The sequence below is a fragment of the Oncorhynchus masou genome, chromosome 5 (genome assembly GCF_036934945.1).
Source record: "Oncorhynchus masou masou isolate Uvic2021 chromosome 5, UVic_Omas_1.1, whole genome shotgun sequence".
NCBI lineage: Eukaryota > Metazoa > Chordata > Actinopteri > Salmoniformes > Salmonidae > Oncorhynchus > Oncorhynchus masou.
In genome coordinates this window covers 16,555,124-16,699,302 of record NC_088216.1, presented here as the reverse complement: position 1 = coordinate 16,699,302, position 144,179 = coordinate 16,555,124, and the positions used below count along the sequence as shown (strand labels likewise).

General features: G+C 42.1%; 5 protein-coding genes, 1 long non-coding RNA gene and 2 pseudogenes across 9 annotated transcripts in view; 6 read left to right on the top strand and 2 right to left on the bottom strand.

Annotated features, from left to right (window-relative positions):
- The window catches only part of LOC135534599 (zinc finger protein 239-like), a 4,142-nt gene extending 2,342 nt beyond the window's left edge, over nucleotides 1–1,800 (top strand). The window contains exon 3 of the mRNA XM_064961541.1: nucleotides 708–1,800. Coding sequence (XP_064817613.1) covers nucleotides 708–1,645 — 938 coding nt within the window. The 3' untranslated portion in view covers nucleotides 1,646–1,800. The remainder of the gene's footprint in view (nucleotides 1–707) is intronic.
- Nucleotides 1,801–36,397: 34,597 nt separating this feature from the next.
- On the top strand, nucleotides 36,398–50,485 carry LOC135534542 (zinc finger protein 501-like). Of its 2 annotated transcripts, none has more exons than XM_064961505.1 (3): nucleotides 36,398–36,502; nucleotides 47,144–47,297; nucleotides 48,605–50,485. In XM_064961505.1, exons 1-3 carry the CDS (start codon nucleotides 36,494–36,496, stop codon nucleotides 49,912–49,914), a joined length of 1,473 nt encoding a protein of 490 aa, XP_064817577.1. In that variant the 5' UTR covers nucleotides 36,398–36,493; the 3' UTR covers nucleotides 49,915–50,485. The 2 variants fall into 2 exon arrangements, with proteins under 2 accessions (XP_064817577.1, XP_064817581.1); XM_064961509.1 differs by lacking the exon at nucleotides 36,398–36,502 and adding an exon at nucleotides 41,214–41,271.
- An 852-nt stretch (nucleotides 50,486–51,337) lies between these two features.
- LOC135528414 (uncharacterized) lies at nucleotides 51,338–60,374 on the top strand (annotated as a pseudogene).
- A 59-nt stretch (nucleotides 60,375–60,433) lies between these two features.
- On the top strand, nucleotides 60,434–72,487 carry LOC135528404 (B-cell receptor CD22-like). Its single transcript, XM_064957468.1, has 11 exons — nucleotides 60,434–60,482; nucleotides 61,362–61,392; nucleotides 66,246–66,316; nucleotides 66,503–66,754; nucleotides 66,896–67,246; nucleotides 67,826–68,104; nucleotides 68,810–69,070; nucleotides 70,478–70,568; nucleotides 70,654–70,708; nucleotides 70,840–71,075; nucleotides 71,879–72,487. Coding segments are annotated over exons 2-11 (1,608 nt in total). The 5' UTR covers nucleotides 60,434–60,482; nucleotides 61,362–61,381; the 3' UTR covers nucleotides 71,880–72,487.
- A 13,364-nt stretch (nucleotides 72,488–85,851) lies between these two features.
- On the bottom strand, nucleotides 85,852–86,880 carry LOC135534943 (uncharacterized). 2 transcript variants are annotated; one of them, XR_010454775.1, is made up of 3 exons: nucleotides 86,796–86,880; nucleotides 86,412–86,442; nucleotides 85,852–86,053 (listed from the first exon to the last, which is right to left on the bottom strand). It is a non-coding gene; the product is annotated as an uncharacterized LOC135534943 (long non-coding RNA). The 2 variants fall into 2 exon arrangements; XR_010454771.1 differs by having other exon boundaries at nucleotides 86,412–86,865.
- A 344-nt stretch (nucleotides 86,881–87,224) lies between these two features.
- Nucleotides 87,225–95,142, top strand: LOC135534500 (sialoadhesin-like). Of its 2 annotated transcripts, none has more exons than XM_064961473.1 (8): nucleotides 87,225–87,330; nucleotides 87,611–87,681; nucleotides 91,688–92,032; nucleotides 92,742–92,945; nucleotides 93,312–93,653; nucleotides 93,757–94,087; nucleotides 94,185–94,248; nucleotides 94,363–95,142. In XM_064961473.1, exons 2-8 carry the CDS (start codon nucleotides 87,627–87,629, stop codon nucleotides 94,588–94,590), a joined length of 1,569 nt encoding a protein of 522 aa, XP_064817545.1. In that variant the 5' UTR covers nucleotides 87,225–87,330; nucleotides 87,611–87,626; the 3' UTR covers nucleotides 94,591–95,142. The 2 variants fall into 2 exon arrangements, with proteins under 2 accessions (XP_064817545.1, XP_064817538.1); XM_064961466.1 differs by having other exon boundaries at nucleotides 87,227–87,330; nucleotides 92,712–92,945.
- A 10,494-nt stretch (nucleotides 95,143–105,636) lies between these two features.
- LOC135534343 (zinc finger protein 883-like) lies at nucleotides 105,637–119,692 on the top strand (annotated as a pseudogene).
- Nucleotides 119,693–142,312: 22,620 nt separating this feature from the next.
- LOC135534400 (extracellular serine/threonine protein kinase FAM20C-like) overlaps nucleotides 142,313–144,179 on the bottom strand; it is a 20,339-nt gene continuing 18,472 nt past the window's right edge. The window contains exon 10 of the mRNA XM_064961412.1: nucleotides 142,313–143,474. Within this exon, the coding sequence (XP_064817484.1) occupies nucleotides 143,186–143,474 (289 nt within the window). The 3' untranslated portion in view covers nucleotides 142,313–143,185. The remainder of the gene's footprint in view (nucleotides 143,475–144,179) is intronic.

The following is a 144,179-nucleotide window of genomic DNA, read 5'->3' as shown; positions in this document are numbered from 1 at the left end:
ATCAGAGTTATAGAGGTGTATTTAATCTGTGTATGTGCTACCACAAGCAGCGCCAGCTAACTTCTTTTGACCGAGTGCAGTGAGTTCAGGAAAAACAAAGTATGCATCTTAGACATAGTTTTCACATACAAACTGAATTTGTCATAACTCAGAATTAAATATGCTTCAAAAAAAGAACATGCTGTGGTAGAATGTTTATTTTGATTGGCCATTTTCAGCAAAGTCCCATCAGAGCAGCCTGATTTCAGATGTGTCCATGTAAACAGCTTTATTAGGGAAATTGTTCTTTCAAAGCATGTCAACATTTAAATCAAACTCTTATACTAATAATCATATTATTCTGCACTTGTAACTTTACTCAATGATAGTAAAACTTGGAGAAATGATTGTATTAGTTGGGTTAAAATATTAATAGAAGTTAAATAGGGTTGAGGTGACACAGGGTTGAAGGAGGAACTTGTCAAAAAGCAGAAACTTGTCACTTTAGAAAGTCTTTATTCATAATAAGAATCTGATTAGTCGAATTCTCCATGTGTTCAGTATTAAAGGGCTCTATTTAATATAACAGATTTAAAAATCAATATTGGTGCAAAGTTTCTACTGAAGAAAATCAAAGAGATGCAAAGGGCATTCATTTCATGGAACGACTCATCTGTTAATGGACCCATATTTACAAAACCTAACTATTCAATGTCTTTGTTTCACAGGTGACATCTCTTATCGTTGCTCTCTCAGTGAGAGGGGCTTATCATCTGGGGAGCCTCAACATCATGATGCTGACAAGAAAGAGAAGAGTCTCTCCAGACCAGAACACCTCAAGAAGCACCAGCATAGAGGTATAGGGAAGAAACCTCACCACTGCTGCTCTGACTGTGGGAAGAGTTTTGCTAAACAGAAGGATTTGATAATTCACAAACGGAGTCACACCGGAGAGAAACCGTACCACTGCTCTCAGTTTGGGAAGAGTTTCGCTGCATCTAAAACCTTAAAATCTCATCAGATAATTCATACAGGGGAGAGCCCTTATCCCTGCTTTGATTGTGGGAAATACTTCAATGAATTAGGAGCCCAGACTACACACCAATGCATACACAATCGAGAGAAGTCTTATAGCTGTGATCAATGTGGGATGCGCTTCAGGAAATCAGACCACCTGACTACACACCAACGCATACACACGGGAGAGAAACCTTATAGCTGTGATCAGTGTGGGAAGCGCTTCAGTCATTCAGGAGGCCTGACTAAACACCAACGCATACACACAGGAGAGAAACCTTATAGCTGTGATCAGTGTGGGAAGAGCTTCAATCAGTCAGGAGACATGACTACACACCAACGCATACACACAGGAGAGAAACCTTATAGCTGTGATCAGTGTGGGAAGAGCTTCAATCAATCAGTACACCTGACTAGACACCAACGAATACACACAGGAGAGAAGCCTTATAGCTGTGATCAGTGTGGAAAGAGTTTTGCTCTAGATTTCAATCTGACAACACACCAGCGAATACACACTGGAGAGAAACCTTACTCCTGTCTATGTGGAAAGAGCTTTGCTCATTCAGCATCACTGAAAAACCACCAGAAAGCACAAACATGTCATCTTTCATCTCCCTCCTCTCCGGCACCGGTTCTAGATCCCTAAATAAAGTTTACATAGAAAACATCTTGTAAACAGTCATCCATCTCCCATTCTCTAACAGTTTACTAAGTCTGATTACCATGGTAACATGTATAGTATAATATGCAGCTCTGGATCCATATGTATCAAGTGTGTTGGAGTAGGAGTGCTGATCTAGGATCAGGTCCCCTGTCCATGTATTCTCATTTTGATCTAAATGGCTTAATGTCATCATGGACAATGAACCGTTTGTGTGTAGAGGGGGATGTTGAGGTGGGTTGGGATGTTCAGAGGTGTATCTTATTTAAATAACTCATATTATCCATTAAATAATTGTTTAATATATAATAATGTTTCAACAATACTAGGTGTGTATTCAGTAGATCAATATATTAAATCCATTATCTGCTCAACAACATCTGCTTTTCACTTCATTTTTTGTGTGTTTTTTATATGGACCAGAGATCTCTTCTGGAATAAGTTTGCTCCAAAAAGATCTAGACATTTATTGTCAAACCATTTACCAGGTTTTAGTGCAGCTGATGGGCCATACCGAAGAATGCAGCTCTAGGAAATGTTGTTCTCATCCTCTGTCTCTCTGGCTTCATGCGGTCCAGGTGACCATTTTTCTAAAGACTTATCTTTCACTTTATCATCTTGATTGTTATTCAATGACTGATTCATTAATTTGTGTAAAAAACATGAAGAAAGCCTCCAAATCTGACAAGGGTCACAGCAGGGAATGGAGAGGGGAGTTGAAGTCCAAATGTATTTATTTTCTTTCAGATTTTTTTTGTTGATCAGTGCTTGATTAATCTTGCCTGGCACAGTGGAACCAATGGAATAGTCCCAAGGTATGTTGATCTGTCTTTTCTCCTCCAGGGAGACTCAGTCCAGTTTATGACAACGTCCCAGGCATGGCCATGGCCCCTACTGCAGCACAGATGAGCAGGATGACGTTCACTACACCAATGTCCACCTCTCTTAATAACCAGGAAGTGCCTCTACTCCCCTGTCCAACTGCACCAACCCAAGAAAGAGGATGACAATGTCCAGTATGATGTGAAATCAACCGCCCCAGTGCTGCCACCTGGTGAACAAGTCAATCCATTACATCTCAGATAATCTTTTAATTAGATGGTACTTTTGCTTGACAGGTAGGAATGCATACAACACTTCTATGTTATGCAGACAAGCAGTTGTTTGTTTAAATGTATTAACATCTACATGATTACTTAAAATGAGACCCCAGAAGTGAAGATTGATGTGACATGTTGCATCTCCTTTCTTCCAGGCTATCACATCCGGCCGTCATTGGGAGTCCCATAGAGCGGCGCACAATTGCCCAGTGTCGTCCGGAGTAGGCCGTCATTGTAAATAAGAATTTGTTCTTAACTGACTTGCCTAGTTAAATAAAGGTTCAATAAAAATAAATAACAGACCTCCGGCACAAGAAGCTTGGGAGGACCCCTCTGTACTATATACCACAGTCAACAAACCCAGAACCAAAAAGACCACAATCAACAGACCTGAACACAACAAGACCTAAATTCAGGATGGGCTTCCTCTCACTACCATATTTGGAAACGCCAAGCGGATGCTTCACATATCTACATCCGGTGAAATATCTGTCTGTGATACTACAACAGAACAATTAGACATTTCACCAGATGTAGAAATGTTCCAAATGGTACCTTGTTCCCTCTAGTGCACGATGTGGGGAATAAGAGCCATTTTGGATGCACTCTGAACACAAAAAGATTCAGTCAAAGTTGCATTATAGACAGGCATACTGCACTTACATTTTAATGTTAATAACACTTAAGCCAACCTCCATAGCATTTACTATAGGGTCTACTGTAGGGTTTAATATAGTATACTATAGGGTTTAATATACTATAGAGGCGACTATAGGGTTTGATATAATATATATAGTATATATAATAAAGGTCTTGGACAATTTCTACATGGGTCGCAGGCTCATGGCTTGAGACTGAGCTGTAGCTGAAAGCTTTGCTTGGTATATCTGAAAGGGAACAAGATAAAATACCAAACTTGTCATTACACAGGTTTTATTTTAGCTCTTTGTGTGTGTTTTAGCGAGAGGAAACTTCTCCCCATAATGTTGTAAAGTGTCATGGGTCATGGCACAACCGTTTCCGTTTTAAACGGGATATTTTGTCAGGACAAGATGCTAGAATATGCATATAATTGAGCGATTTGGATAGAAAACAATCTAACCTTTCCAAAACTGTAAAGATATTGTCTGTGAGTATGACAGAACTGATGTTGCAGGCGAAAGCCTGAGAAAAATCAATCCGGAAGTGCCCCATATTTTGAAAGCGCTGCGTTCCAATGAGTCCCTATTGAGCTGTGAATGTGCTGTGAGCCGGCTTACGCTTTCTACATATTCCCCAAGGTGTCTACAGTATTGTGACCTAGTTTTTATGCATTTATGTTGACGAATACCCGTAGGGGCTACATTGCGCAAGTGGTCACATGATGCTCCCGCAGAAAATCTTGGGTAAAGTACAAGAGGTAGCCAGTATTCCAATCGCTTCTACTGAGAAACCAATTGTCCCGGTGGATATATTATCTATATTATCAAATAGATTTTTGAAAAACACCTTGAGGATTGATTCTAAACAATGTTTGCCATGTTTCTGTCGATATAATGGAGCTAATTTGGAATATTTTTTGGAGTTGTCATGACCACAATTTCCGGTCGATTTCTCAGCCAAACGTGAAGAACAAATGGAGCTATTTCGCCTACAAAAAAAAAACTTTGGCTATCTACCTGGGAGTCTCGTGAGTGAAAACATCCGAAGTTCATCAAAGGTAAATGATTTAATTTGATTGCTTTTCTGATTTTCGTGACAAGGTTGCCTGCTGCTAGCAAGGCATAATGCTATGATAGGCTATCGATAAACTTACACAAATGCTTGTCTAGCTTTGGCTGTAAAGCATTGAAAATCTGAGATGACAGGGTGATTAACAAAAGGCTAAGCTGTGTTCCAATATATTTCACTTGTGATTTTTATGAATAGGAAGATTTTCTAGGAAGATTTATGTCCGTTGCGTTATGCTAATTAGTGTCAGATGATGACAACGGTCCCGTTCACAGGATGGGGTGTCATTAGAGGTTAAGTCCCAAAATATTGCCAAATGTCCATGTTTTATTGACTTAACTCCATGTTACGTCAACATATCTCAAGTCTGAATCGGGCCCATCATACACATCATGCAATTAACATTGTAATTGTTTAGATTTTTAGTAAAATCAATATCATTTATTTTGAGTTAAATCATCCCTTTTTAAACAAAAGTATATGCTGGGTTTGATTTCACTTTGTACGCTCCATGTATTAAATAACACAATATCATCAGCTATTTAATGAGGCCTAACAATAAATCTACACAGTGATTTAAATGTTTTCTCTTTCCGTCCTGAATGAGGTAAGTCACAGGTCCCAGTCTCCAGATTACTGTCGCCTGAATCCATTTCTCTTTCCCTGTCGCACTTGTTCTTCCTCCTGGAAAACTCGAAGGTGTAGTCTACCATGGTCATGGTGTTTCTTTTGTTTGGCATGTTTTTCTTCCACTGTTTTAGCTAAGTCAGGTCGGAGTAGGTTGAGGCGTGTTCGGATCTGGCGCTTCAGGAAGAGCTCAGCAGGGGTCTGACATGTGACTCTGTGGGGGGTCCTGCGGAACATTGGCTCAGCGATGCTTGAGAAAGACAGTATATTGTCTGCTGTCCTCCAATACGTTTTTTTTTCAGAGCTCCCTCGAGGATCTAGACTGACCTTTCTGCTGCGCCATTCGAGTCAGGATGGTAAGCAGGAACAAGGGTCTGTTTGATTCTGTTGTTTTGTAGGAATTGTTTGAAATCAGAAGAGACCAACTGGAGTCCATTATCAGAGACAATTTATTTGCACAATCCATAGACTGCAAACAGCCTTCGAAGGTTTTTGATGAAGTTTGTTGATGTCATTGAAGTTATGTGAAAAACTTCCAACAACTTTGAATGGCTGTCGATTATCACCTCGTAAAGGAATGTTCTCACCTCGTAAAGGAATGTTCTCACCTCGTAAAGGAATGTTCTCACCTCGTAAAGGAATGTTCTCACCTCGTAAAGGAATGTTCTCACCTCACAAAGGAATGTTCTCACCTCTCAAAGGAATGTTCTCACCTCACAAAGGAATGTTCTCACCTCACAACGGAATGTTCTCACCTCACAACGGAATGTTCTTACTTACCTCGCAAAGGAATTGTCTCACCTCGCAAAGGAATTGTCTCACCTAGCAAAGGAATTGTCTCACTGCGTTGTCCTTAATGGCAGGTGACTCAGAGCATCACGGTAACACATTTCCAAGACCAGAGAGACAGCGGGCTCCGTGTCTAACTGCATGTCCAAATCCTTTCCATCCAATGTCACATTCATTGTAGCGCCCTTTTTCCCATTGGAAGTTGTGTAAACTGTATACACTTCAAACATCTTTAAATCTTATTCCCCCTCAGCAGACTGAAAAGATTCGGCATGGGTCCTCTGAACCTCAAAATGTTCTATAGCTGCACCATCGGCCTCCGACCTCAAGGCCCTACAGAGGGTAGTGCGTACAGTCCAGTCACTGGGTCCAAGCTTCCTGCCATCCAGGACCTCTATACCAGGCGGTGTCAGAGGAAGGCCCTAAAAATGGTCAAAGACTCCAGCTACCCTAGTCTTCGACTGTTTTCTCTGCTACCGCACGGCAAGCCAACTTGGCCGGATGTGATGCAGCCTGGATTCAAACCAGGGACTACAGTGATGACTCTGGCACCGACCTTCTAGCCATCGCCGATCCATTTTTCATTTAGTCTGGTCTTCCATCAGTGATGACTCTGGCACTGAGATGCTGTACCTTAGAACGCTACGCCACTCAGGACCAATCTATTACACCATCCATCCACCAGACTAGAACAGACCTACACAGAGTCTGTCTGAAATGGCATCCTATTACCTATATACTGTCAGGTAACATTCCAGATGTAGCCATCCTCTCCAATAGTTAGAAGCCAAACAAATGATGTCAGGGACTCCAAATGTCATTAAGTCACTATTGTGGATTGTCGACGCAATGACGTCTCACAAATCATCATCGCCATGGTGATGCTCCATGACATTTATTTGGACGGTTGAAGTGTTGTAGAGGAGTGGGCATAACAAAACTACACCCTTTGGAAAAAATTTGCTATTTAGAACCTTAAAGGTTTCTTCAGCTGTCCCCATAGGAGAACCCTTTTGAGTTTCAGGTAGAACCTCTTTGCTTCCAACTAGAACTCTTTAGGGTTCCATGTAGAACTCTTTCTACAGACCAGATGGTACCCTTCACATTAGGAAACTGTTGCATTGACACTTATGAGTATGGTGGGCTGAATTTTCTGGACATTCCTACCTTAAACAATACTTTTAAGATCAGTTTGATAAAACACTGACTAAGAAGACCCACTTCTATGTGGAACTGCATTCCTCATCATGCCTCTTCTACTTTTGGTGGCCTTAACTTCATGTTGGTTTGCTATTGACAAAGTTCCAGTGAAACTCTGCTTTTCATCAGCAGGTTTTCTAGTCATGAACCTTCATTTAGAAGAATCATTTCTCCCCACAGTATATTATATCTGGAATAATCAGCACATATTGTATAACAATAAATCTTTGTTTTTAGAATATTGGTTCAGAAATGATATCCTATTGGCGAGACAACTTGTAAATGTAGAGAGTCGTTTACTTCATTATGACTCATTCTTATCACTTTACAAGATTCCTTTAATGCCTAAAGAGTTTACAATTGTTTTAGTCTCCATTCCCTCAGGTGTTGCTTTATTATTCAGGAGCATGTTAAGACCCTCAAAACCTTCCTTCGATTACAGCTGTTGACTCAATAGTAGTAAAGATTTGTTTTTGTTTTGGTCCATTCAACAACAGAGCGATACTTTCCTTGTATTTACATTTACATTACATTTAAGTCATTTAGCAGACGCTCTTATCCAGAGCGACTTACAAATTGGTGAATTCACCTTCTGACATCCAGTGGAACAGCCACTTTACAATAGTGCATCTAAATCATTAAGGGGGGGGGTGGTGAGAAGGATTACTTATCTTATCCTAGGTATTCCTTGAAGAGGTGGGGTTTCAGGTGTCTCCGGAAGGTGGTGATTGACTCCGCTGTCCTGGCGTCGTGAGGGAGTTTGTTCCACCATTGGGGGGCCAGAGCAGCGAACAGTTTTGACTGGGCTGAGCGGGAACTGTACTTCCTCAATGGTAGGGAGGCGAGCAGGCCAGAGGTGGATGAACGCAGTGCCCTTGCTTGGGTGTAGGGCCTGATCAGAGCCTGGAGGTACTGCGGTGCCGTTCCCCTCACAGCTCCGTAGGCAAGCACCATGGTCTTGTAGCGGATGCGAGCTTCAACTGGAAGCCAGTGGAGAGAGCGGAGGAGCGGGGTGACGTGAGAGAACTTGGGAAGGTTGAACACCAGACGGGCTGCGGCGTTCTGGATGAGTTGTAGGGGTTTAATGGCACAGGCAGGGAGCCCAGCCAACAGCGAGTTGCAGTAATCCAGACGGGAGATGACAAGTGCCTGGATTAGGACCTGCGCCGCTTCCTGTGTGAGGCAGGGTCGTACTCTGCGGATGTTGTAGAGCATGAACCTACAGGAACGGGCCACCGCCATGATGTTGGTTGAGAACGACAGGGTGTTGTCCAGGATCACGCCAAGGTTCTTAGCGCTCTGGGAGGAGGACACAATGGAGTTGTCAACCGTGATGGCGAGATCATGGAACGGGCAGTCCTTCCCCGGGAGGAAGAGCAGCTCCGTCTTGCCGAGGTTCAGCTTGAGGTGGTGATCCGTCATCCACACTGATATGTCTGCCAGACATGCAGAGATGCGATTCGCCACCTGGTCATCAGAAGGGGGAAAGGAGAAGATTAATTGTGTGTCGTCTGCATAGCAATGATAGGAGAGACCATGTGAGGTTATGACAGAGCCAAGTGACTTGGTGTATAGCGAGAATAGGAGAGGGCCTAGAACAGAGCCCTGGGGGACACCAGTGGTGAGAGCGCGTGGCGAGGAGACAGATTCTCGCCACGCCACCTGGTAGGAGCGACCTGTCAGGTAGGACGCAATCCAAGCGTGGGCCGCGCCGGAGATGCCCAACTCGGAGAGGGTGGAGAGGAGGATCTGATGGTTCACAGTATCGAAGGCAGCCGATAGGTCTAGAAGGATGAGAGCAGAGGAGAGAGAGTTAGCTTTAGCAGTGCGGAGCGCCTCCGTGATACAGAGAAGAGCAGTCTCAGTTGAATGACTAGTCTTGAAACCTGACTGATTTGGATCAAGAAGGTCATTCTGAGAGAGATAGTGGGAGATCTGGCCAAGGACGGCACGTTCAAGAGTTTTGGAGAGAAAAGAAAGAAGGGATACTGGTCTGTAGTTGTTGACATCGGAGGGATCGAGTGTAGGTTTTTTCAGAAGGGGTGCAACTCTCGCTCTCTTGAAGACGGAAGGGACGTAGCCAGCGGTCAGGGATGAGTTGATGAGCGAGGTGAGGTAAGGGAGAAGGTCCCCGGAAATGGTCTGGAGAAGAGAGGAGGGGATAGGGTCAAGCGGGCAGGTTGTTGGGCGGCCGGCCGTCACAAGAAGCGAGATTTCATCTGGAGAGAGAGGGGAGAAAGAGGTCAGAGCACAGGGTAGGGCAGTGTGAGCAGAACCAGCGGTGTCGTTTGACTTAGCAAACGAGGATCGGATGTCGTCGACCTTCTTTTCAAAATGGTTGACGAAGTCATCTGCAGAGAGGGAGGAGGGGGAGGGGGAGGAGGATTCAGGAGGGAGGAGAAGGTGGCAAAGAGCTTCCTAGGGTTAGAGGCAGATGCTTGGAATTTAGAGTGGTAGAAAGTGGCTTTAGCAGCAGAGACAGAGGAGGAAAATGTAGAGAGGAGGGAGTGAAAGGATGCCAGGTCCGCAGGGAGGCGAGTTTTCCTCCATTTCCGCTCGGCTGCCCGGAGCTCTGTTCTGTGAGCTCGCAATGAGTCATCGAGCCACGGAGCGGGAGGGGAGGACCGAGCCGGCCTGGAGGATAGGGGACATAGAGAGTCAAAGGATGCAGAAAGGGAAGAGAGGAGGGTTGAGGAGGCAGACTCAGGAGAAAGGTTGGAGAAGGTATGAGCAGAGGGAAGAGATGATAGGATGGAAGAGGAGAGAGTAGCGGGGGAGAGAGAGCGAAGGTTGGGACGGCGCGATACCATCCGAGTAGGGGCAGTGTGGGAAGTGTTGGATGAGAGCGAGAGGGAAAAGGATACAAGGTAGTGGTCGGAGACTTGGAGGGGAGTTGCAATGAGGTTAGTGGAAGAACAGCATCTAGTAAAGATGAGGTCGAGCGTATTGCCTGCCTTGTGAGTAGGGGGGAAGGTGAGAGGGTGAGGTCAAAAGAGGAGAGGAGTGGAAAGAAGGAGGCAGAGAGGAATGAGTCAAAGGTAGACGTGGGGAGGTTAAAGTCGCCCAGGACTGTGAGAGGTGAGCCGTCCTCAGGAAAGGAGCTTATCAAGGCATCAAGCTCATTGATGAACTCTCCGAGGGAACCTGGAGGGCGATAAATGATAAGGATGTTAAGCTTGAAAGGGCTGGTAACTGTGACAGCATGGAATTCAAAGGAGGCGATAGATAGATGGGTAAGGGGAGAGAGAGAATGACCACTTGGGAGAGATGAGGATCCCGGTGCCACCACCCCGCTGACCAGAAGCTCTCGGGGTGTGCGAGAACACGTGGGCGGACGAAGAGAGAGCAGTAGGAGTAGCAGTGTTATCTGTGGTGATCCATGTTTCCGTCAGTGCCAGGAAGTCGAGGGACTGGAGGGAGGCATAGGCTGAGATGAACTCTGCCTTGTTGGCCGCAGATCGGCAGTTCCAGAGGCTACCGGAGACCAGGAACTCCACGTGGGTCGTGCGCGCTGGGACCACCAGATTAGGGTGGCCGCGGCCACGCGGTGTGGAGCGTTTGTATGGTCTGTGCAGAGAGGAGAGAACAGGGATAGATAGACACATAGTTGACAGGGTACAGAAGAGGCTACGCTAATGCAAAGGAGATTGGAATGACAAGTGGACTACACGTCTCGAATGTTCAGAAAGTTAAGCTTACGTAGCAAGAATCTTATAGACTAAAATGATTGAAATGATACAGTACTGCTGGAGTAGGCTAGCTGGTAGTGGCTGCGATGTAGCTAACCTAGAAAATCGCTCTAGGCTAAACAATTGACTTAGATACAAAGACGGCTGTGTAGCTAGCTAGCTACGATCAAACAAAACAAACCGTTGTACTGTAATAGTTACTACAGTGCTGCTATTCGGGGGCTAGCTGGCTAGCTACGTTAAGAGAACGACAATAGCTGGCCAGCTAACCTAGAAAATCGCTCTAGGCTACACAATTGTCTTAGATACAAAGACGGCTATGTAGCTACGATCAAACAAAACAAACCGTTGTACTGTAATAGTTACTACAGTGCTGCTATTCGGGGCTAGCTGGCTAGCTGCGTTGAAAGACCGACAATAGCTGGCCAGCTAACCTAGAAAATCGCTCTAGACTACACAATTGTCTTAGATACAAAGACGGCTATGTAGCTGGCTAGCTACGATCAAACAAATCAAATCGTTGTACTGTAATGAAGTGAAATGAAAAATGTGATACTACCTGTGGAGCGACGCGGAATGTTGACCGGGTAGTTGGAGTTCAATTCGGTAGAGGTTGGCTAGCTGTTGGCTAGCTAGCGAGCAGCATTTCCTACGTTAAGGACGACAAATAGCTGGCTAGCTAACCTCGGTAAATTAAGATAATCACTCTAAGTCTACACACTCTAAACTGCACAATTATCTTGGATACGAAGACAGCGAAGACAACTATGTAGCTAGCTGACACTACGCTAATCGAGTCGTTCAGTTGAGTGTAATAGTTTCTACAGTGCTAGTGGACAGTGGATGTTAGCTAGCTGCTTAGCTAGCTGCTGGGCAGATACGTTAGGACGACGAAATACGATAATATGCAATTGTCGTTGATACAAAGACGGCTATGTAGCTAGCTAAGAAGAAATTGCTAAGATAAGACAAATCAAACCGTTGTACTATAACGAAATGTAATGAAATGTAATGAAAAGTTATACTACCTGCGGACCGAAGTGTAGATGCGACCGCTCGCTCCAACCGGAACCGGAACTTACTATGTATCAACAGCATTTTGTATCTCTCTATAAACCTTATGTCATGCCTTATTAGAATTGTTTTATTCATAATATATGTTGTCTCACACATACGTACTTACTAACACAATTAATAAGGAAGTTTATTATAAAATTATTCATTCATATTACCCTGCCAACCACTATATGAAGAAGTACAAAAAATAGATACATTTAAATTGTACCTTTTGTAATGACCACCCAGAAACAGTGTTGCATCTTTTTTTACTGGTATTTATGTAAATAATCTGTGGCAAGACATCAGTAGATATATAATGGAACAAATTCATGAAGATTTTACACAATTATGGAGAGATGTACTGCATGAATTCTTTGCCTACGATGGCAATCATTTGGATGGATTTTTTTCTTCTTCGTCCACACGACCGTACAGTAGGTGGCAGCAATACGGCAACAGGTCTCGTCTGCCATAAAACACTAAAGAGGAACAAGACAACAGCAAATTGTTGACGCGGACAGCAGTTCATATCCTACAGAGACACAGTAGCTTCCACAATGGATCGGGTAAATCTGGTTTTAACATTATATGCCCGCTGTGTTGTACAAAATGTCTAGGCCTAGTTTTCATCATATTTGAACCTTCACATTGCTGTGTTTTGTTTGGAGCGGCAGGTAGCCTAGTGGTTAGAACGTTGGGTCAGTAACCGAATCCCCGAGCTGACAAGGTAAACATATGTTGTTCTGTTCCTGAACAAGGCAGTTAGGCCGTTATTCTAAATAAGTTTTTATATTGGACTTGCCTAGTTAAATAAAGGTTACATTTAAAAAAAAAACTACCCTACAACTATAATTTGTATTGTAACGACCCTGGGTTTATTAGGGCGGATATTGCTTTTGCGGCATACGATAGCGTGCTGGACTTCGGGCTAGAAGGTCGAGGGTTCGAGACATGCTCCCTCAATACAGTATTTATTATGGATAGCCATTAGCTGCCGACACAGCAGATACTCTTCCTGGGGTCCAGCAAAATTAAGGCAGTTCATACAATCATGTTTAGGAATCTGTGACTATGACCTAATTCTCTCCTTCCTCCCGAAGTGTGCACATATTCCCATTCCTTCACTGATTTCTTACACCATGAGCCATTATTTGACCAGATATTCAAGTGGCCGTTCTAACAAAGAAAATAAATGGCTGCAGTTCCAAACACGTTGTTTTTCCCTCTGTTGTATCCCCGTCGAAACCGGATGCAGTTTGATTGACATTTTAAGGGAGGTCCAAATCCCAACGTTGGCCCTCGATTTAGCGTGAACAACTTTGGTCACTTGCGGAGTTGATATGACCCACAATTCAATACAAACTGTAGTCACATTGTCAAACTCAGGTGGCCGCTAAGTGTCAAATTTAATCAACAACGAGCATTTCGGTATCTCAGTAAAAAAACATATGATGCTAGCTTGCAATTATAAAAATATTTCTTAGTGTTGGCAAATTGCCTTAGTTTTGTAGTGAGGGGTGCAATTCTGAAATGTTTAGGAATAAATTATAAAACTAGCTAGCCAGCTATGGGTAACTGTAGCTAGCTATGGGTAACTGTAGCTAGCTAGCTGACAGGAGTGCTCGTGTTGGGGATTTTCCAGTACCTATACTGTTTTCTTAGAAGTAGTAAGCAGAATCGATATAGGGTTAACCATTAGTATATGTGTAAGCAGAACCAATGTTTATGTTCAAGCTGAGTCAATACAGGCTTAACCATTCTGGGTCATGCCTGGTCTTGTGAAGGCTATTGGACATGCACATTAGTTAATCATTTATAGGAACCACTAGACATGTACCTGTATTAGGAAGGTACAGTTGAAGTTGGAAGTTTACATACACCGTAGCCAAATACATTTAAACTCAGTTTTTCACAATTCCTGACATTTAATCCTAGTAAAAATTCTGTTTAACAAGAAATTTGTGGAGTGGTTGAAAAACGAGTTTTAATGACTCTTACCTAAGTGTATATAAACTTCCGACTTCAACTGTATGTTTGTATTAATTAAGTACTATTGTCTGTCTGTCTGGTCTGGTCTGGTTTGGTCTGGTCTGTATGTATGTATGTATGTGGGCGCCAGGTAGCCTAGTGGTTAGAGCATTGGGCCAGTAACCGAAACCCCGAGCTGACAAGGTGCAAATCTGTTGTCCTGAACATGACCATTCATTCACTGCTCCTAGGCTGTCATTTTAAATAAGAATTTGTTCTTAAATGACCTGCCTAGTTAAGAAATACATATATTTTTGTATTAGTAATATGGTGACGCCACCAGTATAATCTAAGATGGGTGTAAATAAGTCAGAAGTGAGACAAAACGATAATGGTGGCGAAATGTCAAAGGGTATTTTGCATAAAGAGGAGTGACTGTATGTTATGGAAGGATGAAACTGTATAAAAGGAGTGTGCTGAGACTGGCGAAGTCAGATGATCCTTGGACCAGCTTGGCTTTGTAATAGTCTTTATGTTCCGGTATCTGAGAAATATTATTGGACCAATATTTCCACGACACTAGCTTTATACATTAGCTTACTAGGTACATTGATAGCTTTCGGTTGGTTGTTTTTAAGTTATACTTTAAGATTTCCAACAAGGACGTTGCCTCTGATCATCACTCTCCCTCGCTTGGGCAAGGAACATTTAAGGTACACTTGGATGTAAAACGCAATTCAAGGGCTGAGGGGTGTTGAGTTTGAAACGAAGGCAATCGGGAAGAGGCAAGATCAGGTCTGACCATTATAGCCAATGAGAGGGCAGATATGCGTGTTTTCACTAGTTGCCACAATGTCAAACATCTATATCGTAATTTTATTTATTTAGGGTTAGGCATAAAGTTAGTGTTTTCAAGGTTAGGGTTAAAATCACATTTAAAAAGATCCGTTGTAGAAATGGGTGTGGTTTATGGCTTTGTTTGTGGTAACTCGTGACGACCAGGCACTACTGCTAAACAAAGTGTTTTTTTTTCTCAAAGTTGCCAGGATGTCACACGTCCTACGTTTACCAATACACTCCTAACAACCAACTCGTTACCAATACACTCCTAACAACCAACTCGTTACGAAAATGTTTATATGATCAAATAAGCCAGAAGCCAGATTTTGGGCCCAGTTTTCCCTCTTGCTTCTCCTCTTCCGTGTTGTTTGATAGGAAATGACTAGTATAAGAAATATGGTGGAAACTAGCCCATACCCACCAATCCAACGCTCTTAGATTTGTGGCTTTTAGTGAACGGTTGAACATTTCCGGTTAACTTCTTGAAACTCCCCATCCCGGATCCGGGTTTGTGACTAAAGCCTCAGGCTCATTAGCATAACGCAACGTTAACGATTTCTGAAAATCGCAAATAAAATGAAAATAATGCGTCTGCTCTCAAGCTTAGCCTTTTCTTAACAACACTGTCATCTCAGATTTTCAAAATATGCTTTTGAACCATAGAAATTGACTAATTTGTGTAAGAGTATGCAAAGCTAGCATAGCATTTTGAGTAGCATTTAGCACGCAACATTTTCACAAAAACCAGATAACCAAATAAATAAAATCATTTACCTTTGAAGAGCTTCTGATGTTTTCAATGAGGAGACTCTCAGTTACATACCAAATGCGCAGTTTTTCCTGAAAGCGTCTGTGTGTAGGAGAAATCGTTCCGTTTTCTACATTGCGTCTGGCTACCGAAACGAACCGAAAATTCAGTCACCTACAACGTAAAACTTTTTCCGGATTAACTACATAATATCGACCGAAACATGGCAAACGTTGTTTGGAATCAATCCTCAAGGTGTTTTTTCACATATCTCTTCATTGATATGCAGTTCGTGGAAGCTTGCTTTCCTCTCTGTATCGCATGGAAAAATACTGGCAGGTGACTTTGCGCACCAATTTCGGCGCAGGACACCGGGCGGACACCTGGTAAATGTGGTCTCTTATGGTCAATCTTCCAATGATCTGCCCACAAATACGTCACAATGCTGCAGACACCTTGGGGAAACGACAGAAAGGGTTGACTCACTCCTCTCGCATTCACAGCCATATAAGGAGACAATGGAAAACAGAGCCTCAAAAATCCTTGTCATTTCCTGGATGCCATCTCATCTTGGTTTTGCCTGAAGCTCACGTTCTAGGGCACGCACAGAGAATATCTTGGTATTTCTGGACACGTCAGAGTGTTTTCTTTCGAATGGTATCAATTATATGCATAGTCGAGCATCTTTTTGTGACAAAATATCTTGTTTAAAACGGGAACGTTTTTCATCCAAAAATGAAATAGCGCCCCCATAGATGTAAGAGGTTAAAGGAGATATTCCAGGGATGCACCCAAATCAGAGGTTTAGACTGAATTAATACAATATTTGGTTTAATGATCAACTGTAATACTTCTTGCGGCCAACAGGACAAAGCTAGCCTGTCCCCCTCCACCCTCCAGGAGTCCCCAGGTCGTCTGCCTCTCCGTACTTTACTGCTGGTTCTGGTCGACTGCAGGAAAACACCGGGGCAGAGTGGAACTGAGAGACGAGAAGGAGAAGAGGAAAATGGAGATTTGATTTCATTAAGTAATAACCATGTGGATTAGATTACAGTCTGCTTCTGTAACAATGAATTGGTTAATTATATATTGATGAAAATATTTGGTCGTTCCACCCAATTCTGAGAAGTGTAACTTGGTCCCCCCCAAAACACTTTTGATTTCACCTAATTTTAACATTCTTTCATGAAGAGCACATGTTCAATTTCATAAAAACATGTTTTCCCAAGAGGTTATATGACAACACATACTGTAGTAAGTGCCAATGTGCTAAATAAAGTAACAGGGGACAACTGAAATCAACAACCACTAGTTTACAATGGTAAAGTAGTAAAATCAGCCACAAATGTGCTTATGACAGGGCTAATGGAAGCTAGTTTTGTTCCACGGGGAGTGAAAATTGAATGCTTCACAAAAAAATATATTCTACCATTTTACTTTATGGGTAAAATGTTTCACTTGCTCAGTTTTCTACAAAAAACACCAGAGAATCGATAAAAAGACTAGAACCAGCAAACCTGTTTTTACTCTATGATTTGACATTCAATGTTTCTTTTCCCCAAAAAATGTAAGGAACAGTTTCACCATATTAAAACAAGAGTTCAGTTCATGTAACAGACCTTAACAGTTCATGTAAGTTGACCTTAAAATGAGGGACGGATGCAAATGAATCACTAATCGCATGAAATAAATAATGTTCAGAAATGACTGTTAAATAACCAAATAACTAGGGCTTTACATGCACACTAATCATTTCCTATTAAACTGATTATGGCAGTAGACTGAGTGTCATTAGTCATGTAAACACCTTACTCTGCTTATCTTAATTGGTGTAAGGTCATAACAGAAGTAAGCGTACACCTTTAAAAACACCTGGTTTTCAATCTTTAGGCATATTAGGACATGTAAACACTTTAATCAGAGTTATAGAGGTGTATTTAATCTGTGCATGTGCTAACACAAGCAGCGCCAGCTAACTTCTTTTGACTGAGTTCAGGAAAAACAAAGTATACAGTTTAGAAATAGCTTTCACATGCAAACTTTATACTGCTTAAAAAACATAACATAGTCGCTGTGGAAGAACGTTTATTTTGATTGATAATCGCTGTAAAAGTCCCATCAGAGCAGCCTGATTTCAGATGTGTCCATGTAAACAGGTTTATTAGGGAAATTGTCCATTCAAAGCATGTCAACGTTTAAATCAAACTCGTATACTAATTGACTTCACAATTAACCTATTATTCTGCACTTGTAACTTTACTCAACGATGGTAAAACTTGGAGAAATTATTGTATTAGTTGGGTTAAAATCTTTCTAGAAGTTACACAGGGTTGATGTGACACAGGGTTGATGGAGGAACTTTTCAAATAAGTCTTTATTCATATTATTTAATAACAGATTCAAAATGTAATACTGATGTACAATGAGTCAGGACACCTGACTAAACACCAACTCATACACACAGGAGAGAAGCCTTATAGCTGTGATCAGTGTGGGAAAAACTTCAATCACTTCAATTGGAGTGTGACTTACACCCCTCAGATTATTTGTGCCTTAAAAGAGGTCAACAGTGGATCTGTCCTGCTCTTACACATATCCCAGAGGTCATACAGTCACAGAGACATCGTTTGATTACAATGGTTGTCGTTTGTTATTTGTTTTTAATCACAGGCCCGAAGGCAAAAGTTCAAACTATAGTGACAGATTGACACTGACCTGTAGCACCACCTGTACTCTGACTGACAACCCCACCTACATCTGGTACAAGAACGGACGTCTCACCAACCCAAATACCAAAATAACTACCTAGACCCAGTCAGCAGTGAGGATACAGACAGATACTCCTGTGCCGTAAACGGCCATGAGGATCTCCTCTCTGCTGAAGAGACTCACTGTCACATGTAAGTACTATACATATATATAATCTCACTGTAATTTAATTCTAGTATTATACTTTGGTTACACTGTATGTTCATGTGTATGTCATTCCCAACACTAGATGGCCCAAGGAGAGTGTGTGGGAGATAATTAGATGCCACTAATTACATTTGCCATTTCTGAGAAGAGATCAGGCCAATAATTACATTTTGCTAATGCAGAAATGATGTCACCTAATGCATTTGCTGTTTCTGAGCAAAACTCTTGCCAATTAATTACATTAGCTAATGTACAGGACTACATTAGCTAAGACCCATAACTACATTTGTTACATCTGGACATACTAATGTTTGGTGAACATGGAGAGACCAATATTCATATATTTTCATGCTGATTCCACATAAATGTTTTAATAAAGACTGTTTAAAAGAGAGAGTATTTGAGTATGTAGAGGAGACCAGGATATGTTGTTGGCCTGGGTCCCACTACTCAGTGTTATAGTGATGGTCCTGAGAATAGAGACCAGGATATGTTGTTGGCCTGGGTCCCAATACTCAGTGTTATAGTGATGGTCCTGAGAATAGAGACCAGGATATGTTGTTGTCCTGGGTCCCAATACTCAGTGTTATAGTGATGGTCCTGAGAATAGAGACCAGGATATGTTGTTAGCCTGGGTCCCAATACTCAGTGTTATAGTGATGGTCCTGAGAATAGAGACCAGGATATGTTGTTGTCCTGGGTCCCAATACTCAGTGTTATAGTGATGGTCCTGAGAATAAAACAGGTTTAAAACAAATCAACAGAGAAACACGTGTCGTACAGTGCTGCACATCTGTTATAATAACTGATTTTTCAATTGAAGTATCAGGATTAGTTATTTACCAGTTATAAAGTATGTTTTAGTTGTTTATCTTCATGTTTCTAAGACTGCAGGGAGGGAGATGCAACAACGGCCTCGAGAACAGCAGGAAGTGTGTTGGTCTTTCTCTGTTCTGTGGCAGGTTTGGCCCCATTCATAATATTTCAGTAACCATTTTTCTCCTATGCTTTGCAATTCAATCTATAGACTTTTTAATAAAGGAAAGTTGTTTCTCAATGTTTTTCTGGCATGCATTGTTCATATGTAGGAGCTGTTCTTCACAGATGCACTAGTGGTTTCCATAACTCTCTCAGCAACTGTGAAACTAACTGAGTCAAGAGGGATCAGAGGGAAGCTTGTCTGAGGTTGCTATTCACACTCAACTCTGCAACTATGGTAAACAAGTGTGGACAAACTCTACTGTCGGTATGAGCCAACAGGTTTGTGCTTAATTTAATGTCCTTATTTTGAGCGATTGTGTTTCGGTGGTACTGGGTCAGGAATCTGTAGGAATCACAGATTCTCATTCTCCATCTCTCTGGAATCATGTGGTTCAGGTGAGAATCTAAGACTTTCACTTCATGTTATCATTTTGATTTAATAACTTGATTCTTTATTCATTCACGTATAAAACAGAAAGAAGGCCTCCAAATCCAACTCTGACATAAAGGGACACAGCAGATGACGGACAGGTGAGTTAAGATCACAAAGTATTCTATTAATTAAAGATCCAGCAGCACTACACCCTGGTTACACCTCCACACCTGGTGACATTAATTTACTACATCACTACACCCTGGTTACACCTCCACACCTGGTGATATTAATTTACTACATGACTACACCCTGGTGACATGACACACCTAATTTATCACTACACCCTGGTTACACCACCTCATTAATTTACTACATCACTGGTTACACCTCCACACCTATGACTACACCCTGGTACATTTAATTTACTACATCACTACACCCTGGTTACACCTCCACACCTGGTGATATTAATTTACTACATTACTACACCCTGGTTACACCTCCACACCTGGTGACATTAATTTACTACATCACTACACCCTGGTTACACCTCCACACCTGGTGACATTAATTTACTACATCACTACACCCTGGTTACACCTCCACACCTGGTTACATTAATTTACTACATCACTACATCCTGGTTACACCTCCACACCTGGTTACATTAATTTACTACATCACTACACCCTGGTTACACCTCCACACCTGGTGACATTAACTTACTACATCACTACACCCTGGTTACACCTCCACACCTGGTGACATTAACTTACTACATCACTACACCCTGGTTACACCTCCACACCTGATGACGTTGTGAAATGATGGAAAGGATGATCAGGGAGAGACAATTCGCCATCAGAGTAGGAGTGCTGATCTGGGATCAGATCGACTCTGTCCATTTAAACACCTGTATTCATTAGTATCTGACCTTTGGTAAATTATTAGTCTGGATTGTTGTCTTGTGTCAAAATGGACCGTGTACATTCATGAAATATGATTATTAAAGGAGGGCTCACCTGCTACCACTGTAGTAGTACCTAATAGATATAGAATACTTGTATCAGATGTTATAGATACATTTTATGATGATGAGCTCTTACATTTTCTCCAGTATTAAAGTTGCCTTCCAGTGGCCACCACTCCTCCAGCCACATCTGGAAGTCCAAGACAGACAGACAGAGAAACACACACACAGAGTCTGAGAGCTGAGGAAATAGACAAATGTAAAACAAATGTTGCTTATTCATAGGTTGCACATCAACCAGTGGGTCGCGTCATGTCATTGTTATGAATGTTCTCCAAGCCTCCCCCTGCTGTCGGTGCCATAGATGTGCACAAAAGTTGAAATGGATCGAGGCTCAAGACAATATAATAACAAAGGTTTTTCTGTTTTTTTATTTTTGTATCCAACCACAGGAGCTCACTCTCAATTTTCAAAATACACCAGAGAGCATCATTTAGCCACAGAGGATCAATAGTTTCAAAAAATAACTGTGGATTAAGTTTACATTTTATCACAAGCAAATACAGGTAACTGCCGAGCCCTTTCTCAACAATGCAGAGTTAAAACGTTTTTTTTTTTAATGCTTTGGAAAATAGTAACACTAAATAATAATAACAAAGCTATATACAAGGAGTACCGGTACCAAGTCAATGTGAAGGAGTAGTAGGTAGTTTAGGTAATTGTGGTAGTATGTACATGTAGGTAGGGATAAAAGTGACTAGGCAATCAGCATGTGTGTAATGTTGAGATGGAACTGTCAATCCTTAAAGCAGAAGCCAAAGGGTTAATAAGAACAGTGGTTAAAAACAAATGGCAACAGTTGTGGAACAAGGAGAGAAAGGGAAGACACCTGTATGAGATCCAGGAAAAGGTGGGGGCAGGGAGGTCCTCAGGCCGAGAGAGAAGGGAGGAAAGTGTTGTTACAAGGCTGAGAAACACAAGGCTCAATAGTACATTGAAATTGGTTGTGAGACATCTGACTGGGAGGTGTGATCATTGCCAGAAATATGTGAGGGAAAGGGAGTGATTGTTATTAGTTTTGAGGAGTAATGGGGTTGATGAACCAGGATTAAGTGAACTGCTGGAGAAATCTTCAGGGAATGAAGAAGAAAGAAGAGAGCAAACTGGAAGCTATTAGGCCCTAAACAGAGAGGACACAGTGGCAGAATACCTGACCTCTGAGACTGACCCAGAATTAAGGAAATCTTTGACTATGTACAGACTCAGTGAGCATAGAGAAGAGAAGACAGGCCAAGTGCACACTGCCCACAAAATGAGGTGGAAACTGAGCTGCACTTCCTAACTTCTTAATTAACATCCTGCCAAATGTATGACCATATTAGAGACACATATTTCCCTCAGATTAAACAGACCCACAAAGAATTTGAAAGCAAATACAATTTTGATAAACTCACATATCTATTAGGTGAAATACCACAGTGTGCAATCCCAGCAGCAAGATTTGTGACCTGTTGCCACAAGAAAAGGCCAACCAGTGAAGAACAAACACCATTGTAAATACAACCTATATTAATGTTTATTTATTTTCCCTTTTGTGCTTTAACTATTTTCACATCATTACAACACTGTATATAGACATAATATGACATTTGAATTGTCTTCATTCATTTTGAACTTTTTTGAGTGTAAAATTGACTGTTCATTTATTGTTTATTGTTATTGTATTGTTTATTTCACTTTGTTTATTAACCATTTCACTTGTAAACATGTGTTTCCCATGTCAATAAAGCACCTTAAATTGAAATTGAGAGAGAAAGAGAAAGGGAAAGAAAAGAGAGAGCAGGATTGTACACTGAGGTTAGATGGGAATTCAATACGTAAATTCCAAAATGGTGACAAATACTGACATTTAATCAATTACAAATTAAATGACCCTCCCCTGGACTAAACTTTAAAAAACACAAAATCCTCCCCCTGACTGAAATATTATGACACTCCCCCGTTTTCCTCCGTGAAATGCAGTAATTGCATACATTTCTGCCTGTCTCTAAAACATAAATGGATTTATACTATAGTATTGGTGCAGTAATGCAAGATATTGGATTACATATGTCAGAAAACGAACTAGTAGCCAGTCGTTGTTGTCCATGGTGGAATAATATCAAACCCACAGGCTCCTGAAGCACATATGTCCCACACGAACTCCCGAGTCTAGTTAGCATTTCGCTACCGAGCTAGGCTGTTTTATGACAAAACGGATGATCTGAATCAAACACTAACGTTAGTTAGCCATCCTCGGCGACAATGTTATTGTTGCGCAGGAATGTCATATTTGTGTTTTAACTTTATGTTAACTGTCATTGAAGTTGATGCTTACTATTAGGTTTCAGATTCGAAGTAGGATCAATTGTCCGTTATGTTTTGTGTTTCGTTAAGGACTCAGAGTGCCTTTCTTACGGAAGGAAATGTAAGTCTGGTTCTTTTAACAGTATAGGCCTGCTGTTGCAATATAAAATGTATAGGCCTATATGTAACAGGTGTAAAATATACGTTATGTATTTCCCCGAAAATCCCTCATATTTATTTTAAGGTTATTTTGGGATATATTACATTACTTTCATGAGTGAACTATTTTATTGTAATTATTTTCTAAATTGTGTTAATGCTGTGATGTCATCAACGGGAGCCATTATTTTACTCCTCAGTTTTCTCAGAGCCTGATGAGGAGAGGTATGCATGTATATATGTATGTGTTATGTATGCTCCGGTCTTTTGAATGCACATGTTCACAAATGCACAAGAAGAGACAAGCGAAAGTGATATCGTCACTGATTTACTGTTGCATTGCTGTTTATTTGAATATATATTAATGTGAATGGGGATCATGTTCCGAGTGCAACTTTGCAAGGCTAGCCCAGCTACCGTTAGCTTTGTTGCGGGAGAGGGTCTCTTTCAGGTGCAGACATCTTGAGTTTTCTGATCATTTTCTCACGGGCATTCTGCACTGTCTTTTGTCTTTTATCAGGCAAATATACTTGTATGGGAGTCCAGACGGCAGCATTAACATTGGCCTTGTATTTGTATCCATTCCTTGCAGGTATGTTGTGAAACGTGATGATTTTGTATTTCATGTTTAATGTGCCTAGTCAGCTGTCGTTTTCTTTCTTTTTTTTAGCTGTCCGGTTATGTAAAACTGGCTTTGTTGCTTCATTAGTATGCCTCAGGTATAATGGTAGAATAGTACTCTCTCTAAGAAACATTTAGCACTTATTAGCAAATTATTATTGTATTGGTGTACAACATTTTTAAAACAAAATATTTTTCTGTTGATGCTTTTACTAATGAGTTTGCTCAGAGCGTGATGAGGAGAGGCAAATATACTTGTATGGGAGTCCAGACGGCAGCATTAACTTTTGCCTTGTATTTGTATCCATTCAATGCAGTCATTACTAGAGAGACAACCGGCAGAATTGTGTCCAGAGCCTTGTCTTCCACCTACACCTCACCAGAACCCAACGCAGAAAGGTACCGGTGCAGAACCGGTTACATTGGTGCCGTGACCCAGATCAACGTGGATCATTATGAATCGCCGTTGATCAACACCAGCTTGGTCACCGGGAGTTGCTATGCTATAAATAGGTTGGAAGTCAAATCTCTTAAACACACCAAAAAATAGCTAATGTTTTTTTTGGTATATCTCTTAGATTAACTGATACATTTGAAATTGTTGTTATATATATTCCATTTTATTTGTGTATTTTGATAGTGAATATGACTTCAAGTTGAAGTTGGAAGTTTACATACACTTAGGTTGAAGTCATTAAAAGTCGTCTTTCAACCACTCCACAAATTTCTTGTTAACAAACTATAGTTTTGGCAAGTCTGTTAGGGCATCTACTTTGTGCTTGACAAGTCATTTTTCCAACAATTGTATAGACATATTATTTCAATGTGTCACAATTCCAGTGGGTCAGAAGTTTATGTACACTAAGTTTACTGCCTTCAAACAGTTTGGAAAGTTCCAGAAAATGATGTCATGGCTTTAGAAGCTTCTGTTAGGCTAGTTGACATCATTTGAGTCAATTGGAGGTGTACATGAGGATGTATTTCAATACCTACCATCAAACTCAGTGTCTCTTTCCTTGACATTATGGGAAAATCAAAAGAAATCAGCCAAGACCTCAGAAAAAAAATTGTAGACCTCCACGAGTCTGGTTCATCCTTGGGAGCAATTTCCGAATGCCTTAAGGTACCACGTTCATCTGTACAAACAATAGTATTCAAGTATAAACACCATGGGACTACACAGCCGTCATACCGCTCAGGAAGGAGACTCGTTCTGTCTCCTAGAGATGAACGTACTTTGGTGCGAAAAGTGCAAATCAATCCCAGAACAACAGCAAAGGACCTTGTGAAGATGCTGGAGGAAACAGGTACAAAAGTATCTATATCCACAGTAAAACGAGTCCTATATCGACATAACCTGAAAGGCCGCTCAGCAAAGAAGAAGCCACTGCTCCAAAACCGCCATTAAAAAAGCCAGACTACGGTTTGCAACTGCACATGGGGACAAAGATCGTACTTTTTGGAGAAATGTCCTCTGGTCTAATGAAACAAAAACAAAACTGTTAGGCCATAATGACCATCATTATGTTTGTGGGAAAAGGGGGAGGCTTGCAAGCCGAAGAACACCATTCCAACCGTGAAGCACAAGGGTGGCAGCATCATGTTGTGGGGGTGCTTTGCTGCAAGAGGGACTGGTGCACTTCTCAAAATAGATGGCATCATGATGAGGAAAATTATGTGGATATGTCGAAGCAACATCAGTCAGGATGTTAAAGCTTGGTTTTCAAATGGGTCTTCCAAATGGACAATGACCCCAAGTATACTTCCAAAGTTGAGGCAAAATGGCTTAAGGACAACAAAGTCAAGGGAGTGGCCATCACAAAGCCTTGACCTCAATCCTGTAGAAAATTTGTGGGCAGAACTGAAAAAGCATGTGTGAGCAATGAGGCCTACAAACCTGACTCAGTTACACCAGCTCTGTCAGGAGGAATGGGCCAAAATTCATCCAACTTATTGTGGGAAGCTTGTGGAAGGCTACCCAAAATGTTTGGCCCAAGTTAAACAATTTAAAGGCAATTCTACCAAATACTAATTGAGTGTACGTGAACTTCTGACCCACTGGAAATGTGATGAAAGACAAAAGCTGAAATAAATCATTCTCTACCATTATTCTGACATTTCACATTCTTAAAATAAAGTGGTGATCGTAACTGACCTAAGACAGGGATTTTTTTACTAGGATTAAATGTCAGGAAATGTGAAACTTGAGTTTAAATGTATTTTGCTAAGGTGTGTGTAAACTTCCGACTTCAACTGTATATTGTTGAAAAAGGAGACCGTGTTTTCAGTGATGAGCTTCAACTGGGTCTTGGGAGAGGGAGGTTTTTCAGGGAGTTGCCTTAGACCCCAGCTAGAACCATAGATGTTGTCGATTCACCACATTGTTGCTCTACTCGGGTGCCGAACGACACACCCTCAGCTCCTTTCATTATGCTTAGTGACACTCAGATAGTTCAGAGGTGGCCAGTCCTGACTTGGGAAATCTTACCACACAACTCGCCCATCAGATAGGACAGTCTATATCAGCTCAAATTAGGAAGGAAGGTGAGAGGAAGGAGGATAGAGGCGCACATTCTCAGAGCTCCAGTGCAGGACAGACATTCACTGACACACCCTCCCTTCATTTATCTGGTATGAAGTTGGTCGTGCAGTCTGACGTGAGAGAGACTCCATGTTTCAGAGGGAAGGGGTCTGACGAGTACTCAGTACATGAATGGGAGGAGCTCATGGACGCTTACCTGAGAAAGAGGAGAGTGCCGGTCATAGAACAGTCACAGGAGATCATGTCCAAGCTTCTGGGGAGAGGGAGAGGTAGAGGTAGAGACATCGTAAAGCTAAAACTCCGCAGCAATACATCTCTGAAACCTCACGAGAACCCCAAAGTGATAGATATACTGAAATAACTTTTCTTTTATTTAGCACTTATTAGCAAATTATTATTGTATTGGTGTACAACATTTATCAAATGAAATGTGAGTCTTTTGTACATGTTCATATTTTCAATGTATTGTTTTGTTGATGCTTTTACTAATGAGTTTGCTCAGAGCGTGATGAGGAGAGGCAAATATACTTGTTTGGGAGTCCAGACGGCAGCATTAACATTCGTCTTGTATTTGTATCCATTCAATGCAGTCATTAAAAGGCAGAATTGTGTCCAGAGCCTTGTCTTCCACCTACACCTCACCAGAACCCAATGCAGAACGGTACCGATACAGAACCAGTTACAACTAGTTTTCAGAGTCTTTGATCCACCACATTCCTGTGGACTGGTAATGGCTGGACAAAGAAAACATGACCGTAAAACTGGTTGGGATTTTTCTTCCGACCGCAAAGTAACTTACTACTTTATTAAGTGTAGGAATCTGTGTCTCTTACTTAATTATCTCTCATTCCTCGTAAAGTGTGTACTTATTCACCTCCACTGATTCGAAAGTCAGATTATCCATTACATGACCAGACAATAACGATGAAAATACGTCTTCTGTGGGGTTTATCAGCGGTAGGCAACGAGTGTGGGCCAGCAACAGGGATCGAGGAACTAAATCCTATCTGCCTGCCCTGTTTCTCTTACAGTCACAAATATTTGTATTTTTTATCTAACAATGTTCTACTCAGTACACGTATCAAACTACATTCCTGCACCCCTTTCTCCCTCATACTGGATCAGTCTCTGTTTCTCTATCATACTGTCCACACTGTATCAGTACATTCTCCACTCCAATGTACCTTAGAGCAACTTCATCCTGATTGCTCTTGTAAGTCGCTCTAGATCAGTGTCTGCTAAATGACTAAAATATAAACAGTGAATAGAGGCCTGCCCTTATTGTCACTGTTCCACTGTTCCTGCCATCTCTGCACCACCACTGCCCATATCATTCCCTTAGCCTCTGACTTGCTCATTGGCACCTCCACTTCCTGTCTCCTAAGGGTGTGTTTAGCTAGCACATCTACTTCCTCATTCCCTTCCACCCCCACATGGGCCGGGACCCAAGCAAAGCTTATATGGACACCCATCTGTCTCACCTGGGCATGAATTTGAATTACTTCATATAGCAGGCCTTGTCTGCTATGTGAGCTAAATGATTGCAGACTCATCAACACAGGCCTTGTCTGCTATGTGAGCTAAATGATTGCAGACTCATCAACACAGGCCTTGTCTGCTATGTGAGCTAAATGATTGCAGACTCATCAACACAGGCCTTGTCTGCTATGTGAGCTAAATGATTGCAGACTCATCAACACAGGCCTTGTCTGCTATGTGAGCTAAATGATTGCAGACTCATCAACACAGGCCTTGTCTGCTATGTGAGCTAAATGATTGCAGACTCATCAACACAGGCCTTGTCTGCTATGTGAGCTAAATGATTGCAGACTCATCAACACAGGCCTTGTCTGCTATGTGAGCTAAATGATTGCAGACTCATCAACACAGGCCTTGTCTGCTATGTGAGCTAAATGATTGCAGACTCATCAACACAGGCCTTGTCTGCTATGTGAGCTAAATGATTGCAGACTCATCAACACAGGCCTTGTCTGCTATGTGAGCTAAATGATTGCAGACTCATCAACACAGGCCTTGTCTGCTATGTGAGCTAAATGATTGCAGACTCATCAACACAGGCCTTGTCTGCTATGTGAGCTAAATGATTGCAGACTCATCAACACAGGCCTTGTCTGCTATGTGAGCTAAATGATTGCAGACTCATCAACACAGCACATGAGTCAGAACATATAACCACTCTGCTTGACTTCCTCCAACCACTGCAAGGTCAACAGTACGACCATCAGCACAGCCAGGTGGTCTGTTATACGTCTCCTCACAGCCACTTTCCTGTTCAACAAAGGCTGGTCCAGTCTGACCTGTCCTTGGGTCTTTTGATCCATCTGTATATATGGGCAAAAAATACTGATTTATAGTTTCCAGTTGCCTTTTAAAGAACTGTCATGGATCAACCCCCCTCCCTGTCTTTCTGTACTCTCTCCAACACGTGTAAATCAACTACTGGAGGTGGGAGGAGCCATGGTGGACTCACAGTGATAGGTACTGTGGGGCTTAAGTCCCTGACATACAATCCCATCTGCCTCTTCTGGTTCTCACCCACCCATCCAAAGCTATTATTCTGTCCACATTCATTCTCCTAACTTTTCTGTAGCATCTCTTGTGGGGTGAGATATATCATGTTCCTATAAATTAGTCCAATAATTAATTCCCAGCGATTGCCTTCTAATATGTAATGGCAATGAAAATGCATTTCTTAAATGTAAGGCAGTCGTTACCACAGCCACAAAGTCAAAAATGTATGTCGTGGAAGTTCATGGAAACAAACATTCGCTTTTTTATTTTAAGGTTAGGGTGAGTCATAAGGTTAACAGTGTGGTTAGGTTTAAGATGACATTTTAAGTAGATACATTTTTGAAATAGTCGTGATCCTTGACTTTGGCTGTGGTAGCTAATGTCAACCTGGCACTACTGTTCTTTTCTCAAAGTTGCTGGCATGTCACATCCTACTTTTATCAGTACACTCGTAACAACCTAATAATTACGAAACGTATATTCAATCATTTACGTCACAAGTCACCTCTTCCTCTGTTTTGAAAGGAAATGACTGGTATAATAAATATGGTGGAAACTCTTGACTAGCCCATGCCGCCGCCAACCCAATACTATTAGATTAGTGGGAGGTAGTGAACAAATGAACATTTGAGGAAAAAAAGATTCTAGGGATTCCCAAATAGACTAAATTAATACAATATTTGGTTTAATGATAAACTATGTTTAATATTTCTTGCCGCCTACAGGACAAATCTAGCCCGTTCCCCTCGAACCTCCCGGAGTCCCCAGGTCAAACATCTCCTGGTACCGCTTACTGCTGGTTCTGGTCGACTGCAGGAAAACACTGGGGCAGAGTGGAACTGAGAGGAGAAGAAGAAGATAAGGAAGATGGAGAATTGATTTCATTTAGAACCATGGTGTGTAGATTAGACTACAGTCTGCTTCTGAAACGATAGTGGATGTGCATAAAGATGGCGGCCTGCATTACTTACCACAAATTACTCCTTTTGCTGAGTTCACTGTATTCTACTTTGCTGTCCTTTTACTATTGGTATGGTCATTAGTACAGTAAACAATTTTAGCTTCAAGACGCTGGCAATTTAAAAAAACTCGAAAAAGGTAAAGTAACGGTGCATAGCTGTGACAAGGAATACATCGTGGCTGCTATGAAAGTGAATTGTGTCTACGCGTCATCAGGGATGTGTCCGTTCCGCCAATTCTGTTAAAATATTTCTTGAACAGAAGCAAACGTAAAGAAATTGGGATGAACATACCTGAAGTTGTTTGCAAATGTTGGACTAAGTATTACACCCTATAGATAATTAGCAGACAGAGTGTGTTGACTGTCCTGTTGCATAGTAATCACATTTTGGAACAGTGAGTGCAGTCTGACATCATGTGCATAAAACTCACGCTGGTGGCGACCGTTAGATATATTTTAAATGTTTCATTTCACCCATTTTTAAAGGTGTAACTTGGTCTAAAAATATTTTCACCTAATTTTAACATTCTGTCAACTTAAGAAAACATGTTTTTTATTAAGACATTGAATTAAAATATTCCTATACTATGTGCCAAATAAAGTAACAGGGTTGACAGTAACAGGGGATGACTAAAAACAACAAAACAAAGGTTACGTGTGTTACCATGGTTATGTGAGCTATATGGATATGTCCAATATATTGGTATCACTTCGCGGCGGAGGGATATATCAAAGGTGAGGACTTACAGATTCACTCCCGTGTACACCTGTGTCATCGCTGGGATCCGCCCCAATATATAGGACCCATGACCGCGACACACGTTCTCTACATCATTTTTGAGGAGCCTCTAGCACCGTAGAGGATTGGCGTGATCCATATAGCTCCCATAACTGTGGTTACATACGTAACCTTCGTTATATTTCACTATATTGGATCACTCCAATATACTGGTATACCCGTACCAGATTTAGTCGGTGCTAGAGGGACCCTGCCAGCCAGCGGCGAAGTCCAAGCGCAGGAACGAGACGCAGGGGCCGTCAATGTGGAAGGTGGGTTCCGGCACAGTCTCCGGAAGGGGAGGCGATGCCCAGGACCACTGAACCAACTGCAGAGAGAGGTGCCACATTCACCCGGTAGTACCTAGCAAAGGTGCAAGAGGAAGCCCAGCTGGCTGCAGCAACGATATCAGCGAGCGGTCCTCCTCTCAGTAGAGCCCAGGATGCAGCCACACCTCTTATTGAATGTGCCACCACAGTTCCCAGCACTGGCCTGCCAGCCAGGCGGCATGCTGTCGTCATCATGTAACGATCCAGTGAGAGAGCCTCTGCTTTGATACCCCAGTCCCCAGGACTCTCACCATAGCAGACAAAGAGCTGGTCTGTTGTTCTCGCTGCCCGTGTCCGCTCCACATAGGCAGCCAGTGCCCACGCAGGGCGCAGCATGCCGGAGGGAGGGCCAGGCTCTTCCGCCACTCCCGGGGGGTCGTAAGCAGACAGGATAAAAGTGATGCTCACATGCCGGTCTGACAGAACATTCAGGAGGAATGAAGAGTTGGGGCGAAGAGATATACTCCTCCCACCGGGGTCCATCCGGTAGCACTCAGAACATACTGAAAGAGCATGGAGCTCACCCACCCTCTGCATGGAGCTCACCCACCCTCTTCATGGAGCTCACCCACCCTCTTCATGGAGCTCACCCACCCTCTTCATGGAAGTTATTGCTACCACGAAAGCCACCTTCGTAGAGATGTGTTTCAGGGAGGCAGACTCCAACGGTTTGAAAGGCAGCTTTGCCAAAGCTGCCAAGACCACATCCAGATCCCAGCTCACCATTGAGTGCGTCCTAGCTGGACGCAGGCGACGAACCCCCTTCATAAACCTGGAGACCAAGGGATGGCGCCCACTGGCCTGTCTATCCACCCCACATGGCAGGCAGATATAGAGACCAAATACCCTCTCAGTGTAGAGGCTGCTAAGCCCTCATCCAAGCGAGGCTGCAGGTATTGGAGGACATATTGCACCCCGCGTGATCTCAGTAGCATAGTCACGTTGGTAAGGCGGTCAAGAGAGCAGAGGTACCCATATGTGGCTTTCAAGACCCTGGGGGGTCCCGGCTTCAGTCGCGGGTTCCGCTCTATAATCTCCTGGTCCGGGAGGACCATGGCAGCTATCATGGTGTGGTACTCCCCGAGGCCGAGGGACACTACGCCCGCAACAACTCCATGGTCCAGTCTCTGCTGTGAGTCAGAGAGACCCAGTAGAGGGACTAACAGCTCGCTGGCACACCACTCCTGAGGGAGCTCGTCCCCAGCCTGAGCCTGAGCCTGGCGACACACTTGTGCATGGCCTCCAATAGCGCTAGGCGTAGGCGTTCTGAGAACACACAAAACAGGCACCCAGTAGGGTGCTCCACCGCCCTCTCCTTGTGGCTCAAACCCAGGTAGTGCATACACTAGTGCTCCTACAATGAGTGTATTAACATGCACACACATCATTTCCTATTAAACTAGTTATGGCAGTAGGCCGAGTATGGCATTAGTCATGTAAACACCTTACTCTGCTTATCTTAATTGGCTTAAGTTGACAATCGAAGTGACGCTGTTAAAAACACCTGGTGTTCTGAGCAATTTTTCAATATATTAGGCCACGTAAAGGTCTTCAGATCCATAGAGGCGTATTTAGTCTGCATATGTTCTAGCACAAGCAGCGCAAGCTTCCTCCTTTTGCTCGAGTGCAGTGAGTTCAGGGAAACTGAAAGTATGCATCTTAGAAATAGTTTTCACTTACAAACTTAATATGTCCTTAATCAAATATGTTAATCAACAATAACATGGACGCTGTGGTAGTATGTTTATTTTGATGGGACATTGATGAATGAATAAATTTGCCTATCGGTTAAACTGCTATTGATTATCTTTGTTTCACAGCGGTCAGCCCTACCCGTTGCGAGGTGAGTAAAACATTTAAACGTGTTAACCCTCGCAAGGCTGCAGGCCCAGACGGCATCCCCAGCCGCGCCCTCAGAGCATGCGCAGACCAGCTGGCTGGTGTGTTTACGGACATATTCAATCAATCCCTATACCAGTCTGCTGTTCCCACATGCTTCAAGAGGGCCACCATTGTTCCTGTTCCCAAGAAAGCTAAGGTAACTGAGCTAAACGACTACCGCCCCGTAGCACTCACTTCCGTCATCATGAAGTGCTTTGAGAAACTAGTCAAGGACCATATCACCTCCACCCTACCTGACAACCTAGACCCACTCCAATTTGCTTACCGCCCAAATAGGTCCACAGACGATGCAATCTCAACCACAATGCACACTGCCCTAACCCATCTGGACAAGAGGAATACCTATGTGAGAATGCTGTTCATCGACTACAGCTCGGCATTCAACACCATAGTACGCTCCAAGCTCGTCATCAAGCTCGAGACCCTGGGTCTCGACCCCGCCCTGTGCAACTGGGTACTGGACTTCCTGACGGGCCGCTCCCAGGTGGTGAGGGTAGGTAACAACATCTCCTCCCCGCTGATCCTCAACACTGGGGCCCCACAAGGGTGCGTTCTGAGCCCTCTCCTGTACTCCCTGTTCACCCACAACTGCGTGGCCACGCACGCCTCCAACTCAATCATCAAGTTTGCGGACGACACAACAGTGGTAGGCTTGATTACCAACAACGACGAGACGGCCTACAGGGAGGAGGTGAGGGCCCTCGGAGTGTGGTGTCAGGAAAATAACCTCACACTCAACGTCAACAAAACTAAGGAGATGATTGTGGACTTCAGGAAACAGCAGAGGGAACACCCCCCTATCCACATCGATGGAACAGTAGTGGAGAGAGTAGCAAGTTTTAAGTTCCTCGGCATACACATCACAGACAAACTGAATTGGTCCACTCACACAGACAGCATCGTGAAGAAGGCGCAGCAGCGTCTCTTCAACCTCAGGAGGCTGTAGAAATTCGGCTTGTCACCAAAAGCACTCACAAACTTCTACAGATGCACAATCGAGAGCATCCTGGCGGGCTGTATCACCGCCTGGTATGGCAACTGCTCCGCCCTCAACCGTAAGGCTCTCCAGAGGGCAGTGAGGTCTGCACAACGCATCCCCGGGGGCAAACTACCTGCCCTCCAGGACACCTACACCACCCGATGTTACAGGAAGGCCATAAAGATCATCAAGGACATCAACCACCCGAGCCACTGCCTGTTCACCCCGCTATCATCCAGAAGGCGAGGTCAGTACAGGTGCATCAAAGCTGGGACCGAGAGACTGAAAAACAGCTTCTATCTCAAGGCCATCAGACTGTTAAACAGCCACCACTAACATTGAGTGGCTGCTGCCAACACACTGACACTGACTCAACTCCAGCCACTTTAATAATGGGAATTGATGGGAAATGATGTAAATATATCACTAGCCACTTTAAACAATGCTACCTTATATAATGTTACTTACCCTACATTATTCTTCTCATATACATACTTATATACTGTACTCTATATCATCGACTGCATCCTTATGTAATACATGTATCACTAGCCACTTTCTGATCTCTCCAGATCAGAACGTCTCAATGAACACCAGCAAAGGCTTATAGGAAGAAACCTCACCACCGCTGCTCTGACTGTGGGAAAAGTTTTGCTAAACAGAGAAAATTGGTCATTCACCAGCGGATTCATGCTAGAGGGAAGCCTTATAGTTGTGATAAGTGTGGGAAGAGTTTTGCTTGAGATTTCACCGTGACCAAACACTGACTTATACACACAGGAGAGAAGCCTTATAGCTGTGATCAGTGTGGGAAGAGCTTTAATCAATCAGCAGCCCTGAGCACACACCAACGCATACACACTGGAGAGAGACAGGAGTAAGGTGTATGTGGGAAGAGCTTTGCTCAATCGGGGTCACTGAAAAAACACCAGAGAGCACCAACATGTTTTCTTTCATCCCTCCTCTCAGGCACCTGTTCAAGATATCTAAATACATTTTGAACAGAAAACATATTGTAAAGAGTCAGCTCTGGATCCATATGTATCAAGCGTCTTGGAGTAGTAGTGGTGTGTGTGTGGTGGGGGTGTTCAGAGCTGTATCTTACTTCAATATCTCCTATTATCTATTAATGAATTGTATAATGTTTCAACAATACAAGGTGTGTATTCATGTATTCAATAGATCAATAAATATATTCCATTATCTGCTCAACAACATCTGCTTATGACATTAATTATATGTTTTTAAAAAATCTAATAATCCATTTTTAAAAAGACCATAGTCCTCTTGTATAATTAGTTTGCTCCTAAAAGATGTTCACATATTTATTTTAAAACCTTTCACCAGGTTTTAGTGTAGCTGATGGGACACATAGAAGTACAGAAGACATAGGACTATCAGTGTCGTCAAATTAAGTTGTTGAATTTATTTTAAAGGATTTAATTTGTGATATCTTTGAACTTATTGTGTAGTAAGTGTGTTCCAGAAAGATGTTCACACATTTTATTGTGAATCGAATGATGTGTTGGTTGTTAGGATGAGGCGTCATGGGGGCAGGAAGTCAGCTCTGCCCATCAGTACCTGTAGGTCATGTCAACCACAGACCTCACACTCTTCTGTTTTCTCACAGCCAGTAAGTTCTCCTACCAAACCTCTCTCTCTTCACTCTGGAAATACACTTGATAATATCTTATACCTCACCATTCAATTTTTTGCTATGTGGAACGAATGCTTGCATGTAAATGTCATTGTAAAACATACATACGAATGTGGTTTTATGTTTTCTTGTTTTGTTTTACATTGCTGATTGCATATTCATTTTTTTTAAATATGTATTTTTTAAATGTTTAGTTGAATTCTGTAGAAGAGACCAGGATATGTTGTTACCCTGTGTCCCAATACTCAATGTTGTAGTCATGGTCCTGAGAATAAAACATGTTTTAAACAATCAACAGAGATTCACGTCTTACAGTGCTACACATCTGTTATAATATAAGTTTTTTATAAGTGTTTTTTCCTGCTTAATTGAAGTATCAGGTGTAGTTTTTCACCAGTTATAAAGTGTGTTTGTTGTCTCTCTTTATGTTTCTATGGCTGCAGGGAGGGAGATGCAACAACAGCCTTGAGAACATCTGGACTCAAATAGAACTATGTTCCAAGTTGCTGTCAGGTAAAAGTAGACGATAGCAGACAACAGGATACTTTTGGAAAGGGGTGTTGTTGAACGTTTTCTTGACTTTACTCAATCTGTATAGTTTTGGTAAAATCTTATTGAGAAACTTTCTGAAGTAAGATTAGCCTGGGGCAGCAGGTAGCCTAGTGGTTAGACCGTTGGGCCAGTAACCGAAAGGTTGCTAAATCGAATCCCAGAGCCGACAAAGTAAACAACTTTAGTTCTGCCCTTGAACAAGGCAGTTATCCCACTGTTCCTCTGCCGTCATTGTAAATAAAACTGTTCTTATCTGACTTGCCTAGTTAAATAAAGATGTGAGACGTTATGCTGTAATAACGTAATCAAGCTTGGATATTTCAATAGATGTTTGATTACTCTGGTCTAGGGGTGCATCAGTTGCAGGCTTGAGACAGGAATTCTCCCCCTGCAACCCCCTAATCCTTATCTGAACTCTGTGGGAACATAGTAACTGTACTGCATGTAGCCTACCCATTTCTTGTCTTAGTAAGAAACACTGAAGAAAACAATAGCATCCACGATGGATCCGGTAAGTCTGGTTTACTTTTAACAGTACAGGCCTGCTGTGCTTTGCTTTGCTTTTGTTTATTTATTGTATTCAAGTTATATACATGGTGTTAGTTATAAATACAGTATATGTGACTGTAGTTTAGTTAAGAAGAAAGACTTACACAGACTTACACAGTGGTGTGAAGTACTTAAATAAACAATATTTTAAAGTACTACATAATTTGTTTTTTTGGGGTATCTGTACTTTACTATTTATATATTTGAAAACTTTTACTTTATTACATTCCTGTAGAAAATTATGTACTTTTTACTCCTTAAATGTACTCGTTACATTTTGAATGCTTAGCAGGACCGGAAAATGGTGCAATTCACACACTTATCAAGATAACATTCCTGGTCCTCACTACTGCCTCTGATCTAGCGGACTCACTAAATACAAATACTTTTTTGTAAATTATTGTTGAGTGTTGGAGTGTGCCCCTGCCTATCCATAAATAATTAAAAAAACAATACATTTGTGCCTTCCAGTTTGCTTTGTATAAAGACATTTGAATTATTCATACTTATACTTGAACAATTACATTTACCTTTGATACTTAAGTATATTTAAAACCAAATACTTTTACTCAAGTAGATTTAACTGTGTGACTTTTACTTGAGTCATTTTCTATTATGGTATCTTTACTTTAGTCAAGTATGACACTTGGGTACTTTTTCCACCACTGGACTTAAGTTTATTTTTGACCGGAGAATTACTTGTGAATTAGGTTTGATGCACCCATTGCAAAGACTTGCATAAATAGCCATTTTTTCCTATCTGTGCTGGTAGTGAACAGCAGCTGCCATTGTATCAGCAGCGAAAGACCGGAACATTTAATTCCCAGACACTCCCTCACGAGAGAGGCCTGTTGAGATTCTCCCTCTTTGTGCATCTGTTCCAAGTGGCTGCCAGGTAAAAGTAGATGATAGCAGACAACAGGATTCTTAGTGAAAGGGGTGTTGTTGAACATTTTCTTGACTTTACTCGACTTTTATTGATCACGTAAAATGTTATCCAGGAACTTTCTGAAGTAATACTAGGCTACATGATACGTTTATTTGTTCTAACTTACGTTTGGATATTTAAATAGATGTTTGATTGCTCTGGTCTAGGGGCGCATCAGTTGCAGTCTTGAGAATCGAATTTTCTCTCGGCAACTCATTACTAGCTGTCATTATCCGAACACGACAACAAAGTTGTCAAACTGTACCCTACAACATTTCATGCCATACAAAGAAACAATGGCTTCCGCAATGGATCCGGTAAATCTGGTTTTAACATATGCCCGCTGTGTTGTTTAAAATGTCTAGGACGAGTTTTCATCACCTTTTATCCTCCACATTCCTGTGTTCGGTTTAAACTGCTGGACAAAAATAAATATGTTTGTAAAACTTGTTAGGATATTTTTTCCCTCAGCAAAGTAACGTTAATCTACAGCTATATCATGTTTGGAAATCTGTCATATTACCTAATATATCTCTACTTCCTCCCAAAATGTGCACTTGTTCACCTCCACTGATTTGAAAGTCAGATTATCCATTATATGACCAGATACTCACTCTGATAATGAAAATACATATTCTTCTTTGGGGTTTATCGGTGGTTGGCATCCAACTTTATGGTACATTACACCACCTACTGTACTGGAGTGTGGGCCAGCAACTAAATCCTATCAACGTTATGGTACATTACACCACCTACTGTACTGGAGTGTGGGCTAGCAACTAAATCCTATCAACTTTATGGTACATTACACCACCTACTGTACTGGAGTGTGGGCCAGCAACTAAATCCTATCAACTTTATGGTACATTACACCACCTACTGTACTGGAGTGTGGGCCAGCAACTAAATCCTATCAACTTTATGGTACATTACACCACCTACTGTACTGGAGTGTGGGCTAGCAACTAAATCCTATCAACTTTATGGTATATTACACCACCTACTGTACTGGAGTGTGGGCCAGCAACTAAATCCTATCAACTTTATGGTATATTACACCACCTACTGTACTGGAGTGTGGGCTAGCAACTAAATCCTATCAACTTTATGGTATATTACACCACCTACTGTACTGGAGTGTGGGCCAGCAACTAAATCCTATCAACTTTATGGTATATTACACCACCTACTGTACTGGAGTGTGGGCTAGCAACTAAATCCTATCAACTTTATGGTATATTACACCACCTACTGTACTGGAGTGTGGGCTAGCAACTAAATCCTATCAACTTTATGGTATATTACACCACCTACTGTACTGGAGTGTGGGCCAGCAACTAAATCCTATCTCCCAGCCCCGTTCTCTTAAAAGTATCAATATTTATGACTGTATCTAACCATTTTCTTCTTATTAAACTCAATTCCTGCTTGCACACGCTGGAGAGAATCCTTACTCCTGTCTTTGTGGTGTCAGAGAAATGCTATAGGAAGAGAGACGTTTCAAACAATATATTTATTGTAAGATATGCAAAAATGAAGCAATCAACCATCACTAAGAATAGTCGGTGTTGAAAGCTCAATGAGCAGAGCTGTCTTTTGCCTTTTATTGAAAGTACATCCTTTTTTATCTTTGACAGTTAGCAGATGTTCAGAAACAGGCACTGGAAACAGATTTGTATGAAGTAATTTAGCTCGTCTGTGTAGATCATGATGGCTGATATCGCCACCACTCACTGTTCCTCCCTGCACTTCCCACATAGCTACATTCCTGCTGATTGTAAACAGTGGAGGTCACATACTGTGGTAGCACCCAAACAGCTCATACATCTGTACGCTCAGAGTTACGACTAAGTCACACAAGACAAGCCTGTATCAGCAAAGAATATTAGCATATAACAATAGACAATTCCCTCAGTAATATAGTAACATATAACAATAGACAATTCTCTAAGTAAAAACAGTATAGTATGTCTAATTTAACAGTATAGTAGAATAATATAAAAGTATAATATTAAAATGACCACCACAGTGGAAAGAGTCAATGATAAAACACCAGAAAGCACATGTGTGTCACAACTTCCGCCGACGTTGGTCCCCTCTTGTTCGGGCGGCGTTTGGCGTTCCACGTCACCGACCTTCTAGCCATTGCCGATCCACTTTTCATTTAGTCTGGTCTTCCATCAGTGATGACTCTGGCACTGAGATGCTGTACCTTAGAACGCTACGCCACTCAGGACCAATCTATTACACCATCCATCCACCAGACTAGAACAGACCTACACAGAGTCTGTCTGAAATGGCATCCTATTACCTATATACTGTCAGGTGACATTCCAGATGCAGCCATCCTCTCCAATAGTTAGAAGCCAAACAAATGATGTCAGGAACTCCAAATGTCATTAAGTCACTATTGTGGATTGTCGACCCAATGACGTCTCACAAATCATCATCGCCATGGTGATGCTCCATGACATCATTTATTTGGTCGGTTGAAGTGTTGTAGAGGAGTGGGTGTAGCAGTACTACACTCTAAGAAAAAAAGGTGCTATCTAGAACCTTAAAGGGTTCTTCGGCTGTCCCCATAGGAGAACCCATAGAAGAAGCATTTTGTGTTTCAGTTAGAACCTCTTTGGTTCCAGGTAGAACCATTTCAACAGACCAGATGCTTTTTAACTTTCTGTGGAGAAACCGTACCCATCACATTAGGAAACTGTTGCATTGAACACATGAGTGTGGTGGGCTGAATTTTCTGGACATTCCTACCTTAAATAATACTTTTAAGATCAATTTGATAAAACACTACATAATAAGACCTAGTTCTATGTGAAACTTTATTCCTCATCATGCCTCTTCTACTTTTGGTGGCCTTAACTTCATGTTGGTTTGCTATTGACAAAGTTCCAGTGAAGCTCTGCTTTTCATCAGCAGGTTTTCTAGTCATGAACCTTCATTTAGAAGAATCATTTCTCCCCACAGTATATTATATCTGGAATAATCAGCACATATTGTATAACAATAAATCTTTGTTTTTAGAATATTGGTTCAGAAATAATATCCTATCCTTATCACTTTACAAGATTCCTTTAACGCCTAAAGAGTTTGCAATTGTTTTAGTCTCCATTCCCTCAGGTGTTGCTTTATTATTCAGGAACATGTTAAGAACCTCAGAACCTACTTTCGATTACAGCTGTTGACTCAATAGTAGTAAAGATGTGTTTTTGTTTTAGTCAATTCAACAACAGAGCGATACTTTCCTTGTATCAACAGGATTTTGTATCTCTCTATAAACCTTATGTCATGCCTTATTGGAATTGTTTTATTGATCACATTTGTTGTCTCACACAAACGTACAGACTAACACAATTAAGGACGTTTATTATAAAATGATCAATTTATATTATCCTGCCAACCACTATATGAAGAAGTTTAAAAAAAGAAACACATTCAAATTGTACCGTTTGAAATGACCACCCAGAAACCGTGTTGAATCTTTTTTTATGATATTCAAGTAAAGAATCTGTGGCAAGACATCAGTAGATTTATAATGGAACATATTCATGAAGATTTTACACAATTATGGAGAGATGTACTGCATGAATACTTTACCCACGATATAAATAATTTGGATAGATATTTTTCTTCTTCGTTCACTCGCCGTACAGTAGGTGGCGGTAATACTCCAATAAGTGTAGTCTGCCATAAAACCCTAAAGAAGAACAAGACAACAGGAAATTGTTGACGAGAACAGCTTGGGTCGAACAGTTCATATCATACAAGGAACAGTAGCTTCCACAATGGATCGGGTAACTCTGGTTTTAACATTATATGCCCGCTGTGTTGTATAAAATGTCTAGGCCTAGTTTTCATCATGTTTGAACCTCCACATTGCTGTGTTCTGTTTGGAGCGGCAGGTAGCCTAGTGGTAAGAGCGTTGGGTCAGGAGTCGAATCACCGAGCTGACCAGATAAACATATGTCGTTCTGTTCCTGAACAAGGCAGTTAACCAACTTAGTATGTATTATGGATCCCCATTAGCTGCCAAGGCAGCAGCTACTCTTCCTGGGGTCCAGCAAAATTAAGGCAGTGAATACATTTACATTACATTTAAGTCATTTAGCAGACGCTCTTATCCAGAGCGACTTACAAATTGGTGAATTCACCTTCTGACATCCAGTGGAACAGCCACTTTACAATAGTGCATCTAAATCATTAAGGGGGGGGGTGAGAAGGATTACTTATCCTATCCTAGGTATTCCTTGAAGAGGTGGGGTTTCAGGTGTCTCCGGAAGGTGGTGATTGACTCCGCTGTCCTGGCGTCGTGAGGGAGTTTGTTCCACCATTGGGGGGCCAGAGCAGCGAACAGTTTTGACTGGGCTGAGCGGGAACTGTACTTCCTCAGTGGTAGGGAGGCGAGCAGGCCAGAGGTGGATGAACGCAGTGCCCTTGTTTGGGTGTAGGGCCTGATCAGCGCCTGGAGGTACTGAGGTGCCGTTCCCCTCACAGCTCCGTAGGCAAGCACCATGGTCTTGTAGCGGATGCGAGCTTCAACTGGAAGTTAGTGGAGAGAGCGGAGGAGCGGGGTGACGTGAGAGAACTTGGGAAGGTTGAACACCAGACGGGCTGCGGCGTTCTGGATGAGTTGTAGGGGTTTAATGGCACAGGCAGGGAGCCCAGCCAACAGCGAGTTGCAGTAATCCAGACGGGAGATGACAAGTGCCTGGATTAGGACCTGCGCCGCTTCCTGTGTGAGGCAGGGTCATACTCTGCGGATGTTGTAGAGCATGAACCTACAGGAACGGGCCACCGCCATGATGTTGGTTGAGAACGACAGGGTGTTGTCCAGGATCACGCCAAGGTTCTTAGCGCTCTGGGAGGAGGACACAATGGAGTTGTCAACCGTGATGGCGAGATCATGGAACGGGCAGTCCTTCCCCGGGAGGAAGAGCAGCTCCGTCTTGCCGAGGTTCAGCTTGAGGTGGTGATCCGTCATCCACACTGATATGTCTGCCAGACATGCAGAGATGCGATTCGCCACCTGGTCATCAGAAGGGGGAAAGGAGAAGATTAATTGTGTGTCGTCTGCATAGCAATGATAGGAGAGACCATGTGAGGTTATGACAGAGCCAAGTGACTTGGTGTATAGCAAGAATAGGAGAGGGCCTAGAACAGAGCCCTGGGGGACACCAGTGGTGAGAGCGCGTGGCGAGGAGACAGATTCTCGCCACGCCACCTGGTAGGAGCGACCTGTCAGGTAGGACGCAATCCAAGCGTGGGCCGCGCCGGAGATGCCCAACTCGGAGAGGGTGGAGAGGAGGATCTGATGGTTCACAGTATCGAAGGCAGCCGATAGGTCTAGAAGGATGAGAGCAGAGGAGAGAGAGTTAGCTTTAGCAGTGCGGAGCGCCTCCGTGATACAGAGAAGAGCAGTCTCAGTTGAATGACTAGTCTTGAAACCTGACTGATTTGGATCAAGAAGGTCATTCTGAGAGAGATAGCGGGAGAGCTGGCCAAGGACGGCACGTTCAAGAGTTTTGGAGAGAAAAGAAAGAAGGGATACTGGTCTGTAGTTGTTGACATCGGAGGGATCGAGTGTAGGTTTTTTCAGAAGGGGTGCAACTCTCGCTCTCTTGAAGACGGAAGGGACGTAGCCAGTGGTCAGGGATGAGTTGATGAGCGAGGTGAGGTAAGGGAGAAGGTCTCCGGAAATGGTCTGGAGAAGAGAGGAGGGGATAGGGTCAAGCGGGCAGGTTGTTGGGCGGCCGGCCGTCACAAGAAGCGAGATTTCATCTGGAGAGAGAGGGGAGAAAGAGGTCAGAGCACAGGGTAGGGCAGTGTGAGCAGGTGTGAGCAGAACCAGGGGTGTCGTTTGACTTAGCGAACGAGGATCGGATGTCGTCGACCTTCTTTTCAAAATGGTTGACGAAGTCATCTGCAGAGAGGGAGGAGGGGGGGGGAGGAGGATTCAGGAGGGAGGAGAAGGTGGCAAAGAGCTTCCTAGGGTTAGAGGCAGATGCTTGGAATTTAGAGTGGTAGAAAGTGGCTTTAGCAGCAGAGACAGAGGAGGAAAATGTAGAGAGGAGGGAGTGAAAGGATGCCAGGTCCGCAGGGAGGCAAGTTTTCCTCCATTTCCGCTCGGCTGCCTGGAGCTCTGTTCTGTGAGCTCGCAATGAGTCGTCGAGCCACGGAGCGGGAGGGGAGGACCGAGCCGGCCTGGAGGATAGGGGACATAGAGAGTCAAAGGATGCAGAAAGGGAAGAGAGGAGGGTTGAGGAGGCAGAATCAGGAGATAGGTTGGAGAAGGTATGAGCAGAGGGAAGAGATGATAGGATGGAAGAGGAGAGAGTAGCGGGAGAGAGAGAGCGAAGGTTGGGACGGCGCGATACCATCCGAGTAGGGGCAGTGTGGGAAGTGTTGGATGAGAGCGAGAGGGAAAAGGATACAAGGTAGTGGTCGGAGACTTGGAGGGGAGTTGCAATGAGGTTAGTGGAAGAACAGCATCTAGTAAAGATGAGGTCGAGCGTATTGCCTGCCTTGTGAGTAGGGGGGGAATGTGAGAGGGTGAGGTCAAAAGAGGAGAGGAGTGGAAAGAAGGAGGCAGAGAGGAATGAGTCAAAGGTAGACGTGGGGAGGTTAAAGTAGCCCAGGACTGTGAGAGGTGAGCCGTCCTCAGGAAAGGAGCTTACCAAGGCATCAAGCTCATTGATGAACTCTCCGAGGGAACCTGGAGGGCGATAAATGATAAGGATGTTAAGCTTGAAAGGGCTGGTAACTGTGACAGCATGGAATTCAAAGGAGGCGATAGACAGATGGGTAAGGGGAGAGAGAGAGAATGACCACTTTGTGAGAGATGAGGATCCCGGTGCCACCACCCCGCTGGCCAGAAGCTCTCGGCGTGTGCGAGAACACGTGGGCGGACGAAGAGAGAGCAGTAGGAGTAGCAGTGTTATCTGTGGTGATCCATGTTTCCGTCAGTGCCAAGAAGTCGAGGGACTGGAGGGAGGCATAGGCTGAGATGAACTCTCAATCATGTTTAGCCAGTTATGGTAAACTGTATCTAGTGTCGTGGAAATATCTGGGCAATCATATTTCACAAGTACTGGAGCCTGTGAGTTCAAGTAGATTTTTTATAACTTCATAATTGTTGGTAAAATGATGATTAAATGACTGAACAAATCATTTTAAATGGAACTGTAACTAAGTAAACTTATACTCTGTTTTATTATATCTGATTAACAATATGAGTTCATAAGATGTGATTGTGTGACACAGACAAGGAGTAATTAAAGTTAATGAACACCATTCCAACTAGGAAGAAAGAAGTGAACTGTGTAAACAGACAAGGTCGTTAGCATATGGTTGAACCGACGAAACTGACCTCTGGGTTTTTTAGATAAGACAGTGAGTGCATTCCTAGGTTTTCTGTTAATTAGAACTGTCATCTAAGTGGTGATTGATATTGTTGAGGGGTCAAAAGTTACCTGGGAGTGTGTTGTAAGTTAGAATGAACTTTTCACCTCACTTTGTCCCTGTCGAAAGGAGGGGTTTCTGTTGAGCAATGAAATGACGTCATGTTTTGTATATGAACTGTTGCTCATGGTGAAGTGGCAGCGCGCTCCGAGAATAAATTCTGTTACCTATTATTGAAAAGACTGGGCTCCGTCTATTTTATGCAAACAAGAATCTTACAAATTCTAATAAAATAGATTAAGGGTTTTCAATTAATGAAAACACATTAGCATAATTAAATTACAGTAACAATAATAAAAGCAGTGCTGGAATCATAAAAACGACTGCCTTCCAGTATTGACACAGAATATTTATACATTTGTCCTTCTTTCTTCACACTCATAGTAACTCCTCTTAATGGCTCATCACCTGTTGCATTTAGCCACCGTTATCATATTGCCTTCATATTAGGACATGGAACACGTAGAGTCACAGAAATAGTTTTAAACATGTAGGACCACAGCAACAGACCTTGGTGTAGCAGTATAACTTTAGACCGTCCCCTCGCCCATACCCGGGCGCGAACCAGGGACCCTCTGCACACATCAATAACAGTCACCCACGAAGTATTGTTACCCATCGCTCCACAAAAGCCACAGCCCTTGCAGAGCAAGTGGAACTACTACTTCAAGGTCTCAGAGCAAGTGACGTCACTGATTGAAACGCTATTTAGTAACTAAGCCAGCCATTTCACATCCGTTACATTGGCACTCTATAGGATTAACCAATACATGACATCCTGCTGCCTCCACTGAAAGGGGAACCCCTGTTCTGGGAAAAACCCAAGAGGTGTAACCATAGTTGGCCATAACAGTTACAAGAATAACCATGTGCTTGTCTAATGGTCTCCAAAGACAGAGAACACATAGATGCACTAGTTTTGCTGGCTCCTTCTGAAATAAATAATTGCCACATATGTACTGAACAATTCACAATACTAGCTACCTGATAGGAGTGCTGGTGTTGGATGTTCCAGTTCCTATACTGTTTTCTTAGAAGTAGTAAGCAGAATCGATATGGATATGGACTTAACCATTAGTATATGTGTAAGCAGAACCAATGTGTATGTGCCACCTGAGTCAATATGCACCTCTATTATGGGCGGCAGGTAGCCTCTATTAGGGCGGTATGGAGCGGCAGGTAGCCTAGTGGTTACAGCGTTGGGCCAGTAACCGAAAGGTTGCTAGGTCGCAATCCCCGAGCTGGCAAGATAAAAAAAATCTGTCATTCTGCACCTGAAAAGGGCAGTTAACCCACTGTTCCTAGGCCGCCATTGTAAAAAAGAATATGTGACTTGCCTAGTTAAATTAAGATTACATAAAGAAATGGACCAGCTTGGCTTTGTGTGCTCGACGCTAGCTGGGTACGTTAGCTTACTAGGTACATTGATAGCTTTAGGTTAGTTGTTTCTATGTTAAACTTCAAGATTTACACCAAGGACGTTGCCTCTCGGATCATCACTCTCCCTCGCTTGGGCAATGGACATTTTAGGCACTCGGATGTAAAACGTAATTCAAGGGTTGAGGGTTTAGAGCCGAAAGCTGTTGAGTTTGAAATGCAGCTGGAAGGCAATCAGGAAGATGCAAGATCAGGTGGGACCATTATAGGCAATGAGAGGGCCGATATGCGTGTTGCCACAAAGTCAAACGTCTATATCGTATTTGTATTTAAGTTTAGGCATAAAGGTAGTGTTTTCAATGTTAGGGTTAAAATCAATTTAAAAATATCAGTTGTAGAAATTGGTGTGTTCTATGGCTTTGTTTGTGCTAACTAGTGACGACCAGGCACTACTTCCATACAAAGTGTTTTTTTCCTCAAAGTTGCCTGGATGTGACGTGGCCTACTTTTACCAATACACTCCTAACAACCTACTCGTTACGAAAATGTATATATGATCAAATAAGCCAGAAGCCAGATTTTGGGCACAGTTATCCCTCTTGCTTCTCCTCTTCCGCTCTGTTTGATAGGAAATGACTGCTATAAAGAAATATGGTGGAAACTAGCCCATACCCACCAATCCAACGCTCTTAGATTTGTGGGTTGTAGAGAACGATTGAAAATTTCAGGTAAAAGGAGATATTCGAGGGATGCACCCAGATCAGAGGTTTAGACTGAATTAATACAGTATTTGGTTTAATGATCAACTGTAAAACTTCTTGTGGCCAACAGGACAAAGCTAGCCCGTCCCCCTCCACCCTCCAGGAGTCCCCAGGTCAACTGCCTCTCCGAACTTTACTGCTGGTTCTGGTCGACTGCAGGAAAACACCGGGACAGAGTGGAACTGAGAGACTAGAAGAGGAACATGGAGATGTGATTTCATTAAGTAAGAACCATGTGGATTAGATTACAGTCTGCTTCTGTAACAATGAATTGGTTCATTATGTACTGTTGAAAATATCTGGTCGTTCCACCTAATTTTGAGAAGCTCCCCCCAAAACACTTTCAGATTTCACCTAATTTTAACATTCTTTCATGAAGAGCACATGTTCAACTTCATAAAAACATGTTTTCTCCAGAGGTTATATGAAAATAAATACTGTACTAAGTGCCAATGTGCTAAATAAAGTAACAGGGGACAACTGAAAACAACAAAACCACTAGTTTACATTGGTAAAATTCGTCCTTTAAATCAGCCACAAATTTGCTTATGACAGGGTCAATGGAAGCTACTTTTGTTCCACTGGGAGTGAACATTGAATACAAGCTTCAATTCTACCATATATATATATATATTTATATTATTTACATATATTTATGGGCAAAATGGTTCACTTGCTCGGTGTTCAACAAAAAACACCAGAGAATTGATAAAAAGACTAGAACCAGCTTACCTGCCTTTGCTCTATAATTTGACTGTTTAATGTCCAATGTTTCTTTTGCCCCAAAAATGTAAGGAACAGTTTCACCATATTACAACATGGGTTGACCTTAATGAGGGACAGATGTAAATTAATCACTAATTAAATGAAATAAATCATGTTCAGAAATGACTGTCAAAGTAACCAAATAACTAGGGCTTTACATGCACACTAATCATTTCCTATTAAACTGATTATGGCAGTAGACTGAGTGTCATTAGTCATGTAAACATCTTACTCTGCTGATCTTAATTGGTGTGAGGTCATAACCGAAGTAAGGATACGCCTTTAAAAACACCTGGTTTTCTGAACAATCTTTAGATTGATTAGGACATGTAAACACTTTAATCAGAGTTACAGAGGTGTATTTAATCTGCATGTGCTAACACAAGCAGCACCAAAAATTATTTTGACCGAATGCAGTGAGTTCAGGAAACTGAAAATATGCAGCTTAGAAATAGTTTGCACAAACAAAGCTTATTTTTCCCTATTGCTTCATAAAAGTGGCTGTGGTAGAAAGTTTATTTTGATTGGCCATTTTCTACGTTTATCAAAGTCCCATCAGCCTGATTTCAGATGTGTCCACGTAAACAGGTTTATTAGAGAGATTGTTCTTTCAAAGCATGTCAATGATTTAAAATGTAATACTGATGCACAATTTCTACTGGAAAAATATGAAAGGGACCCAAAAGGCCTTAATTTCATGGAAGGACCCATCTGTTTATGGACCCATATTTGCAAAACCTAACTATTCAATGTCTTTGTTTCACAGGGGACATCCCTAATCGTTGCTCTCTTAGAGGGAGGGGCTTATCATCTGGGGAGCCTCAACAACATCATGATGCTGACAAGAAAGAGAAGAGTCTCTCCAGATCAGAACATCTCAGTAAACACCAGCAGAGACGTATAGGGAAGAAACCTCACCACTGCTGCTCTGACTGTGGGAAGAGTTTTGCTAAACAAGATTTGACAATTCATAAGCAAATTCACACTCTAGAGCACGCATCTAAAACCTTAAAATCTCAGAGAATTCATTCAGGGAAGGGACCTTATACCTGCTTTGATTGTGGGAAATACTTAATTCAGTCAGGAGCCCAGACCAAACACACAGGAGAGAAACCTTATAGCTGTGATCAGTGTGGGAAGAGTTTTGCTCAAGATTCCACCCTGACTAGACATCAACGCATACACACAGGAGAGAAGCCTTATAGCTGTGATCAGTGTGGGAAGAGCTTCTATCAATCAGGACACCTGACTCTACATCAGCGCATACACACAGGAGAGAAGCCTTATAGCTGTGATCAGTGTGGGAAGGGCTTCAGGATGTCAGGATCCCTGACTAGACACCAACGCATACACACAGGAGAGAAGCCTTATAGCTGTGATCAGTGTGAGAAGAGCTTCTATCAATCAGGACACCTGACTCTACATCAGCGCATACATACAGGAGAGAAGCCTTATAGCTGTGATCAGTGTGGGAAGAGCTTCAATCAATCAGGAGACCTGACTCAACATCAACGCATACACACAGGAGAGAAGCCTTATAGCTGTGATCAGTGTGGGAAGAGCTTCAATCATTCAGGAAACCTGACTACACACCAACTCATACACACAGGAGCGAAGCCTTATAGCTGTGATCAGTGTGGAAAGAGCTTCAGTCGATCAGGAGACCTGACTCTACACCAACGCATACACACAGGAGAGAAACCATATAGCTGTGTTCAGTGTGGGAAGAGCTTCAGTCGATCAGGATCCCTGACTACACACCAGCTCATACACACAGGAGCGAAGCCTTATAGCTGTGATCAATGTGGGAAGAACTTCAATCAATCAGGACACCTGAAGGCACACCAACGCATACACACAGGAGAGAAGCCTTATAGCTGTGATCAGTGTGGGAAGAGCTTCAGTCGATCAGAATCCCTGACTACACACCAATTCATACACACAGGAGAGAAGCCTTATAGCTGTGATCAGTGTGCGAAGAGTTTTGCTCATTCAGCATCACTGAAAAACCACCAGAAAGCACAAACATGTTTTCTTTCATCTCCCTTCTCTCTGGCACCCGTTCCAAATCCCTAAATAAAGTTTACATAGAAAACATCTTGTAAACAGTCATCCATCTCCCATTCTCTAACACTTTAGTAAGTCTGATTGATCCATATGTTACAAACGTCTTGGAGTAGAAGTGCTGTGTGTGTGGTGGGGTGGGGGAGGAGGTTTTCAGAGCTATCTTTTAATTTATGAACTCGTATTATCCATTTAATAATGTATAATAAAATGTTTCACCAATGGTAGGTGTATATTCATGTGTGGGGGAAATGTTATCTGAAGAAAGAGTCTGGAATTGTACATCATGTCTCATACAGTCATTGGCTCCTGTCGGTGCTGGGTAGAGATATGAGGGGGAGACGGTCATGACCCCCTCAGACCTTTTGGCAGAACGCTCAGAATATGTTCTATAATTTACATGCAGGAACCAAATGTTAATGATGAATAATGTAAATCAAGCAAATATAACTTGTCTGTGTTACCAGTATATAAGAGGACTAACGGGACTGCCCCGAAAGAGCTCCTGACCGACGTGTACTATGGTGCAGTAAGTTTGTTGGAATCTCTCCAGCTGGCTGATAATAAATACTTATTAATTTAAGTTTGACTGAGTCCTTGATAGTAATTTCCACGACACATGTATTCAATACAAAAACACATTAAATCCTTTATCTTATGCCGCACTGCATGAGGTAAATGGTGGTCACACCAGATACTGACTACCGTTTTTTTTAAGGTATCTGTGACCAACAGATGGATACAGTTGAAGTCGGAAGTTTACATACACCTTAGCCAAATACATTTAAACTCAGTTTTTCACAAATCATGACATTTAATCCTAGTGAAAATTCCCTGTTTTAGGTCAGTTAGGATCACCACTTTATTTTAAGAATGTGAAATGTCAGAATAATAGTAGAGTATGATTTATTTCAGCTTTTATTTCTTTCATCACATACCCAGTGCGTCAGAAGTTTACATACACTCAATTAGTATTTGGTTGTCCAGAGCTTCCGGCGACGGTTTACAGTCCGGGAACCTCCTGCGACAGTCAACGGTCTGGAACCTCCAGCGACGGTCAACAGTCTGGAACCTCCAGCGACGGTCAACAGTCTGGAACCTCCAGCGACGGTCAACAGTCTGGAACCTCCAGCGACGGTCAACAGTCTGGAACCTCCAGCGACGGTCAACAGTCTGGAACCTCCGGCGACGGTCAACAGTCTGGAACCTCCGGCGACGGTCAACAGTCCGGAACCTCCAGCAACGGTCAACAGTCTGGAACCTCCAGCGACGGTCAACGTTCCGGAGAGCCAGGCACGGCGTCCAGTCCAGCTCCATGGCAGGAGCCTTCCTCTGCGCCGGTGCCCAGTCCAGGCACGGCGTCCAGTCCAGCTCCATGGCAGGAGCCTTCCTCTGCGCCGGTGCCCAGTCCAGGCACGGCATCCAGTCCCGCTCCATGGCAGAAGCCTTCCTCTGCGCCGGTGCCCAGTCCAGGCACGGCATCCAGTCCAGCTCCATGGCAGAAGCCTTCCTCTCCGCCGGTGCCCAGTCCAGGCACGGCGTCCAGTCCCGCTCCATGGCAGAAGCCTTCCTCTGCGCCGGTGCCCAGTCCAGGCACGGCGTCCCGCTCCATGGCAGAAGCCTTCCTCTGCGCCCGTGCCCAGTCCAGGCACGGCGTCCAGTCCAGCTCCATGGCAGAAGCCTTCCTCTCCGCCGGTGCCCAGTCCAGGCACGGCATCCAGTCCCGCTCCATGGCAGAAGCCTTCCTCTGCGCCGGTGCCCAGTCCAGGCACGGCATCCAGTCCCGCTCCATGGCAGAAGCCTTTCTCTGCGCCGGTGCCCAGTCCAGGCACGGCGTCCAGTCCAGCTCCATGGCAGAAGCCTTTCTCTGCGCCGGTGCCCAGTCCAGGCACGGCGTCCAGTCCAGCTCCATGGCAGAAGCCTTCCTCTGCGCCGGTGCCCAGTCCAGGCACGGCATCCAGTCCCGCTCCATGGCAGAAGCCTTCCTCTGCGCCGGTGCCCAGTCCAGGCACGGCGTCCAGTCCCGCTCCATGGCAGGAGCCTTCCTCTGCGCCGGTGCCCAGTCCAGGCACGGCGTCCAGTCCAGCTCCATGGCAGGAGCCTTCCTCTGCGCCGGTGCCCAGTCCAGGCACGGCATCCAGTCCAGCTCCATGGCAGAAGCCTTCCCCTGCGCCGGTGCCCAGTCCAGGCACGGCATCCAGTCCAGCTCCATGGCAGGAGCCTTCCCCTGCGCCGGTGCCCAGTCCAGGCACGGCATCCAGTCCAGCTCCATGGCAGAAGCCTTCCCCTGCGCCGGTGCCCAGTCCAGGCACGGCGTCCAGTCCCGCTCCATGGCAGGAGCCTTCCTCTGCACCGGTGCCCAGTCCAGGCACGGCGTCCAGTCCAGCTCCATGGCAGTAGCCTTCCCCTGCGCCGGTGCCCAGTCCAGGCACGGCATTCTACCCATGGCCGGACCCGTGGTCTGGGCGTTGGCAAAGACCTACACCAGAGCCGACACTTGTCACCCCCCTACCCTCCCCAGTTGTTTTCAGGTTTTGCGGCCGGTGTCCGCAACTTTGGGGGGGAGGGGGGGTACTGTCACGCCCTGAGCGTAGAGATCCTTTTTATTCTCTATTTTGGTTAGGCAGCCATTTCCCCACTGTGTATTGTGGGATCTTATTTATATGTAGTTGCCTGTCAGCAATTCATCTACTTCACGTTCCGTTCGTTCTTTATTGTTTTTGTGCGTTTCATTTAATAAACATGTGGAACCCATATCACAATGCGCTTTGGTCCGAATGTTCTTACGACGAACGTGACACCAAGCTGTTTAAAGACACAGTCAACTTAGTGTATGTAAACTTCTGACCCACTGGAATTGTGATATAGTGAATTATAAGTGACATAATATGTCAGTAGATGTCTTAACCAACTTGCCAACACTATAGTTTGTTTACAAGACATTTGTGGAGTGGTTTAAAAACAAGTTTGAATGACTCCAACCTAAGTGTAGTAAACTCCTGAGGTAATTGTATCTGTATTCCCAGTCAGGTGAAATCCATAGATTAGGGTCTAATTCATTTATAACAATTGACTGATTTCTTTATATGAACTGTAACTCAGTAAAATCGTACAAATTTATGTTTTGTTGAGTGAAAAAATTATAGAATTAACTAATTGCATAAATGATTAGGCCTACTACTGTTTTAGGTGTTCTGGGTCAGAACTGTCAACGTGATTTACACCCATCAGAGTATCTGTGCTGTGAAGGGCTCAACAGTGGAACTGCCCTGCACATATCAACATCCAAGTTATCATGTAGTCTCAGAACCAAACTGGTATATCCAAGAGAAATGTAATGAGGCGCCTAAAATCCTGATCTCGGTCCAGAGTATGCAGGTCGTGCTGAGTACCTTGGGACTAAAGAGAAAGACTGCACCCTGAGAATCACAGACCTGAGAGAGATTCAGCTGAGTACAAGTTCAGATTTAAAACACAGAATGGGGGTACAGCTACTCTGGAACAACTCTGACTGACACAGGTAATATATAATATCTAATTCTAATAATTCATTAGAATCATTCAGAGCTGCAGGTGAAGGTGTCTTCCTCCACAGAGGAATAGAAGAGAACACTGACCTGTAGCACCACCTGTCTTCTGACTGACAACCCCACCTACATCTGGTACAAGAACGGACAACATCTCCATGACCCTACTTCCCAACAATACTCCTGTAATACTCTAGTGGTCTGGTGTTACTCTACAGACAGTTACTCCTGTGCTGTAAAAGACCATGAGGATTTTCTCGCTCCTACAGTGTGTGAGTCTGGACTCACCTATAATAATCATCTTAAGTCTCTATCATTAAGGCCTGTGGACCAATAGTAGAACATGTGGGGAAAACAGACAAATCTGTGCCCTCTTGGATAGTAACACTAGTAGAACGTATATGGTATAATATACAAGGTAGAAATTGTTGATGGGATGTTATCTTGTTATACTGTTTTAGAATTATAATTTTGGAATTAGTTTTAGAATAAGACTGTAACGTAACAAAATGAAAAAGTCAAGGGTTCTGAATACTTTCTGAATGCACTTTGTGTGTCTATATATTTTATTCATTTTAAATGAACCAGTCCTATACATCTAAAACACTTGAAAATAGTCTCATTATCATTTGAGGAAATTATCAGATACATTTAGTTTCAGGTGTTCATGGTCAGAGCTGTTTGAATGTGACTTACACCAAGAGGAGTATCTGTGGCTTGAAGGGGTCAACAGTGGACATTACCTGCACGTATAGACATCCCAGCTGGCATAACGTCACAGAAGTGTCCTGGTTCAACAAATGGGAGTCTGGAGTTACTACAGATCTAATCCAGGACCCAGAGTATGCAGGTTGTGTGAAGTACCATCCAACTACAGACAAGGACTCCACCCTGAGAATCACAGACCTGAGAGAGAGTGACTCTGCTGAATATAAGTTTAGATTTACAACAACGGAGGTAAAATGGGGAAACAGCTTCCCTGGAATAACTCTGATTGTCACAGGTAATACTGTCCTTACAGTATTATATCATCTAGTCTAAGTCATTATCTCATTGGTGGAAATAATGATGATTGTGTTATTTTGTCTTCATTTCTCCCTTTTCAGACCTGCAGGTGAAGAAGTCTCCTGGCACAGAGGAAGGGAAGGTGACACTGACCTGTAGCTCCACCTGTACTCTAACTGACAACCCCACCTACATCTGGTACAAGAACGGACAACGTCTCACCAACCCAAACACCCAAGATAACTTCCTGATCCTAGACCAAGTCAGCAGTGAGGATACAGGCAGCTACTCCTGTGCTGTTGAAGACTACGAGAATTGCCTGTTACGTTAGTCTTTGAAGAATGATGTTGTAGGAATCATAGTTGTTGTTCTGATTCTAATACTCTGTGTCTTCAACTTCAATTCATTCACAAAACAGGAAGAAGGCCTCCAATTCCACCTCTGACACAAGAGACAGAAGAGACACAGCAGAGAACGGACAGGTGAGTCTTCTGGAATCAGTTGACTAAGAGCTACATTGAACTGTATTTAGATGGACTCAATGACTGTGGTAATATCTTTCACCCCTCATGTTGTCTGTCCTCTCTCCCCATCAGAGAGACTCTAATCCAGTGTATGACAACATCTCAGGCCTGAACGTGGCCCTTACTGCAGCACAGATAGCGATCACAGACGAGCAGAATGACGTTAACTACCCCAGCATCCAACACAGAAACCAGGAAGTGCGTCTGGACTCCACCGTCCCACCCCTAGAAACAGGACGAGGATTTCCAGTACACTACTTTGAAATTCAACAGCCCCAGTGCTGCTCAATAGACATTGGGAGGGATTCAATCCAATCATAGATGGGGGAGGTAGATATTTTTTTTTTACAGCAACTTCCTTGTTGTTGTAATATCTCAAACGGGAAGTTTCAGCATTAAGGATTCCAGCTTTAAATAACACAATATAACCAACTTCATTCATGGGTCTTATAGTAAATGTACCATAAATCACAGTGATTTAAACATCCCATCCATACACCACACTAAACATACACATAGTCTGTGTCTGAAATCCTATTCCCTAACTACTGTCAGGTGACATTTCAGACTCAGATTTCCTCTTTAACTGTTAAGGGCCAAACAAATGATACCAGTTCAACAGGTTGAAGGTTGTAGCTGCTATGCCACCTTGTTTAATGAGGTGAGGTCCTCAATAAATGACTAAATACAACTAAACACAGGTTCTTTTCATCAGGGGTGGGGCATGGAAATGACACAGTGAGATGCTGCAATAGACAGCTTCTGTTTATCTTTTGTATCTAAGCAACAATATATAGCAGCCATAAATCATTAACCAATGGAGTGCTCCACACAAACAAAACCATCTTCGGCGCCGTCGCTCATACAACAAGCCGTCCAATGGAAATATTAGTGTATCTTAGTGTTCCAATAATTACAGAAGTGTATAGTTGAGGAAGGTGTGCTCAGGAAGACAGAGAGGATCTGGAGGGAGATGGGAACACTTGCAAAGTTCCACTGAATTTAGATAAGGCCACACTCTCCCCACTCATCCTTCCAGAGCACGCCAACCTGTACATGGATAAGAGGGATCTCTGGACACCGAGGAACAACAGACATCTAAACACAAAACCCCACCCCACACAGAGACAGCACCTGGAACTAATCAAAATTGATTGATGCAGTTGGTTCATTGTAACAGTGGGTTAACTTCCTTGTTCAGGGGCAGAATGACAGATGTTTACCTTGTCAGCTCGGGGATTGTTTTATGATGCATTTTTTAAACGACTCACAACTATTTCCACATATTTATTCATACCATAGCTGGTCCAGAAGCAATCAAACAACCAGGTCCTGAGGTGTTGCCAGTCCATTTCTGGCTGTGCACCGTGGAGATTATAAGAGTACGTGGCCGTTAAGGGCAGATTGTTCTTCAAAATGTTCAAATGTTCAGAGATGACCAGCAGGGTCAAATAATAGTCACAGTGGTTATAGAGGGTGCAACAGGTCAGCAACTCATGTCAGAGGGAGCGAGGGAGAGAGGGAGAGAAAAAGGGAGAGAGAGGGGGGGAGGGAGAGACAGAGGGAGATGAAGGGAGAGAGAGAGAGAGAGAGAGAGAAAGGGAGAGAGGGGGGAAGGGAGAGAGAGAGAGAGAGAGAGAGAGAAAATAAACAGCAGTCAAACAGCAGCAGCAGGATGAAAGGTAGCACGTCCAGTGAACAGGTCAGAGTTACATTTACATTTACATTTAAGTCATTTAGCAGACGCTCTTATCCAGAGCGACTTACAAATTGGTGAATTCACCTTCTGACATCCAGTGGAACAGCCACTTTACAATAGTGCATCTAAATCATTTAAGGGGGGGTGAGAAGGATTACTTTATCCTATCCTAGGTATTCCAGGATAGCAGATAAGACAGGGGAATTGACTGACCCTAGCCCCCCGGCACATAGACTATTGCAGAATAGATACTGGAGACAGAGACAGGGGGGGGCAGGGGACACTGTGGCCCCGTCCGACAATACCCCCAGACAGGGCCAACCAGTCAGGATACAACCCCACCTACTTTGCCAAAGCACATCCTCCACACCATCAAAGGGATATCAACAGACCACCAACTAACTACCTTGAGACAAGGTGTAGTATAGCCCATGAAGATCTCCTCCACTGCACAATCCCAAATACAGCAGAACCGGACAGGAAGATCACGTCAATGACTCAACTCACTCAAGTAGAGCATAGCGAAAAAAGCCTGGCACGGTGTGATGCACCTCTCCTAGGGAAGGCATGGGAGAGCACTAGCAAGCCAGTGATTCAGCCCCCGCAATAGGGTCAGAGGCAGAGAATCCCAAATGGAGAGAGGGGAGCCAGGCAGAGACAGCAAGGGTGGTTCGTCACTCCAGTGCCTTGCCGTTCACCTTCGCACCCCTGGGACACTCAATCATAGGACCAACTGAAGAGATGAGTCTTCAGCAAAGACCTTTTACTGCAGTGGGCTAAATCAGGGTCACACAGAGTGTTTCTTGGTCGCCAAACAAATCTACTTTGAAACAAAAGTATTCACCTCAAACACATGGTTATGGGCTTTAAAAAGAGGACACCTGTACCATGTCAGATACAGTTTAAATTGATTCAATTTTCAGTTTCCATCCCAATATTACACTTTATATACAATACATGACAAAAAATATGTCTATTAATTATGAAAAATATTAATATCATTCCACCCATGAGGCCACTAGGTCATTTGACTGCAGGAAAAGGCTACAGGTTGATGCCAAGTCTGCGTCTATCACATGGATTGACAGACCATTCCATGAAAATGTTTCTCTGTAGGAGAAAGCCCTGCCTCCAGGTTAGAAATTCTAGGAAAAGTAAGGCAACCTGCATTTTGTGACCATTGCATGCAGGTATATACGGCAGGACTTTATCAGGCAAGTACATGTAATGCTTTGTAGGTTAGCAGTAAAACCTTAACAGGAAGCCAGTGTAGAGAGGCTAGCACTGGAGCAATATAATCACATTTTATGGTTCTAGTCAAGATTCTAGTAGCCATATTTATCCCTAGCTGAAGTTTATTTAGTTATTTATCCGAGTAGCTGGAGAGTAGAGCATTGCAGTTGTCTAATCTTGAAATGCAAAAGCATGGAAGCTTTTCTGCATAATTTTTGGAGAAAAGGTTTCAGATATTTTAGATGTTACCAAGATGGAAAAAACTGCTCTTGAAAATGTTTTGTCAAAAGTGAAATCAGTGATCCTTCAGCTTTATTTGAAATGAATGTATATGCATTGAGATTAATTGTCAGGTCAAACAGCAGATATATTTGTTTCTTAGGACCTAGAACTAGCATCTCTGTTTTGTCTGAATTTAAAAGCAAAACATTTACTGCCATCCACTTCCTTATGTCTGAAACACAGACTCCAGGCAATTTTGGGGCTTCGGTTTCATTGAAACGCACAGCTGTGTGTCGTCTGCAAAGCATTGAAAGCGGACATTGTGTTTCCGAATAACATAACCAAGAGGTAGAATATATAGTGAAAACAATAGTGGTCCTAAAACTGAACTTTGAGGAACACCGAAACTTACCATTGATTTCTCAGAGGACAAACCATCCACAACTTTTGGAGCGGCAGGTAGCCTAGTGGTTAGAGCATTGGGCCCGTAATCAAAAGGTTGCTGGATGAAATCCCCGAGCTGACAAGGTTACAATCTGTCAATCTACCCCTGAACCTTTGGGGCGGCAGGGTAGCCTAGTGGCTAGAGAGTTGGACTAGTAACTGGAAGGTTGCAAGTTCAAACCCCCAAGCTGACAAGATACAAATCTGCCGTTCTGCCCCTGAACAGGCAGTTAACCCACTGTTCCTAGGCTGTCATTGAAAATAAGAATTTGTTCTTAACTGACTTGCCTAGTTAAATAAAGCTAAATAAAACAAGCCACTTATCCCACTGTTCCCTGTAAAATAAAATTTGAACCTTCAACATTTGGACCGCATCTGGCCCATGGGATGCTTTACACTGTGACCAAACAGCCTGATCGTGTCTATACATTGGGCCTGAAATTGGTAATTGGCCCAATTTTACTGCAAGGAATTCTATTTGGTCAACCACAGGCTAGGCTTGGGTATAACTATATCCTGTCTCTTTGTTCAGTGGAGAAAACACTGAAGACAGGGAAGAATAAACATCTACCATCTACTTCCCAGCATAACAACTATTATTTATTCTCTTTGAATAAATATATCTTTCTCCCATTGATTTGTTTTGGGGTCTGTTATTGAAGAATAACTGCGAAAAAAATCATCTTAAAATATGTAGAAATACAATTTTCTTTTCTTTTATTTGAAACGATTAGTAGTTAGTAATTATTTATAGATGAGAAACCAATATGTCATTTTTGTCTCATGTACCGTAGAAGGCTCCAATAATCTCCACACTCCTGTATTGTCTGTTGGGGAACAATCATATTTGAAGGAAGCAGCTGCGTCAGCCCCAGAAACAGGACCAGGATGTCCAGTACGCTGCTGTGAAACCTCCCCAGTGTGTCGCGCCCTGACCTTAGAGAGCCTTTTAATGTCTCTATTTGCTTTGGTCAGGGTGGGATTTGGGGTGGGCATTCTATGTTTTGTTATCTATGATTTTGTATTTCTATGTTTTGGCCGGGTATGGTTCTCAATCAGGGACAACTGTCTATCGGTGTCTCTGATTGGGAACCATATGTAACGGATGTGAAACGGCTAGCTTAGTTAAATCAATAAATAGCGTTTCAATCGGAGACGTCACTTGCTCTGAGACCTTGAAGTAGTAGTTCCCCTTGCTCTGCAAGGGCCGTGGATTTTGTGGAGCGATGGGTAACGATGCTTCGTGGGTGACTGTTGTTGATGTGTGCAGAGGGTCCCTGGTTCGCGCCCGGGTATGGGCGAGGGGACGGTCTAAAGTTATACTGTTACACACACTTAGGTAGCCCTTTTCCCTCCTTTCTGTGTGGGAAGTTGTCTTTGTTTGTTGGCACTATTGCCTTAAGCTTCACGGTTGGTTTTGGCTTGTTAATTGTTTTTGTCGGCGTCATCCTGAATAAAAAGGGAATATTTACGCTCACCACGCTGCACCTTGGTCCTCCTCCTTCAACAGCCGTGACACAGTGCCACTCAATAGACTGTCTTTCAGTCAGATGGATGGTTGTTTTGTAGAGCTGCCAGTAGAGAGCCCTGTGGTACAGTACACTGGAAACACCAGGTTTTAGTGTAGCTGGTTGGACATACAGAACTACAGAGAAACCATAGGCTTATTAGTATGGTCATATTATGTTAACATTTAAAATAGTTTTAATAGGGTTATTTTCCAACGTTCCTCCTTTTGTAATAAGCTCCAAAAAGATGTTCACATATTGTTTATAAGCCATTTACTGATGTGTTGGGTGTCAGGAAGAAGCTTTGTGAGGACAGGAAGCCCCTCAGTACATCTAGTTGGTGTCAACCACAGAACTCACACTCTTCTGTTTCACACAGCCAGTATAAGGTCTCCTACCAAACTCCTCTCTTCACTCTGTAAGTACCTTTTACATTACCATTCTACTTGTTCTTGGTGGTTTGTTCCCGGCTGTATGTAATAACACTTGAGATTTTCTAGGCTAACAATGTAAGAAATAATACATTTAAAAAAATAACTGCATAGTTACCTGAAGCGAGGCGACCATCTCTATCGGCGCCATCTTTTCGTTGTCCTTCAGGGGTCCTTCAGTTTTAAAACTAATGTACAACCATTGAGATTAATTGTCAGGTCAAACAGCAGATATCTTTGTTGCTTAGGACCTAGAACTAGCATCTCTGTTTTGTCTAAATTTGAAAATAGAAAATATGCCGCCATCCACTTCCTTATGTCTGAAACACAGGCTTCCAGGGAGGGCAATTTTGGCGCTTCACCATGTTTCATCGACATGTACAGCTGTGTGTCGTCCGCGTAGCAGTAAAAGTTTAACATTATGTTTCCGAATGACATCACCAAGAGGTAAAATATATAGTGAAAACAATAGTGGTCCTAAAATGGAGCCAATTAATGAAATGCCTGATACCACTTAATTGCATTCAGTAATTAGCATTATCAGTAATTAAATAGGTTGTCTTTATTCAAATGATAGCATAACTTGACATAGGTGTAATCTACACAATAATGACCATCTTTATCCTCTCTGTTGCTGTTCAATATATAGTCATCTACTCTGTTAACTGGGGCACAGATCTGTAGGCCCATGTGACATCATTAGTCATGTTGCATCAAGTGTCTTTAGGTCTTTGAAAAGCACTCTGTAAATTCCATGTCTTATTATAATAGTAATAAGTAGACTGCGTCATGCATGCTAATGACTTATAGAGGAAGTTCTGTATCAGCTACTTTTGTCCTGACTATTTCAAATATGTCAACCACAGAACTCGCACTTCCTGTTTCTATGCACTGCCAGTAAGTTGACACCCCTCCCCCTTCTCTTCACTCTAAGTACACTTGACTTGTTAATCTTGTAGTGTTGTGTTTGCTAGATTTAGTGATACACCATCTCTTCTGATAGTGACAGGGCCCCAGGTATCAGTACCATAGTCAGGATTATGAGAATCACACATCTGAAGCTATAAATGAATCATGTATGCAGTGTAAACAGTGCTACTGACAGATCTATTCAATACGTCAGTGTTTCCTCACCCTGGTCCTCCAACACCCCCAACAGTAGACGTGTTCATTATAGCCCTGGACAAACACCTCACCCTGGTCCTCCAACACCCCCAACAGTAGACATGTTCATTATAGCCCTGGACAAACACCTCACTCTGGTCCTCCAACACCCCCAACAGTAGACATGTTCATTATAGCCCTGGACAAACACCTCACCCTGGTCCTCCATCACCCCCAACAGTAGACATGTTCATTATAGCCCTGGACAAACACCTCACCCTGGTCCTCCATCACCCCCAACAGTAGACATGTTCATTATAGCCCTGGACAAACACCTCACCCTGGTCCTCCAACACCCCCAACAGTAGACATGTTCATTATAGCCCTGGACAAACACCTCACTCTGGTCCTCCAACACACCCAACAGTAGACATGTTCATTATAGCCCTGGACAAACACCTCACCCTGGTCCTCCAACACCCCCAACAGTAGACGTGTTCATTATAGCCCTGGACAAACACCTCACCCTGGGCCTCCAACACCCCCAACAGTAGACATGTTCATTATAGCCCTGGACAAACACCTCACTCTGGTCCTCCAACACCCCCAACAGTAGACATGTTCATTATAGCCCTGGACAAACACCTCACCCTGGGCCTCCAACACCCCCAACAGTAGACATGTTCATTATAGCCCTGGACAAACACCTCACCCTGGTCCTCCAACACCCCCAACAGTAGACATGTTCATTATAGCCCTGGACAAACACCTCACCCTGGTCCTCCAACACCCCCAACAGTAGACATGTTCATTATAGCCCTGGACAAACACCTCACCCTGGTCCTCCAACACCCCCAACAGTAGACATGTTCATTATAGCCCTGGACAAACACCTCACCCTGGTCCTCCAACACCCCCAACAGTAGACATGTTCATTATAGCCCTGGACAAACACCTCACCCTGGTCCTCCAACACCCCCAACAGTAGACATGTTCATTATAGCCCTGGACAAACACCTCACCCTGGTCCTCCAACACCCCCAACAGTAGACATGTTCATTATAGCCCTGGACAAACACCTCACCCTGGTCCTCCAACACCCCCAACAGTAGACATGTTCATTATAGCCCTGGACAAACACCTCACCCTGGTCCTCCAACACCCCCAACAGTAGACATGTTCATTATAGCCCTGGACAAACACCTCACCCTGGTCCTCCAACACCCCCAACAGTAGACATGTTCATTATAGCCCTGGACAAACACCTCACCCTGGTCCTCCAACACCCCCAACAGTAGACATGTTCATTATAGCCCTGGACAAACACCTCACCCTGGTCCTCCAACACCCCCAACAGTAGACATGTTCATTATAGCCCTGGACAAACACATCACCCTGGTCCTCCAACACCCCCAACAGTAGACATGTTCATTATAGCCCTGGACAAACACCTCACCCTGGTCCTCCAACACCCCCAACAGTAGACATGTTCATTATAGCCCTGGACAAACACCTCACCCTGGTCCTCCAACACCCCCAACAGTAGACATGTTCATTATAGCCCTGGACAAACACCTCACCCTGGTCCTCCAACACCCCCAACAGTAGACATGTTCATTATAGCCCTGGACAAACACCTCACCCTGGTCCTCCAACACCCCCAACAGTAGACATGTTCATTATAGCCCTGGACAAACACCTCACCCTGGTCCTCCAACACCCCCAACAGTAGACATGTTCATTATAGCCCTGGACAAACACCTCACCCTGGTCCTCCAACACCCCCAACAGTAGACATGTTCATTATAGCCCTGGACAAACACATCACCCTGGTCCTCCAACACCCCCAACAGTAGACATGTTCATTATAGCCCTGGACAAACACCTCACCCTGGTCCTCCAACACCCCCAACAGTAGACATGTTCATTATAGCCCTGGACAAACACCTCACCCTGGTCCTCCATCACCCCCAACAGTAGACATGTTCATTATAGCCCTGGACAAACACCTCACCCTGGTCCTCCAACACCCCCAACAGTAGACATGTTCATTATAGCCCTGGACAAACACCTCACCCTGGTCCTCCAACACCCCCAACAGTAGACATGTTCATTATAGCCCTGGACAAACACCTCACCCTGGTCCTCCAACACCCCCAACAGTAGACATGTTCATTATAGCCCTGGACAAACACCTCACCCTGGTCCTCCAACACCCCCAACAGTAGACATGTTCATTATAGCCATGGACAAACACCTCACCCTGGTCCTCCAACACCCCCAACAGTAGACATGTTCATTATAGCCCTGGACAAACACCTCACCCTGGTCCTCCAACACCCCCAACAGTAGACATGTTCATTATAGCCCTGGACAAACACCTCACCCTGGTCCTCCAACACCCCCAACAGTAGACATGTTCATTATAGCCCTGGACAAACACCTCACCCTGGTCCTCCAACACCCCCAACAGTAGACATGTTCATTATAGCCCTGGACAAACACCTCACTCTGGTCCTCCAACACCCCCAACAGTAGACATGTTCATTATAGCCCTGGACAAACACATCACCCTGGTCCTCCATCACCCCCAACAGTAGACATGTTCATTATAGCCCTGGACAAACACCTCACCCTGGTCCTCCAACACCCCCAACAGTAGACATGTTCATTATAGCCCTGGACAAACACCTCACCCTGGTCCTCCAACACCCCCAACAGTAGACATGTTCATTATAGCCCTGGACAAACACCTCACCCTGGTCCTCCAACACCCCCAACAGTAGACATGTTCATTATAGCCCTGGACAAACACCTCACCCTGGTCCTCCAACATTTCAGCTTATTGTTATTTGCATTTAGTTACCAACAGTAGACATGTTCATTATAGCCCTGGACAAACACCTCACCCTGGTCCTCCAACACCCCCAACAGTAGACATGTTCATTATAGCCCTGGACAAACACCTCACTCTGGTCCTCCAACACCCCCAACAGTAGACATGTTCATTATAGCCCTGGACAAACACCTCACCCTGGTCCTCCAACACCCCCAACAGTAGACATGTTCATTATAGCCCTGGACAAACACCTCACTCTGGTCCTCCATCACCCCCAACAGTAGACATGTTCATTATAGCCCTGGACAAACACCTCACCCTGGTCCTCCAACACCCCCAACAGTAGACATGTTCATTATAGCCCTGGACAAACACCTCACCCTGGTCCTCCAACACCCCCAACAGTAGACATGTTCATTATAGCCCTGGACAAACACCTCACCCTGGTCCTCCAACACCCCCAACAGTAGACATGTTCATTATAGCCCTGGACAAACACCTCACCCTGGTCCTCCAACACCCCCAACAGTAGACATGTTCATTATAGCCCTGGACAAACACCTCACCCTGGTCCTCCAACACCCCCAACAGTAGACGTGTTCATTATAGCCCTGGACAAACACCTCACTCAACTCATTGAGGGCTTGATGATTAGTTGGCAAGTTGAATCAGATGTGCTTGACCAGTTACAATTAAAATGTATGTTGGGGGAACTGGAGGACCAGGGTTGGGAAACACTGCAATAAGTGATTGTTCACCTCTGTAAGGGGATTTTGCCCTATGTTATACAAGAGACCACAGGAAACCAATTTGATCAGAGATTAGTTTGTTCATTAAGGATTGCAAGACGGAGTTTACACTTACAGCAATTTGCAAGTAACACACTCTGTACAAAAGATGGTGTTTTCCCTTTTTATCCCCTACTGAGGATCACAACAACCAGGCTGATGTCCCTTAACTTTAATACCATATAAGCTCATAATTAATAGTTGCTAATACAAAGATGTCTCTGCTAGGCAGAGTTCAGCTTATTGTTATTTGCATTTAGTTACCAATCCTTCTTCCTCCTATTGCTATCATGTGCCAGCAGAAGTAAGACTGGAACATAGTATCAACAGGAACTGAAAGTATAGTTTAAACACACAGACATCTGACTTCTGTACAGTTGATCTCTTCATACACTTAAAGTCTCTAGCACTGATTCTAAATCAAGCTAAAGCAAAGCATGAATCATTGTACTTTTGTAATTACAGGTGTTCCTATAATGTACAGATTTGATAGAATTCCTTTCACCTCTCATTTGATGTATAAGGAGTATTTATTCACCAGCTATAGTTAGTTATGTTGCAAAGATTGCAGGATGAGAGATGGTTTGAGTCACATTGATGGCTGTTGTGTTGAGATGCCAGTAGAGTGCTGTGGTACAGTACATTGCCAGTAGAGTGCTGTGGTACAGTACATTGCCAGTAGAGTGCTGTGGTACAGTACATTGCCAGTAGAGTGCTGTGGTACAGTACATTGCCAGTAGAGTGCTGTGGTACAGTACATTGCCAGTAGAGTGCTGTGGTACAGTACATTGCCAGTAGAGTGCTGTGGTACAGTACATTGCCAGTAGAGTGCTGTGGTACAGTACATTGCCAGTAGAGTGCTGTGGTACAGTACATTGCCAGTAGAGTGCTGTGGTACAGTACATTGCCAGTAGAGTGCTGTGGTACAGTACATTGCCAGTAGAGTGCTGTGGTACAGTATACTGGAAACACCAGGTTTTAGTGCAGCTGGTGGGACCTTTATGTTTCTAATACTGCAGGGAGGGTGATGCAACAATGGCCTTGAGAACAGCAGGAAGCGTGTTGGTGGTCCTTCTCTTGTCTGTGGCAGGTATGGGCTCATTCATTTCTTACCCTCGTTCTGTATTGTTCAATCAACATACAATCCAAGATGCTACTTCATGTTATTCTGGTGTGTTCAGTGTAATCGTCTGTTAGGCGTCTCCATGTCACTTTAGTAGTTGTCTCTCACACCTCTTTAACACTTCTCTATGGTTTCCATTCACACTCAACTCAGCAACTACGGCAACACAGTGTGGACAGAAAATCCAAGTGATGGTGTCTCCCACCAATGCAGTGTGGGGACAGAATGTGACAGTAACCTGTAACACCACCTGTACTCTGACTGATAACCCCACCTACATCTGGTACATGAACGGACAACGTCTATCATCGTCATCCAAGTCCAGATTGTCAGCTACCAGTTATCATTCAGCCAGTTACTCCTGTGCTGTAAAAGGCTTTGAGGATCTCCTCTCTCCTGCAGTGTGTGAGTGTGGATTCAACTACAGTACATTTTTTAAATCTAAGATGACCCAATGCAAGGATACCTCGACATAACTTTAGTCAGTGCTTATTTACAGTACCATGAAACTATTGTATCCAATTGATGGACCTCCAATTGTTTTAGGTGTTTTCGGTCATTACTGTTTCAACGTGACTTACACCCATCAGAGTATCTGTGCTTTGAAGGGCTCAACAGTGGAACTGCCCTGCACATATAGACACCCAAAGAGTCACAACGTTTTAAAAGCAAACTGGTATATCCAAGAGAAACGCGATGAAGTGCTAAAAGTCCTGAACTTGGATCGTGCTGAGTACCTTAAGACCCCCCCAAAATACCTTGCGATTCAAGAGAAGGACTGCACCCTGAAAATCACAGACCTGAGAAAGAGAGATTCAGCTGAGTACAAGTTCAGATTTAAAACACAGTATGCAGAATGGGGGTACAGCTTCCCTGGAACAACTCTGATTGTCACAGGTAATATATTATTTCAACTACTAACACAGGTAATATATAATATCTACTACTAATACAGGTAATATATTATTTCAACTACTAACACAGGTAATATATAATTTCTACTACTACAACTACTAACACAGGTAATATATAATATCTACTACTACAACTACTAATACAGGTAATATATAATATCTACTACTACAACTACTAACACAGGTAATATATAATTTCTACTACTACAACTACTAACACAGGTAATATATAATTTCTACTACTACAACTACTAATACAGGTAATATATAATATCTACTAGTTTTACTAGTACAACTACTAATACAGGTAATATATAATACATATTATATATTACTACAACTACTAATACAGGTAATATATAATATCTACTATTACAACTACTAATATAGCTAATATATAATATCTACTACTACAACTACTGATACAGGTAATATATAATATATTCTACTTTTACTAGTACAACTACTAATACAGGTAATATTACACAAACAGTTTAAGATATGGAGTCTTGGTCTATGGCACAGAGTATTGACAAAGTGATGCATCTACACCTAATTTCAGGTCTGCAGGTGAAGGTGACTCCTGCTGCAGAGGGACAGAAGACACTGACCTGTAGCACCACCTGTACTCTGACTGAGAACCCCACCTACATCTGGTACAAGAACGGACAACATCTCACCAACTCAATTATCATATCTACTACTACAACTACTAACACAGGTACTCTAGATAACTCCCTGATCCTAGACCCAGTCAGCAGTGAGGATGCAGGCAGATACTCCTGTGCTGTAAAAGGCCACAATAATCTCTACACTCCTGAAGAGACTCTGACTGTCATTTGTAAGTATTTGTAAAAAATGACAGTTTAAACTTCATTGTACTGTGTGTGCTCTTTAAACTCCCTTCTGAACTGGAAATACCCCCAAACTGCATCATGCTCGCTTTTTGGAGACAGATGGTTAATAGTTTAAGAGGGATGTCACATGTGTTTGCAAGACAGAGAATCTGAGATCTAATCTCCTTGCGAGCTTGTGAGGAAGGAAGCAGCAGAGTGATGCTGGTTACACTCTTCTTACCACTTTACCAGCAGCATACCACCCTGCATCCCACTGCTGGCTTGCTTCTGATGCTAAACAGGGTCGTCCCTGGATGGGAGACCAGGTGCAGTTGGAAGTGGTGTTGGAGTGCCAGTAGGAGGGACTTCTCCCTCTGGTCTGAAAAAAATATCCCAATGCCGTGATTGGGGACATTGCCCTGTGTAAGGTGGTGTCTGTCGGATGGAAGATAAATGGGTGTCCTGACTCTCTGTGGTCATTAAAGATCTAATGGCACTTATTGTAAGAGTAGGGATGTTAACCCCAGTGTCCTGTCTAAATTCCCATTCTGGCCCTCATACCATGTTCACCTAATCTCCAGCTTCCAATTGACTCATATATCTCCCCTGTAACTACTCCCCAGGTCGTTGCTATACAAGAGAATGTGTTCTCAGTCAACTTCCGTGCTAAAATAAGACAAATAAAACCCTTCTTTCATCCTCAACACCAGATCCTCCAAAGAACACCTCAGTGTCAGTCAGTCCCTCTGGTGAAATAGTGGAGGGCAGTTCAGTGACTCTGACCTGCAGCAGTGATGCCAACCCACCTGTGGACAAATACACCTGGTACTTTCAAAATGAGACTTTAATAAATGGATTCGAACAGATCTACAACATCACCAACTTCAGGTCTGAAGACAGTGGACATTACCATTGTGAGGCCTGGAATAGTAGAGGATCTAGGAACTCTACAGCTCTGATTATTATAACAGGTAAAGTTTCATCTTCAATGGTCTGCCTTTACATAAAAATACACATTTCATGCTCATTATTTGCCCATAGTCATTACATGTAAAGCTCATTGAGAAACATTTCAAGCATAGTATTTATTGGCTTACATTTAAGACATTTACATTTAAGTCATTTAGCAGACGCTCTTATCCAGAGGTAATTACAAATTAATATATAATATCTATCACAGTGAATATACCTTCTGACATCCAGTGGAACAGCCACTTTACAATAGTGCATCTAAATCATTAAGGGGGGTGGTGAGAATCTATTACTTATCCTATCCTAGGTATTCCTTGAAGAGGTGGGGTTTCAGGTGTCTCCGGAAGGTGGTGATTGACTCCGCTGTCCTGGCGTATTAAACGTGAGGGAGTTTGTTCCACCATTGGGGGGCCAGAGCAGCGAACAGTTTTGACTGGTATAATATCTGATGCTATACTACTATAACTATTAACACAGGTAATACATAATTTCTACTACTAACAGCGGGAACTGTACTTCCTCAATGGTAGGGACAACATCAGGCCAGAAAGGATGAAACTCGCAGTGCCCTTGCTTGGGTGTAGGGCCTGATCAGAGCCTGGAGGTACTGCGGTGCTGTAAAAGGCCTCACAGCTCCGTAGGCAAGCACCATGGTCTTGTAGCGGATGCATTTTCAACTGGAAGCCAGTGGAGAGAGCGGAGGAGCGGGGTGACGTGAGAGAACTTGGGAAGGTTGAACACCAGACGGGCTGCGGCGTTCTGGATGAGTTGTACTTTAATGGCACAGGCAGGGAGCCCAGCCAACAGCGAGTTGCAGTAATCCAGACGGGAGATGACAAGTGCCTGGATTAGGACCTGCGCCGCTTCCTGTGTGAGGCAGGGTCGTACTCACGGATGTTGTAGAGCATGAACCTACAGGAACGGGCCACCGCCATGATGTTGGTTGAGAACGACAGGGTGTTGTCCAGGATCACGCCAAGGTTCTTAGCGCTCTGGGAGGAGGACACAATGGAGTTGTCAACCGTGATGGCGAGATCACATGTGGACAGAGAATCTGAGCAGTCCTTCCCGAGGGAGGAAGAGCAGCTCCGATGCTTTACCGAGGTTCAGCTTGAGGTGGTGATCCGTCATCCACACTGATATGTCTGCCAGACATGCAGAGACCAGATGCTTTTGCCACCTGGTCATGGAGAAGGGGGAAAGGAGAAGATTAATTGATTAATTGTGTCTGAAAAAAATGCATAGCAATGATAGGAGAGACCATGTGAGGTTATGACAGAGCCAAGTGACTTGGTGTATAGTCGGAATAGGAAGGGCCTGGAACAGAGCCCTGTGGTCATTAAATTATAATGGCACTTTAAGTATTAGAACATCCATGTACTAATTTCCTCCACATTTTTGTTTAGTGAAACAAACCTCACTTATGACTGCAGCTGTAAGAATCATAGGTGTTGTTCTGGTCCTCATCCTCTGTCTCTCTGGCTTCATGTGGTTCAGGTGAGAATCTTGGTAAGATTTTCCTTTCACTTTATCATGTTCATTCATTCATCCATCCATCCATTAATTAATTCATGTAAAACAGGAAGAAGGCCTCCAAAACCATCTCTGACACAAGGGACACAGTAGACAATGGACAGGTGAGTTCAGGTCAAACAGTACTTGTTTTATTTTCAGAGTTCTTTCACTGCTTGATTAATCTTGCCTGGCACAACAGAACCAATGTAATAGTCCCCAGGTCTGCTTATCTTGTCTGTCCTCTCTCCATCAGGGAAACTCTAGTCCCATAAATGACAACATATCGGGCATGGCCATGACCCCTACTTCAGTACAGAGAGCAGACACAGACAACCAGGATGACGTTCACTACACCAGCATCCACTTCTCTGGCTCCAATAACCAGGAAGTGCATCTGTACTCCACCGTCCAACTGCCTCAAACCCAGAAAGAGGATGAGGATGTCCAATACGCTGTTGTAAAATTCAACCGCCCCAGTGCTGCCCCCTGGTGAGCAAGTTGAGCCATTACAACATCCCAGATATTTTCAAAATTAGATGGTCCTTGTACTTGGCAGTTAAAAATGCATACAACACTTGTATGTTAAGCAAACCAGCAGTTGTTTGGTTTAAATGTATTAAGATTTACAATGACTTCAAAGCAGTTTAGTTTAAATGTATTAATATCTATACGGACTACACGGTGCCTGAGGAAGTCCCCCAGCATCAAGGACCCCACACACCCCAGCCACGAGCTGTTCACACCCTTACCGTCGGGCTGACGGTATCGGAGCATGAGGTCTGATACCAACAGGCTCAGAGACAGTTTCTATCTACAAGCCATCAGACTGCTTAACACTTGAACTGGACTGACCACCTGCGCTGTTTCCTCGCACCTTAGCAGACATGAACTCACACACAAAAACATACACATTCATGCTACACATCACAACTGCTGCTACCAGACTCTTATGATTGGTAAATAGTGCACAATTGAAACACTTGCCCCCCCCCCCCCCCCCCCCCCGTTTCCCCAGAACACATGTAAATATCGGACTATAAAATGTCTTCCTGTGTTATACTTAAGCTACAATTTTTATTCTATTCTACTGAGATATTTTCTTTATGTTCGTATTGTTATCTGTTATTATGTCTTGTTGCATTATTGAGAAGGAACCTGCCAGTAAGCATTTAGTTGGACAGAGTTTACCATGTGTATCCTGTACATACAACTAATATAACTTGAAACGGTGACTTTAAATGAGACTCCAGAAGTGAGGATGGATGATGACATGTTGCCTCCTTTCTCATCAGACCTCTCTCACAGGCAGCTGAGGAGGACTCCTCTGTGTTCTATAGAACAGTCAACAAACCCAGAACCAAGAAGACTTGAACACAAGATGATCTCTGCTGTGTCCCAAATGGTACTTTGTTCACTCTAGTGCACTATGTAGAGTCCTGTGTGGCTCAGTCGGTAGAGCATGGCGCTTGCAACGCCAAGCGTCGTGGGTTCGATTCCCGCTGGGGCCACCCATATGTAAAAGTAGTGGCCCCAGCCGACTTGTAAGTCGCTTTGGACAAAAGCGTCTGCTAAATGGGATATATATTATTATATATTATATATTATAGGGAATAGGGTGCCATATTGGATGTACTCTGAACACCAGGCGACCTGAACATAAGATGACTCTGCCTGGGATTCAATCAAATTATGGACAAGCATACTGCACTTTAATTTTAAAGTTAATTTAAAACAACATCCGCAGCATTTAGCGCAAGTGTGATCTCTGCAAACGTCAGGAAAATTGCCTTTAAAAGCCTTATTGTCCGCAGAAGACTATCAACAAGCATTTCACTACACCAACACACCCGCAATAACAATGCAAAATATGTGTGACCAATAAACTTTGATTTGATTTCATATTTAATTCATTTTTGTCTTTTTATTCTAAATATTGGTCTACTATAGGGTTTAATATAGTATACAACAGGGTCTACTATATGGTTTAATATAGTATACGATAGGGCTTAATATAGTATACTATAGGGTCTACTATATGGGTTAATATAGTATACTATAGGGTCTACTATAGGGTTTAATATAGTTTACTATAGGCTCTACTATAGGGTTTAATATAGTATACTATAGGGTTTAATATAGTATACTATAGGGTTTAATATAGGATACTATAGGGTTTAATATAGGATACTATAGGGTTTAATATAGGATACTATAGGGTTTAATATAGGATACTATAGGGTTTAATATAGTTTACTATAGGGTTTAATATAGTACACTGTGTGGCTTTCACAAGGGTGCTAGTAGTGCTGGACTTTGTGCACTCAGATAAAACTGTTGGCATTTTACACTTTTTTTTTGTTATTATAATTTTATTATGTGATTTTCTGGATTTTTTTTGTCATTTTGTCTGTCATAGTTGACGTGTACCTATGATGAAAATTACAGGCCTCTCTCATCTTTTTAAGTGGGAGAACTTGCACAATTAGTGGCTGACTAAATACTTTTTTGCCCCACTGTACTACCTCAATCAGCACGACTAACCGGTGCCTGTATGCAGCCTCACTGCTGTTATAGCCTATCTATTGTATATAGCCTCGCTACTGTTATAGCCTATCTATTGTATATAGCCTCGCTACTGTTATAGCCTATCTATTGTATATAGCCTCGCTACTGTTATAGCCTATCTATTGTATATAGCCTCACTACTGTTATAGCCTATCTATTGTATATATCCTCACTACTGTTATAGCCTATCTATTGTATATAGCCTCGCTACTGTTATAGCCTATCTATTGTATATATATATAGCCTATCTATTGTATATAGCTCGCTGTTATAGCCTATCTATTGTATATAGCCTCGCTACTGTTATAGCCTATCTATTGTATATAGCCTCACTACTGTTATAGCCTATCTATTGTATATAGCCTCACTACTGTTATAGCCTATCTATTGTATATAGCCTCGCTACTGTTATAACCTATCTATTGTATATAGCCTCGCTACTGTTATAGCCTATCTATTGTATATAGCCTCGCTACTGTTATAGCCTATCTATTGTATATAGCCTCGCTACTGTTATAGCCTATCTATTGTATATAGCCTCGCTACTGTTATAGCCTATCTATTGTATATAGCCTCGCTACTGTTATAGCCTATCTATCTATTGTATATAGCCTCGCTACTGTTATAACCTATCTATTGTATATAGCCTCGCTACTGTTATAGCCTATCTATTGTATATAGCCTCGCTACTGTTATAGCCTATCTATTGTATATAGCCTCGCTACTGTTATAGCCTATCTATTGTATATAGCCTCTCTACTGTTATAGCCTATCTATTGTATATAGCCTTGCTACTGTTAGATCCTATCTATTGTATATAGCCTCGCTACTGTTATAGCCTATCTATTGTATATAGCCTCGTTATAGCCTATCTACTGTTATAGCCTATCTATTGTATATAGCCTCGCTACTGTTATAGCCTATCTATTGTATATAGCCTCGCTACTGTTATAGCCTATCTATTGTATATAGCCTCGCTACTGTTATAGCCTATCTATTGTATATAGCCTCGCTACTGTTAGATCCTATCTATTGTATATAGCCTCGCTACTGTTATTTTTCTTTGTCTTTTTACTGTTGTTTTTATTTCTTTACTTACCTATTGTTCATCTCATACCTTTTTTGCACTGTTGGTTAGAGCCTGTAAGTAAGCATTTCACTGTAAGTTTGTTTCGTGACAAATAAACTTTGATATGATTTGGGTATAATTGAGGAAGGCATACTCAGGAAGACAGAGAGGATCTGGAGGGAGATGGGAACACTTACAAAGTTCCACTGAATTTAGATAAGGCCACACTCTCCCCACTCATCCTTCCAGAGCACGCCAACCTGTACATGGATAAGAGGGATCTCTGGACACCGGGAAACAACAGACATCTAAACACAAAACCCCATCCCACACAGTGACAGCACCTGGAACTAATCAAAATTCATTGATGCATGTCACACCAGGAACTCCAAATGTCAACGGTGTCTTGGGCATGGCCATGCTACCCTGCAGCGGTAACCGGTGTAACCGGGAGAGAGAGACAGAGACACAGAGACAGAGACACAGAGACAGAGACAGAGAGACAGAGACAGGGATAGAGACAGAGAGACAGACAGAGACAGAGATAGAGAGACAGACAGAGACAGAGAGTAAAAGGAGGATCATTGTTTTACCTGCAGCACTGCTCCAGAGGTGTCAGGATAGAGGGCTCTCTGAGTGGTGTCCAAACCTGTAGTCAGCACAGACACAGTACACAAGGTTGAAGATAACAAAGGATAAGCCAACACAAAAATTGTAATGATCTACAGCCTCTTTATTACTCGATTGCATTTTCAATGCTAACCCTGTAGAATCAACAACGACACCGGTCCAATTGTTTTTATTTTTGGACGCTCAGCAAATAATGATTAGGTTTTCTCAACCTGTATTGTTCATCCTAGCTCAACCCCAGAAACAGGATGTCCAGTACAATGCTGTGGAACTCAACCTCCCCAGTGCTGCTCCATAGACTGTTCGAGTCAAATGAATGGCTGTTGCTGCTGTTAAGATGCCAGTAGAGAGAGCTGTGGTACAGTAAGGTTTTAGTGTAGCCGATGAGACATACAGAATTACAGTCTAACTAATAAGTCTATTAGTGTGGTCAAATTATGTTATTGCATTTGTTTTAAAGTATTTACATGTTTTAGCGTGTTTAATTTTAGCTCTGCATCTCCCTTCAGGTCCACAGTACATCTAGATGGTGTCACCCACAAACCTCACACTCTCCTGTTTCACACAGCCAGTAAGGTCCCCCTACCAAACCTCTCTCTCTTCACCCTGTAAGTACACTTGATAAGACATCATACCTCACCATTCAACTTTTTATTGGGGATTTCTTCTGCAGAACACATTCTTGAATGCGAATGGTATTGTAAGATGTACTCGAGTGTGGTATCATATAGTTTGTTTTGTTGAGCATTGCTTTTGAAACACTTTATTTTTTATATTTAGTTGTATTACGTAGAAGAAACCGGGATATGTTGTTGCCCTGTGTAGCAACACTCAATGTTGTAGTCCTGGTCCTGTAGAATAAAACAGGATATGTTGTTGCCCTGTGTAGCAACACTCAATGTTGTAGTCCTGGTCCTCAGAATAAAACAGGATATGTTGTTGCCCTGTGTAGCAACACTCAATGTTGTAGTCCTGGTCCTGTAGAATAAAACAGGATATGTTGTTGCCCTGTGTAGCAACACTCAATGTTATAGTCCTGGTCCTGAGAATACAACAGGTTTAAAAGAACAACAGAGAAACACGTATCTTACAGTGCTACACATCTGTTATAATAGAGACTTTTTCCTGCTTAATTGAAGTATCAGGTGTAGTTTTTCACCAGTTATAAAGTGTTTGTGGTCTCTCTTTATGTTTGTAAGGCTGTAGGGAGGGAGATGCAGCAATGGGATTGAGAAGAGCAGGAATAGATAAATAGGCCTGTGGTTTACACACATCTCTCAGCAACTGTGTAAGTAACTGCATCCGAGTTAGAGTTAGTTAGAGTCACCATTCCCAGTACGCTAGCCTATAATACCCAGGATATAGTTAGAATCACCATTCCCAGTACGCTAGCCTATAATACCCACGATATAGTTAGCCTAACCATTCCTAGTACGCTAGCCTATAATACCCACGATATAGTTAGAATCACCATTCCCAGTACGCTAGCCTATAATACCCACGATATAGTTAGCCTAACCATTCCCAGTACGCTAGCCTATAATACCCACGATATAGTTAGAATCACCATTCCCAGTACGCTAGCCTATAATACCCACGATATAGTTAGCCTAACCATTCCCAGTACGCTAGCCTATAATACCCACGATATAGTTAGAATCACCATTCCCAGTACGCTAGCCTATAATACCCACGATATAGTTAGCCTAACCATTCCCAGTACGCTAGCCTATAATACCCACGATATAGTTAGAATCACCATTCCCAGTGCGCTAGCCTATAATACCCAGGATATAGTTAGAATCACCATTCCCAGTACGCTAGCCTATAATACCCACGATATAGATAGCCTAACCATTCCCAGTACGCTAGCCTATAATACCCACGATATAGTTAGAATCACCATTCCCAGTACGCTAGCCTATAATACCCACGATATAGTTAGAATCACCATTCCCGGTACGCTAGCCTATAATACCCACGATATAGTTAGCCTAACCATTCCCAGTACGCTAGCCTATAATACCCACGATATAGTTAGAATCACCATTCCCAGTACGCTAGCCTATAATACCCACGATATAGTTAGAGTCACCATTCCCGGTACGCTAGCCTATAATACCCACGATATAGTTAGAATCACCATTCCCAGTACGCTAGCCTATAATACCCACGATATAGTTAGAATCACCATTCCCAGTACGCTAGCCTATAATACCCACGATATAGTTAGAATCACCATTCCCAGTACGCTAGCCTATAATACCCACGATATAGTTAGAGTCACCATTCCTGGTATGCTAGCCTATAATACCCACGATATAGTTAGAATCACCATTCCCAGTACGCTAGCCTATAATACCCACGATATAGTTAGAATCACCATTCCCAGTATGCTAGCCTATAATAACCACGATATATTTAGAATCACCATTCCCGGTATGCTAGCCTATAATACCCACGATATAGTTAGAATCACCATTCCCGGTATGCTAGCCTATAATAACTACTATACAGGCCCTATACACCGGTACAGGCCTAATGATGATACTAGCCTATAATAACCATGATACAGGCCATATAGACAGGTACAAATATCCAGTGGTGTAATGTACTTAAGAAATAATTCTTTAAAGTACAAATTATGTAGTTTTTTGGAGTATCTGTACTTTACTATTTATATTTTTGACAACTTTTACTTTTATTTCCCTACATTCCTAAAGAAAATTACGTACTTTTTCCTCCATACATTTTCCCTGACACCCAAAGGTACTCGTTACATTTTGAATGCTTAGCAAGACAGAAAATGGTCCAATTCACACACTTATCAAGAGAATATCCCTGGTCATCGCTACTGCCTCTGATCTGGCGGACTCTCGAAACAAAATTGCTTTGTGTTAACATGATGTCTGAGAGTTAGAGTTTGACCCTGGCTATCCGTAATTTAAAAAACAAGAAAAGTGTGCCATTTAGTACTTTTTCCACCACTGAAAATATCAACAAGATGTATAAAATCAATCTCAGAGGTCAGCTTCAGATGGTCCTCTACCCGAATTGGATGGTCTCACTTCTCTTGGTCAGGGCCTCATCACTCTCTTTCACAGCATCAGATTTGGCACTTGGCAGGTGCAGGAATAATCTTTGAAGCTCTGAATGTGCTTAGATATGTTGATTCTTGACAGTGTTGGGAAGATGTCTATCAATATCCATGTCTGAGTTATTGGTCAGTAGTTGCCATTTTGTTATATCCACAATAATCACATTATTGTGTGCATGTAACTGTACTCCAGGTGTCGCCCATCTTCCCCATTATCCCCTGTGTAATTATACCTGTGTGCTCTGTTGGTCTATTGCCAGTTCGTTCATCTTGTTTGTTTGAGTCAACCAGAGTTTTGTGTCTCACCTTCTGCTTTTCTAGTCTCTCTTTTCTTGCCCTCCCGGATTTGTCCTTTGCCTGTCCTGACTCTGAGCCCGCCTGCCTGACCACTCTGTGTTACACAGACCCTGAGTCTGCCTGCCGTCCAGTACCGTTGCACGACCTCTGGTTTTCTCTTGCCTTTGACCCATCCCGGAAGTCCAAGAGCACACGAGGTGTCCCGACCTTCCTTGCGAGTCACCGAAGAGGGCCGAGGCACTGTTTCCTGAGCACATGCAACTAGGCAGAACTGGGCTGTCGCCCACGGAACGGCAACACAGGATCAGAACAAGGAGCTGTCTGTATCACAGGACTTTTGGTTATGTTATGTCCTCGTGCCCAGTACTGGACCAGGCTCACCAGGGAGTGGGTACTCTGGTGGGCCGTATGGGGAACTTTCTCGCACCGCTTTTCATGTCATTCTACTGTGGGGAAACCAGTCCAAATCTCACAGGATCCTCATTGACTCTGGGGCCGATAAGAGCTTTTTTGACGTCATACTGGCTTACGAGCTGAACATCCCCAATCAGCCCCTCTCCATTTCCGTGGATGTTAGGGCACTGGACGGGCACTCTATAGGTGGGTCACCCATAACACCACTTCCATCAACCTACATGTGTCAGGGAATCACAGTGAAACCATTCAGTTCCTGCTCATCTAGTCCCCCCATATTCCCATGGTGTCGGGATTCTCCTGGCCAAAGCGACACAACGCACACATCAACTGGTTTACAGATGCCATCATGGGCTGGAGTCTGTTCTGCCACACCCATTGGCTGAAGTCTGTGCAACCTGCCCCGGGACGTCTTCCAGGGTCCCCGGAGGTGGTTCCAGATCTCTCCGCCATTCCCGCGGAGTACCAGTATGGCGTGTTCCAGGCTCTGGTGAATGACGTTCTCCACGACATGCTGAACCGGTTTGTCTTTGTCTACATTGATGACATCCTCGTCTTCTCCCGCTCCCCCCAAGAACATGTGCTCCATGTCCATTAGGTTCTCCAGTGCCTTTTGGAGAACCAGTTGTTTGTTAAGGCGGAAAAGTGCGAGTTCCATCGCTTCACCATTTCCATTTTGGGCTACATCATCTCTGCTGGGAGCGTCAAGATGGATCTCAAGAAGGTGAACGTGGTGGTGGATTGGCCCCAGCCTATGTTCAGGGTGCAGCTGCAATGCTTCCTGGGGTTCGCCAATTTCTATTGCTGGCTTTATCTGGGGTTACAGCACCCTGGCCTCCCCTGTCTGTCCTCACCTCTACCAAGGTTCCGTTCACGTGGTCCACGGCCACTGACCGGGTGTTCTGGGACCTTGAACACCACTTCACCACGGCTCCGATCCTGGTTCATCCGGACCCATCCCATCAGTTCGTGGTGGAGGCCGATGCTTTGGATGTCAGAGTGGGGGCTGATCTGTCCCTATGTTCTGCCCTGGACCTTTAGCTGCATCCCTGCGTCTTCTTCTCCCACCGCCTCACCATCACAGAGAGGAAGGTGGCATTGGAGGAATGGAGGCACTGGCTCGAAGGGGCGGAACATCCATTTATTGTGTGGACCGATCACAAAAACCTGGAGTATCTCCGCACCGCCAAGCGCCTCAACTCCAGGCAGGCGAGATGGGCCCTGCTGTTTACCCGGTTCAACTTTTTCCTCTCCTACCGGCGGCGGTCCAAGAATGTCGGATGCCTTGTCTCACCACTATAACCCTACGGCTACTGAGACCATCCTTCCCACTTCGTGCCTGGCGAAGGCACTCATCTATAATATCGGAAAAACAGGTCCGGGAGGTGCAGCGGTCCCAGCCAAACCCTGGGGTGGGCCCAGATAACAGGATGTTCATGCCTGACACTGTCTGCTCGGCGGGCCTGGAGTGGGCCCATTCCTCCAGGCTTGCCTGCCACCTGGGCTCCCGGTGGACCCTGGCATTTGTGTGATGATGCTTTTGGTGGCCCACCATGGTCTCTGATGTCTCCGCAATCGTCACACTTGTGCCATGTGTGTTCAGAACAAGACTCATCGGGAAGCTCCAGCTGGCCTTCTGCAACCTGCCTGTCCCTCACCGTCCCTGGTCCCACATATCCCTGGATTTCGTCACGGGTCTCCCCCCTCTGAGGGCAACACTGTCATCCTGACGGTGATGGACCGGATTTCCAAGGCCGCCCACTTCATTCCTCTCCCCAAACTACCCTCGGGCCAAGGAGATGGCCCAGCTCATGGTGCAGCACATGTTCCAGATCCATGGACTGCCTGTGGACATGGTCTCCGACAGTGGCCCTCAGTTCTCGTCCCAATTCTGGAAGGCGTTCTGCACCCTCATTGGGTCGTCGGCCAGCCTATCCTTTGGGTTCCACCCCCAGTCCAATGGCCAGTCGGAGCGAGCCAACCAGGACCTTGAGACAACTCTACTCTGCCTGGTCTCCGGCAACCCCACCACCTGGAGCCAGCAGCTTGTGTGGGTGGAATACGCACGCAACGCCCTTCCCTGCTTTGTCACAGGCCTATCGCCCTTTGAATGTTCCCTGGGGTATCAGCCCCCACTCTTCCCCAAGCAGGAGGAAGAGGTCGGCGTACCTCCTGCCAGATGTTTGTCCGCCGCTGTTGTTGTACACATAGGAGAACCCAGTCGGTCCTCCTTAACCTTTCTGGCGCAGGCGTACCGCTAGCGATCCACCTCGACAACATCTGGTGAAATTGTAGAGCGCAAATTTCAAAATACAGAAATAGTCATAATAAACATTCATAAAAAATTTGTTCAATAAAGTCTCTCTTTATATCCCAAAAACTCAGTTTTGTTGGCGCGTTTTGTTCAGTAATCCACTGGCTCAAATGTGGTCAAAACATGCAGATGAATACATCCTAATAGTACTGGTAAAGTTCATGGAAACATGTCAAACGATGTTTATAATTAATCCTCGGGTTGTCAATTGTCTAAATAATCGATAATATTTAAACTGGACAACAGCTTATTCAATAGAAATGAAAAACAACGAAGGGCACGCACTCTATCACCATGCAAACCAGCACCTGCGTGATTCTACAGTCCACTGACAGAAAGGTCTTCTGAAAACAAGCATGAAGTTATGTCTAAAGACTGTTGACTTCTAGTGGAAGCCATTAGAAACTGCAATCTGGGTCTTAACCATTAAATACTCTATAGGCATTCAATTGAAAATACCCACATCAAACAAATCCCATTTTCTGGATGGATTTTCCTCAGGTTTTCGCCTGACATATCAGTTCTATTATACTCACAGACATTATTTTAACAGTTTTGGAAACCTTAGAATGCTTTCCATCCAAATCTACCAATTATATGCATATACTCGCTTCTGGGCCTGAGTAACAGGCAGTTTACTTTGGACACACTTCTCATCCAGACGTTGAAATACTGCCCCCAAGACATAAGAAGTTAAGACCACCTCCAGGTATCGACGACAAGCGGATCGCCATCGGACATCGGCTCCTCGGTATCGTCTCGGGCAGAAACTATGGCTATCTACCCGGGATCTCCCCCTCTGGGTGGAATCCCACAAACCTCTCCCACCGGTTTACTGGCCAGTTTCCCATCTCTAAAATGATTAGTCCCTCTGCTGTTAGTCTTCTGTTGACCCGTACCCTTCGTGTACACCCCACCTGTCATGTGTCCCAAGTTAAACCTATGTCTCACAGCCCTTTGTCTCCTCTTTCCAGGACCTCTGGTTTTCTGACCCCTGCCTGTCTTGACCTGTCTATTGCCTGCCCCTGTGGAACATTAAACTATTGTTTATTCGACGGGGTCTGCATCTGGGTCTTCCCTTCATACCTGATAAGTAGTGGGTTTTTTGCAGCAATTTGACCAGGAAGGCCTGATTCACGCAATCTTCTCTGAACAGTTGATGTGAGATGTGTCTGTTGCTTGAACTCATTTGTGCTGCAATCTGAAGCTGGTAACTCTAATGAACTGCAGAGGTAACTCTGGGTCTTCCTTTCCTGTGATGGTCCTCATGAGAGCCAGTTTCATCATAGCGCTTGATGGCTTTTGTGACTGCACTTCAACTACAAATTTTCAAAGTTCTTGAAATGTTCTGTATTGACATGTCTTAAAGTAATGATGGACTGTCATTTCTCTTTGCTTATTTGAGCTCTTCTTGCCAAAAAATCTTGGTCTTGGTCTTTTACCAAATAGGGCTATCTTCTGTATACCACCACTACCATGTCATAACACAACTGATTGGCTCAAAAACTTCACAAATTAAAAAACTTTTAAGAAGGCACACCTGTTAATTGAAATGCATTCCAGGTGACTACGTCATGAAGCTGGCTGAGAGAACGCCAAGTGTGCAAAGCTGTCAAGGGCAAAGGGTGGCTACTTTGATGAATCTCAAATATAAAATGTGTTCTGATTTGTTTAACACTTTTTTTGGTTTCTACATGATTCCATGTATTATTTCATAGGTTTGATGTCTTCACTATTACTCTACAATGTCGAAAATAGTAAAAACAAAGAAACCCTTGAATGAGTAGGTGTGTCAACTTTTGACTGGTACCATATATTTACACTACCATTCAAAAGAAAGAAGAAAAAAAACTGTTTTTGACCATTTAAAATAACATAAAATTCATCAGATATACAGTGTAGACATTGTTAATGTTGTAAATGACTATTGTAGCTGGGAACAACTGATTTTTTAATGGAATATCTACATAGGTGTACAGAGGCCCATTATCAGCAATCATCACAACCGGTCTTCCAAAGGCACGTTGTGTTATCTAATCCAAGTTATCATTTTAGAAGGCTAATTGATAATTAGAAAACCATTTTACCATTATGTTAGCACAGCTGAAAACTGTTGTCCTGATTAAAGAACCAATACAACTGGCCTTCTTTAGACTAGTTGAGTATCTGGATTATCAGCATTTGTGGGTTCGATTACGGGTCTCAAAATGGCCAGAAACAAAGACTTTCTTCTGAAACTCGTCAGCCTATTCTTGTTCTGGGAAATGAAGGATATTCCATGCGAGGAATTGCCAAGAAACTGAAGATCTCTTACAACGCTGTGTACTATTCCCTTCACAGAAAAGCGCAAACTGTCTCTAACCAGAATATAAAGAAGAGTGGGAGGCCCCGGTGCACAACTGAGAAAGAGGACAAGTACATTAGAGTGCCTAGTTTGAGAAACAGACGCCTCATAAATCCTCAACTGGCAGCTTCATTAAATAGCACCCGCAAAATACCAGTCTCAACGTCAACAGTGAAGAGGCGACGTCGGGATGCTGGCCTTCTAGGCAGTGTTGCAAAGAAAAAGCCATATCTCAGACTGGCCAATAAAAAGAAAAGATTAAGATGGGCAAAAGAACACAGACACTGGACAGAGGAGCATCCCGGAGTCGCTCTTCACTGTTAACGTTGAGACTGGTGTTTTGTGGGTACTATTTAATGAAGCTGCCACTTGAGGACTTGTGAGGCGTCTGTTTCTCTAACTAGACAAATGTTGTATACAACAAAGTTAAAAGTCACACACAATGTAAGCTACAAACGTATCACAACTGTAGCAGGCCAATCCTTCTCCTGAAGGTATGCTGGATGTGCAGACTTCTGCTCCAGCCCAGCCCAGCACTAACATACACTACATGACCAAAAGTATGTGGACACCTGCTCGTCAAACATCTCATTCCAAAATCATGGGCATTAATATGGAGCTGGTCCCACCTTTGTTGCTATTACAGCCTATAATTTTTCTGGGAAGGCTTTCCACTAGATGTTGAAACATTGCTGCGGTGACTTGCTTCTATTTAGCCAAGAGCAATAGTTACGTCGGGCACTGATGTTGGGTGATTAGGCCTGGCTCGCAGTCTGTGTTCTATGGGGCCTAGCAGGAACCATGAGAAACAGCCCCATACCATTATTCCTCCTCCACCGAACTTTACAGTTGGCATCCAGATTAGTCTGTCAGACTGCCAGATGCTGAAGCATGATTCATCACTCCAGAGAACACATTTCCACTGCCCCAGCGTCCAATGGCGGCGAGCTTTACACCACTCCAGCCAACACTTATTATTGCGCATAATGATGTTAGACTTGTGTGCGGATGGTCGGCCATGGAAACCCATTTCATGAAGCTCCCAACAAACATTTCCTGTGCTGACTTTGCTTCCAGAGGCAGTTTGGAACTTGGTAGTGAGTGTTGCTACCGAGGAAAGACAATTTTTACATTCTATTCGTTTCAGCACTCAGCGGTCCCGTTTTGTGAGCTTGTGTGACCTACCACTTCCTGGCAGAGCCAATGATTCTCTTAGATGTTTCCACTTCACAATAACAGCACTTACAGTTGACTGGGGCAGCTCTAGCAGGACAGAAATTTGACAAATTGACTTGTTTGAAAGGTGGCATCCTATGATGGTACCACATTGAAAGTCACTGATTTCTTCAGTAATGTCATTCTACTGCCAATATTTGTCTATGGAAATTGCATGGCTGTGTGCTCAATTTTTCAGTGCATTCAGAAGGTATTCAGACCCCTTGACTTTTTCCACATTTTGTTATGTTACAGCATTATTCTAAAATGGAATTTAAAAAACAATACAAATCCTTCATCTAATTACAATACCCCATAATCAGAAGGTGAAAAGTTCTTTAGAAATAGTCGAAAATTAATTTAAAAAATAAAAACAGAAATAACTTATTTACATTGTTATTCAGACCCTTTGCTACGAGACTGAACATTTTTCTCAGGTTCATCCTGTTTCCATTGATTGGAGTCCACCTGTGGTAAATTCAATTGATTGGACAAGATTTGGAAAGGCACGCACCTGTCTATATAAGGTCCCGCAGTTGACAGTGCATGTCAGAGCAAAAACCAAGCCATGAGGCTATGTAATTATGGGATATTATGTGTAGATTGATGAGGGAAAAAAGCAATTTAATCCATTTTAGAACAAGGATGTAACAAAATGTGGAAATGTCAAGGGGTATGAATACTTTCCTGAATGCACTGTATACACCTTTCAGCAACGGATGTGGATAAATCCATTCATTTGAAGGGGTGTCCACATGCTTTTGTGTGTATATATAGTGTATATGTGACCAACAGATGCACATTTATATTCCCAGTCATGTAAAATCCATAACTTTCTTTCAATTGACTGATTTCCTTACATGAACTGTAACTCAGTAAAGTTGTTGAAATTGTTGCATGAGGTGTTTATATGTTTGTTCAGTATATTTAAATGCATATCAAATAGGATATATATTCAATTAAATGAATACAGCATGGTAATATTATTGAGGCCTTTCTTCTGTTGATTTCTCAAAACCAAAACACGTGAAGGCATCACTTGCAATTTGGAATAAATGTTACACTTTTATAGTTTTTTCTGTACCTGTGCACGAGTCCTTAATACACCGTCCATTGTACAAAATAAGTCATTCCCACGTGAGTGACATCTCCAGGAGATGAACCTATAACGTTCATAAGATTGTTCCTTACATGGTTTGTCATGACCGCCACAGGACAGGAGTTTACACGTTTCTGTTCCAGCCCTTTACTAACAACTCATTGAAATCATTGTGATCTAAATTGAAGATGTGCACATAGTACAATTCCCTGGGACAGAAATTCATGTCTGTATTTAATAATGACTTTCATAAATTACAATGTTCAGACAAATCTGCATGATAAACAATAACTGGTGAATCCATTTCTAACATTGTGATATTGCACAGTCCTTAATAACATCCTTGGATATGGGGATCATCCCTGGTGGCTGGGAGGTTCACAACAAGTTCCTTACATCTGCAGGGTGACAGGGTCAGGTGTCCTTCAAGGTGGAACAAGCAGAGACAAGGGGGGAGAAATTAACCTCACTGACCAAATCTCAGTGCTGATTCATGTTTCTGAAGCCTCAACTACCTTTATTAAATGTGCAATAGTTTTGTTAAGTTTTTCATAGGCTTGGTCAGTTTAGAATGAGAGTAGAAAAACAATCTTTAATTTTAACTGGTAACATCAAACCCAATCAGACACTGCATGCTGCTAGCTAGCAAAGTAGCTAAACAGACTCATCAACAGTGAATGCACAAATAACTTGGCTGGCTTGCAAGCCTAGATCTAATAAAATAGTTGGCTGCATTTGCCACTATTTCATCAGATGGCATTTATTTTTTAACATGTCTTACCTGCAAACAAGACGGGCACGACTGTTTTCTCCTGCAAGCCAATGCAATGGAGTGAAACGCGATCAGGAAACAAATGGGGGAAATGTATTTAGCTGGCTAGCATGTTCACCAATTCATGATTTTAAAACTGTCCGGGTCTTCACAACTGATGCATTACTGAATCTACAACAAGGCCATGTTAGTTGAGTTGTTGATCTCTAAACACCCGATAAGCAGGACGAGGTTGCCTACTAGCATTAGCTAGCTATTGCGTCCGAAGTGTTAGCTAGCTTAATTAGCAATGGGCTGATAAACAACAGTTAATCAACATTTTAATTCAAAATTCATATGAAAGTAAATTGTTTAACATTTGAACATAATATAGTAAATAAATAATCATTATACATTTTGCAAAGTTATTGCTTATTCTTCTGCAAATTTCTCTCTCAAGCGGGTACTTCTGTCTGTCTGGACTGATGTGTTATCATGCTTACTAAATAAATAAAGGAGGACAGTAGAGTGCGCTCCTTGACCTTTGTGGGTTGTGCCCAAACCGTGCGACTTGCGATTTCAATTAATCTGATTGGTCAAGACATACAAAGAGCCTGCAGCAGCAATCTTTATGTGTGAGTTGACAAAATCATGAGGCAAATCGGTTTAAAAAACAGCAGTTTGTCCCCTTTGCGTCTAACTATTTTATTAAACAGAATCTAATGTGCTGGGGCAAATGCCGCCATGCAAAACATTTTTTTGTCAGCCGTGATGCAACTTCTGAAAAGTGTTCTGCCTGAAAACCGTCCAAAAGTAGTTGTCTTTTTGCATGAAAAGGAAGGAAATTACAGCAACTTGTGCCCTGACCACATCATGTGTCAACCACTCACTTACTTCTTGTTTTCATACTGCCAGTGAGTTGTCTTACAAAACCTCTCCACTTTGCTCTGTAAGTACACTTGAATATATCTTATAAAATTGTGTTTGGTAGTATGTTTTTAGTGATTAACCATATTATTCTGGTTAATGATAATACTAGGGACTCATGTCTCAATGCTATAGGATTGTAAGAATAAAACAGATTTTGAGCAATAAAATGATTATTATGTGTATACAGTGCTATAGACAGCTCTGTTCAATAAATAATTGTTTACCTCTTAATTCATTTATAAGGAGTAGTTATTCACTAGGTATAGAGTGAGTTGTTGTTTATGTTTCTAACACTACAGGGTGGGTGATGCAACAATGGCATTGAGAAAACCAGGAAGTGTGTTTGTGGTCTTTCTCTTGTCAATGGCAGGTACTGTATGGTCACGTTCTTAGATTTGTAATAGTCTTCTTATGATAGCTATCCTTGTTGCTATTACATCTACAGACAATTACAAAATGCCATGAGACTGTTCAGGACAACATGAATATGAATATTCTGGTGTGTTCAGGGGTCTTTTAGGCATTCCCATTTCCCTTCAGAAGCTGGGTCGTTCCACCAATTCGGTGCCTTCTAAGAAGTGTATCTTGGTCAAAAGATTATTCAGATTTCACGTAATTTTAACATTCTGTCAAAGAGCACGTGTTCAACTTAATAAAATGTGTTTTCTCATCTCAAGAGATTTAATAAAAAATGACTACAGTTAGTGCCTCTTAAGTTCCAAATAAAGATACAGGGTTGAACATAACAGGGTTGAACATAACAGGGTTGACGATTTCATCTTAAATCCGCTGTTAATCCCCTTGTGATAAGGAGAATGGAAGGTTGTTGTCTGCAAAAGAGAGTTGCATTCGAAAGCAAGCTTCACAAAAATGTTTTAATTGTTAAAACATATCTAGCCTGTCTATCTATGGGCAACAGGGTTGACGTGTTATTCGAGCCTGTCTATCTATGGGCAACAGGGTTGACGTGTTATTCTAGCCTGTCTATCTATGGGTAACAGGGTTGACATGTTATTCTAGCCTGTCTATCTATGGCTAACAGGGTTGACGTGTTATTCTAGCCTGTCTATCTATGGGTAACAGGGTTGACGTGTTATTCTAGCCTGTCTATCTATGGGTAACAGGGTTGACGTGTTATTCTAGCCTGTATATCTATGGGTAACAGGGTTGACGTGTTATTCTAGCCTTTCTATCTATGGGTAACAGGGTTGACGTGTTATTCTAGCCTGTCTATCTATGGGCAACAGGGTTGACGTGTTATTCTAGCCTGTCTATCTATGGGTAACAGGGTTGACGTGTTATTCTAGCCTGTCTATCTATGGGTAACAGGGTTGACGTGTTATTCTAGCCTGTCTATCTATGGGCAACAGGGTTGACGTGTTATTCTAGCCTGTCTATCTATGGGTAACAGGGTTGACGTGTTATTCTAGCCTGTCTATCTATGGGCAACAGGGTTGATGTGTTATTCTAGCCTGTCTATCTATGGGTAACAGGGTTGACGTGTTATTCTAGCCTGTCTATCTATGGGTAACAGGGTTGACGTGTTATTCTAGCCTGTCTATCTATGGGTAACATGGTTGACGTGTTATTCTAGCCTGTCTATCTATGGGTAACAGGGTTGTTTATTCTAGCCTGTCTATCTATGGGTAACAGGGTTGACGTGTTATTCTAGCCTGTCTATCTATGGGTAACAGGGTTGACGTGTTATTCTAGCCTGTCTATCTATGGGTAACAGGGTTGACGTGTTATTCTAGCCTGTCTATCTATGGGTAACAGGGTTGACGTGTTATTCTAGCCTGTCTATCTATGGGTAACAGGGTTGACGTGTTATTCTAGCCTGTCTATCTATGGGTAACAGGGTTGACGTGTTATTCTAGCCTGTCTATCTATGGGTAACAGGGTTGACGTGTTATTCTAGCCTGTCTATCTATGGGTAACAGGGTTGACGTGTTATTCTAGCCTGTCTATCTATGGGTAACAGGGTTGACGTGTTATTCTAGCCTGTCTATCTATGGGTAACAGGGTTGACGTGTTATTCTAGCCTGTCTATCTATGGGTAACAGGGTTGATGTGTTATTCTAGCCTGTCTATCTATGGGTAACAGGGTTGACGTGTTATTCTAGCCTGTCTATCTATGGGTAACAGGGTTGACGTGTTATTCTATCCTGTCTATCTATGGGTAACAGGGTTGACGTGTTATTCTCGTCCCGCTCAGTTTTCCAAAACACCAGAAAATGGGTAAAAAGAGTAGAACCAGCTCGCCTGCTATTACACAATGATTTAACTATTAGATATTCAACTAAGTTACATGTAATTGTTTTAAGAAGGCCATACCAAGGATAATTTTACTACTTGATATTGAATTCTAAGACTCCTTAAAGCACCCCCCCCCCCAAAATGAAATAAATCACTTACAGCTGTTAGCCCATACAATCACATTGATTAACAGATTCACTACATAGAACAGATCGTTTCAAAACCAAATCGAAAGGAAGTTTGTTCTGAAGTATCAGATCTACAGTACCAGTCCAAAGTTTGGACCTACCTACTCATTCAAGGGTTTTTCTTTAGTTCTACTATTTTCTACATAGTATAATTATAGTGAAGACATCACAACTATGAAACAACACATATGGAATCATGAACTAACCAAAAAAGTGTTAAACAAATACAAATATAGTTTATATTTGAGATTCTTCAAAGTAGCCACCCTTTGCCTTGATGACAGCATTGCACACTCTCACAGTTTTGATGTCTTCACTATTATTCTACAATGTAGAAATGTTACTTCCGTCGTTAGATGAATGAGACCAAAGTGCAGCGTGGAAAGTGTTCATGATTTTTAAAACTGAACGCCGACAAAACAACAAATACAAAAGCTATGCAAAAACAAGTTCTATGCAAAAACAAGTTCCCACAAACACAAGTGGAAAAAAGGCTACCTAAGTATGATTCCCAATCAGAGACAACGATAGACAGCTGCCTCTGATTGGGAACCATACCCGGCTAACAAAGAAATAAAACAACTAGAATGCCCACCCAAATCACACCCCGACCTAACCAAATAGAGAAATAAAAAGGCTCTAAGGTCAGGGCGTGACAAGAAAATAGTAAAAATTAAGAAAAATCCTTGAATGAGTAGGTGTGTCCAAACCTTTGACTGGTACTGTATATCTGAGAGATCAGGATTATTATTATATATATATTTTTACATGTATTTAACTCTTTAGTTTTGGCACTAATCAGTGTCCATATATACTTCCATTCATGTTTAACTGGTACGGTGGACCTTCAGACGAGTCTTGTGAGACCTCTGGACTTCCTAGACCGTTCGGACGCTTCAGATGATTTGGTGAGAAGACACCGCTGTAGCTCTGTCACCTGTCACAGCAGATGCAGAAGTGCGAAATAGGCAGACGCGTTGGATTGAGACTCATCCAATGCAAAAAAGCACATCTCTATCTTAAATAGAAGGATGTTGATGGGGATTTTTGTACTGTGCTAATTAGATTTCCGCGGGGCATTGACCTTAAGAGGGCAATCAGATTTATTGAATTCTTCATGTTGTCTATATTAAAAGGGCACTTCATTTACTATAACAGGCTTTTAAAAATGTAATATTGCTACACAAAGGGAAGTGCTCTACCTCTACCTCTACCTACACAAATGCTCTAACTTTGATGGCCACTGACATGCTGGAGAAGTGTGCTCTTTACGGACGAATCCCAAATTCAACTGTACCGGGCAGATGGCAGACAGAGTGTATTGCGTCATGTGGGCCAGCGGTTTGCTGATATCATCGTTGTGAACATAGTGCCATGGTGGCAGTGGGGTTATAGTATGAGCAGACATAAGGTACAGACAATGAACATAATTGCATTTCATTGATGGCAATTTTTTGAACTCAATTCCTGGAAGCTGAAAAATTCTAATTTCTTCCATGCTCTACGTACTCACCGGACATGCCACCCATTAAGCATGTTTGGGATGCTCTGTATCGACATGTACGACAGCATATTCCAGTTCCCGCCAATACCCAGCAACTTTGCACAGCCACTCCACAGGTCGAAATCAGCAGCCGTATCAACACTATGTGAAGGAGATGTGTCGCACTGCTTAGGCAAATGGTGGTCACACCAGGCACTGGGTACCTTTTGTAAGGTATCTGTGACCAACAGATGCATATCTGTATTCCCAGTCATGTGAAATCCATAGATTAGGGCTTAATTCATTTAGAACAATTGACTGACTTCTTTATATGACCTGTAACTCAGTAAAATCTTAGAAATTGTTTATTATTGTGATTCTATTGTTGTTCAGTGTAATAATAATAATTCAAACGAAATTAATAAATGATTGGGCCTACACTGTTTTAGGTGTTCTGGGTCAGAACTGTTTCAACGTGACTTACATCCATCAGAGTATCTGTGCCTTGAAGGGGTCAACAGTGGAACTGCCCTGCACATATCAACATCCAAGTTATCATGTAGTCTCAGAACCAAACTGGTATATCCAGGAGAAATATAAGGAGGCACCTAAAATCCTGAGCTCGGTGCCAGAGTATGCAGGTCGTGCTGAGTACCTTGGAACTAAAGAGAAAGACTGCACCCTGAGAATCACAGACCTGAGAGAGAGAGATTCAGCTGAGTACAAGTTCAGATTTAAAACACAGTATGCAGAATGGGGGTACAGCTTCCCTGGAACAACTCTGACTGTCACAGGTAATATATAATATCTACTACTATAACTACAAACACAGGTAATATATCATATCTACTACTATAACTACTAACACAGGTAATATATAATATCTACTACTATAACTACAAACACAGGTAATATATCATATCTACTACTATAACTACTAACACAGGTAATATATAATATCTACTACTATAACTACAAACACAGGTAATATATCATATCTACTACTATAACTACTAACACAGGTAATATATCATATCTACTACTATAACTACTAACACAGGTAATATATAATATCTACTACTATAACTACTAACACAGGTAATATATCTACTACTATAACTACTAACACAGGTAATATATCATATCTACTACTATAACTACTAACACAGGTAATATATAATATCTACTACTATAACTACTAACACAGGTAATATATCATATCTACTACTAACACATGTAATATATAATATCTACTACTACAACTACTAACACAGGTAATATATAATATCTACTACTATAACTACTAACACAGCTAATATATAATATCTACTACTAACACAGCTAATATATAATATCTACTACTATAACTACTAACACAGGTAATATATAATATCTACCACAACTACTTATACAAATATTTTAATTGTAATCCAGTACAATATCATATCGCAAGTTCTAATAATTATTATTCAGAGCTGCAGGTGAAGGTGTCTTCCTCCACAGAGGAAAAGAAGGGAAAACTGACCTGTAGCACCACCTGTCTTCTGACTGACAACCCCACCTACATCTGGTACAAGAACGGACAACATCTCCATGACCCTACTTCCCAACAATACTCCAGTAATACTCTAGTGGTCTGGGGTTACTCTGCAGACAGTTACTCCTGTGCTGTAAAAGACCATGAGGATTTTCTCGCTCCTACAGTGTGTGAGTCTGGACTCACCTATAATAATCATCTTAAGTCTCTATCATTAAGGCCTGTGGACCAATAGTAGAACATGTGGGGAAAACAGACAAATCTGTGCACTCTTGGATAGTAACACTAGTAGAACGTATATGGTATAATATACAAGGTAGAAATTGTTGATGGGATGTTATCTAGTTATTCCATTTTAGATTAAGGCTGTAACGTAACAAAATGTAAAAAAAAGTCAAGGGTTCTGAATACTTTCTGAATGCTCTGTATGTGTCTATATAATTTATTCATGTTAAACGAACCAGTCCAATACATCTTAAACACTTGAAATCATCTCATTATCATTTGAGGAATTGATAAGATACATTTTGTTTCAGGTGTTCATGGTCAGAGCTGTTTGAATGTGACTTACACCAAGAGGAGTATCTGTGCCTTGAAGGGGTCAACAGTGGACATTACCTGCACGTATAGACATCCCAGCTGGCATAACGTCACAGAAGTGTCCTGGTTCAACAAATGGGAGTCTGGAGTTACTACAGATCTAAGCCAGGACCCAGAGTATGCAGGTCGTGTGAAGTACCAACCAACTACAGACAAGGACTCCACCCTGAGAATCACAGACCTGAGAGAGAGTGACTCTGCTGAATATAAGTTTAGATTTACAACAACTGCGGTAAAATGGGGAAACAGCTTCCCTGGAATAACTCTGATTGTCACAGGTAATACTGTCCTTACAGTATTATATCATCTAGTCTAAGTCATTATCTCATTGGTGGAAATAATGATGATTGTGTTATTTTGTCTTCATTTCTCCCTTTTCAGACCTGCAGGTGAAGGAGACTCCTGGCACAGAGGAAGGGAAGGTGACACTGACCTGTAGCTCCACCTGTACTCTAACTGACAACCCCACCTACATCTGGTACAAGAACGGACAACTTCTCACCAACCCAAACACCCAAGATAACTACCTCTACTTAGACCAAATCAGCAGTGTGGACGCAGGCAGTTACTCCTGTGGTGTTAAAGGCTACGAGAATCTCCGTTCTCCTGTTACATTCTTTGGGGAGCCAAAGTCTTTGAAGAATGCAGTTGTAGGAGTCATAGTGGTTATTCTAATTCTCATACTCTGTCTCTTTGGGTTCATGTGGTTCAGGTGAGTGAGATGAATTTATCCCTTTTCACATTCTGTGGTATAATCGATCAAAATATCTATATTGCTCTATTGATTGATTAATTATTTCACAAAACAGGAAGAAGGCCTCCAAATCCACTTCTGACACAAGAGACAGAAGAGACACAGTAGAGAACGGACAGGTGAGTTTTTTGGAGTCAGTTGACTGAGAACTGTAATCATCTGTGTATAGATGGACTCAATGACTGTGGTAATATCTTTCACCGCTCATGTTGTCTGTCTTCTCTCCCCATCAGAGAGACTCTAATCCAGTGTATGACAACATCTCAGGCCTGGCCATGGCCCCTACTGCGGCACAGAGAGCAGACACAGACGAGCAGGATGACATTACCTACGCAAGCATCCAACACAGAAACCAGGAAGTGCGTCTGGACTCCACCGTCCCACCGTCTCACCCCCAGAAACAGGACGAGGATTTCCAGTACACTACTTTGAAATTCAACAGCCCCAGTGCTGCTCAATAGACATTGGGAGGGATTCAATCCAATCATAGGTTATAGACATTGGGAGGGATTCAATCCAATCATAGGTTATAGACATTGGGAGGGATTCAATCCAATCATAGGTTATAGACATTGGGAGGGATTCAATCCAATCATAGGTTATAGACATTTGGAGGGATTCAATCCAATCATAGGTTATAGACATTGGGAGGGATTCAATCCAATCATAGGTTATAGACATTGGGAGGGATTCAATCCAATCATAGGTTATAGACATTGGGAGGGATTCAATCCAATCATAGGTTATAGACATTGTGGCTTTTAATGTAATTCTTTTTTTTTAAATGCTTTTGGAAATTGCTATATAATTCCTCAATTCGAATGTCTTTGATTTCGGCTTGAACTATCTATTTAAATTAAAGTACAGGCCAAACTGTTCAGTACATATTCTACTGGTCTATTATGGTCAGAGGGGATAAAAACTGTTCATTTTTTATAGTAGCTTTGTTGTTGTCATATCTCAAACAGACAGTTTCAGCATTAAAGATTCCAGGTTTAAATAACACAATATAACCTACGTTATTCATGAGATCTTATAGTAAATGTACTATAAATCAGTGATTTAAACATCCCATCCATACACCACACTAAACATACACATAGTCTGTGTCTGAAATCCTATTCCCTAACTACTGTGACACTGCGGACACAGCTAACCTCTCTAACAGTTAGGAGCCAAATGAATGATGCCAGGAACTCTAAATGTAATTACAGTGGGGAGAACATGCATTTGATACACTGCCGATTTTGCAGGTTTTCCTACTTACAAAGCATGTAGAGGTCTGCAATTTTTATCATAGGAACACTTCAACTGTGAGAGACGGAATCTAAAACAAAAATCCAGAAAATCACATTAATTTGCATTTTATTGCATGACATAAGTATTTGATCACCTACCAACCAGTAAGAATTCCGGCTCTCACAGACCTGTTAGTTTTTCTTTAAGAAGCCCCCCTGTTCTCCACTCATTACCTGTATTAACTGCACTTGTTTGAACTTGTTACCTGTATAAAAGACACCTGTCCACACACTCAATCAAACAGACTCCAACCTCTCCACAATGGCCAAGACCAGGGAGCTGTGTAAGGACATCAGGGATCAAATTGTAGACCTACACAAGGCTGGGATGGGCTACAGGACAATAGGCAAGCAGCTTGGTGAGAAGGCAACAACTGTTGGCGCAATTATTAGAAAATGGAAGACATTCAAGATGACGGTCAATAACCCTCGGTCTGGGGCTCCATGCAAGATCTCACCTCGTGGGGCATCAATGATCATGAGGAAGGTGAGGGATCAGCCCAGAACTACACGGCAGGACCTGGTCGATGACCTGAAGAGAGCTGGGACCACAGTCTCAAAGAAAACCATTAGTAACACACTACGCCGTCATGGATTAAAATCCTGCAGAGCACGCAAGGTCCCCCTGCTCAAGCCAGCGCAGGTTCAGGCCTGTTTGAAGTTTGCCAATGACCATCTGGATGATCCAGAGGAGGAATGGGAGAAGGTCATGTGGTCTGATGAGACAAAAATAGAGCTTTTTGGTCTAAACTCCACTCGCCGTGTTTGGAGGAAGAAGAAGGATGAGTAAAACCCCAAGAACAGCATCCTAACCGTGAAGCATGGAGGTGGAAACATCATTCTTTGGGGATGCTTTTCTGCAAAGGGGACAGGACGACTGCACCGTATTGAGGGGAGGATGGATGGGGCCATGTATCACGAGAACTTGGCCAACAACCTCCTTCCCTCAGTAAGAGCATTGAAGATGGGTCGTGGCTGGGTCTTCCAGCATGGCAACGACCCGAAACACACAGCCAGGGCAACTAAGGAGTGGCTCCGTAAGAAGCATCTCAAGGTCCTGGAGTGGCCTAGCCAGTCTCCAGACCTGAACCCAATAGAAAATCTTTGGAGGGAGCTGAAAGTCCGTATTGCCCAGCGACAGCCCCGAAACCTGAAGGATCTGGAGAAGGTCTGTATGGAGGAGTGGGCCAAAATCCCTGCTGCAGTGTGTGCAAACCTGGTCAAGAACTACAGGAAACATATGATCTCTGTAATTGCAAACAAAGGTTTCTCTATCAAATATTAAGTTCTGCTTTTCTGATGTATCAAATACTTATGTCAGGCAATAAAATGCAAATGAATTACTTAAAAAGCATACAATGTGATTTTCTGGATTTTTGCTTTAGATTCTGTCTCTCACTGTTGAAGTGTACATATGATCAAAATTACAGACCTCTAAATACGTTGTAAGTAGGAAAACCTGCAAAATCTGCAGTGTATCAAATACTTGATCTCTCCATTGTATGTCACTCTTGTGAATTGCTGATGCAATGATGTCTCACATAAATCATCACGACCATTGTGATGTGCCATGACATAATTTCTTCTGACGGTTCTGAAGTTTAGTATAGTCATGTCTATCAGGTCCACCATTCTCCCTCCCTCCCCAGCCCAGACCTACCCATGAGGAAGTCTAGTATGGTCATGTCTATCAGGTCCACCATTCTCCCTCCCTCCCCAGCCCAGACCTACCCATGAGGAAGTCTAGTATGGTCATGTCTATCAGGTCCACCATTCTCCCTCCCTCCCCAGCCCAGACCTACCCATGAGGAAGTCTAGTATGGTCATGTCTATCAGGTCCACCATTCTCCCTCCCTCCCCAGCCCAGACCTACCCATGAGGAAGTCTAGTATGGTCATGTCTATCAGGTCCACCATTCTCCCTCCCTCCCCAGCCCAGACCTACCCATGAGGAAGTCTAGTATGGTCATGTTTATCAGGTCCACCATTCTCCCTCCCCAGCCCAGACCTACCCATGAGGAAGTCTAGTATGGTCATGTCTATCAGGCAGTTTTTTTCCCATTTCACTAGTAATGTCTTTCAGGTCCACCAGTCTGGTTCCCTTGTTGTAAGGTGGGGTCTTCTTCACTGTGTCACAGTAGCCTGGGTCTTTCTCCCAAAAGCAACTTGACAACAAGGTTAGAGTTGAGGCTAGAGTCAGGGTTAGGTTTGAGGCTAAGGTTAGAGTTATTATCTATCTATAGATACACTGCCAGTATGCTGCGGCTGTAGGAGGAGTGAAGTAGGTCCGGGTCAGTGTGTGGTCAGTGGTGATGTCTTTGATCTCTGTTCCCACTTCAACCAGCCTCCCAACGGCTGGGGCGGGGGGGGGGTCTGCCTGTAACACAACACTCTGAGAGAGAGGAGAGGAGGAACAGAGGAGAGCGGGAGGGGGAGAGAGATTGGAGAGGGAGCAGTGGGGGGATAGAAAGATGGAGAGGGAAGAGGTGGGAGAGAGGGAGAGGGAGAGAGAGAGAGAGAGAGAGAGAGAGAGAGAGAGAGGTCAATAACATCATTCTCCACCATTTCAGTCAGTGGTGTGGTATGCTATATACTCCCTGGCTGTTGCTATCAAGGTGAGATACAGACTCATTGTTTACCTGTCCAGGTAACTAGTACGGGGGACTAGTATGAAAATGTATTCACTCACTACTGTAAGGCACTCTGGATAAGAGTGTCTGCTACATGACCAAACATGTCAAATGTAAACATCCAAAGGTGATTCTAACTAACCATTCAGTGTCTGCTTTCCCCTTTCATCTGGGATGGTGTAGCTCCATCTGATCAGCCTTAGAGACAGTTGGCGATTCCTTCAGAGAACTGAGTCAACCACAACATTCCAGGTTAAAATGACAGTAGTACTAGAAATGAATGACAGACAGGTGATTCATAGAGAAAGCTTTACCAAACGGGTACAGAGGATCCTGTAGGGGGTGGGGCCCAAAGACCCTCCCCATTTTTTAAATGTTTTATTTATTTCACCTTTATTTAACCAGGTAGGCCAACTGCGACCTGGCCAAGATAAAGCAAAGCAGTTTGACACATACAACAACACAGAGTTACACATAAACAAACATACAGTCAATAATAAAGTAGAAAAACAGTGTGTGCAGATGAGGTAGGATAAGAGATGTCAGTCAATAATGAGGTAGGATAAGAGATGTCAGTCAATAATGAGGTAGGATAAGAGATGTAAGTCAATAATGAGGTAGGATAATATATGTAAGTCAATAATGAGGTAGGATAAGAGATGTCAGTCAATAATGAGGTAGGATAAGAGATGTCAGTCAATAATGAGGTAGGATAAGAGATGTCAGTCAATAATGAGGTAGGATAAGAGATGTAAGTCAATAATGAGGTAGGATAAGAGATGTAAGTCAATAATGAGGTAGGATAAGAGATGCCAGTCAATAATGAGGTAGGATAAGAGATGTAAGTCAATAATGAGGTAGGATAAGAGATGTCAGTCAATAATGAGGTTGGATAAGAGATGTCAGTCAATAATGAGGTAGGATAAGAGATGTAAGTCAATAATGAGGTAGGATAAGAGATGTCAGTCAATAATGAGGTAGGATAAGAGATGTAAGTCAATAATGAGGTAGGATAAGAGATGTCAGACAATAACGAGGTAGGATAAGATATGTCAGTCAATAATGAGGTTGGATAAGGGATGCAAGACAATAACGAGGTAGGATAAGAGATGTAAGTCAATAATGAGGTAGGATAAGGGAGGTATAAGGCAATAAATAGGCCATGGTGGCAAAGTAATTACAATATAACAATTAAACACTGGAATGGTAAATGTGCAGAAGATGAATGTGCAAGTAGAGATACTGGGGTGCAAAGGAGCAAGATACATAAATAAATACAGTATGGGGATGAGGTAGCATTGTTGATTAAGGGGACCTTAAGGTTCATGTTTTGCTGCAGAACTTATAATAAGATACTGTTGCTATGTGTCTAAAAACTCTATACAAGGCACAAGCTATCTATATTAGTATTTGTGGTTAAGCCCTGGCTGTAACCACTGTCTGGTTTTGACATTTTGGTCTTGTGTGACAGTGGACAATGTTAATGAATTCAGAGAAGCTACTGTACTAGGTTGCCTTATAAGGTAACCTCAGCTTATTGATACACACGTACTGTAATGCGTGCGTACTGGCGGCAGAGAAGTCAGGCGCAGGAGAGCAAAGACTGTGTTACAACGGTGCAGTTTAATAATAAAAATCACTGTGAACAAAAACAATAAATAAAAACAATGGGACGAAACCCTTCGCACGCCAGACATTACGTGCACAAACTCTTACAATCAACAATTCCGGACAAGGACATGGAGGGGAACAGAGGGTTAAATACACAACATGTAATTGATGGAATTGAAACCAGATGTGAGGGAAGACAAGACAAAACCAATGGAAAATTAAAGGTGCATCGGCGTTGGCTAGAAGGTCGGTGACGTCGACCGCGAACGCCGCCCGAACTAGTAGAGGGTCCGACTCTGGCGGAAGTCGTGCCAGTACCCCCCCTCCCTTGACGCGCGGCTCCAGCAATGCGCCGACACCGGCCTCGGGGACGACCCGGACGGCGAGGCGCATCCGGATGAAGACGGTGGAACTCCTGCAGCATTGAAGGGTCCAACACATCCTTGACCGGAACCCAGCACCTCTCCTCCAGACCGTACCCCATGCGCCGGGGCCCCCCCGATGTCCAGAGGGGACGGAGGAAACTTCCGCACCTCAGACTCCTGGAGCAGACCAGCCACCACCGGCCTGAGGAGAGACACATGGAACGAGGGGTTAATACGGAAATCGGGTGGAAGTTGTAACCTATAACAAACCTCGTTCACTCTCCTCAGGACTTTAAATGGCCCCACAAACCGCGGACCCAGCTTCCGGCCCCAATAGATCAACCGGTCACGAACAGCAAACTGGACGTACAGACACCCAGCGGGACACTGGACGGGAGCGCGCTATGCACGTAACGCCTGCTCAATGTCCGTGTCCAGCTCATCACACTACTGGCGTCACCAGGCAGGAGGCGGGGAGTATTGGAGTGGGATCCATGGACCGCTCCTCTGTGTCATACAGCCGAGACAATGCATCTGCCTTCACGTTCTGGGAGCCTGGTGTCATGTCTTTACTATTGTAATGGCTGTCGTCGGTGGAAGAAGGTGAGGACCAAGGTGCAGCGTGGTAAGTGTTCATGATTTTTTATATAATCAACACTGAACACTAAACAAAATAATAACTAGGAAGAACGAACAAACGAAACAGTCCTGTCTAGTGAATACACACAAAACAGAAAATAGACACCCACGAAACCCAGGTGGAAAGTATGATTCTCAATCAGAGACAACTAACAACACCTGCCTCTGATTGAGAACCATACCAGGCCAAACTCAAAAACCAACATAGAAAAACAAACAGACTGCCCACCCCAACTCACGCCCTGACCAACTAAAACAAAGACAAAACAAAGGAAAAAAGGTCAGAACGTGACAACTATCATCAACTGAAGACTGATAGTTTTTAATCAAAGATTCTCTATAATTAGTTATTATGCAATCAACTGATTAAATCGCATAGCTAATTAACTAGGAAGTCGGGGCACCAAGGAAAAATATTCAGATTACAAAGTTATCATTCCTAAAATAACTTTTCAGATATTTTATCTGATCAATTAGTCTTCGAATTAATGAATTATTTACTTTACGTCACGTTAGTCTCATTCCAAACGTCGTAAATTGTTGGTTATCTGCACAAACTCAGTCTTCACTATGAGTCATCCATACATCAATTGTCTTAAATAATTTATTTATTACTAACTAAGTAATTCACAGAAATGCATAAACAAACAAACAAGGTAAATGTAATGATAGGAGAATGTGCCCTAGTGGCTAAACCGGCATGGCGGCTTGTTAGACAAAAGGGGAAGTGGGGGTAGACTAAGAATTCACTACAGTTAATGATTATAACAATTGAAATGCTAATCCTTTACACATGAACACTCACTTATTCAGGAACAATTGCAATCAATATATATATTTACGCTCAGTGTGTCGTCTTGATCGCTGGTGAAAGGTTTGTGTCTTTTGTGGAATTGTCCGTCTCTCTCCCTCTCTCTCTCGGTTGTGGTTAGAGGGGATAGTTCAAAGTGACATTCATTCAATTGTTATAGAATGGATGTTTCGGCGGTTGCCGTTCTTCGCGTTCAATGATACCGAATTCCTAGCTGCAGACTAGTAATCAATATCAAAGACTTGTTCTTATTCTGTCGGTATCGATAGTCTAAGAGTTTAACCACGTGGTATGGTTAAAAGATTCAGCAATGGTCTACAACCTTTGTCCTCCTAATAGAGAAAAACATGGTCTGCAACCTTTAGCCATCTAGTAATTGAGGTAAGCTTGGTCTGCTGATCGAAAACCCGAGTGGGGGTATTATTCGGAAGGGCCGAAGAGGGCTGTCCCAGGATGTCTAACCCTAACTGGGCTCAGGGGCGGTCCTCTGATTTAGTTCAAATCAAAAGGGAATTGTATTTTTCTTCATTAAACAGTCCAAAATCATATCACACAATTATACAAACAGTTTCATACTCACTCATTCATCTTATACAACAATTAGATGTAAACCTCATATCTGAGGCTATTATATAAACAGCGTTATGGTAATGTGGCCACACTGTCTCCCATGAGCTTCCCAAGTTGTGACAAACGGACCAGTTCGTAGCTGGATTCTTCACCGATTTTTTATACTTTCTCCGGAACATGAAATTTGGGAGCCGCTACCTGACCAAAACCCCGGATAAACCTCCAGTAGTAGTTGGCAAACCCTAAGAACCGCTGCACCTCCTTTACCGTGGTGGGAGTCGGCCAATTACGCACGGCTGAAATGCGGTCCCTCTCCATCTCCACCCCTGAGGTGGAAATGCGATACCCTAGGAAGGAGATGGACTGTTGGAAGAACAGGCATTTCTCAGCCTTGACGTACAGGTCATGCTCCAACAGGCGACCAAGCACCCTGCCCCCCAGGGACACATGCTCTACATGTGTAGCGGAGTATATCAAAATGTCATCAATATACACCACTACACCCAGCCCGTGCCGGTCCCTGAAAATCTCATCTACAAAGGCTTGGAAGACTGATGGCGCATTCATCAACCCGTACCGCATGACAAGGTACTCATAGTGCCCTGGGGTGGTACTGAAAGCCGTATTCCACTCGTCTCCCTCCCGGATACGCACCAGGTTGTAAGCGCTCCTGAGATCGAGTTTGTAACTGCATAATGTTGAGATGGAATTGTCAATCCGTAACGCAGAAGCCCAAGGGGTTAATAAAACAAATGGCAAAAGTTGTGGAACAAGGAAAGAAAGGGAAGACACCTGTATGAGATCCAGGAAAAGGTGGGGGCAGGGAGGTCCTCAGGCCGAGAGAGAAGGGAGGAAAGTGTTGTTACAAGGCTGAGAAACACAAGGCTCAATAGTACATTGAAATTGGTTGGGAGACATCTGACTGGGAGGTGTGATCATTGCCAGAAATATGTGAGGGAAAGGGAGCGATTGTTATTAGTTTTGAGGAGTAATAGGGTAGATGAGCCAGGATTAAGTGAACTGCTGGAGAAATCTTCAGGGGGTGAAGAAGTAAAAAGAGAGCAAACTAGAAGCTATTAGGTCCTAAACAGAGAGGACACAGTGGCAGAATACCTGACCTCTGTGACTGACCCAGAATTAAGGAAATCTTTGACTATGTACAGACTCAGTGAGCATAGCCTTGCTGTTGAGAAAGTCCGCCGAAGGCAGACCTGGCTCTCAAGAGAAGACAGGCAATGTGCACAATGCCCACAAAATAAGGTTGAAACTGAGCTGCACTTGCTAACTTCCTGCCAAATGTATGACCATATTAGAGACACATTTCCCTCAGATTAAACAGACCCACAAAGAATTAGAAAACAAATACGATTTTGATAAACTCTCATATCTATTAGGTGAAATACCACAGTGTGCAATCGCGGCAGCAATGAAGAACAAACACCATTGTAAATACAACCTATATTTATGTTTATTTATTTTTTATTTTGTACTTTAACTATTTGCACATCATAACAACACTGTATATAGACATAATATGACTTTTGAAATGTCTTCATTCAATTTGACCTTTTGTGAGTGTAATGTTTACTGTTCATTTTTTTTATTGTTCATTTTCCTTTAGTTTATTATCTATTTTACTTGCTTTGGCAATGTAAACATATGTTTCTCATGCCAATAAAGCACCTTAAATTGAAATTGAGGGAGCGAGAGAGAGAAAGCAGGGTTGTGCCCAGAAGTTAGATGGGAATTCAATATGTACATTCTAAAATGGTGACAAATACTGACATTTAATCCATTACAAATGATATGACCTTCCCCTGGACTAAATATAAAACACTAAACCCTGGAAAAAGTCCCTGACTGAAATGGAAAAAGCATGACCCTCCCCCATTTCTTAAAGGACATAGAGTAAGTGCATACATTTCTGCCTGTCCCTAAAGCAGGGGTTCTGAAACGTTTCAGCCTGGGACCCAAATGAGATATTCGGTGTTTTCCTGGGACCCAAGCTCAGGAAAATATGCAACTATACATACATATCGTACATTTCATTGCTCTTATGCCTAAAACAAATGCAATATAGACAAAAACAAATAATAATTAAATATCCATATAAATATGTATTAGTTTATTTTCCTCCATTAAAAACACTTACATATCTGTCTAGGTTGGAACTGTTGCTGTTAAAATACAATCAGTAATTTTCATTCTTAACTGGAATAAACGGATTGATCACATCACACAGATGAATAACAGAACACACACACACTGTACATATTACTGTAGAAATTAAAGTTATCAGGCCTACTGTGCATCTTATTGTAGACATTATTGTTGAAAGAAAGTCTAGGTTGGAACTGTTGCTGTCAAAATACAATACATATGTTTTTATTCTGACCTGGAATAAAGTGATTGATCACATCTGTAGACCAGAAAACCCCCACACAGTCCTAATGAGAGCATGTCTATTCTGGGCTCTGTTTATGACAGTGCAACACTGAGGTCAAGCTCAGCCTTGAAACTGTTTCTGTACATGTTTTTTAAGTGTCAGAGTTGAGAACCCTGACTCACATAGGTATGTGGTGCCAAACTGGACCAGAACATCTACTGCTTTCTCAGTCAGGCAGGAGACCGCTTCCTATTGTACATGAACAACCCAGAACTGAGTGTGTTTGCCTCAAAAAGCATCTTGCGTCAATCAGTTCATTCCAGTTAAGAATAACAATTATTATTGTATTTTAACAGCAAGTTTCAATCTAGACTCGTTTTCAACAAAACAAAAATAATTTTCATCTTAGTCTGTACTGTTAATTAGGTTTGCACTATCAGTAGCTATCTTGTTTTGGCGAATGTGAGCTATTAGCCGTGTACAAGGCCAGGGGATTGTTTGAAAGAGAAACTCACATCTACTACTATGAGAGTTCCTGAAGCATTCAACCCTGTTCTGAAAGAACTCCCTGGGTTTACCATCATGCTGTGGATGTTTGGTCAGGACGTGTCGTTTTAATAATTTGCTCGTTATGCGAGTCTCATTGCTAAGCACTTCCACACATAAAACATATTGTGGGCGCTCCTCGTTATAAGTTTGTATGGAAGACAGAGAACCTCATCGCTGTATATGCGTTTCATGACAATTGAGCTCAGTCAGAACCTATGGCGAGCATGAGCCCATTTGATGACGACGGCGAGTGGGAATGACAAGTCAGTGGCTGACAGCGCTTCATCTGCTGCCTGAACGACGGCGCTGCGTCCTGTGTGTCGCGGAGTGATCTTCAAGAAAACTGCAGAAAAAGAGATCCGGTATACCCGGAAGCACACAGGCATCTCTCACTCGCGCAGCTGCCAAACTGAGCAGAGACCGCTGCTTAATTAAGCAGAAAGCGCACTGAACAGAGAGCACAGATGCACTTGGCCAAATCAATAACAGTAATTAATGTACCAATTATAAATATACACTGACACGCCGCGACCCACCATTAACAGGTCCGGGTCGCGACCCATACTGTAAACAAGGCGGCCCTAAAGTATAATGAATTTATTCCATAGTCCAGTTGGGGGCGATAATGCAAAATATTGGTTGACACACACCAATAAAGTCCACTGAAGAAGAAAAAGCGGAACAATTTCGTCTTTACAAATGTTTCCTTGTATGTGAGATAATTTACTTGTTCTCTATAATATCGTATAGATTTGGAATCGTGACATTATCTACGGTGGAGGAAAATATGCAGGTTTCTCGACTCATACCCTTACAGATATTTTCCTGTATGTGAGATAATTTACTCAGAAAACGAACTAGTAGCCAGTCGTTGTTGCCCATGGTGGAATAATATCAAACCCACAGACTCCTGAAGCACATATGTCCCACACGAACTCCCGAGTCTAGTTAGCATTTCGCTACCTAGCTAGGCTGTTTTATGACAAAACGGATGATCTGAATCAAACACGAACGTTAGTTAGCCATCCTCGCCGACAATGTTATTGTGGCGCAGGAATGTCATATGTGTTTTAAATTGAACTGGCATTGATGTTTTTGTTTACTACTGGTTTCAGATCTGAAGCAAGATACATTGTCGCCATGTTTTGTGTTTCGTTAAGGACTCCCGGAACTCTTAAAACAAAGTAACTGTACTACTGTAGCCAACAAGCTTATTTTCTAAGACAAGCGAAGAAATGCATAGTTTCAACAATGGATCCGGTAAGTCTGATTTCCTTTTAACAGTATAGGCCAGATGTGCTATCTAAAAAGTCTAGGCCTAGTATTCATAATCTGTGATCCACCACATCCCTGTGGACTGTGTTAGTGGATGGACAAAAACGACGGTAAAACTTGTTGGAATTTGTTTTCCTTCGGCAAAGTAACATACTACTTTATCATGTTTAGGAATCTGTGTCTATTACTTACTTATCTCTCCTTCCTCCTGTTAAACCTCCACTGATTTGAAAGTTTGATGATCCATTATATGACCAGATACTCACTCTACGATGAAAAGACATCTTCTTCTGTGGGGTTTATTGGCTGTTGGCATCCAACGTTATGGTGCATTAGGCCACCTACTGTATTGTGGGACAGGGATCAAAGAACTAAATCCTATCTGCATCTGCCAGCCCCGTTTCACTTAAAAAATACAAATATTTGCAACTCTATCTTATGATGTTCTACTCAGTATGCTTATCAAACTAAATTCCTGTAGCCCGTTCTCCCTCATACTAGATCAGTCTCTCTCTTTCCCTATCATACTGCCCACACTGTATCAGTACATTCTCCACTGTCTCTGTTTCCTGGAGGTAATCACATCTTCCTGTTGAATGATTTCCTATCACATTTAATCACTTATTCAGCTGGCTGTGTCCTACTCTTAGCCTTGTAAGGAAAGCCTCCTCTCTTCTGTCCATTTCTACCATCCTCCACTACTTTACTCTGTACCTGGAATAGGGGTGGCAGGTAGCCTAGTGGTTTAGAGCGTTGGGCCAGTAATCTGAGCCGACTAGGTGAAAAATCTGTCAATGTGCCTTTGAGCAACTTAACCCTAATTGCTCCAGTAAGTCGCTCTAGATAAGAGTTTCTGCTAATTACTAAAATGTAAACAATGAGAGGCCTGCCCTTATTGTCACTGTTCCACTGCTCCTGCCATCTCTGCCCATATCATTCCCTTAGCTCATTGGCACCTCAACTGCCTGTTTAGCTAGCACATCTACTTCCTCCCCCACATGGGCTGGGACCCGAGCAAAGCTTATATGGACACCCATCTGTCTCACCCGGGCAGGAATTTGAATTCACTCATGTCGTGCTCCTTGTCTGCTATTTGACCTTTATTTAACCAGGCAAGTCAGTTAAGAACAAGTTCTTATTTTCAATGACGGCCAAGGAACAGTGGGTTAACTGCCTGTTCAGGGGCAGAACAACAGATTTGTACCTTGTCAGGTCAGGGATTTGAACTCACAACCTTCCGTTACTAGTCCAACGCTCTAACCACTAGGCTACCCTGCCGCCCCCTATGTGAGCTAAATGTTGTAGACTCATAAACGCAGCACATGAGTCAGAACATATAACTACACTGTATGGTTTGACTTCCTCCGCCCACTGCAGTACGGTCATCAGCTCTGCCATGTACACAGCTACGGCCATCAGCTCTGCCATGTACACAGCTACGGCCATCAGCTCTGACATGTACACAGCTACGGCCATCAGCTCAGCCAGGTGGTCTGTAATACGTCTCCTCACAGCCACTTTCCTGTTCAACAAAGGCTGGTCCAGTCTGACCTGTCCTTGGGTCTTTTGATCCATCTGTATATATGGGCAAAAAATACTGATTTATCATTTACATTTACATTTAAGTCATTTAGCAGACGCTCTTATCCAGAGCGACTTACAAATTGGTGAATTCACCTTCTGACATCAGTGGAACAGCCACTTTACAATAGTGCATCTAAATCATTTAAGGGGGGGGGTGAGAAGGATTGCTTTATCCTATCCTAGGTATTCCTTGAAGAGGTGGGGTTTCAGGTGTCTCCGGAAGGTGGTGATTGACTCCGCTGTCCTGGCGTCGTGAGGGAGTTTGTTCCACCATTGGGGGGCCAGAGCAGCGAACAGTTTTGACTGGGCTGAGCGGGAACTGTACTTCCTCAGTGGTAGGGAGGCGAGCAGGCCAGAGGTGGATGAACGCAGTGCCCTTGTTTGGGTGTAGGGCCTGATCAGAGCCTGGAGGTACTGCGGTGCCGTTCCCCTCACAGCTCCGTAGGCAAGCACCATGGTCTTGTAGCGGATGCGAGCTTCAACTGGAAGCCAGTGGAGAGAGCGGAGGAGCGGGGTGACGTGAGAGAACTTGGGAAGGTTGAACACCAGACGGGCTGCGGCGTTCTGGATGAGTTGTAGGGGTTTAATGGCACAGGCAGGGAGCCCAGCCAACAGCGAGTTGCAGTAATCCAGACGGGAGATGACAAGTGCCTGGATTAGGACCTGCGCCGCTTCCTGTGTGAGGCAGGGGCGTACTCTGCGGATGTTGTAGAGCATGAACCTACAGGAACGGGCCACCGCCTTGATGTTAGTTGAGAACGACAGGGTGTTGTCCAGGATCACGCCAAGGTTCTTAGCGCTCTGGGAGGAGGAAACAATGGAGTTGTCAACCGTGATGGCGAGATCATGGAACAGGCAGTCCTTCCCCGGGAGGAAGAGCAGCTCCGTCTTGCCGAGGTTCAGCTTGAGGTGGTGATCCATCATCCACACTGATATGTCTGCCAGACATGCAGAGATGCGATTCGCCACCTGGTCATCAGAAGGGGGAAAGGAGAAGATTAATTGTGTGTCGTCTGCATAGCAATGATAGGAGAGACCATGTGAGGTTATGACAGAGCCAAGTGACTTGGTGTATAGCGAGAATAGGAGAGGGCCTAGAACAGAGCCCTGGGGGACACCAGTGGTGAGAGCGCGTGGCGAGGAGACAGATTCTCGCCACGCCACCTGGTAGGAGCGACCTGTCAGGTAGGACGCAATCCAAGCGTGGGCCGCACCGGAGATGCCCAACTCGGAGAGGGTGGAGAGGAGGATCTGATGGTTCACAGTGTCGAAGGCAGCCGATAGGTCTAGAAGGATGAGAGCAGAGGAGAGAGAGTTAGCTTTAGCAGTGCGGAGCGCCTCCGTGATACAGAGCAGAGCAGTCTCAGTTGAATGACTAGTCTTGAAACCTGACTGATTTGGATCAAGAAGGTCATTCTGAGAGAGATAGCGGGAGAGCTGGCCAAGGACGGCACGTTCAAGAGTTTTGGAGAGAAAGAAGAACTGGTCTGTAGTTGTTGACATCGGAGGGATACTGGTCTGTAGTTGTGAGTGACATCGGAAACTCCGATGGATCGGATTGTTGGGCGTCGACCTTTTTTCAAAATGGTTGACAGAACCAGTCATCTGCAGAGAGGATGAGGTTGAGGGGGAGGGGGAGGAGGATTCAGGAGGGAGGAGAAGGTGGCAAAGAGCTTCCTAGGGTTAGAGGCAGATGCTTGGAATTTAGAGTGGAAGAAAGTGGCTTTAGCAGCAGAGACAGAGGAGGAAAATGTAGAGAGGAGGGAGTGAAAGGATGCCAGGTCCGCAGGGAGGCGAGTTTTCCTCCATTTCCGCTCGGCTGCCCGGAGCACTGTTCTGTGAGCTCGCAATGAGTCGTCGAGCCACGGAGCGGGAGGGGAGGACCGAGCCGGCCTGGAGGATAGGGGACATAGAGAGTCAAAGGATGCAGAAAGGGAGGGTTGAGGAGGCAGAATCAGGAGATAGGTTGGAGAAGGTATGAGCAGAGGGAAGAGATGATAGGATGGAAGAGGAGAGAGTAGCGGGGGAGAGAGCGAAGGTTGGGACGGCGCGATACCATCCGAGTAGGGGCAGTGTGGGAAGTGTTGGATGAGAGCGAGAGGGAAAAGGATACAAGGTAGTGGTCGGAGACTTGGAGGGGAGTTGCAATGAGGTTAGTGGAAGAACAGCATCTAGTAAAGATGAGGTCGAGCGTATTGCCTGCCTTGTGAGTAGGGGGAAGGTGAGAGGGTGAGGTCAAAAGAGGAGAGGAGTGGAAAGAAGGAGGCAGAGAGGAATGAGTCAAAGGTAGACGTGGGGAGGTTAAAGTCGCCCAGGACTGTGAGAGGTGAGCCGTCCTCAGGAAAGGAGCTTATCAAGGCATCAAGCTCATTGATGAACTCTCCGAGGGAACCTGGAGGGCGATAAATGATAAGGATGTTAAGCTTGAAAGGGCTGGTAACTGTGACAGCATGGAATTCAAAGGAGGCGATAGACAGATGGGTAAGGGGAGAAAGAGAGAATGACCACTTGGGAGAGATGAGGATCCCGGTGCCACCACCCCGCTGACCAGAAGCTCTCGGGGTGTGCGAGAACACGTGGGCGGACGAAGAGAGAGCAGTAGGAGTAGCAGTGTTGTCTGTGGTGATCCATGTTTCCGTCAGTGCCAAGAAGTCGAGGGACTGGAGGGAGGCATAGGCTGAGATGAACTCTGCCTTGTTGGCCGCAGATCGGCAGTTCCAGAGGCTACCGGAGACCTGGAACTCCACGTGGGTCGTGCGCGCTGGGACCACCAGATTAGGGTGGCCGCGGCCACGCGGTGTGGAGCGTTTGTATGGTCTGTGCAGAGAGGAGAGAACAGGGATAGATAGACACATAGTTGACAGGCTACAGAAGAGGCTACACTAATGCAAAGGAGATTGGAATGACAAGTGGACTACACTTATCGAATGTTCAGAACGTTAAACTTACGTAGCAAGAATCTTATTGACTAAAATGATTGAAATGATACAGTACTGCTGGAGTAGGCTAGCTGGCAGTGGCTACGTTGTTGACACTACACTAATCAAGTCGTTCCGTCAAGTGTAATAGTTTCTACAGTGCTGCTATTCGGGGGCTAGCTGGCTAGCTAGCAGTGTTGATTACGTAACGTTACGTTAAAAGAAAGACAATAGCTGGCTAGCTAACCTAGAAAATCGCTCCAGACTACACAATTGTCTTAGATACAAAGATGGCTATGTAGCTAGCTAGCTACGATCAAACAAATCAAACCGTTGTACTGTAATGAAGTGAAATGAAAATGTGATACTACCTGTGGAGCGAGGCGGAATGTTGACCGGCTTGTTGAAGTTCAATTCGGAAGACGTTGGCTAGCTGTTGGCTAGCTAGCTAGCAGTGACTCCTACGTTAAGGACGACAAATAGCTGGCTAGCTAACCTCGGTAAATTAAGATAATCACTCTAAGTCTACACACTCTAAACTACACAATTACCTTGGATACGATTTATAGTTTCCAGTTGCCTTGGATCATGGATCAACTCCCTGTCCTACTTTACTCTCTCCAACACGTGTAAACCAACTACTGGAGGTGGGAGGAGCCATGGTGGACTCACAGTGATAGGTACCGTGGGGCTAAAGTCCCTGACATACAATCCCATCTGCCTCTTCTGGTTCTCACCCACCCATCCAAAGCTATTATTCTGTCCATGTTCATTCTCCTAACTTTTCTGTAGCTCCCCTTTTGTGGGGTGAGACACCACGTTCCTGTAACTAAACCCAATAATGAATTCCCAGCGATTGCCTTCTAATATGTAATGGCAATGACAAATACTTTAAAAAAATGGAAGGCAGTTGTTAACAGTCAAAGTCAAAAATGTATATCATAGATATATTCTTTTTGTGGAAAATGTTCTTTTTTGATTTTAAGTTTAGGGTCATGCATAAGGTTAGCAGTGTGGTTAAGATCAGGTTTAAGATGTCATTTTAGGAAGATACATTTTTGAAAAGGGTGGTTTATGACTTTGTGGCTGTGGTAGCTGGTGTCAACCTGGCCATTCAGTGTTTTTTCTCAAAGTTGCTGGCATGTCACGTGTCCTTCTTTTATCAGTACATCATAACAACCTAATCATTATGGAACGTATATTCAATCAAATAAGCCACAAGTCGCCTCTTCCTCTTTGTTTCAAAAGGAAATGACTGGTATAATAAATATGGTGGAAACTAGCCCATGCCTCCACCAACCCAATACTATTAGATTAGTGGGAAGTAGTGAACGATTGAGCATATGAGGAAAAGGAGTTATTCTAGGGATACACCCAAATCAATCAGAGTTGTAGACTAAATTAATCAAATATTTAGTTTAATAATTAACTATGAATAATATTTCTTGTGTCCAACAGGACAAAGCTATTCCGTTCCCCTCTACACTCCTGGAGTCCCCAGGTCAAACGTCTCCCGGGACCGCTTTACTGCTGGGTCTGGTTGACTGCAGGAAAACACCGGGGCAGAGAGGAGAAGAAGAAGAGAAGGAAGATGGAGATTTGATTTCATTAAGTAAGAACCATGGTGTGTAGATTAGACTACAGTCTGCTTCTGAAACGATAGCGGAGGTGATCCCAATTTTAGCTTCAAGATGGCGGCAATTTGAAAAACCAAAAAAGTAGATTGTTCAATGTTCCAATAAATCAACACAACGTTGCGCACCATTGTTTCAGAACTCAGTGGATGGTGCTAAAATAATGACGTCATATCAGAATTCTGCCATCTCTATGAACTTTAGTCATTAATTGAATAATTATATATTGATGAAAATATCGGTCATTCCACCGATATTTAAGTGTACCTTGGTCCAAAAATATTTTTCACCTAATTTTAACATTCTGTCATGTACATCTAAATACATGTATTTTTTTTTTCATTTCAAAACATTGAATTAAAATATTACTACACCAAGTGCCTATGTGCCAAATAAAGTAACATGCTGACCACACTGCTCGCGTCACATGCACATAAATGGTGTTCAATCATTGCACCCACGCTGCTCGCGGGCGTCAGCGATCGTCAAATAGAAATTGGTTCAATTTGTGACACTCAACTGCCTGCAAGTTCGGCATTTCCCATCTCCTCGTTGGTTTTTAGGAGCATATCCCATGTGGGTGATTGAAAGATGAATTTAGGTCCACACTCCGGTAGGTTGTAGTAAAGCTGTAAACTTGGTTGCCAACCGCCATATAAAGTTCAAAGAAGAAAAAGAAGCCTCAAGGAAGGATGAGAGATGATGAGAAACAAATTCGGTTTACCATTTTATCTGTGGATTAATTGTCAGTTGCATTTCAGGTAAATAACAACCCAATGTTTATATACCAGGACAAGTTAGCTAGCAGCAGCAAGCTAGCGAGCTAAATTGCCAAACATGTTTAATGCTTTATGACCTGTCCCCAAATGAATATAATTGGTTAATTTTGTTTTCATATTTCAACCTGCGTGTCCTGATCGCTTCTGGTGTGGATGAACAAAATCAACGCGCACGTGATGGCGCGCGCAGATACACGCGTGCCTGGTTTGGTCAGCATGTAACAGGGTTGCTTTGGTCAGCATGTAACAGGGTTGACCGTAACAGGGGACTACTGAAAACAACAAAACCAGCCGATTACATGGGTAAAATAGTGCTTTAAAGGATCCAGAAAAATGAGTGTGACATGGGGAATGGAGGGTTGTTTTGTGCAGCAGGGAGAATGCAATCTTCACAAAAAAATGTAAATGTTAAAACATTGGTAGCATGTCTGGGTTAAAGGGTTGACTTGCTCAGTTCTCCAACACAAAACAGCAGTAAATTGACAAAAAAAAAGTAGAACCAGCTCACCTGCTTTTACTCTGATTTTACTATTAGATGTTCAATGTATCTTTTTTCTTTAAAAGGAATAGTTAAACCATATTAAAATGAGAGTTCAGTTCATGTAACAGGTTTGACCTTAAAATGAGGGTCACTAATCACATTGATAATAATCTCCAAAAAGGACTTTGTCAAAGCAACAAAATAACTAGTGCTCCTACAATGAGTGTGTTTACATGCACACATCATTTGACATTAAACTAGTTATGGCAGTTGGCCCGAGTATGGCATTAGTCATGTAAATTTCTTACTCTGTTTATCTTAATTGGCTTAAGGTCATAATCGAGGTAAGCATACGCCTTTGAAAACACCTGAGCAATCTTGAGAATTCATTAGGACATGTAAAGGCCTTCATCAGATTCATAGAGGAATATTTCATCTGTGCATGCACGAGCAGCGCACGTGTCATTATTTTGCACGAATTCACTGTCGTGACATGACTAATGTGTTGACTGCTATTTTATCAAAACAACAATCATTATGTGATTAAATTAATCATGTAACAATTAACTCAGTAGTAACTTGGGGCACCACGGGAGAAGTTATTTAACGAGTTACTACCTCCCGACTAAACTCTACAGATATAAATATCTCTTACCTCAATCACAGTCAATTATTAATTCTTACCTCATCAGTTTCATTCTGAATTCAGTGATACACAAATTGGCTAATTTATTTACTAACTACCACATAGAAATACATACTCACACAGTATAGGTTGAATTAATTACTAACATCATGCAAGGAAAAGTCCCTAGTTGACTAAACCGATATGACGGCTTGTCACACAATGAAAGGAAGGGGCAAGATAAAGAGAGCGGGAGAGACCAAGAGTGTGGGCTGGTATATGCATGTGGAAGCTATGCTCATGAGAATGAATACTTTGCACATGAATAACTGATCATTCGAAAATAATTGCAATGTATATATTTACACTTGTATGTCTTGGTCGTCTCTCTGTTGAAAACATACGGTCCGTCTATATGGGGAGTAGTTCGATTGAAGTCTGGTTGTTCACCAGAGGTCACAGTGTCCTTAGTTGTAGTCGTAGGCTTCTTTGTTCTGGAAATGTGTTTTAGAATGGATACATCAGAGTACCACACGGTGGTGGGAGGGAAATGTTCTTCTCCTCTCGTCTTCAATAGACTGGATCCTTCAATCGCGGTGGTCCTCGGTCGAGTTTACTAGACTAAAGTACTTAAACAGCTGCAGACTGAATGTTCCGACATTGTCTTTATGTTACCATTTTCTGGTCTTGTAGAGTCTTACCGTTTGTGATGTCCAGCTCAACACTGTCCGTATACTGGTCTCAATGGTTGATTATTCAGGGTACAGCTACGACCACTTTCCACACCGGCAGCAACCCGGCACGTTTTGGTCTCTTTTTAAATTGCAACCATTTCAACGTGTTTCACCGCTCCACAATGTCTGGTCTAATGTACATTTTGTTAGGAGTCCTTTTATGCACTCGCATTGGAGGGTGGTTTCATCACGTTGCCACAAATTTCTTAACAAACTATAGTTTTGGCAAGTCTGTTAGGACATCTACTTTGTGCATGACACAAGTAATTTTTCCAACAATTGTTTACAGACAGATTGTTTCACTTATAATTCACTGTATCACAATTCCAATGGGCCACAGGTTTACATACACTAAGTTGACTGTGCCTTTAAACAGCTTGGAAGATTCCAGAAAATGATGTCATGGTGTTAGATTCTGATAGGCTAATTGACATAATTTGAGTAAATTGGAGGTGTACCTGTGGATGTATTTCAAGGCCTACTTTCAACTCAGTGCCTCTTTGCTTGACATCATCGGGGGGGGAAAGAAATCCGTCAAGATCTCAAAGAAAATTGTAGACCTCCACAAGTCTGGTTCATCCTTGGGAGCAATTTCCAAATGCCTGAAGGTACCACGTTCATCTGTACAAACAATAGTACGCAAGTATAAACACCATGGGACCATGCAGCCATCATACCGCTGAGGAAGGAGACACATTCAGTCTCCTAGAGATGAACATACTTTGGAGCTAAAAGTGCAAATCAATCCCAGAACAACAGCAAAGGACCTTGTGAAGATGCTGGAGGAAACAGGTACCAAGTATCTATATCCACAGTAAAACGAGTCCTATATCGGCATAACCGGAAAGGCTGCTCAGCAATGAAGAAGCCACTGCTCCAAAACCGCATAAAAAAATCCAGACTCTGGTTTGCAACTGCACATGGGGACAAAGGTTGTACTTTTTGGAGAAATGTCCTCTGGTCTTAGGAAACAAAAATAGAACTGTTTGGCCATAAAGATCATCTTATGTTTGGAGTAAATAGGGGGAGGCTTGCAAGCCGAAGAACACCATCCCAACCGTGAAGCACGGGGTGGCAGCATCGTGTTGTGGGGGTGCTGCAGGAGGGACTGGTGCACTTCACAAAATGTATGGCATCATGAGAAAGTAAAATTATGTGGATATATTGAAGCAACATCGCAAGACATCAGTTAAAGCTTGGTCGCAAATGGGTCTTCCAAATGGACAATGACCCCAAGCATACTTCCAAAGTTGTGGCTTAAGGACAACAAAGTCAAGGTATTGGAGTGGCCAACACAAAGCCCTGACCTCAATCTTATTGAACACTTGTGGGCAGAACGGGAAAAAGCGTGTGTGAGCAAGGAGGCCTACAAACCTGAATTCACCCAACTTATTGTGGGAAGCTTGTGGAAGGCTACCCAAAACGTTAAACAATGTAAAGGCAATGCTACCAAATACGAATTGAGTGTATGTAAACTTCTGAACCACTGGGAACGTGATGAAAGAAATAAAAGCTGAAATAAATCATTCTCTCTTATTATTCTGACATTTCACATTCTTAAAATAAAGTGGTGATCCTAACTGATCTAAGACAGGGAATTTTTACTTGGATTAAATGTCAGGAATTGTGAAAAACTGAGTTTAAATGTGTTTGGGTAAGGTGTATGTAAACTTCAGACTTCAACTGTATTTAGATATACGCAAAACAACTGTTGACATGATTATTGTTTGAATCCCCACCAACCATTTCCCACATTCTGTATGGGAGATATATTGTTTCATTATCCACTTTTGGATGTTGGCGTTTTGGCGGCAAATTCTCTCTACACACAAAGGATTTTTGACTTCTTGATACTGCCACACACGAGAGAGAGAGTTTACGACCGGTCGTTAAAGTCCTAGAACACGTTAAAGTCCCCCCCCCCCCATCAACCAGGAGGGAAAGTCATGACAGCAGTGAGTTAGGGAAACTGAAAGTATGAATCTTAGAAATAGTTTTCACATAATTTCATGTCTGAATTTCAGAATCAAATATGCTAATCTAAAATAACATGGTCACACGCAATTTTCTGCATTTATCAAAGTCCCATCAGTTAACCTGCTATTCATTGTCTTTGTTTCACAGAGGACAGCCCAAACCGTTGCTCTCTCAGTGGGAGGGGCTTATCATCTGGGGAGCCTCAACAACAACATGATGCTGACAAGAAAGAGAAGAGTCTCTCCATATCAGAACATCTCAGTAAACACCAGCAGAGACTTACAGGGAAGAAACCTCACCACTGCTGTTCTGACTGTGGGAAGAGTTTTGCTAAACAGACAGAATTGATAATTCACCAGCGGATTCACACTGGAGAGAGGCCTTATAGCTGTGATCAGTGTGGGAAGAGCTTCAATCAATCAGGACACCTGACTACACACCAACGCATACATACAGGAGAGAAGCCTTATAGCTGTGATTGGTGTGGGAAGGGCTTCAATCAATCAGGAGCACTGACTACACACCAACGCATACACACAGGAGAGAAGCCTTATAGCTGTGATCATTGTGGGAAGAGCTTCAGGATGTCTGGAGATCTGACTGCACACCAGCACATACACACAGGACAGAAGCCTTATAGCTGTGATCAGTGTGGGAAGAGCTTCAATCAATCAGGAGACCTAACTGCACATCAGCGCATACACACAGGAGAGAGCCTTACAGCTGTGATCAGTGTGGGAAGAGCTTCAATCGTTCAGGACACCTGACAACACACCAGCGCATACACACAGGAGAGAGGCCTTATGGCTGTGATCAGTGTGGGAAGAGCTTCAATCATTCAGGATCCCTAATTACACACCAGCGCATACACACAGGAGAGAAGCCTTATGGCTGTGATCAGTGTGGGAAGAGCTTCATTCTTTCAGGATCCCTAATTACACACCAGCGCATACACACAGGAGAGAGGCCTTATGGCTGTGATCAGTGTGGGAAAAGCTTCAATCATTCAGGACACCTGACTACACACCAACGCATACACACAGGAGAGAAGCCTTATAGCTGTGATCAGTGTGGGAAGAGCTTTAATCATTCAGGAACCCTGAGCGAACACCAACGCACACACACAGGAGAGAAGCCTTATAGCTGTGATCAGTGTGGGAAGAGCTTCAATCAATCGGGACACCTGACTATACACCAACGCTTACACACAGGAGAGAAGCCTTACAGCTGTGATCAGTGTGGAAAGAGCTTCAATCAATCAGGAGACCTAACTGCACACCAGCGCATACACACAGGGGAGAAGCCTTACAGCTGTGATCAGTGTGGGAAGAGCTTCAATCGTTCAGGAAACCTGATTGCACACCAGCGCATACACACAGGCGAGAAGCCTTACAGCTGCGATCAGTGTGGGAAGAGTTTCAATCATTCAGGTGCCCTGACTGCACACCAGCGCATACACACAGGAGAGAAGCCTTATAGCTGTGATCAGTGTGGGAAGAGCTTCAATCGTTCAGGATACCTGACTATACACCAGCGCATACACACAGGCGAGAAGCCTTATAGCTGTGATCAGTGTGGGAAGAGCTTCAGGAATTTAGGACACCTGACTACACACCAGCGCATACACACAGGAGAGAGGCCTTATAGCTGTGATCAATGTGGAAAGAGTTTTGCTCGAGATTTCACCCTGACCAAACACCATCTCACACACACAGGAGAGAAACCTTATAGCTGTGATCCGTGTGGGAAGAGTTTCAGGACGTCAGAACACCTGACTAAACACCAACGCATACACACAGGAGAGAAACCTTATAGCTGTGATCAGTGTGAGAAGAGTTTTTCTCAAGATTCCAGCCTGACTACACACCAGCTCACACACACTGGAGAGAAACCTTACTCCTGTCTATGTGGAAAGAGCTTTGCTTATTCAGGGTCATTGAAAAAACACCAGAAAGCTCAAACATGTTTTCTTTCATCTCCCTCCTCTCTGGCACCGGTTCCAGATCCCTAAAAGTTTAATAGAAAACATCTTGTGAAGAGTCATCCAACTCCCATTCTCTAACTGTTTAAGTCTGATTACCATGGTAACGTGTAGATAATATGCAGCTCTGGATCCATGTGTCAAGCGTCTCGGAGTAGGAGTGCCGTGTGTGTCTGGTGGGGGTGTTCAGAGCTGTATTTAATTAATTCCTATTATCTATTAAATAACTTTTATGTAGAATAATATTTCAACAATACCAGGTGTGTATTCATGTGTGGGGGAAATGTTGTCTGAAGAAAAATTGTTCATCTTGTCGTATACAATCATTGGTTCCTGTAGAGGCTGGGTAGAGATGTGAGGGGAGAGATGGTCATGAACCCTCAGACCCTTTGGCAGAATGACCAGAAGAAGTTGTATAAGTTAAGATAGATGACGCCAGTCACATGCAGGAACCAAATGTTAATGATGAATTCATGATGAATAATGTAAATCATGCAAATGTAACTTGTCTGTGTAAGCAGTATATAAGAGAACAAACGGGACTGCCCCGAAAGAGCTCCTGACCGATGTGTACTGTGGTGCATTATGTTTGTTGCAATTTCTCCAGCTGGCTGATATAAAATAATTATTCATTAAAGTTTGACTGAGTTCCTGGTAGTAATTTCCACGATACATGTATTCAATACAAAAACACATTAAAGTCCTCTTATGCAGTTACCCATGACTCTGTGTGTGTCTCTCTCTCCAACATAGAGTCCGCCTGATCCTAACAGTGACACATACACCGCTCTGAACATGAGGACCAGGTCACCACAGTACGACCCCACAGCAAGTCCCTTGTTATGTAGGGAGTGAGTGACAAAGGGGCAGAGGAATCTGACACTGACCTGTAGCACCACCTGTACTCTGACAACTCCACCTACATCTGGTACACCAACTCAAAGTGACCTGTAGCACCACCTGTACTCTGACAACTCCACCTACATCTGGTACACCAACTCAAAGCCCCAGTCAGCAGTGAGGATGCAGGCAGATACTCCTAAACAGTAGAAGGACCTAAATGTCTCCAGTCTCCTGGACAGGTGAGTCTGTTGGAGTCAGTTGACTGAGAGCTACAGTGGTCTGTGTGGAGATGGACTCAATGACAACATCAGTGTAGCCTGGCGAAAGTAAACCCAGCACAGGACACACAACTCATTTGGGTTTGTTCATTTTGTCAAAGCTTACATTTAAAATCGGATAATGTAAGGTGAAGTCACCATCAAGTAAAGTTCAGTCTAAATCACCATCAAGTGAAAAAAATCTGTTAGTAAAGTGCATAAAAACAATATGTACAATAAGTACAAAATGAACTGCAGAAAGAGTAGTGGCTCTGCTTTCAACAACAAAAATACAATAAAATACAAAGACCACAATGTTCACAGTTAGAATGGACTTTCTATCGTTTCAAATGTCTGAGTACAAGATGTCCATCAACAAAAAACTAAAATCCATTCTGTCATCAATTCCAATATGAATGCTTCCACGCTGTCCACGTGCTACCCTAACCCCATATGGAACAGTAGATCCTCATCTCTCCACAGCGTGGTTCTGAGAGCCCTGGTATTCAGCTAGCAAGAAGCTAACATCCTCATATCAATCTGAAAGTATCAACAGGCTAACATGACCATCTGGCATTTTAATATTACAAAACAAACTCTTATACATTGCAGATGTAAAATATGAGATACCCATCCAGATTATTTACCCATCTCAAATCAAATGTTGTTTTGGTCACATACACATATTTAGCAGATGTTATTGCAGGTGTAGTAAAATGCTTGTGTTCCTAGCTCCAACAGCGCAGTAGTATCTAACAATTCACAACAATACACAAATCTAAAAGTAAACGAATGGAATTAAATAAATAAATAATAATAATAAATAAATATTAGGACGAGCAATGTCGTAGTGGCATTGACTAAAATACAGTGGAATAGAATACGGTATATACTGTTAGGTTCTAATTTTTCAGAGTAAATAACTCACCGACACTAGAGAAGCTTAACCAAGTTTAATTCTTCCCAAAGGGTCATTACAGCTGTAATTCAGACCCCCCAAAAATCTCACACAAGTACTGATATTTAACTCTTTCTCCTAGGCTGAGTCTCCTCCTCCACACCTCTGAACAGCCAATGCATCCCTGTTGCTAGACAGAACCTTAGTGATATCTGTTCTTCCTCACTTCATCTAACCTGACCTCTACCCCAAAGTGCTCACTCCTCCCCAACTCAAGGCTGTCATGGTTATTAATACCAGACTGTGTCTCCTCTCAGAGGAGCCCTGATGCTAACAATAACATATCCTGACATAATGTAAACGTTATACATTACCCTCTCTCCCTCAGTAACATATCCTGACATAATGTAAACGTTATACATGACCCTCTCTCCCTCAGTAACATATCCTGACATAATGTAAACGTTATACATTACCCTCTCTCCCTCAGTAACATATCCTGACATAATGTAAACGTTATACATGACCCTCTCTCCCTCAGTAACATATCCTGACATAATGTAAACGTTATACATGACCCTCTCTCCCTCAGTAACATATCCTGACATAATGTAAACGTTATACATGACCCTCTCTCCCTCAGTAACATATCCTGACATAATGTAAACGTTATACATGACCCTCTCTCCCTCAGTAACATATCCTGACATAATGTAAACGTTATACATGACCCTCTCTCCCTCAGTAACATATCCTGACATAATGTAAACGTTATACATGACCCTCTCTCCCTCAGTAACATATCCTGACATAATGTAAACGTTATACATGACCCTCTCTCCCTCAGTAACATATCCTGACATAATGTAAACGTTATACATGACCCTCTCTCCCTCAGTAACATATCCTGACATAATGTAAACGTTATACATGACCCTCTCTCCCTCAGTAACATATCCTGACATAATGTAAACGTTATACATGACCCTCTCTCCCTCAGTGACATATCCTGACATAATGTAAACATTATACATGACCCTCTCTCCCTCAGTTACACTGTTAGTTTCTAAGATCTCCACCCGTCTCCCCTTATCAATGCCTGCCACATGTCATCGCTTCCCTGCACTCAACACCTTCCAAGCTTAGTTGCACCCACTATATACCTTCCTCCTATAACCCTTCACTTCTGGTGTCGACCCTTAACCTTAGCACTCCATCAATGACATGAATAACTAACATTTCATATTCTCAGAACCCAACAATACATATGAAATTAGTAAAGCAGTACAATATGTAAACATTATTAAAGTGACTAGTGTTCCATTATTAAATTGACCAGTGATTCCATGTCTATATAGGGCAACAGCCTCTAAGGTGCAGGGTTGAGTAACCGGGTGGAGGCCAGCTAGTGATGGCTGACTAAAAGTCCACTATGATTAACTCTTCTCCGCCGGCGTCATCTTGGAGCAGCCTCTGGGATAAGTTAAATTGCCCTGGGGGGTACGAACAAAGGATCCAATTCGGGAAAGTTGTATTCCTGGTCATAATGCTGGTGAGTTACATTGGACCCATAATAAGTCATATTGGACCCATAATGGATTACAACAGCTCTCCAATGTCATTTCTTGCTCTCGCTCTTACACAATGTGCAGGCGCAATCCCATAACACCTTGTACACATTATTTACTGATCTCTTAAATGGACAGTGTCATCTAGTGGATAGAAATGAATACAGCAATGTGTTTTAACCACCTGGCTACATCAGGCCATGACCACTACTGCAGCAAAGAGAGTGGACAGAGGCGAGCAGGATGATGTTCACTACACAGGCGAGCGGGATGATGTTCACTACACAGGCGAGCGGGATGATGTTCACTACACAGGCGAGCAGGATGATGTTCACTACACAGGCGAGCGGGATGATGTTCACTACACAGGCGAGCGGGATGATGTTCACTACACAGGCGAGCGGGATGATGTTCACTACACAGGCGAGCGGGATGATGTTCACTACACAGGCGAGCAGGATGATGTTCACTACACAGGCGAGCTGGATGATGTTCACTACACAGGCGAGCAGGATGATGTTCACTACACAGGCGAGCGGGATGATGTTCACTACACAGGCGAGCAGGATGATGTTCACTACACAGGCGAGCAGGATGATGTTCACTACACAGGCGAGCGGGATGATGTTCACTACACAGGCAAACAGGATGATGTTCACTACACAGGCGATGATGTTCACTACACAGGCGAGCAGGATGATGTTCACTACACAGGCGAGCTGGAGGATGTTCACTACACAGGCGAGCAGGATGATGTTCACTACACAGGCGAGCGGGATGATGTTCACTACACAGGCGAGCGGGATGATGTTCACTACACAGGCGAGCAGGATGATGTTCACCACACAGGCGAGCGGGATGATGTTCACTACACAGGCGAGCGGGATGATGTTCACTACACAGGCGAGCAGGATGATGTTCACTACACAGGCGAGCGGGATGATGTTCACTACACAGGCATCCACCACAGAAACCAGGAAGTGCCTGTCTGTTGCAAAATAGACTGTTTTTGAGAAATATTGATGGCTGTTGTGTTGTTGAGATGCCAGTAGAGAGCACTGTAGTACAGTCCACTGGAAACAACATGTTTTAGTGTAGCTGGTGAGACCTACAGAAGCGCAGAGAAACCACAGGCTTATTGGTACGGTCCAATTATGTTGTTGCATTTATTTTAAAGGATTTTAATGGGGATATTTTCCAACTTTCCTTCCAGTATAGTACATGTTCTCCAAAAAAGATGTTCACATGTTGTTTATAAGCACATCAGTGGCGTGTTGGTTGTCAGGAAAAGGCATCATGGGTACAGGAAGCCAGCTGTGCATCAACATCTTAGACCCTCAGTACATCTGGTTGGTGTCAACCACAGAACTCACACTCTTGTTGCCCCCCCCCCCCCCATTTACACTCAGAACAACCTCAATTCATCGGGGCATGGACTCTACAAGGTGTCGAAAGCCTTCCACAGGGATGCTGGCCCATGTTGACTCCAATACCTTCCACAGTTGGTTGGATGTCCTTTGGGTGGTGGACTATTATTGATACACAAGATAAACTGTTGAGAGTGAAAAGCCCAGCAGCGTTGCCGTTCTTGACACAAACCAGTGCGCCTGGCACCGACTACCATACCCCGTTCAAATGCACTTAATGAATATTTTGTCTTGCCCATTCACCCCCTCTGAATGGCACATGTACACAGTCCATGTCTCGAGGCTTAAACATTCTTCTTTAACCCGTCTCCTCCCCTTCATCTACACTGATTAAAGTGGATTTAACAAGTGACATCAATAAGGGATCATAGCTTCCCCTGGTCACCTGAGCAGGTGTTCCTAATGTTTTGTATACTCGGTGTAGACGGTCTTAAAAAGGAAGTATAGTTCTGTATCAGCTACTTGTGTCCTGACCCATGTTCCCTCTAATGTTTTGGGGCACTGAGCAAATTTGAGGTCTTGTGAGTGGAAACTTGAACATTGTGAGAATTGTGTGCAACTTCCAGCACACATTTACAGTGAACACTGAGGCTTTACCCTTACAGTTACAGACCAAGTAAAATATGAATGAATTCATGTCAAGCCTTTCATGAGGTAAAAACACATTTAAAAGTCTCGTGTAATGTAGGCCTGCATTGAACACCACATATAGACTACTACCCGGCTATTGTGGTTATTGGAGCATAAAGTAGGCCTACCAACAAAACCAATGGAGCAAATCCTAGAACATTATCACATGGAAATAGCTTTTCATTTCTATGATATAGCCTACAGTAGCCCATATGTGGTGTTCAATGCAGGACTAAAATTCTGCTTAATCTAACTGCACTGTCCAGTTTACAGTAACTATTACAGTGAAAGAATACCATGCTATTGTTTGAGGAGAGTGTACAGTTATGAACTTGTGAATGTATGAATAAACCAATTGGGCACATTTGGGCAGACTGGATACAAGACTGCCCCCCCCAGAAATGCAGGCTATTGTCTTTGTATTGTCTTTTACCAGATCTTTACCATTTTACCAGATTCACATTTCCACATGGTATCAAGAATATGCAGAATCTTGCTTCAGGTCCTGAGCTACAGGCAAATAGATTTGGTGTGTCATTTTAGGCGAAAATTGGGGAAAAAAAGGGTCCGATCCTTACGAGGTTTTAGAGACCTCTTGAAGTGTATTCTACACGTTCTGAGAATAAAACCGATTCAGACCAATACATGAATAATCATGCTGTGTGTCACGTCGGCTCCTCTCCTTGTTCGGGCGGTGTTCGGCGTCACCGGCCTTCTAGCCAGCACCGCTCCATTTTTCTTATTTCCATTTGTTTTGTCTTATTTCCATTTGTTTTGTCTTATTTCCATTTGTTTTGTCTTGTTCCATACACACCTATTCCCTAATCACATTGCATGTATTTAGTCATCTGTTCCCCTCCATGTCTTTGTGTGAAATTGTTGTATGTTATGTGGGTATTTACCACGCGCCTGATTTTTGGGCACGTTTATTGTATTCTGTGCTGTCGTTTTGGATCTGAATAAAAGTGTGCCTGTTACTACACGCTACTCTCCTGCACCTGACTTCGCCTCCCTTACACACCCTTAACACTGTGTGCTAAGTATCAGCTGTAGTTATTTCACCAGTTATCAAGTGTTTTAGTTGTCTCCCTTTATGTTTCTAAGACTGCAGGGTGGGAGATGCAACAATGGCCTTGAGAACAGCAGGAAGTGTGTTGGTGGTCTTTCTCTGGTCTGTGGCAGGTATGGACTCATTCATTTCTTACCCTCTTTCTCTGTATTGTTCAATCTACACATAGAGCCTTCAGAAAGTATTCACACCCCTTGACTTTGTTTCACATTTTGTATTTCACAGCCTGGATTTAAGATTCATTGAGATTGAGACTTTGTGTCCTACATACAATACCTCATCATTTCAAAGTGGAATTATGTTTTAAGAATGTTTTGCACATTAATAAAAAATGAAAAGCTGAAATGTCTTGTGTCAATAATTATTCAACCCATTTGTTATGGAAAGCATAAATATTTTCAGGAGTAAAAATGTGCTTAAGTTGCATGGACTCACTCTGTGTGCAATAATAGTGTTTAACATGATTTTTGAATGACGACCTCATCTCTGTACCCCACACATACAATTAAGTATCTATAAGGTCCCTCAGTCGAACACGGAATTTCAAACACACTGAATTTCAAACACAGATTCAACCACAAAGACCAGGGAGGCTTTCCAATGCCTCGCAAAGAAGGGCACCTATTGGTAGGTGGGAAAAAATACAAATAAATGGAATATCCCTTTGAGTGTGGTGAAGTTATTAATTACACTTTGGATGGTGTATCAATATACCCAGTCACTATTTTTTATTTTACCAGGCAAGTCAGTTAAGAACAAATTCTTATTTTCAATGACGGCCTGGGAACAGTGGGTTAACTGCCTGTTCAGGGGCAGAACAACAGATTTGTACCTTGTCAGCTTTGAACTTGCAACCTTCCGGTTACTAGTCCAACGCTCTAACCACTAGGCTACCCTGACGCCCCACTATAATGATATAGGCGTCCTTCCTAACTCAATTGCCGGAGAGGAAGGAAACCGCTCAGGGATTTCAACATGAGCTAATGGTGAGTATAACGGTTGTGATTGGAGAAAACCGAGGATGGATCAACAACATTGTAGTTCATCTACAATACTAACCTAAATGACAGAGTGACAAGAAGGAAGCCTGAAAGGAATAAAAAATATTCCAAAATGTGCATCTTGTTTGCAATAAGGCACAAAAGTAAAACTGCCAAACAAATGTGACAAAGAAATGTACTTTGTTCTGAATACAAGGTGTTATGTTTGGGGCAAATCCAACACATCACTGAATACCACTTGTGGTGGAGTCTAGGGATATGGCCTTCACTGTTCTGTTCAGGGATTTATATATATATTGTTTTACTTTTACCACTTTTTCTCCGCAATTGGTAGTTACAGTCTTGTCCCATTGCTGCAACTTCCATACGGACTCTGGACCGAAACACACACAACCCTGTCCAGCCGCACTGCTGCTTTGTTCAGGGACTTTCCAAGACCACTATGAGCCCGGTGACGTCGCGACCGGCTAAAAGGACCTGGGGAGAGGTGTTGCGAGTGAGTGCGTAGGCGGGTGTGTTGCAGAAGGAGAAGAACGATAACGAGTAGAGAAGAGCCGAATTCAAAAGGTAACATAAATTGGAATAAGAGGACGTACTATATCTGGAAAAGGATTGTTCCATACCCCAGAATGACTGTCATTTTCGCCTTTGGTTTTAACGTAAATTCAATCGATGGGGTAGCTACCACTAAAGTTACCAGACAGAGTGATGTTAGCTAGTTACCCACCGGAGTGATGGACATCACAATGTTGTTGTTTTTGTCGCTTTGTCTTGTCCAGGTCGCAGTTGTAAATGAGAACTTGTTCTCAACTGACCTCCTTGGTTAAATAAAGGTAAAATAAAAATTATATTAAACAATCTGAGGAGCTGCTTACAGTCGGTTATTTTTTAACGTTTCACCCTATACTATTAGGAATGCTGCCACTACTATTAAGTACTGTGGTGAGGTTAAATGTGTTGGACAACAGAAACACAGCTCTGTTTGTTACTCAACCTCCCAAGCCTGATCTGAGAGAGACTTGTTGTTTAGCAATGATTAACAAACTATTTGGCAGAGCTTGAAGATTAAAAAATATATATAATGGTCAAATTGTACAATCCAGGTGTGCTAAGCTCTTAGACTTTCCCAGAAAGACTCACAGCTGTAATCACTGGCAAACGTTATGCAACAAAGTATTGACTCAGGGGTGTGAATACTTATGTAAATTAGATATTTCTGTATTTCATTTTCAATAAATTTGCAAATATTTCTAAAAACGTGTTTTCACTTTCATTATGGGGTATTGTGTGTAGATGGTCGAGAAAAAATCTAGTTAATCCATTTGTAATTTAGGCTTTAAAACAACAAAGTGGAATAAGTCAAGGGGTATGAATAGTTTCTGAAGGCACTGTAAATATCTACCTACAGTATGCTAGACTAACCAAGGCAAGCTAGCTTTACCATAGACCTACATACACAATTCGAAAATATCATTAAACAATTAAGGATAAGTCTTTCACACCTCACTGATTGACACTTCTCTATGGATTCTTATGACCCTCAAATCAGCAACTAAGGCAACAAAGTGTGGACAAAAAAGCCAAGTTATGGTGTCTCCCAGCAATGCAGTGTGGGGACAGAGGGTAACACTGACCTGTAGAACCACCTGTCCTCTGAGTGACAACCCCAACCCCACCTACATCTGGTACAGGAATGAACAACGTCTAGATGAACCCACCATACTTTATTTAACACACAGTTACTCCTGTGCTGTAAAAGGCCACGAGGATCTGCACTCTCCTGCAGTGTGTGAGTCTGTAACTACAGTATTTTTTGCAAAAGATTATTAGGATTATTCATGTTTTTAAAATTTGCATCTTACCACGATTCTTACTATCACTAAAGTGTTATTGTTCAGTCCTGAATGAACTGATTTAAAGATCATTCACTAATTGATGAAACCGATGGGTTACTTTGGTATTTTAGGTGTTCTGGGTCAGAACTGTTTCAACGTGACTTACACCCATCAGAGTATCTGTGCCTTGAAGGGGTCAACAGTGGAACTGCCCTGCACATATCAACATCCAAGTTATCATGTAGTCTCAGAACCAAACTGGTATATCCAAGAGAAATATAATGAGATGCCTAAAATCCTGAGCTCGGTGCCAGAGTATGCAGGTTGTGCTGAGTACCTTGGAACTAAAGAGAAAGACTGCACCCTGAGAATCACAGACCTGAGAGAGATTCAGCAGAGTACTGGTTCACATTCAAGACTCGGACGCAACTCGATGGGTATAATTTCCTTCAAAGAGAGGAGCGTGTCTGGCTGTCTGTCACAGGTACCATTATGTGATGCCTCATCAGTTACATTCAAGTATTTTGACCTTAGTGGAAATGACAGTCTGTATAATAGGAATGTTTTGCTTTATATGATTAGACTTGTTGTCAAGGAACGTACTCGGGTATTTTTAATCCCAGGCCTGCAGGTGGAGGCGTCTTCTGCCATGGTGACAGAAGGAAAGGCGGCGATACTGACCTGTAGAACCACCTGTACTCTGACTGACAACCCAAACCCCACCTACATCTGGTACAAGAACGGACAACTTGTGAACACCCAAGATAACTACCTGTTCCTAGACCCAGTCAGCAGAGAGGATGCAGGCAGCTACTCCTGTATTGCAAAAGGATATGAGAATCTCCACTCTGCTGACGAGACTCTCACTGTCATTTGTAAGTATTTGTAAATAAATGACCGTTTTAAACTTCACTTGTACTGTGTGTGCTCTTGAATTGAGTTGAGTTCTTTTAAACTCCTGAACTTGAAATACTCCCAAACCGCACAATGAATTTGCTCGCTTTTTGGTGCTGCAGATGGTTAATAGCTTAAGATCAATGTCACGTGTTTGCAAGAAAGAGGACCAGAGATCTAGTCTCATCAAATCTAATCAAATTTAATTTGTCACATGCACCAAATACAACAGGTGTAGACCTTACCCAACAATGCCGTTCAAGAAATAGAGTTAAGAAAATATTTACTAAATTAACAAAGTAAAAAATAAAAGGTAATGCATAAAATGACATAACACTAACGAGGCTCAATACAGGGGGTACCGGTAACCGAGTCAATGTGCGGGGGTACAGGTTAGTCAAGGTATATTGTACGTGTAGTTAGGGATAAAGTGACTATGCATAGGTAATATACAGCTAGTAGCTGTAAATAGTCCAGGTGGCCATTTGATGAATTGTTCAGCAGTCTTATAGCTTGGGGGAAGAAGCTGTTAAGGAGCCTTCTGGACCTAGACTTGGCTCTCCGGTACCGCTTTCCGTGCGGTATCTGGGAAAACAGTCTATGACTTGGGGGACTGGGGTCTTTGACAATTTTTGGGGCCTTCCTCTGACACGGCCTAGTATATAGGTTCTGGATGGCAGGCAGCTTGGGCCCAGTGATGTATTAGGCCGTACGCACTACCCTCTGTAGCGCCTTAGATGCCGAGCAGTTGCCTGACCAGGCGGTGATGCCACCGGTCAGGATGCTCTCGATGGTGCAGCTGTAGAACCTTTTGAGTATCTGGGGACCCATGCCAAATCTTTTCAGTCTCCCGAGGGGGAAAAAGTGTTGTTGTGCCCTCTTTAAGACAGTCTTGGTGTGGTTACGTCAGAACCTATTGTTGAAGTGGCAGCATGATGTTGACTGTGTACACTTCCCCCTCTGTCTTCGTCAACACCAGATGCCCTCAAAAACACCTCAGTGTCAGTCAGTCCCTCTGGTGAAATAGTGGAGGGCAGTTCAGTGACTCTGACCTGCAGCAGTGATGCCAACCCACCTGTGGACAAATACACCTGGTACAAGAAGAATGTAACCTCACCAAAAGCATCAGGACAGAGTTACAGCATCACTAACATCATCTCTGAGGACAGAGGAGAATATTACTGTGAGGCTGTGAATGAAGTTGGTGCCCAGAATTCTACATCTCAATTGATAATTATAGCAGGTCAAATATGGTTTAATCATTCAAATATTTCAGGCTACGCTATATGGTACACGTGTATTCATGTTGTCCATGTTGGTTTAGGGAAAGAAACATCTGTGAAGAATGCAGCTACAGGTATCACAGTGGTTGTTCTGGTTCTCATCCTCTGTCTCATGTGGTTCAGGTGAGCATCTTGTCATTTCACCTTATCATTCTGATATGTTACTAGCTTAATTGTTGTTTATTCATTCATTCTGTCAATTACTCCCACGTTCATGTGCAAAACAGGAAGAAGGCCTCCACATCCACCTCTGTCAAGAGGGACACATCAGACAATGGACAGGTGAGTTAAGATCACATAATATTTTTTTGTTTTCTTTCAGATAATGCGCTTGATTAGGCTTCTCTAGCACAATGGAACAAATGGAATTTTGTTTCCCCATCAGGTAAACTCAAGCCTTGTTCATGTCAACGTCTCAGGCATGGCCATGACCCCGACTGCAGCACAGAGAACAGACAGACAGCCAGGATGATGTTCACTACGCCAGCATCTACTTCTCTGGCACCAGTATCCATGAAGTGCCTCTGTACTCGACCATCCAACTGCCTCGACCCCAGAAAGAGGATGTCCTGTACGATGTTGTGAAATTCAACCGCGCCAGTGCTGCCACCCAGTGAGCCAGTCCAGCCATTACATCAAATCAGAAAATCTCATAATTAAATGGTACTTGTACTTGACAGTTAGGAATGCATATAACACTTGTATGTTATGCAGACCAGAAGCTGCGTGGTTTAAATGTATTAAGATATGCAATGATTTAAAAGTTGTTTATTTTAAATGTATTAGCATCTATACAGACTATATGGTGCCTGAGGAAGGCCCCCAGCATCATCAAGGACCCCACACACCCCAGCCACGAGCTGTTCACACCCTTACCGTCGGGCTGACGGTATCGGAGCATGAGGTCGGATACCAACAGGCTCAGAGACAGTTTCTATCTACAATCCATCAGACTGCTTAACACTTGAACTGGACTGACCACTGTCACACTGTTTCTTTGCACACTGAGAATAATGGCGCCAGAGGGGATGACTACCATTTTACAGGCTCCTAACCGATTGTGCTATTTTGTGTGGGGTTTTTTCACGCTGTTTGTAACTTATTTTGTACATAATGTTTCTGCCACCGTCTCTTATGACCGAAAAGAGCTTCTGGACATCAGAACAGCAATTACTCACCTCGAATTGGAAAACGTTTTTTTTCGTTAATGCGTCTGACGCAAAGGATATACTGCTGCTGCCGGACCAGGACCAAATCCCGTCATTCACATGAAGAGGAGACAGAGACAGGGCCACAGATCCAGGTGCCTTGTGAGAATTTGTCGGCGTTTGGGTAACCCGCCTCTACTATCCGTCGTATTGGCCAACGTGCAATCACTGGAGAATAAACTGGATGAGCTCCATTTGAGACTATCCTACCAACAGAATATTAAAAACGGTAATATCTTATGTTTCACCGAGTCGTGGCTGAACAACGACATAGATAATACACAGTTGGCTGGGCTTTCCGTGCATCGGCAAGACAAAACTGCTACCTCCGGTAAGGCGAGGGGTGGTGGTCTGTGTCTATGTGTCAATAACAGCTGGTGCGGGATGTCTAATATTAAAGAAGTCTCAAGGTTTTGCTCATCTGAGGTAGAGTACCTTATGATAAGCTGTAGACCACCCTATCTACCAAGAATCTTCATCTATATTTTTCATAACAAAACTCTCTCTCGCCCTCCATTTGGCAAATCTGAGCCTAATTCTATCCTCCTCGTTCCTGCACTGTGAATATTATTATTTGAACCTGCTGGTCATCTATGAACATGTGAACATCTTGGCCATGTTCTGTTATAATCTCCACCCGGCACAGCCAGAAGAGGACTGACCACCCCTCATAGCCTGGTTCCTCTCTAGGTTTCTTCCTAGGTTCTGACCTTTCTAGGGAGTTTTTCCTAGCCACCGTAGATCTATACCTGCATTGCTTGCTGTTTGGGGTTTTAGGCTGGGTTTCTGTACAGCACTTTGTAACATCAGTTGATGTAAGAAGGGCTTTATAAATACATTTGATTTGATGATGATTTGCTTACAAGCAAAAACTAAAGCAGGAAGTACAAGTAAGTCACTCAATACGGAGGTGGTCAGATAACATGGATGCTAAGCTACAGGACTGTTTTAATAGCACAGACTAGAATATGTTCCCAGATTCATCCGATGGCATTGAGGAGTATACCACCTCAGCCACTGGCTTCATCAATAAGTGCATCGATGACATCATCCCCACAGTGACTGTATGTACATATCCCAACCAGAATCCATGCATTACAGGCAACATCCACACTGAGCTAAATGCTAGAGATGCCACTATCAAGGAGCGGGAAACCAATCCAGACACTTATAAGAAATCCTTCTATGCCTTCGAACCATCAAACAGGCAAAGCAGCTCTGACGATCATTGGATGTGGCAGGGCTTGCAAACTATTAGACTACAAAGGGAATCACAGGCACGAACTGCCCAGGCAGGCTAAATGCCTTTTATGCTCGTTTCGAGGCAAGCAACACTGAAGCTTGCATGAGAGCACCAGCTGTTCTGGACAACTGTGTGATCACGCTCTCTGTTGCAGATGTGAGCAAGACCTTTAAACAGGTCAACATTCACAAGATCGCGGGGCCAGACGGATTAACAGGGCGTGTACTCACAGCAGGCGCGGACCAACTGGCAAGTGTCTTCGCTGACATTTTCAACCTCTCTGTAATACCTACATGTTTCAAGCAGACCATCATAGTCCCTGTGCCCAAGAACGCCAAGGTAACCTGTCTGTAGCACTCACCTCTGTAGCCATGAAGTGCTTTTAAAGGCTGGTCATGGCTCACATCAACACCATCATCCCGAAAACCCTAGACCCACTCCAATTTGCATACCCCCCTCCAACAGATCCACAGATGACACAATCTCAATTGCACTCCACACTGCCCTGTCCCACCTGGACAAAAGGCACTCCTATGTGAGAATACAGCTCAGAGTTAAACACCATAGTGTCCACAAAGCTCATCACTAAGCTAAGGACACTGGGACAAAACACCTCCCTCTGCAACTGGATCCTGGACTTCCTAACGGGCTGCCCCCAGTAGGTAAGGGTAGGCAACAACACATCTGCCACACTGATCCTCAACACTGGGCCCCTCAAGGGTGCATGCTTAGTCCCCTCGTGTACTCCCTGTTAACCCACGAATGCATGGTCAAGCATGACTCCAACACCATCATTAAGTTTGCAGATGACACAACAGTGGTAGGCCTGATCACCGACAACACTGAGACAGCCTATAGGGAGGAGGTCAGGACAACAACCTCTCCCTCAATGTGAGCGAGACAAAGGAGCTGATTGTAGACTACAGGAAAAGGACGGCCGAACACGCCCCCATTCATATGAACATAGCTGTATTTGAGTGTGTCAAAACATCACCAACAAACTATCATGGTCCAAACACACCAAGACAGTTGTGAAGAGGGCACGACCATGCCTATTCCCCCTCAGGAGACTAACAAGATTTAGCATGGGTCCCCAGATCCTCAAAAAGTTCTACAGCTGCACCATTGAGCACATCTTGACAACTGCTCGGCATCTGACCGTAAGGCGCTAAAGAGGATAGTGCGTACGGCCCAGTACATCACTGGGGCCAAGATTCCTGTCATCCAGGACTATACTAGGCACTGTCAGAGGAAGGCCCAAAACATTGTCAATGACTCCAGCCACCCAAGTCATTGACTGTTGTCTCTGTGACTGCATGGCAAGCAGTACCGAAGCGCCAAGTCTAAGACCAAAAGGCTCCTTAACAGATTCTACCCCCAAGCCTTAAGACTGTTGAACAATTAAACAAATGGTTACTCTGACTATTTGCACTTTACCCCTACCTACAGTACATGTACATATTACCTCAATTACCTCGAATAACCTGTACCCCTGTATAGCCTCGTTATTGTTATTTTTATAGTTTTTTAAATTTATTTTTTACTTTATTATATTTTTCTTCCTGTGTTATACTTATGCTAAAATCTTTGTTCTAATTTTCTGAGACATTTACATTATGTTCGTATTGTTATCTGTTATTATGTCTTGTTTCATTATTGAGAAGGAACCTGCCAGTAAGCATTTAGTTGGACAGTGTTTACCATGTGTATCCTGTACATATGACTAATATAACTTGAAACTTGAAACGGTGACTTTAAATAAGATCCTAGAAGTGAGGATTGATGATGACATGTTGCCTCCTTTCTCATCAGAGCTCTCTCACAGGAGGACCTCTCTGTGGTTTATAGCACTGTCAACACACCCGGAAGCAAATTGACCTGAATGAAAGCAGACCTGAACACAACAAGAAGTTCTGAACACAAGATGACTCTGCTTGGGATTGAATTGAAAGCACATAGTCAACAAGCATACTACACTTGAATTTTAAAGTTGATTTAAGCCAACATCCGCAGCATTTACCGCAAATATGATCTCTGCAAACATCAGGAAAATTCTTGAAAAACTGCATTGTCAGCAGAAGACACTTTTTAGACATGTGTACTTTATATTACTAAATAAAGGGTCTACTATAGGGTTTAATATAGTATACTATAGGGTTTAATATAGTATAATATAGGGTTTAATATAGTATACTACAGGGTCTACTATAGGGTTTAATATACTATACTATAGAGTTTAATATAGTATAATATAGGATCTACTATAGGGTTTAATATAGTATACTATAGTGTCTACTATAGGGTTTAATATACTATAATATAGGGTCTACTATAGGGTTTAATATAGTATACTATAGGGTTTAATATAGTATAATATAGGGTCTACTATAGGGTTTAATATAGTATAATATAGGGTTTACTATAGGGTTTAATATGGTATAATATAGGGTCTACTATAGGGTTTAATATAGTATACTATAGGGTCTAATATAGGGTTTAATATAGTATACTGTAGGGTCTACTATAGGGTTTAATATAGTATAATATAGGGTTTAATATAGTATAATATATGGTCTACTATAGGGTTTAATATAGTATACTATAGGGTCTACTATAGGGTTTAATATAGTATAATATAGGGTCTAATATAGTATAATATAGGGTCTACTATAGGGTATAATATCGTATACTATAGTGTCTACTATAGGGTTTAATATACTATAATATAGGGTCTACTATAGGGTTTAATATAGTATTATATAGGGTTTAATATAGTATAATATAGGGTCTACTATAGGGTTTAATATAGTATACTATAGGGTCTACTATAGGGTTTAATATAGTATAATATAGGGTTTAATATAGTATAATATAGGGTCTACTATAGGGTTTAATATAGTATACTATAGGGTCTACTATAGGGTTTAATATAGTATAATATAGGATTTAATATAGTATAATATAGGGTCTACTATAGGGTCTACTATAGGGTTTAATATAGTATACTACAGGGTCTTCTATAGGGTTTAATATAGTATACTATAGTGTCTACTATAGGGTTCAATATAGTATAATATAGGGTTTAATATAGTATAATATAGGGTCTACTATAGGGTTCAATATAGTATAATATAGGGTTTAATATAGTATAATATAGGGTCTACTATAGGGTTTAATATAGTATGATATAGGGTTTAATATAGTATACTATAGGGTCTACTATAGGGTTTAATATAGTTTAATATAGCATACTATAGGGTTTAATATAGTATAATATAGGGTCTACTATAGGCTTTAATATAGTATAATATAGGGTTTAATATAGTATAATATAGGGTCTACTATAGGGTTTAATATAGTATACTATAGGGTCTACTATAGGGTTTAATATAGTATAATATAGGGTTTAATATAGTATACTATAGGGTCTACTATAGGGTTTAATATAGTATACTATAGGGTCTTCTATAGGGTTTAAATATAGTATACTATAGGGTCTACTATAGGGTTCAATATAGTATAATATAGGGTTTAATATAGTATAATATAGGGTCTACTATAGGGTTTAATATAGTATAATATAGGGTTTAATATAGTATAATATAGGGTCTACTATAGGGTTTAATATAGTATAATATAGGGTCTACTATAGGGTTTAATATAGTATACTATAGATTAATATAGTATAATATAGGGTTTAATATAGTATAATATAGGGTTTAATATAGTATAATATAGGGTTTAATATAGTATAATATAGGGTCTACTATAGGGTTTAATATAGTATACTATAGGGTCTTCTATAGGGTTTAATATAGTATACTATAGGGTCTACTATAGGGTCTACTATAGTAATATAGTATAATATAGGTCTACTATAAGGTTTAATATAGTATAATATAGGATCTACTATAGGGTTTAATATAGTATAATATAGGGTCTACTGTAGGGTTTAATATAGTATACTATAGGGTCTACTATAGGGTTTAATGTAGTATAATATAGGGTCTACTATAGGGTTTAATATAGTATAATATAGGGTCTACTATAGGGTTTAATATAGTATACTATAGGGTCTACTATAGGGTTTAATATGGTATAATATAGGGTCTACTATAGGGTTTAATATAGTATACTATAGGGTCTAATATAGGGTTTAATATAGTATACTGTAGGGTCTACTATAGGGTTTAATATAGTATAATATAGGGTTTAATATAGTATAATATATGGTCTACTATAGGGTTTAATATAGTATACTATAGGGTCTACTATAGGGTTTAATATAGTATAATATAGGGTCTAATATAGTATAATATAGGGTCTACTATAGGGTATAATATCGTATACTATAGTGTCTACTATATTTAATATACTATAATATAGGGTCTACTATAGGGTTTAATATAGTATTATATAGGGTTTAATATAGTATAATATAGGGTCTACTATAGGGTTTAATATAGTATACTATAGGGTCTACTATAGGGTTTAATATAGTATAATATAGGGTTTAATATAGTATAATATAGGGTCTACTATAGGGTTTAATATAGTATTACTATAGGGTCTACTATAGGGTTTAATATAGTATAATATAGGATTTAATATAGTATAATATAGGGTCTACTATAGGGTCTACTATAGGGTGTAATATAGTATACTACAGGGTCTTCTATAGGGTTTAATATAGTATACTATAGTGTCTACTATAGGGTTCAATATAGTATAATATAGGGTTTAATATAGTATAATATAGGGTCTACTATAGGGTTTATAGTATAATATAGGGTTTAATATAGTATAATATAGGGTCTACTATAGGGTTTAATATAGTATGATATAGGGTTTAATATAGTATACTATAGGGTCTACTATAGGGTTTAATATAGTTTAATATAGCATACTATAGGGTTTAATATAGTATAATATAGGGTCTACTATAGGCTTTAATATAGTATAATATAGGGTTTAATATAGTATAATATAGGGTCTACTATAGGGTTTAATATAGTATACTATAGGGTCTACTATAGGGTTTAATATAGTATAATATAGGGTTTAATATAGTATACTATAGGGTCTACTATAGGGTTTAATATAGTATACTATAGGGTCTTCTATAGGGTTTAAATATAGTATACTATAGGGTCTACTATAGGGTTCAATATAGTATAATATAGGGTTTAATATAGTATAATATAGGGTCTACTATAGGGTTTAATATAGTATAATATAGGGTTTAATATAGTATAATATAGGGTCTACTATAGGGTTTAATATAGTATAATATAGGGTCTACTATAGGGTTTAATATAGTATACTATAGGGTCTCCTATAGGGTTTAATATAGTATAATATAGGGTTTAATATAGTATACTATAGGGTCTACTATAGGGTTTAATATAGTATTATATAGGGTTTAATATAGTATAATATAGGGTCTACTATAGGGTTTAATATAGTATACTATAGGGTCTTCTATAGGGTTTAATATAGTATACTATAGGGTCTACTATAGGGTCTACTATAGTGTTTAATATAGTATAATATAGCGTCTACTATAAGGTTTAATATAGTATAATATAGGATCTACTATAGGGTTTAATATAGTATAATATAGGGTCTACTGTAGGGTTTAATATAGTATACTATAGGGTCTACTATAGGGTTTAATGTAGTATAATATAGGGTCTACTATAGGGTTTAATATAGTATAATATAGGGTCTACTATAGGGTTTAATATAGTATACTATAGGGTCTACTATAGGGTTTAATATGGTATAATATAGGGTCTACTATAGGGTTTAATATAGTATACTATAGGGTCTAATATAGGGTTTAATATAGTATACTGTAGGGTCTACTATAGGGTTTAATATAGTATAATATAGGGTTTAATATAGTATAATATATGGTCTACTATAGGGTTTAATATAGTATACTATAGGGTCTACTATAGGGTTTAATATAGTATAATATAGGGTCTAATATAGTATAATATAGGGTCTACTATAGGGTATAATATCGTATACTATAGTGTCTACTATAGGGTTTAATATACTATAATATAGGGTCTACTATAGGGTTTAATATAGTATTATATAGGGTTTAATATAGTATAATATAGGGTCTACTATAGGGTTTAATATAGTATACTATAGGGTCTACTATAGGGTTTAATATAGTATAATATAGGGTTTAATATAGTATAATATAGGGTCTACTATAGGGTTTAATATAGTATTACTATAGGGTCTACTATAGGGTTTAATATAGTATAATATAGGATTTAATATAGTATAATATAGGGTCTACTATAGGGTCTACTATAGGGTTTAATATAGTATACTACAGGGTCTTCTATAGGGTTTAATATAGTATACTATAGTGTCTACTATAGGGTTCAATATAGTATAATATAGGGTTTAATATAGTATAATATAGGGTCTACTATAGGGTTTAATATAGTATACTATAGGGTCTACTATAGGGTTTAATATAGTATAATATAGTGTTTAATATAGTATAATATAGGGTCTACTATAGGGTTTAATATGGTATAATATAGGGTTTAATATAGCATACTATAGGGTTTAATATAGTATAATATAGGGTCTACTATAGGCTTTAATATAGTATAATATAGGGTTTAATATAGCATACTATAGGGTTTAATATAGTATAATATAGGGTCTACTATAGGCTTTAATATAGTATAATATAGGGTTTAATATAGTATAATATAGGGTTTAATATAGCATACTATAGGGTTTAATATAGTATAATATAGGGTTTAATATAGTATAATATAGGGTCTACTATAGGGTTTAATATAGTATACTATAGGGTCTACTATAGGGTTTAATATAGTATAATATAGTGTTTAATATAGTATAATATAGGGTCTACTATAGGGTTTAATATAGTATACTATAGGGTCTACTATAGGGTTTAATATAGTATAATATAGGGTTTAATATAGCATACTATAGGGTTTAATATAGTATAATATTGTGTCTACTATAGGCTTTAATATAGTATAATATAGGGTTTAATATAGTATAATATAGGGTTTAATATAGCATACTATAGGGTTTAATATAGTATAATATATGGTTTAATATAGTATAATATAGGGTCTACTATAGGGTTTAATATAGTATACTATAGGGTCTACTATAGGGTTTAATATAGTATAATATAGTGTTTAATATAGTATAATATAGGGTCTACTATAGGGTTTAATATAGTATAATATAGGGTTTAATATAGTATAATATAGGGTTTAATATAGTATAATATAGGGTTTAATATAGCATACTATAGGGTTTAATATAGTATAATATAGGGTTTAATATAGTATAATATAGGGTCTACTATAGGGTTTAATATAGTATAATATAGGGTTTAATATAGTATAATATAGGGTTTAATATAGTATAATATAGGGTTTAATATAGCATACTATAGGGTTTAATATAGTATAATATAGGGTCTACTATAGGCTTTAATATAGTATAATATAGGGTTTAATATAGTATAATATAGGGTTTAATATAGCATACTATAGGGTTTAATATAGTATAATATAGGGTTTAATATAGTATAATATAGGGTCTACTATAGGGTTTAATATAGTATACTATAGGGTCTACTATAGGGTTTAATATAGTATAATATAGTGTTTAATATAGTATAATATAGGGTCTACTATAGGGTTTAATATAGTATACTATAGGGTCTACTATAGGCTTTAATATAGTATAATATAGGGTTTAATATAGTATAATATAGGGTTTAATATAGCATACTATAGGGTTTAATATAGCATACTATAGGGTTTAATATCGTATAATATAGGGTCTATGTTGGGAAAATTATGATTAAATGACTGAACAAATCATTTTAAATGGAACTGTAACTAAGTAAACTTATACTCTGTTTTATTATATCTGATTAACAATATGAGTTCATAAGATGTGATTGTGTGACACGGACAAGGAGTAATTAAAGTTAATGAACACCATTCCAACTAGGAAGAAACGAATGGGTTGGGGACTGTGTAAACACATAAGGTCGTTAGCATATGGTTGACCCTACAGAAACGTAGCTCTGGGTTTTTAGATAAGACAGTGAGTGCATTCCTAAGTTTTCTGTTAATTAGAACTGTGAGCTCAGTGGTGATCGATAATGTTGAGGGGTCAAAAGTTATCTGGGAGTGTGTTAGTAAGTTAGAATGAACTTTTCACCTCACTTTGTCCCGGTCAAGAGGAGGGGTTTCTGTTAAAGCAATGAAATGACGTCATGATCTGTATATAAACTGTTGCTCGTGATTAAGTGTGAGCGCGCTCCGAGAATCAATTGTGTTACCTATTATTGAAAGACTGGTCTGCGTCTATTTTATGCAAACAAGAATCTTAGAAATTCTCATAAAATAGATTAAGGGTTTTCAATTGATGAAAGCACATTGGCATAATTAAATTACACTAACAGTCTACTATAGGGTTTAATATTGTATACTATAGGGTATACTATAGAGTCTACTATAGGGTTTAATATAGTATAATATAGAGTTTAATATAGTATACTATAGGGTTTAATATAGTATAATATAGGGTCTACTATAGGGTTTAATATAGTATAATATAGAGTTTAATATAGTATACTATAGGGTTTAATATAGTATAATATAGGGTCTACTATAGGGTTTAATATAGTATAATATAGGGTTTAATATAGTATACTATAGGGTCTACTATAGGGTTTAATATAGTATAATATAGGGTCTACTATAGGGTTTAATATAGTATACTATAGGGTTTAATATAGTATAATATAGGATCTACTATAGGGTTTAATATAGTATAATATAGGGTCTAATATAGTATACTATAGGGTTTAATATCGTATACTATAGTGTCTACTATCAGGTTTAATATAGTATAATATAGGGTCTAATATAGAGTTTAATATAGTATAATATAGAGTTTAATATAGTATACTATAGGGTTTAATATCGTATACTATAGTGTCTACTATAGGGTTTAATATAGTATAATATAGGGTCTAATATAGAGTTTAATATAGTATACTATAGGGTTTAATATAGGGTTTAATATAGGGTTTAATATAGTATACTATAGGGTCTACTATAGGGTTTAATATAGTATAATAGGGTCTAATATAGAGTTTAATATAGTATAATATAGCATCTTGGCCTATTTCTACATGTCTCATGGCTTGAGACTGAGCTTTGCTTTGTATATCTGAAAGGGAACAAGACAATACCAAACTTGTCATTAAGCAGTATTTCTTTAGCTCTTTGCGTGAGGTTTAGCGAGAGGAAAATGTTGCCCGTAGTCTTTTGGGTCGCCGTGGGTGACGGCACAACACATTGGGGAATCATTACTGTAGCTTCATTACTGTTAACAATTAATGTACAAGACTGTACAACCACACTGTTATTCACTTCAGGCCCTATTCATACTGGAGATAATTTGACTTCACATGGACTTAAGTCACAAAGTTGAGTCTACTGATCTCAAGTCTGAATCGGGCCCTTCAATCACATGTTGCTATTTAATATCATTTTTTTTTCTTTGTAAAACACTTTTGTAAAATGCAATATCATTACTCAATTAGAATGACTTTGATTTAGGGTTGAACTATCCTCTTAAGTAAAAGTATATGCTAAAACTGAGCTTGATTTCACTAAGTACGCTCCATGTATTAAATTAGACAACAGTTAATGAGGCCTAATAATACATGTACACAGTGATTTAAACATCCCATCCATACACCACACTAAACATACACATAGTCTGTGTCTGAAATCCTATTCCCTAACTACTGTGACACTGCGGACACAGCTATCCTCTCTAACAGTTAGGAGCCAAATGAATGATGCCAAGAACTCTAAATGTAATTATGTCACTCTTGTGACTTGCTGATGCAATGATGTCACACACAAATCATCATCACCATGGTGATGCGCCATGACATCATTTCTTCAGACGGTTGAAATGCTGTTGTCGAGGGGGCGTGACAACACTACCCTGCAGGTGTCACGTGTTTAACCAAAGTCTTATAATCAGTGACATCATCATAGATGACATCATCATCGCCTTCTCCATGGCGACTACGTTGTCGCTCCTGGCAACGGCTCACGGTTTGGAGCACGGTCACTAGGCGACGGTCCAGGGCGGAGAGGTGCAGCTCCGAGAGGAGGGGGGCCACGGAGAATAGAGGATCATGGGAAAGGGAGTCCCTCATGACATCACTGAGACGGTACTGGGGCAGGGAGAGGAGACGCAGATGTAGGAGGGTGGAACGACGGATCCTAGAGAGAGAGAGAGTGATGGAGTGAGAGCTATGAGACAGAAGATGATGATGCTGGGGTAGTGATGGGGGTTCTACATAGATAACATGCTGAATTGTTTTAAGATGGTCATTTAGTTATTTAGAATATTAGGACCTCTTGGTATATATATATATAAAAAAATGTTACTATCCTACAGAAACACACTGAATAACAGATTCATACACGGAAAAACAATGCAGCAGAAGGAAGTTTGTTTTCAAGTGTCTCCTTTATCTGAGAGTTATGAGAAAGATACGGAATTATTCTATTGTTTTTTACACGTTTAACCCCTTTGGTTAGAACACCATCGTGTTCCTGAGTCTTATCTTTCCATAGAGTGGTCACATTACTCTGTTAGAACACCATCGTGTTCCTGAGTCTTATCTTTCCATAGAGTGGTCACATTACTCTGTTAGAACACCATCGTGTTCCTGAGTCTTATCTTTCCATAGAGTGGTCACATTACTCTGTTAGAACACCATCGTGTTCCTGAGTCTTATCTTTCCATAGAGTGGTCACAATACTCTGTTAGAACACCATCGTGTTCCTGAGTCTTATCTTTCCATAGAGTGGTCACATTACTCTGTTAGAACACCATCGTGTTCCTGAGTCTTATCTTTCCATAGAGTGGTCACAATACTCTGTTAGAACACCATCGTGTTCCTGAGTCTTATCTTTCCATAG

Coding starts and splice junctions, on each gene's coding strand:
- LOC135534542 (XM_064961505.1), top strand. Junction 47,298..48,604: donor TGGAGATGTGATTTCATTAA/GTAAGAACCATG, acceptor TTTGTTTCACAG/GGGACATCCCTAATCGTTGC.
- LOC135528404 (XM_064957468.1), top strand. Junction 66,317..66,502: donor CCTTCTCTTGTCTGTGGCAG/GTATGGGCTCAT, acceptor CACTCAACTCAG/CAACTACGGCAACACAGTGT. Junction 66,755..66,895: donor TCTCCTCTCTCCTGCAGTGT/GTGAGTGTGGAT, acceptor CAATTGTTTTAG/GTGTTTTCGGTCATTACTGT.
- LOC135534500 (XM_064961466.1), top strand. CDS start 87,627: ATGGCATTGAGAAAACCAGGAAGTGTGTTTGTGGTCTTTCTCTTGTCA. Junction 92,033..92,711: donor AACAACTCTGACTGTCACAG/GTAATATATAAT, acceptor ATTATTATTCAG/AGCTGCAGGTGAAGGTGTCT. Junction 94,249..94,362: donor ACACAGTAGAGAACGGACAG/GTGAGTTTTTTG, acceptor TCTCCCCATCAG/AGAGACTCTAATCCAGTGTA.